Source organism: Primulina tabacum, chromosome 1 (assembly GCF_025594145.1).
Source record: "Primulina tabacum isolate GXHZ01 chromosome 1, ASM2559414v2, whole genome shotgun sequence".
NCBI classification, from domain to species: Eukaryota; Viridiplantae; Streptophyta; class Magnoliopsida; order Lamiales; family Gesneriaceae; genus Primulina; species Primulina tabacum.
The window spans coordinates 3,447,591-3,577,575 of NC_134550.1; the positions used below are offsets into that span (position 1 = coordinate 3,447,591).

The 129,985-nt window shown below is 34.0% G+C and overlaps 14 protein-coding genes, 2 long non-coding RNA genes and 1 pseudogene across 33 annotated transcripts; 4 read left to right on the forward strand and 13 right to left on the reverse strand.

The window, feature by feature from the left end:
- Nucleotides 1–2,345: 2,345 nt before the first annotated feature.
- LOC142521662 (nascent polypeptide-associated complex subunit beta-like) lies at nt 2,346–4,683 on the reverse strand. 2 transcript variants are annotated; one of them, XM_075624892.1, is made up of 6 exons: nt 4,530–4,683; nt 3,790–3,857; nt 3,488–3,636; nt 3,323–3,379; nt 2,737–2,775; nt 2,346–2,645 (listed from the first exon to the last, which is right to left on the reverse strand). In XM_075624892.1, the coding sequence occupies exons 2-6, from the start codon at nt 3,855–3,857 to the stop codon at nt 2,479–2,481; spliced, it is 480 nt and encodes a 159-aa protein (XP_075481007.1). In that variant the 5' UTR covers nt 4,530–4,683; the 3' UTR covers nt 2,346–2,478. The 2 variants fall into 2 exon arrangements, with proteins under 2 accessions (XP_075481007.1, XP_075480932.1); XM_075624817.1 differs by lacking the exon at nt 4,530–4,683 and adding an exon at nt 4,352–4,427.
- A 9,997-nt stretch (nt 4,684–14,680) lies between these two features.
- LOC142516281 (uncharacterized protein At4g33100) lies at nt 14,681–15,781 on the reverse strand. 3 transcript variants are annotated; one of them, XM_075619849.1, is made up of 4 exons: nt 15,590–15,781; nt 15,233–15,329; nt 15,067–15,151; nt 14,681–14,956 (listed from the first exon to the last, which is right to left on the reverse strand). In XM_075619849.1, exons 2-4 carry the CDS (start codon nt 15,325–15,327, stop codon nt 14,855–14,857), a joined length of 282 nt encoding a protein of 93 aa, XP_075475964.1. In that variant the 5' UTR covers nt 15,328–15,329; nt 15,590–15,781; the 3' UTR covers nt 14,681–14,854. The 3 variants fall into 3 exon arrangements, with proteins under 3 accessions (XP_075475964.1, XP_075475963.1, XP_075475962.1); XM_075619848.1 differs by having other exon boundaries at nt 15,233–15,447; XM_075619847.1 differs by lacking the exon at nt 15,590–15,781 and having other exon boundaries at nt 15,233–15,489.
- Nucleotides 15,782–17,807: 2,026 nt separating this feature from the next.
- On the reverse strand, nt 17,808–33,609 carry LOC142521775 (NAC domain-containing protein 37-like). Of its 14 annotated transcripts, none has more exons than XM_075625622.1 (10): nt 33,329–33,608; nt 32,597–32,882; nt 31,931–32,039; nt 28,873–29,139; nt 28,008–28,282; nt 21,464–21,841; nt 19,099–19,128; nt 18,665–19,006; nt 18,423–18,542; nt 17,808–18,306 (listed from the first exon to the last, which is right to left on the reverse strand). In XM_075625622.1, exons 4-10 carry the CDS (start codon nt 29,033–29,035, stop codon nt 18,181–18,183), a joined length of 1,434 nt encoding a protein of 477 aa, XP_075481737.1. In that variant the 5' UTR covers nt 29,036–29,139; nt 31,931–32,039; nt 32,597–32,882; nt 33,329–33,608; the 3' UTR covers nt 17,808–18,180. The 14 variants fall into 14 exon arrangements, with proteins under 14 accessions (XP_075481737.1, XP_075481492.1, XP_075481654.1 ...); XM_075625377.1 differs by having other exon boundaries at nt 28,873–30,853; nt 33,329–33,607; XM_075625539.1 differs by having other exon boundaries at nt 31,931–32,882.
- Nucleotides 33,610–45,349: 11,740 nt separating this feature from the next.
- On the reverse strand, nt 45,350–46,574 carry LOC142516317 (chitinase 2-like). Its single transcript, XM_075619850.1, has 2 exons — nt 46,490–46,574; nt 45,350–46,220 (listed from the first exon to the last, which is right to left on the reverse strand). Exons 1-2 carry the CDS (start codon nt 46,557–46,559, stop codon nt 45,385–45,387), a joined length of 906 nt encoding a protein of 301 aa, XP_075475965.1. The 5' UTR covers nt 46,560–46,574; the 3' UTR covers nt 45,350–45,384.
- A 1,664-nt stretch (nt 46,575–48,238) lies between these two features.
- On the reverse strand, nt 48,239–49,491 carry LOC142516333 (uncharacterized). Its single transcript, XM_075619852.1, has 4 exons — nt 49,416–49,491; nt 49,196–49,259; nt 49,002–49,100; nt 48,239–48,443 (listed from the first exon to the last, which is right to left on the reverse strand). The coding sequence occupies exons 1-4, from the start codon at nt 49,481–49,483 to the stop codon at nt 48,345–48,347; spliced, it is 330 nt and encodes a 109-aa protein (XP_075475967.1). The 5' UTR covers nt 49,484–49,491; the 3' UTR covers nt 48,239–48,344.
- Nucleotides 49,492–52,533: 3,042 nt separating this feature from the next.
- On the forward strand, nt 52,534–53,424 carry LOC142516349 (cell wall / vacuolar inhibitor of fructosidase 2-like). Its single transcript, XM_075619853.1, has one exon. It carries the CDS (start codon nt 52,564–52,566, stop codon nt 53,104–53,106), a length of 543 nt encoding a protein of 180 aa, XP_075475968.1. The 5' UTR covers nt 52,534–52,563; the 3' UTR covers nt 53,107–53,424.
- Nucleotides 53,425–53,593: 169 nt separating this feature from the next.
- Nucleotides 53,594–55,163, reverse strand: LOC142522413 (UDP-glycosyltransferase 90A1). Its single transcript, XM_075625825.1, has one exon. The coding sequence runs from the start codon at nt 55,108–55,110 to the stop codon at nt 53,656–53,658; it is 1,455 nt and encodes a 484-aa protein (XP_075481940.1). The 5' UTR covers nt 55,111–55,163; the 3' UTR covers nt 53,594–53,655.
- Nucleotides 55,164–58,044: 2,881 nt separating this feature from the next.
- On the reverse strand, nt 58,045–59,756 carry LOC142516365 (uncharacterized). The gene is made up of 2 exons (XM_075619854.1): nt 59,323–59,756; nt 58,045–58,985 (listed from the first exon to the last, which is right to left on the reverse strand). Exons 1-2 carry the CDS (start codon nt 59,513–59,515, stop codon nt 58,174–58,176), a joined length of 1,005 nt encoding a protein of 334 aa, XP_075475969.1. The 5' UTR covers nt 59,516–59,756; the 3' UTR covers nt 58,045–58,173.
- Nucleotides 59,757–68,416: 8,660 nt separating this feature from the next.
- LOC142516381 (transcription factor HEC2-like) lies at nt 68,417–69,576 on the reverse strand. Its single transcript, XM_075619855.1, has one exon. The coding sequence runs from the start codon at nt 69,378–69,380 to the stop codon at nt 68,637–68,639; it is 744 nt and encodes a 247-aa protein (XP_075475970.1). The 5' UTR covers nt 69,381–69,576; the 3' UTR covers nt 68,417–68,636.
- A 10,146-nt stretch (nt 69,577–79,722) lies between these two features.
- Nucleotides 79,723–83,859, reverse strand: LOC142522481 (uncharacterized). Its single transcript, XR_012814483.1, has 3 exons — nt 83,014–83,859; nt 82,587–82,976; nt 79,723–82,424 (listed from the first exon to the last, which is right to left on the reverse strand). It is a non-coding gene; the product is annotated as an uncharacterized LOC142522481 (long non-coding RNA).
- A 2,153-nt stretch (nt 83,860–86,012) lies between these two features.
- Nucleotides 86,013–88,266, reverse strand: LOC142516397 (zinc finger CCCH domain-containing protein 36-like). The gene is made up of 3 exons (XM_075619856.1): nt 87,879–88,266; nt 87,131–87,496; nt 86,013–86,238 (listed from the first exon to the last, which is right to left on the reverse strand). Exons 1-3 carry the CDS (start codon nt 87,996–87,998, stop codon nt 86,218–86,220), a joined length of 507 nt encoding a protein of 168 aa, XP_075475971.1. The 5' UTR covers nt 87,999–88,266; the 3' UTR covers nt 86,013–86,217.
- A 3,638-nt stretch (nt 88,267–91,904) lies between these two features.
- On the forward strand, nt 91,905–94,466 carry LOC142522537 (putative pectinesterase/pectinesterase inhibitor 51). The gene is made up of 2 exons (XM_075626024.1): nt 91,905–93,088; nt 93,603–94,466. The coding sequence occupies exons 1-2, from the start codon at nt 92,023–92,025 to the stop codon at nt 94,289–94,291; spliced, it is 1,755 nt and encodes a 584-aa protein (XP_075482139.1). The 5' UTR covers nt 91,905–92,022; the 3' UTR covers nt 94,292–94,466.
- A 338-nt stretch (nt 94,467–94,804) lies between these two features.
- LOC142522613 (endo-1,4-beta-xylanase 1-like) lies at nt 94,805–99,033 on the reverse strand (annotated as a pseudogene).
- LOC142522688 (uncharacterized) lies at nt 96,398–106,171 on the forward strand. The gene is made up of 3 exons (XR_012814513.1): nt 96,398–96,531; nt 98,357–99,280; nt 105,822–106,171. It is a non-coding gene; the product is annotated as an uncharacterized LOC142522688 (long non-coding RNA).
- A 1,717-nt stretch (nt 106,172–107,888) lies between these two features.
- On the reverse strand, nt 107,889–111,571 carry LOC142522756 (putative Histone-lysine N-methyltransferase ATXR5). Of its 2 annotated transcripts, none has more exons than XM_075626322.1 (6): nt 110,948–111,571; nt 110,653–110,733; nt 109,428–109,651; nt 109,253–109,353; nt 108,956–109,168; nt 107,889–108,440 (listed from the first exon to the last, which is right to left on the reverse strand). In XM_075626322.1, exons 1-6 carry the CDS (start codon nt 111,285–111,287, stop codon nt 108,281–108,283), a joined length of 1,119 nt encoding a protein of 372 aa, XP_075482437.1. In that variant the 5' UTR covers nt 111,288–111,571; the 3' UTR covers nt 107,889–108,280. The 2 variants fall into 2 exon arrangements, with proteins under 2 accessions (XP_075482437.1, XP_075482511.1); XM_075626396.1 differs by lacking the exon at nt 107,889–108,440 and adding an exon at nt 108,457–108,852.
- Nucleotides 111,572–114,576: 3,005 nt separating this feature from the next.
- On the forward strand, nt 114,577–115,639 carry LOC142522894 (protein MKS1-like). Its single transcript, XM_075626512.1, has one exon. The coding sequence runs from the start codon at nt 114,703–114,705 to the stop codon at nt 115,378–115,380; it is 678 nt and encodes a 225-aa protein (XP_075482627.1). The 5' UTR covers nt 114,577–114,702; the 3' UTR covers nt 115,381–115,639.
- A 2,278-nt stretch (nt 115,640–117,917) lies between these two features.
- On the reverse strand, nt 117,918–120,980 carry LOC142522973 (uncharacterized). The gene is made up of 6 exons (XM_075626628.1): nt 119,718–120,980; nt 119,533–119,623; nt 119,281–119,438; nt 119,059–119,193; nt 118,872–118,965; nt 117,918–118,742 (listed from the first exon to the last, which is right to left on the reverse strand). The coding sequence occupies exons 1-6, from the start codon at nt 120,582–120,584 to the stop codon at nt 118,168–118,170; spliced, it is 1,920 nt and encodes a 639-aa protein (XP_075482743.1). The 5' UTR covers nt 120,585–120,980; the 3' UTR covers nt 117,918–118,167.
- Between the last annotated feature and the right edge of the window lie 9,005 nt (nt 120,981–129,985).

The following is a 129,985-nucleotide window of genomic DNA, read 5'->3' on the forward strand; positions in this document are numbered from 1 at the left end:
AATAAAAATTGTTAGAGCTAAAGAATACCTCCATTTGCTGTAAAAAGGGAGGCAAAAGTCCTTTTTTAAAAAAAAAAAAAAAAGAAAGAGACTTAAAAATGGGATAAAGTTAAAATTTTGACTTTTAATTTCAAAACTATAGCTATACATATATAACAAAATATTGTCTTTTTAGGACATCATTTTGATTTGATTGAACTTAATATGAAACTTTCTTTCTGAAAAAGTCAACTTTTAAAGTATCCAATGAAATAATTTCCCTACATTATACATACGCAACTTTCAAGGGAAGATATTTTTCTGATACTACGTTGACTTCAATTCTTTAACAACCGTTTTTTTAATGCAATATTTTTTTTTACTTGAACTTAGGTAGTTCAATAATAATAATAATAATAATAATAATAAATGTTGTCCAAAAACCTCTAGAAGGTTTCAAGAATCAAGTTGCAGCTTCCCAAAGATGACCGGCAGATTGATATTTTTGGTGTAATTTTGTGTGCGTGTGTGAATATTCGGTGTAATTAATTTTGAGCAGAGTTGAAGGGGAAAAAAATTTGGAATAGCCCAAAACGCGCATGCATATAATGAAAATTATATAATTTATTGTTGCATAGAGAACCAATCCCATCAATAGCGGAAAAATGATCATTAATCTATCAACAATAAGATTTTAAACTCTTAATTCTTTTAGTTTTTTAAATTGAGCCATGATTTTTTTTATCAAATTAATTCAAAATTAATATATATTAAAAATTTTAAAAAATTGGGTCACCCGGACTAAATAAGACATTTTCCAACCATTATAATATTTTAGTGCAACACTAAATTCAAAATAATGTAATTTCTATATTAATTATAAAATTCATCTTCAATCCACCAACTCTAAGAAATATTATCAGAAAATTCTTTATTATTTTATTTACAATAAATAATTTATTAACACTTTATTAAATATCAACACATTATTATATCTTTAATTATTTGTATATTGAAAATGATTTAAATAATTAACTCCTTCAAAAAAAGGTTAAGTGGGCACCCGATCGTGGTCGCTAGGGAACGGCTGTATCACGACCCGTATGTCAAATTAACAATTAAATTAATAAAATAAAAGCATATAAATAAGAGTAGTTCTCTTGTGAAACGGTCTGTGAGACGGGTTAACCGTACCGATATTCACAATAAAAAGTAATACTCTTAACATAAAAAGTAATACTTTTTCATGGATGACCCAAATAAGAGATCCCTCTTACAAAATACGACCCGTGAGACTGTCTCACACAAGTTTTTGCCTATAAATAAAACAAAGCAATGACAATTACAATAAATAAATGGAAATAAAAGAATCTAGCTTTGCAAATATCGCTTGGTTGGAGCGAAAATTCTAATGATATTTGAAAAAATGTTGGATTGGAGATGACTTTAATGTTTAGAACGAATCAAGGTTAATACGCATTTTAGTCCCTTGTCGATTTCTCGAAATCGTCTCTATTTTTTTCGAACCGATAAATTAATTTCTAATGTTTTATAAATTTATTCATTTCAGTCACTTTAATGGACATTAGATCATATGCAAGACATATGACTCAATCTCACCTAAAATCTTCCGATACACTATTAGAGTAAACAAAGATATCTGCAAAATGCAGCGGATCTATCATAAATGAAAATCACAAACAAAAAAATTGCAAACGAAGAAATTGAGACGAAAGCAACCTGTTTACCAACCAATGATCAAGTTCCTCGAAAACGATGACCCTTAGAATTTGTTGTGGTTCAAATTTGATGTCACCAAAGGGGAACTAAGGTTCCTCAATTTGGGGAAATATAGTAAGCTCGTTCGTGTAGCAGACAAATTAAGAGGAGATGAGCTCGAACCCCGTTAAATTTTAACGGAGAGAATTTGTTGTGGTTCAAATTTTTTAACTTGTTAACCATAAGTCAAATATGAAACAACTCCCTTTATCAAATTAAAGGTTATTTTCAAGTTAGATCAATGCTTGACAAGGTCGAACTTGGCAAGCTCAAGTCATGCGATGTTATTTGAGTCCAGCTTGAACGAGTTGAGCTTGAGTATCAGGGTTCTGCTTGAGCCAACTGGGCTCGTTGCAGACCTAGTCGGAGAAAGTGTCCAGAGGAGGTCAGGTCAATGTCAAGTGCCACCAGAACAAACTCTGGTTCCAAAGTGAAATTGCAATCGAGTCCATTGCAATTCAAATATTTTCATTCGACACAAATATCAGCATTTGCTACAGAATCTAAAATAGAATCGCATATTACATATGTTTTGAAATCCTAGGGCATTTCAAAGAAAAGAACACTCAAGAAGCGAATGTCGAATATAAAAAACTGTGTGAAAACACAGTAAGATACTTAATTTTAAAAGCATCAAGAACCAATCTTCAATTGTCAGCGTAGACATTGAATAAAGCAACAGAACATATATAACAAAAAACAAAAATTAAAAAGGGATCTTTAGGAAGCGTGATTATGGCCTTCCTCTGCAGCAGCTTCAAATGTCTCACCTTCAACAAGATCTGGAACCTCATCCCCATCATCTTCTGGTGCTCCAGTGGCAGAAGTGGGAGCTTGTTTCTGAAACTGTTCTGCTAGTTTCTTCAAATTCTCCAAGTTATCTGGACCTGAGGGTATGAAAATTAATTTTCTTAGTAAAATCCTTGGAGCTGGCCGAATAAATCATATATGTCGAGAATATGGATATACAAAACCTACCTAATTGGTGAATGATTTGAGGAAGAATGTCTTCCAAATCTGGAAAAATACAAGAAACAACATTTTAAACTTCAATGATGAACATCAGCACAGCGGGATAGCAATCAAGTAAAAAATCTTCCCTCATAACTATTACCAGGTACAGCCGTACAGGAAAGAGGCCAGTACTCGCCTACTAGGTGCTCAAAAACAAAAGAGACGAGTATACTATGCCCATTTTTTAACAGGGGGCAACCACTATTATCCTAATTAATAATTAGAGCATACACATGCACATAAAGAAAATATGACAGTATCTTAGAGTAAGAACAAATTAAACTAAAGGAATAATTGAACACCATAGGAAGAAAAAAAAAATGGATATAACAGCTACTTGTGCACCGTTTTGTTCAAAGTATGAGATGATGAAGGGTTTATAATATAGGCATAATAAATCCATATATATGGATGACATAATATTTTATATCTCTAATCATTTATAGAACTTGAGCCCAACATTGGATGAAACAAGGCTGCATAATCAATCAATGTCTTGTCTTTTGCACCAAAAGGTGGAGAATAATTTGAATCAAGAAAAGAAACATACTCTTGGTCTGGGGAGTTCCACTCACAACCCAAGTGTTCGCAGCAACAGAAGCTTGGACTGAAAAGAAAAGAAAAGAAAAAAATAAAAGAAAACAATCAATGGCAATAAAAAAAGGCGAAGACAGTGCGTGGAACAAAATGGAAATTCCGGTAACATATATAGTACCTTTTGGGTTAAGGAACTGGATAACTACACCCTCCTTGAAAATGTTGACTTCTTCAATTCCAGGTATGGCATTCACCCCTATTCTTTTCAAGGTGCTTTGTAGCCTTTTGTCATCTGTTGTGGTTGTCTTGTGAATAGCCTTCTTCTTCCTGCATTTGAGGGTAACTATTTGATAACACTATACAGAGAAGCATATGAAAGTAACACAAATTCAACTTTTAACTTCATGTTACATTGAAAACAAAAATATCATATTTACTCATTGCAGCATAAAAATATCTCAAACAACAAAAGGACAATACCTTCTCACAGTACCCTTCCCACCGGTCCGAACGGAACCAGCCATCTTCATTAGTTTCTCCACATTCATCTGATTTCAAATGTAAAAGAAAACTGGAGCTATATCAAGACTTTTAAATGTTTCTATCCCTAATGTCATAGATATGCAAAAAAACACAAGGCAAAACAGTATTCCACAAGATTCTAACAACCACAATCACTTAAAAGTTTCCCTTTAATGCTATCTAACCAAAGAAAAACGTGACCATTTTGATTTTCTGTACATACACCAGGGGCCAGATTCAGCTTAGACCTGCTCCAGTAAATTTGGAAACAAAAAAATAGCAATATACGTGGCACTTTAACTAAGCAAAACTAAAAATTAAATCCAAGTTCCCTATACTTCAGCTTAAGAAGCTGCTTTCCGTGAACATTAAATTAATTAAAGAGAACACGGAATAACTAAAAAAAACCCAAAACCGAACCCTTGAAGAACAAACCCACAAAAGTACAGATTCCAGGGTGCAAAATTCAATAAAACGCTATGTATCCGCACAAAATCAAGCATCGAGGACAGATTAATACCGAAACAACAATCATCCCACGAACACACACCGAACACGTTATCCCGTTAAAAATTTCAGCAAAAGAAGCTAAAAAACTAGCCCAAAAAAAAAATAAGAAAACAGAATCACGTCCAGAGCTCACTTTCCGAACTGAATGGAAAAGAAAAAGAAAAAGAAAATAGTGTTTTAAGAATTACCTTCGCGAGCTGTGAGAACTCGAGTTTTCGAGAATGAAGTACAGAGAGGGAGAGTGGGGACAGGAGGTAGTGGATAACAAATTACAAAACCCTAAATTGAAAAGGGAAGAAGAATAGCAGGCCAATTCGGGAATTCCACACGTGCATTGGGGTTAGGGCAGTAAATTCACAACTTTCTTCAATTTCAGTGTCATCCCTATTATTTTCGATTTTCTAAAATTTAATCCTCGTGTTGAATTTTCGAATTTTTTTTTGAAAAATGTTTTAGTAAGATACTCTTATCTAAAAATAGAAATTATTAGAATAGATTATTAATGCTTTCAAGTGAAAAAAAGAATAGATGATTTATTGCTTCATAATTTATAAATCAATAACTTCATATACAAGTAATTACAGTTTAAGACATAAAATGCAAGTACGTCCAGAAAAAAAAAACAAAACAATCCAAGACAAATATCAACAAATCTCGGTTTGGATTGGTTTTTCGCAACAAAAATTTTGATCAAATACTAAAATAAATCAAGGCAAAAACTTGTGTCAGACGGTTTCACGAGTCGTATTTTGTTAGACAGATCTTTATTTGAGTCATCCAAATGCTAAGAGTATTACTTTTTATTGTGAATATCGGTACGGTTGATCCGTCTCACAGATAAATATTTGTGAGACCATATCACAAGAGTCCTACTCACCAAACTAAATGTTTTGTTTATTTAAGTTTAGATAAGAAAATCCAAACCAAATAGATTATGTAATATCTAAAAATATGATTAGGAATTTCATCAATTCTGGGGTTAATTCGAATAGTTAAGGGAGTTTATGACTTCTTTGGTAATATTAAAAATCATTAATAAAGAAAAAATATATATGCAGGATTATAGTGAATTTTTTTATTTAAAGAGTTGAGTAAGCCGTGGGTTAAATTGATTTGTTAATTTGCTTTTGTATGAATAATAAAAATTAAATAATAATTAAAAAAAGAGTGAGATCATATTGTCTTGCATGAGTTGCATCTAGAACCGACACTTGGGTTGTTTCTCATTTTATTATTATTATTATTTTTTAAAAAAAGGTAGGAAAAGGAAAAGAAGAGAGTGGAGAAAATCCAACCCCAAAAATCTGCCATTTTGAACAAGGAAGAACAAATCATTATAACTAGATGTTTACTAAGCAAAACACAAATTTGAATGTGGAAAACAGAAATCGAACTTCTAAATTATCAAGCGATTTGAATCTTGATTTGAATATCAGTTATATTCTCCTTAATTTAATGCAACTAAAACGAAAACATTTATTCAAATGATATGCAAACCACTAAGAATTGAAATAAACATTAAAAACATGAACACTGATGTTGAAGAGGAAAACTAGAATTTGCTGTGTTGTGATAGATCGAGTACTCTTTCTTCTTCTTATACTTCGTATTGTTTTTGATTCAAACTCCTCTCCCACATTTCCTTGAGTTTTCCCATGATTTAGTAGGTCCCAAGAATTTATTGGTGAAAAAGACAGCGATGGACAAAGTTTATATTTTAGCTTACTTAGCCTTTCCCTTCTCAACTTTGGGTTCAGGTTTGCTGAAACAGAAGTGTTGTTAGTAAAGAGACTGATGTATGATTAATATTGGAAACCTGAATTTTCTAAGGAATTGTTCGTTGAAACCATAATTGCTATTCAAAGCATCATATTAATCAGCAATTATGAATCATTTATAAAATCTCGAGATAGCGGAAGTAGCTTAGCTTGTCCACTGCTAAAATTTGACCATTTATGGATCAAGAAAATACGGCTAAAGGCACTTGATATGAACTTACATGTCTCCTCGACTGCCTCAGAATAGTGCACGAAAACCTGGGGTTCTTCGGATAAACTAGTATCGTACTTTGTTTTGTACAGCCCTCCACTGATTTCTATAAATTCTATGGAGGGACAAGAATCGGTCATCGACTTCTACAACACTTTACCTTGTGCTTATCTTAGGATTGCTTATAAAAAAGAAAACACTTTCCTTACGCTTGAGAAGGAAGTCCAAAACATTTGATTTCTTGGCAATTACTACAGCTCTCTGGTGTGAGTTGTTTGTCTTATGTAGCGACAAAAATGTGTTACACAAAATGTATGCACAAACAGAAAGGTACACAAAAAACAGCGAGCTAGTATCACGAACTAAACAGTAGCACAATACAAAAGTAAAGCAAACCGAGGTCTGTATGTAATACAGTGTCCTTAAAACAGATTCGTCCCCTTCCGATGTGCTTCGAGGATGAACTTGAACGTCTGTTTCCCAGGATACAACTGAACAACCAGCAGTACCTTAGCACGAGATACCACAAAGGCGAACTGAAATGTACCTGAACTTTATCACGAGACAGAGTAACGAGAAAAGGAGCAGCAGCCGGTGGAAGCAGCAGCAGCCGAGACAACAGAACAAGCAAAGCGTCGAAAAATAGAATGTAGGAGAGTGTGTTGGTATATTTGAAAGACTCGAGGCTGCCTCTATTTATAGGCACTCATATGGACAGTTACGGCTGGCCATTCGAAAGGCCAAAGGTCTGTCCAGCTGGAGCACCAAAGGTCATCAGTTGGAACACCAAAGGTCAACTGAAACTGTTCCAGCTGAAACACCAAAGGTCACAGTCCATAATGTAATTTTTTCGAAAATAAAAAATAGCAAAAGCCAGGTGAGCCTTGGTGGGAAATTTTGCCTTGATCGGTCCGACATTCGACGCACCCAGGTCGCGCTCGTACGCTTGCACACAAGTCAAGCCTTTTTCCACTGCAAATCGGGCCCATGATTTGCACCCCCCTGCGCCTGTGCGCGCGAGAGAGAGCCTCTTGACCAATCATTGTTACATCTCCATAAAGTGCAACTCAATATAAGCTCACCAATGCTATGTTTATTTTTCTATGTGGGACATTTCCCATTCACCAACTATTAGGCATTGCTTGTCCAATTTCCCATTCAAAAAACACAAGCCCAATAGGCCTCTAAGTCCAACAATCCCCCACACATGAATGAAAATTGAAGGATATTCAATGATTTTTCGTGATAAAGTTCAACAGTTGAATCTTGCATAGGATAGGTAGTATTATCCTTTGAACCTTCCCTTGTGAAAGCATAATAATTCACTAGTTGACAGTAGACATGATGTCTTTGAACTGTACAGCCGTTTGTGTGAGTTAAGATATACTTCACACAAGACTCTTCCTAATACTATTCAGTTCTCATGATTGTGTTCGTTTTGGCCATGAACACACTCCTGGTTCTGCAAGAGGGTCTAGAATTGAGCCCTGCAATTCTTTCGAAGCGGCCCCACTTCTCTCTCACATAGGTGATTCTATATTGCTTCTCGTCAGAATCATTAAAAGTCGTAAGCTTATCCTCAACATTCACTGTTTCATAGTAGGAATGGACTAGGGATAACCCCCACAGTGATTCTCCAAATTAGTGCGATTAGGTTGTCCCGTTGAACCTAGTTCTTGGGATCTCCAGTCAGCGTAGGTTGGGTTTTCCTTCACACCAATTTATTCTATAGGCTTGAGCCCCATTCCCCTTGACATTTTCGCAACTAACTCTCTGTTTAACCCTTTGGTTAGCGGATCCGCCATATTATCCTTTGACTTTACATAGTCAACAGAGATAACTCCAGCTGAGAGTAGTTGTCTAATGGTATTATGTCTACGACGTATATGCCTAGACTTACCATTTTACATATTATTTTGTGCCCTACCAATCGCAGATTGGCTGTCACAATGTATGCATATAGCCGGCACAGGTTTTTCCCATCCTGGAACATCTTCTAAAAAATGACGCAGCCATTCAGCCTCTTCACCACACTAGTCAAGGGCTATGAACTCAGATTCCATCGTGGATCTGGCTATTACAGTTTGTTTAGAAGACTTCCACGCAATTGCTGCACCTCCTAAAGTGAATATAAATCCACTTGTAGATTTTGAATATTTCATATCAGATATCCAATTCGCATCACTGTATCCTTCAATAACAGCAGGATATCTTGTATAGTGCAGCCCATGATCACGAGTGTACCTTAAGTATCTTAGCAATCTGATAATTGCTTTCCAGTGTTCAACTCCTGGATTACTCGTGAATCTACTCAATTTGCTTACTGCATAGGCTATGTCTGGTCTTGTACAACTCATTAAGTACATCAGACTTCCAATGACTCGAGAGTATTCTAATTGAGACATACTTTCACCTCGATTCTTTGATAGATGCTGACTGGTATCTATCGGGGTTCTAGCTAATGCAGAGTCATTGTTATTGAATTTTTCAAGTATTTTGTCAACATAATGTGACTGAGTTAGGATTAGTCCTTCTGATGTTCTATGGATTTTAATTCCAAGGATTACATCGGCTAAGCCCAAATCTTTCATGTCAAATCTTGAGTTCAATAACTTCTTGGTGGATTTGATCATCTTATCATTACTACCAATGATAAGTATGTCATCTACGTAAAGACATAAAATGACATATCCCATTTCAGTGTTCTTTATGTATACACATTTGTCACATTCACTGAATTTAAATCCACTTTCCATCATGGCCTTATCAAATTTTTCGTGCCATTGCTTTGGTGCTTGTTTTAAACCATACAGAGATCTCACCAATTTACATACCTTATTTTCTTGCCCAGTCGCAGAAAATCCCTCAGGTTGTTCCATGTAAATTTCCTCTTCTAAATCTCCATTTAGAAAGGCTGTCTTTACGTCCATTTGGTGTACTTCAAGATTCCGCAATGCGGCAATCGCAAGTATCACACGAATAGAGGTTATTCTCGATACAAGGAGAATATGTGTCAAAGTAATCAAGCCCTTCACGTTGATGGTAACCTTTAATTACCAATCTGGCTTTATACTTATCTATGGTTCCATCTGATTTCATTTTTCTTTTGAAAATCCATTTATACAGCCTAGTGGTTTGCTTCCCGGAGGAAGATCTACTAATTCCCACGTATGGTTTTGTAAAATGGATTCCATTTCGGAATTGATAGCCTCTTTCCATAGAGGTCCTTCAGATGAACTAATTGCTTCCTTGAAGCTTTGAGGTTCACTTTCCATCATGAAAGTGATGAAATCAGGACCAAAGGATTTCTCAGTCCTAGCTCTCTTGCTACGTCTAGGTTCAATGTCTTGATCAAGCTCTTGTTCTTCATCCATTGTTTCATATAATCTTTTGGATGAACTTGGTTCTTCCTTAGATTTGCATGGAAACATGTGTTCAAAGAACGAAGCATTTCTTGATTCATTATCGTATTCTTGGGAATATCAGGTATTTGAGATTCGTGTACAACAAAACGATAAACGCTACTGTTTTGAGCATATCCAATGAAAATGCAATCAACAGTTTTTGGTCCTATCTTTACCTTCTTTGGAGTGGGTACTGCTACTTTGGCAAGACACCCCCACACTCGCAGATATTGGTAGGAAGGACTTCTACCTTTCCATAACTCATATGGACTTTTATCTAACTTCTTTCGGGGTACCTTATTTAAAAGATAATTAGCTGTTAGAACAGCTTCCCCCCACAAGTTCTGTGGTAAACCAGAACTTAATAACAACGCATTCATCATTTCCTTCAATGTGCGATTCCTTCTCTCTGCAATGCCATTTTGCTGAGGAGAATAAGGTGCAGTTCTTTCGTGTTTGATACCATGTTGAGCACAAAACTCAGCAAACGGTGATTCATATTCACCTCCACGATCACTTCTGAACACCTTAATTTTCTTGCTAAGTTGATTCTCAACTTCACTCTTATATTGGATAAATTTGTCAATAGCTTCATCCTTACTTTTGAGGAGATACACATAACAAAATTTTGTGCTATCGTCAACAAAAGTAATGAAATATTTATTTCCACCACGAGTTTGTACACCTTTTAAATCACATACATCACTATGAATTATATCAAGTGGTTCACTATTTCGTTCAATAGTTCGAAAAGATGATCTTGTTAGTTTTGCCTCAACACAAGTTTCACATTTGTGTTGTTTATCAATTTGGAATGCAGGAATGCTTTTCATGTTAATTAGTCTACGAGTTGTATCGTAATTAACGTGTCCAAGTCTACCATGCCATAAACAAGAAGACTCAAGCAAATAAGCAAAAGTATTAACTTTATTCATCACGGGCTTAATAGCCATTACATTTAGTTTGAACAAACCATTACAAACATAAACTTTGCCAACAAACATTCCACTCTTAGACAAAACCACCTTATCTGACTCAAACACAATGCGGAAACCATGCTTGTTAAGAAGCGACCCGGACACCAAGTTCTTGCGGATGTCAGGTACATACAACACATTGTTTAAAGTCAGTTCTTTTCCCGATGTCATCTTTAGGACAACTTTTCCTTGACCCTTGATTTCAGAAGTGGCGGAATTTCCCATGAACAACTTTTCCCCATTCTCAGATTCCTCAAGAGTTGCAAACATCTCCTTATCCAAGCAAACATGGCGAGTGGCACCCGTGTCGATCCACCACTCCCTTGGATTCGAACCCACCAGATTAACCTCTGATATTACACCACAGAGATTCATATTCGAAACCTCTTGAGATATGTTCTCTACCACATTCGCCTTGTGACCCATGCCATCACAATTATAGCATTTTCCCAAGAACTTCTTCTTTGAAACGCCTCATTTGGGTCCCATGTTCAACTTTCTGTTGGAGGAGGAGAATGGTCTCTTTTTCGAGCTTTGACCATGCTCGACAACATTTGCCTTAGCAGCAACAGGAGAGAACAATCTTCTTTCCGAACTCTTGTTGTCTTCCTCAATACGAAGTCGAACAATGAGCTCTTCAACATTCATCTCCTTTCGTTTGTGCTTCAAGTAATTCTTGAAATCCTTCCAAGCTGGTGGCAGTTTCTCAACAATAGCAGCCACTTGGAATGATTCGCTCAAAGTCATCCCCTCACCGTGAATCTCGTGAAGAATCACTTGTAGTTCTTGAACTTGACTGATAACCGGCTTTGAATCCACCATTTTAAAGTCCAGAAAGCAACCAACAAGAAACTTCTTGGCCCCGGCATCCTCGGTTTTGTACTTTCTGTTTAGGGATTCCCACAGCTCTTTAGCCGTTTTCTTTTCGCAAAACACGTTGTAGAGCGAATCTGCCAATCCGTTTAGTACATAGTTTCGGCATAAGAAATCAGAATGATTCCATGCCTCAACCGCACTAACAGATTCAACATCTCCCTCACCCTCGTTGAGTTTAGGAGCATCCTCAGTGAGGAATCTGGCCAAGTTCAGCATCGTCAAATAAAACAGCATCTTCTGCTGCCACCTTTTGAAGTCGACACCAGTAAACTTATCGGGTTTTTCCCCGTGACTTGCTGGAACAGCAACCGCAGCAGCACGTGGGGTACCATGAGGGACAACTTGAGGAGGGACAACATGAACAGTTTCCCTTTGCACGTTAGTTTCAGTAGCCATATCTGAAACAAAACTCGTTATAAGTAATCTGTTTTAAGATTGTTACACAAAATGTATGCACAAACAGAAAGGTACACAAAAAACAGCGAGCTAGTATCACGAACTAAACAGTAGCACAATGCAAAAGTAAAGCAAACCGAGGCCTGTATGTAATACAGTGTCCTTAAAACAGATTCGTCCCCTCCGATGTGCTTCGAGGATAAACTTGGACGTCTGTTTCCCAGGATACAACGGAACAACCAGCAGTACCTTAGCACGAGATACCACAAAGGCGAACTGAAATGTACCTGAACTTTATCACGAGACAGAGTAACGAGAAAAGGAGCAGCAGCCGAGACAACAGAACAAGCAAAGCGTCGAAAAATAGAATGTAGGAGAGTGTGTTGGTATATTTGAAAGACTCGAGGCTGCCTCTATTTATAGGCACTCATACGGACAGTTACGGCTGGCCATTCGAAAGGCCAAAGGTCTGTCCAGCTGGAGCACCAAAGGTCATCAGTTGGAACACCAAAGGTCAACTGAAACTGTTCCAGCTGAAACACCAAAGGTCACAGTCCATAATGTAATTTTTTCGAAAATAAAAAATAGCAAAAGCCAGGTGAGCCTTGGTGGAAAATTTTGCCTTGATCGGTCCGACATTCGACACACCTGGGTCGCGCTCGTACGCTTGCACACAAGTCAAGCCTTTTTCCACTGCAAATCGGGCCCATGATTTGCACCCACATGCGCCTGTGCGCGCGAGAGAGAGCCTCTTGACCAATCATTGTTACACCTTCATAAAGTGCAACTCAATATAAGCTCACCAACTGCTATGTTTATTTTTCTATGTGGGACATTTCCCATTCACCAACTATTAGGCATTGCTTGTCCAATTTCCCATTCAAAAAACACAAGCCCAATAGGCCTCTAAGTCCAACAAAATGTTTCGATATGAAGTCCAAAACAACGTAACCAACCCCGTCCCAATTTTCAGTGCGAGGCCATATGATTAAATCATATTCCGCTGAGATGTTTGGGAGGTTGTCGAGAGATATAGGTAAGTCAACAAAAGTAAATTTATTATATAAAAAATTAGGGGAAAAAAATTAGGCCCCTTCATTTTTGCGTTACTCCAGTTGCAGGACTAGTATGGGTGCCAATAATGGAAGTGTGTGGCTGCACATTTCCCTCTCAAGAAAAATAAGAGAAGAGAAAAGTTATCCCCACTCGGACCAAGACAGAACTTTGACTTGTTCAAATAACAATTAAGGTGGAAGTAGGGTCAGAAACGACGAATATCTTTATATAAACAGATCCATTTTTCAAGTTCGTTATTACTGGTGGTTCCTACCAAAGATCGGACTAACGACGTATACAATACTTGAATTTTCAATGTCGATGATACATAGTTGGTTCTCATCTTTCAGAGACTACGAATATAATAAGAGCATCCATCGACAAAAAGATCACCCTAAGATGATCATTTCATAGTGGAATAGGTCGCAAATTAGAAAGAAAACGACGGTGAAAATAGAAAGTGATAGACTCTTATTATTGAAACATCAGTATGATGATGTAGCTTTAAACACAAATTTCCCGGATTTCAAGGAATAAACCAAGTGAAATCCTCTCAAGTCAAGTAGTTTGATGTAATTATAATGTCAGCCAGGACCATGTAAGAAGAGAGACATTTCAAGAAACACAAGTGATAAGAACTTAAAAGAAATTTTATAAAGTTCCAATGCACTAAATACATAACTGGCTAAATTTGTCTCGGCAGGAACCTACTTCTAGTTATTTACTGGCAATGTACATCATTTCATTATTATCATGAATCCCCGAAACAGCTATTCCCATTACAAAAGGAAATCAAAATTTAGGAAACCATATAATCATGGAAGAAAAATCAATTATAAGGGCAAGTATTCATGCAAGCAAAAATGGTGTCAACACTAGAAAAGTTGGTCCATATTGGATGATGACTTGTAAAAAGTCACAACTATGAAACTTGCCCACTTAGCAATTTCAAAGAATTTCACTTTGTACAATAAAGAAACTTCCATAATGTGAGACTTAAAGCGAAAACAATGTCAAATTTTCTAGTCTTCCCCGAAGAGTAATAAAAATAAATAAATAATCTCCATCTAAGAAACTGAAGCTAGGTTTAGTAGTTCAAAAGTACAAAGAGGTCATGGGGATATATCGTCATATTGCCAATCAAATGACAGTTAAAGACCAATTAAACAACATCAATTCTATAAGAAATTGTTTTCAGGCCATGAAGCCAAAAAAGAGAACCCAAATCCAAAAATTAACATTCTACATATAGAGTCTCTTAATCTTACAAGTCAATCAAGAATTCTTAGGGAGCCGCTGTGAGATAAAAATTGACTAACCCTTTAAACACCAAAATTCAGTACGGCCTACTCTAAATGGCTTTCTTTCACACATTAGTAATCTAAGAATGTATTTTAATAGAGAAACTATAATGAGATCATTAACTATAATCTGATGGTACTCCTTCTCTAGATCAGTTCTTGATTCTCAAATAGACTGCCAATAATGGGTTTTATGACCGGCACAAAAGTGTAATCCCAGAACCCTCCATATTAGGCAGGAGGAAACTCACAATTTTATCAGCCACTCTATAGTTTTTTGTGGAGTTATTGGACATTACAGTTTAATACTAAAATTATTCCTTGATCATCACTAGGTATATAACCAATCAAACACCTCTAGAGATAAACACATAACAAAACTTCACAAACAACAAGTATTTCGAAATTTCAACTACTTCATAACCAAATGAAATACATGATCTTACAAAATAGTAAAATATGACTATTTAAAAAAAGTTACATCAGTCTTTAGAATTAATCATTGGCAAAAAAACTAGGAAACACCAGTATGGCTTTTAAATTCAGCTCGACTGTTTAAATCCACAATGCCATCCACTTCCAAGAATCGACTCAGATGCTTATCATCCAAATGTTGCTGTCAAATGTGCAAAGAAAAAAAATTAAACAATCAATACTTTCTCACCAGAATACACAAAAGAAATAAAATTTTAATCCAAAATCCAATTAAAAAAAAATATATCATACAAGTAAGCATTCTCTGTACTTCTCCCACTCCGAAACACACTCTTCTTTATCCCATAAACCTTTCAAGAACTTCTCTGAATACCACCTACACAAAGTCAAAATAGGTACTAACTGATTAGGGTTTCAAGAAATTTTCAACCCAGAAAGAAAACAAGAAAGAGATTACTTGTTGAAACAGCTGTGATAAGCAGTCCGAAGATGAGCACAAGGTGAAGTTGCGGAAGTCGACGACCGATTCTTGTCCCTCCTTAGAATTCCCATCTCTGAAGATCAATAAGATTCAATTATACAGCTGAACTGTTGGATTTCACCCCCCTTAATTACTCCAAAACACTGCTGAGTTGATTTCTTGGCAATTACTTCATGTGAGTCCCCGTTGCTCTAATTACGAGTAATTATCATGCAATAAAGTTTTCAGGCTTTGCTCCAATAAAATATAAGCTTCGAAATCAAGCTATACGAACACAAATTGAACTTCAAACTAAAAATATTTAATAGAACAGCGCGCAGCTTGCTCACTTACAGAGGATTCGATCTCAACAAAATACGGCTCGGTTTCTTCGATTCAGCCGCTAAAGGAGTCGTCCAGTCCTCGGCCGCAACCCACGGTGGTCGCCGGTACGATTCCGGTGACTGCACAATCGGATTCTGGTGAGGAAAGAAGGGTGACAGTCGACTTGGGTCTAGGGTATGGGATTGGGGCTTTTTCTTACTAAAAATTATTGCAGGTGTTTTAATATTCAAATATAATATATATTTTAACATGTTTTTAAAATTTATTTGACATAAATAATTATTTTAATTTAATTTTTTAATAATTATTCTATTAAATATTTTCAGTTTGAAGTTAAATTTGAAGTTTAAATATTTTTTAAACTTTAACAATTTATTTTATTTTTAATTTGAATATCAATAAAATGTTTTTGGTCAAGTTCATATTTTAAACCTCGAATTCTGCTTAATAAAATGAAATGTTTGTCATTCAAAAAAATGGAAAATTGTTTTAGCCTAGCACCACATCATCGCTATAACCAAATAGGAATAAAAACCAACAAAAATAACGAAGTAACACGACTAAAACATAATTTCGATAAATCAGAGAACAAAAAAACAAACATGAGAACTTAAAAAACTAAATTACTATTTTATCTAACATAAAAAATATATCACCATCTACAGTATTTAATCAAAATTTGCGGATTTTACTTTTAATGGAGGATGAGATCGATCGAGTGTCTAACGAAAAAGGGAAGAAAGCAGCTTGAAAATTTTGTTGGAAGAAGAAACAGTTCTGATACATATATATAATATAATATAATTAAAAAAATTGTATCTTTTAAAGAACTAACAAATGAAATTCAACCATCGAACTAGCATGCCTTGTCATACTCATAGTGACATTTATTTAAATTTATTGCCTAAGTTGAGCCAAAAATAGACCCCAAATTTTTAAGTATAAAAATAATAATTTATAGGTTAATTTTCTCGAAATATTAACTTCAACTCCAAAATTGTCTTTCTCAATCAAAATTTTCAGTAAATTTTTCAATAAATAAATTAATTTTAATAAGATGTATAGATAAATATACAAAAAATATATATTGAAAATATGGTTTGTTAGCTACAATTATATGAATCGCTAAAATAGTTAATATATATAATCGATACCTATAAAAACTGGATGTGCATAAATAAAGTGGTGAAATAATAGTGAAACTTATAATTAAAAAAATGGAGTTGAAACAATCTATTTTAAAGGTATTGCAACTATATAAAATATCGAAATCCATTTTTAAAATCGATCATTTTGGTTTATTCTTTTTTGGTTAAAATAAGGACTGAAACATAACATAAAAACCGAAAACAATCGATTTTTTTTTTCTATTTTAAAGGTATTGCAACTATATAAAATATCGAAATCCATTTTAAAAATCGATTATTTTGGTTTATTCTTTTTTTCGTTAAAATAAGGACTGAAACATAACATAAAAACCGAAAATAATCGATTTTTTCGATTGTGGTATGATAGAAAATTTACTGGATCGTAGTTGTGTACGCCAACTAGCCTCTTTAGTTGAAATGAACTGTTCTTATATCATGTGAAACATCTGCTGTCAAAAAGTCATTTTACTCAGTAGAGTGTCAAGCTAGTAGAGATCTCGAAAGGAAATACTGAATCATAAATGATCGTATTGCAGAAAATATAGGGTGGCAAAATATTCGATATCAGAACTCGAGTCTCATATGCATCTACGACTGCAGGATAGTCAGACTCGGAGAAAATAAGAGGGAGACCAGAACTTCATGACATGTAATCATCAAACATGTCTCGATTGATTTAGAAATTTATACTCAATATAGCGCGATATGATTGCCAAGAGTCCTTAAAACAGATCAAACTGTAGAAAGACAACCTATCCGATTCCAGGGGTTTTGACAAGTGTAAAAGGCTGTTCTATTTTCACGGAAAGAAGATCAAAACCCTTCTTTTTGTATCGGTTGATTCACAAAATTGGAGACGGTAAAGAATAATAGAGAAAATGTGACTAGGCATATGCCTGGAAAAGAGTAGAAACGTTGTTAAACTGCGAGCCTGATGCTAAGGTTCAGGAGATATAGAAGTATGACTCTACGTCAGTTTGAGTGGGAACTAGAAAATATAGGGGTTACGAGTTGAGGTATTGGCTGAATGATCAGTTTTTCTCTCCTAAACAAACCAAATCCAAAATGGGTGGAATGAGTTCTTACCAAGCAGTACATGAAAATAAACATTGTCCAGTAATGCCAGACAAATAAAACTCCAGTTTACAAAATAAATCCCAAGTCAGTCATAATTCATGAAAATTTGCTGGAGATAGTCACCCTCCAGCTGCTCAAACAGGTTGACTCCACCAACAGAGATGGAGCGAATCCACATAAAATAATAATTTTTTAAATTTTTTTTTCAACTGCTCATGGTTGCAAAATGAGAGATGCGAAGGCAATTTCCAAATGCAAAATCATTCCAGTTTTTGAAGCCAAGATGTGCTTGCAAAAAATGTCTCTGCTCAGCATAAGTTTCAATAACTTTTCGAGTAGATGTGATCGAAGCTCATCACATAATAACCAGATTCATTACTGATTGTCATCATATTCACCTGTTTCCATGTTCTGATAGTAAAGGCCACCATCGTGCAGTTGTCCATAAGAGGTGTTCAATCCACACGTAGCATTAGATCCATGGTAATAATTATCATTTTCCTACGTTTCAAGGTTAAAGTATAAGCACTAAAGCAAAAACACAATGGAATGTGAAAAACAGAGGAATACTGAGTGGAGTTCTTCTACAATTCGAAAAACCAAGTTACTGGTCTCACCATCTGAACCACATTAAGAAAACTGTCTGCCATGTTTGATTCCTCAGGCGGCACATGTGGTTGACTTATGAAGTCTGAGGCATATGGTGCATTAGATTCATGGTAATAATTACCATTTTCCTGTATTTCAAAGTTAATTTATTAATGTTAAAGTAAAAAACATAAAATGAATTATAAAATGCAGGAATGCATATCCATGGGAATTCCGTTTAAAAATTGAAAAATCAAATTAATGGTCTCACCAGCTGAGCCATATTTAAAAAGCCTTCGATCTCAGATTCTACGGGAAGCAATGGTAGTTGACCCATGCGAGAAGCATAATGGGCTGCATCAGATAAATTGCCTCCTTCCATTTTCTCATTAAAGTAGGATCCCATTCTGTCACACATTTGAAATTGTTGGGTTCCACCAACTGCAGCAGAGAAATTCAAAGGAGCTACAAGACCATCTTTTTGCATCACCGAGAAATCAATTCCAGATTCATTCATCTGTGTCTGATATGCTTGGACATTGGTGATAGTGTTTGTATCATTCCCATCAAAACCAGGTACGACAATATTCTTTCCCTTGCCAATGAGATCAGCCTGCTAAGCACAATATACTTCAGCACATCTTCAAAATCAATACAATAAAATTGGATGGAATTCACTTTCATTTAAAAGTATGGAGATCTTATCTTAATATTGCAAGTTTTGGCAACTGCAGACTGAAAATTAGTTTGCCATAAGGAAAATCAAACGGTCAAATATTAGAAACAAAAAAGAACAAAAGTATATGCCGATGAAATAGCATTTCTATACATTAACAAGGGAATAAGCACAAACAAACACATATAACGAATAATAATAATAATACAAATAAAGAAGAAACTCTCTTTCCCATAACTTTTGATTATTAGCGGTTACAGACTCAGAAATTTAATTTACTGACAAATCTCAATAGAAGAGTGTCCCTGATAAACACCACCAGAACCTTCGAGATGTTGGTAGGACCTTCATGATTCATATGCAATTTTGGAAATACCTCAAAACTGATGCAGTTAAGTGTGTACAAATTCCGAGAAATTGAATGTCATCATCTGTACCAAGTCACAGTATATTCCTTTTCCATATTCACATCCTCATCGCCCAATTTTGAATAATTACAGTGATATCTGACTTGTTCAAGCTCTGACCCATTAAGTATTTGTTCTATATTCTTGTACGCTAAAGTGATCTCAAAAGTGATGTAGATGTAGTGAATTTTTGTGATGTTACTTGTTCTAATTTGGCTTATATATCACCTTTCCAGTATTCTCCCTATTTCGTTCAAATGAAGAGCGACTTTCTCCATTTTGTACCTCAGCCTACCAATCCACCTGCATAATGATGTATTTATTTCTATTATAGGCAGTCGAAGTCTCCCACAAAGCATTTGTCCCTAGTAGATACCTCAATGCTATAGTAAGGGTAACAGCAATAAAAAGCTCACACTTGATCCAATTTTGTTTCTTATACTCGACTTTCTCCAAATATCACCTAGTTCACCCTTCTTTTATATTATTTCATTCCTAGATTCAATCAACAAGTGCCCATCATGAGTAGAAGAATATGAAGAAAGAAAAGACTATCCTAGGTGACTGGATGTTCAAAATCAAATACAAGCCTGAGTACATTTCTGTTGCAAAATGGTTCACATAAACATATTATGTACCATTTATTTTGAAATGTTCACCCAAATGGCCCATATGAACTCTACTCGAATCATGTATTTTTCGCTGCGATTCAAAAGTGGCTTAACCTTCAATAAATGTATAATGTCTTCTCGTGCAGAAATTTATCTTAATAGACATTTAGGAGAAACCTTGGATGTGTAGACTTCAGAAATCTTGTAATATTTCAACTTTATATATTTTCCGCATGCTTGGTTTGAAAATTTCAACATATTGATGGCATATATCAGATTTCACCAGTGCCATTCGGATTGATCTCTCTTTTTTCGACGGTGCTAGTTCATTACATGTGGTGATACAAAACAACTTATGCAGATAGTATTCGATAGCATGTAGTGACATCAAAGTTAAAAACTATCTAAAACAACATTTTATGACAAAAAAAATCAGACTAGATTATTTCTTGACGATGATAATTAAAACCTGTTAACTGTATTCAGAAGGTTCCGTTCGGATTGTACCTTTTACTGGAACCAGAACCGTCGATTTTAAATCGTGGTCATGATTACAAGAATCTATTTTCAGCGTATTACTGTTGGTTTGGCAAACTAATCTAGTTTCTTAGTACATGCCTTAACTGGCTAAAGAAACAAATACTATTTATTTTGGCTCATAACAAAATTTAGCATAAATGAACAAATATATTAACCACGATTGCTTCAAAATTGAAACTTAGCTCGTTTTTTGGTTTATACTTGGGGGGAAAAACAAAAAATTAAATATATTTTAATTAAAAAAAACATATGATGCTTGTCACAGCACTACTCAAATATTAACGCACTAAAGAAGACCAGATAAAAACATGAACAAAAGGACACCAAGCAATAGCTGGCAGTCCTAATCAAATTATTTAAGAATGCTTCTTTCTAGTATTTGAAAAAGGGAAGCACGTGAGGGAAAACTGATGATTGACTGCATGATTACTATAGAAATTAAAAGTCTTATACAGGCTCACAGCATTTACATGGCTAGCCAATCAAAATTGGGCATGTACGAACACACCCAAAGATAATGGTACAAAAATAAACAACAAATTTGAAAGTCCAAAACGAGTAAAGATGCCATAGTCATGTAGTTGATAGCATTCACATGACTATATCATGTGCAAAGACGTTGCAACTATTTCATAGATCATATTTTAGTCTTTCTAAATGATACAGGAGGCCACGTCCACCACTTCCAGCATGGCCGAAATGGGACAGGATGAGGGAATAAAGGGAAAAAGAATCAGAATATACCGAAACACGACAAAACAATCAAATCCATATTCAGCTAAAAGGATATGATGGGATCAAAAGAACATATTAAACTCAATAGAAAATATACATACCTCGAGATTTCCATTGTCATTCAAAGGCAACATGGTGTTGTTCACATTGCAATCCAAAAACCAGGCTAACAAACGCTCCATTTCAGCATCTGGTTCATCCACAAGCACCTGGCTGGTAGAAGGACCCATTGGGAATAGCGGAAAATATGCAGAAATACTCCCAGGAACATTTATGCCTGGTCCAACTGAAGGGCTTTGCTTTTCAGGCAAAACTAAAGCAAAAGTTGGACCGTTACATTGAGAAGATATGATATGATTTTGAGCAACATCGATATCATCACTAGCCCAATCTGCCTCATCAAATAGGGCTCCAACAAACGAACCATTTCTTGGACCCAAACCGTTCTTCTTAAAGACTTTACAAATAACATAATTGTCCTGCAAAATTGGCAGACCATAAATAGGAAATCTACAACCTTCTTATCAAACATATATTAAACGGGATGAGTGCCTAGAACTATCTAAGCAATTGCACATACTTCTAGCTGGCCAAAGAGGACCAGAAACTGCTGTTTAATACCTTTGATTAGCCCACTAACTTAACATAATTGAAGCATTCATAGTTTCATGTAGTTTATGATAATCACAACTTCGTGCTATAACAGAGATGGAGGAGCGCCGATCACGTGGGCTCTGCTTTAACTGTGATTAAATGTATGTCCCCGGTCATCGATGCAAAAAATTATTTTGGTTAGAAGTAATCGAGGAAGAACAAGGTGAATCAGAAGAATCACACGACTTGGGGCTGACCATACACGCTATTTCGGGGTCCTCACAAGCGCAAACCATGAAAATTAAAGGGGCTATTAATGGTGTTCCGGTCTTGGTACTCATAGATTCGGGCAGCACACACTGCTTCTTGGACACCAACTTGGCCGATAAATTGAAGTTGCCAATAGAGAATCCAGCAGCCTTTTTGGTGACAGTGGCCAGTGGGAAAAAATTATCATGCACCGGAGTTTTTCATAACATAAACATCTAACTGGAGCGACATTTCTTCTGTGTGAAATTTTTCATTCTCTCATTGGGTGAATTCGGAGCATTCTTGGGCGTGAATTGGCTCAAAACACTGGGTCCTATCATATGGAACTTCAAGGATATGTCAATGAGATTCTTGCAAAAGGGCACAACGATTGCGTTATATGGCTTACAAAAAGGCGACAATACAACCAGCCTGCATTTATCTACGTTGTGTAACAATAAAGAAGACCCCCAGGGACAGTTAGCACATCTTTTGGAAGAATTTTCTGATATCTTTGCTGAACCAGAGGGACTTCCGTCTTCTCGCAGCGCCAATCACAAAATTATATTGGAACATGGTGCCAATCCCGTCGTGGTGCGCCCATATCGATATCCTCATGTACAAAAGACGAAATTGAGCGACAATGCGGTGATATGCTCGAGAAGGGTCTCATTCGACCCAGCAATTCGCCATTCTCATCCCCATTACTTCTAGTCAAGAAAAGTGACGACACTAGGGAGGTTTTGTGTCGACGATCGGGCTCTTAATGCAAAAACCATCAAGGATAAATTCCCGATCCCGGTCATAGACGAGTTTTTGGAGGAGCTTCATGGTGCAAAGTATTTTCAAAGCTTGATTTGCGAGCCGGATACCACCTGATTCTTATGGATCCTAGTTGCGTGCACATGACAGCCTTCCGCACCCACCACGGCCACTTTGAGTTTGTCGTAATACCCTTTGGCCTTACCAACGCCCCTTCTACCTTCCAATCAATCATGAATTCGTGTTTGGACGATATTTGAGGCAATTTATTTTGGTTTTCTTTGATGATATCTTGATCTACAGCCCAACGTGGAACGACCACTTTTGTCATATTCGCATTGTTTTTTCGACATTATGGCAGCAACGATTTGTCTTGAAGCGATCTAAGTGTATATTTGCCAAAAAAGAGGTGGCCTATCTAGGTCACGTAGTCAATCAAACGGGTGTAAAGGTTGATGAGGACAAGATTAAGGCAATCACAAAATGGCCAGCCACAAACACGGTTAAAGGGTTGCAAGGATTTTTGGGGCTCATCGGTTATTATCGTAAATTCGTCAAGAATTATGGCACCATTGCAGCTCCCCTTACACAGCTATTAAAGAAAAACTCCTTCAAGTGGACGACGAGGCTTCTCGTGCGTTTGCCCTATTAAAAACTATGATGACAACAACCCATGTTCTTCCTTTGCCGGATTTTTCAGCACACTTTGTGGTCGAGTGCGACGCTTCTGATACTGGGATTGGCGCAGTTTTGCATCAAAATGGGCGTCCCATTGCTTTCTTTAGCCAACCCTTAGCACAACGACACAAAAAGCTTTCTGCATATGAAAAGAAGTTGATTGGGTTAGCTAAAGCGGTGCGCCATTGGCGACCTTATTTTTGGGGCCACACTTTTGTGGTTTGCACCGATCATTATAGCCTTAAATTTTTACTGGAGCAGCGAATTACGACTTCACCACAGCAGCATTGGGTTAGCAAGCTTCTGGGTTTTGATTTTCACGTGGAATACAAAGCAGGCAGCTCCAACGTGGTGGCGGATGTGCTATCCAGGCGTGATGATGCCGAGGGTAGTTTACAAGCTATCTCCCTGCCGCAATCAGCTATTTTCGGCACCATTCGAGAGGAACATAGGGACACGGTCGAGCTTCAACCCCTTATCCAAAAAATCTAGCAAGGCGAAGCTATAGGGCCTTGGGAATTCCGGGATGGTCTTATATGGTATCGCCAACATATTTATTTGCCGAAGATCTCTCTCTCCATTGCCGTTATCATTTAGGGTACCGATAATACCTACCATGAGGACTTCCAGAAAACTTTGCATCGCATTTCCCGTGATTTCTTTTTGGAAAATAATTAAAACGCCAAATCCAAGAGTATGTGGCTACGTGTCTCATATGCCAACGTAATAAGGTGGAACTTTTAAAACCTGCAGGGTTACTCCAACCCCTACCGATACCTCAGCATATATGGGCCGATATATCCATTGATTTTGTTGAAGGGCTCCTGGTGTCACAAGGCAAAAGTGTGCTATTGGTTGTCGTCGATCGCCTCTCTAAATATGCTCATTTTTTGGCCCTCTCCCATCCTAATACTGCGGTGCACGTCGCTCGCATTTTCTTTGATCACGTGTTTAAATTGCATGGGCTACCAGATACAATTGTTACTGATCGGGATGCCACTTTTACAAGCTCCTTTTGGAAAGAACTTTTCCGAATGAGTGGTTCACAATTATGCTTTACGTCGGCATATCAACCACAATCCGATGGTCAAACAGAGGTTGTTAATCGAATTGTGGGAATGTATTTGCGTTGCTTTACCGGGGATTATCCAAAGAAATGGGTAGGTTGGCTGTCGTGGTCTGAGTATTGCTACAACACCAGTTTTCATTCTTCTCTTCGCACAACGCCATTTGAAGCCGTCTATGGGCGCCCCCCACCACGCCTGTTGTCACGCATTGATTCTGTGGATAGAGAATTAAAAACTCATGATCAAGTTCTCATGGAATTGAAAAACAGGCTCTTGCAAACACAAAACTCCATGAAGACAGAATATGATGCTACTCATCGTGGACTCCAGTTCGACGTGGGGGACAAGGTACTGCTCAAACTGCAGCCATATCGCCAGAAGTCCTTAGCTTATCGCAAAAATCAGAAACTCGGCCCTCGTTACTATGGTCCATTTTCGGTAATCAGTCGCATTGGCTCAGTAGCATACAAATTGCAACTCCCAGAATCGTCCAAAATCCATCCAGTTTTCCATGTTTCAGCGCTAAAGAAGTTAAAGGGCAATCAAGAGGCAGACCCTGTACTTCAGCATTTTCCCCTAGAAGAGGAGAACAGACAACCGCAGTCCATCCTTGATACCTGCATACGCAATGGCTGCCACGAGTTTTTAGTTCATTGGCACGGGATGGCACCATCTGAGGCTTCTTGGGAAGCGGTTTCAGCCTTCGCAGCCCAATTCCCTTCTTTCAAGTTTGAGGACAAACTTGCATCTCAAGGGGACGGCAATGTCACGAGCCGCGAAGACGATGTGGGCCGAGAAAGGGTTGTGGACGACAATGTGGAGAACGAGCCCAAGAATGTGGAGGACGAGCCCAAGATGTATCAACGTTTTACACATGGGAAATTTAGGGTTAACGGTTGAGGAGCAATAAGATTTTTCCTTAGTTAACAAGGATAATTATTTCCTTGTTTAACTATTTCCTTGTTTTTGAGATTTCAGCACATCTTTGAAATTTGGTAGGATTTTCTTTCAATTTGTGGGGATTGCATCAGTAGTATATGTAGGGATTTGGGGGAAAGGGATTGGATATCGAAAAATTATCAATAAAAGTTTATTTTACAAGATCGGGTGGTTCTCTTGTTTTCACGAGCCCCAACTCTTCAACTAATCATAAATCGTCAAGGTCGTAAATAAAAAAAGACAGGAGTCCTACTCTGAACTAGAAGATTTCACTGTCCAACGACCCATGACACGATCCCGAACGCAGGCACGTAACAAACATCAATACACTTATCATTTTACTCTTCAACAAAATGAACTTGCGGGAAGAAAAATCTGGCATCTGCCCGAAAACAATGTTTTCTACGCATGTTCCAAAGTACTCATGCCAGATGATGTTCTAACAGAATGTTATCTAATGAACAGGATGCTGAACATGTATTTTAAAACATACGACACCTCGAAAGAGTTAAAACAAGTTTTTTTTTTTTTTAAAATAGAATAAGTTCTTTTTTTTGTTTGAGAGGAAAAATATATTACTTCCTGTTGACACATGACCTTGATACACCTATAGCCCATTAGGAAAACTGTTCGACGGTGTATGTTAAACATCCTATTGCCACATGCTTGTAATACCAACGGCTTTCCAATAATCACAGGGCTCTCATCTCAAAATATTAATCAACTGTTTGTTCCAAGAAACATTCAGAAGCTCTATATCACCCGGATTAGAAGTGAAAGCTCTAGAGAGATAAATCCATTTTGGAGAAACGACACTTGGGAGGTTGTTGACCGGCTGGGAAAAAAATTATAGGTTGTACATGAGTATCTACAGTAAAATACAAGGCTGAAAATAGTGTCGAGAGGTACAAAGTGAGACACATAGCAAATGGATTTACGGACACAAGGAATTTATTATCACGAAACTTTTGCATCAGTTGCAAAATAGACTCAATCTAAGCTCTTCTCTCTCTAGCTTTACACTTTGATTTGCCTTTACATCAATTAGATGTGAAGAATGACTTCGTAAATGGAGACTCGGAAGAAGTGTTCATGGAGTCACCACCAGGTTTTGAGGAGAAATTTGGCACATGCAAAGTATGTTGCTTAAAGAAATCTTTTATGGACTTCAGCAGTCTCCCAAAGCTTAATTTGAGCGATTTAGGAAGGTTTTTAGAAGCCAGGGGGTATTTTCAATCCAAAGAGGATCACACCAAGTTTTCAGACTCTCTAATGGAGAAATGATTATCATCGTGATTGTTTGTGGTGATGAAATCATCTCCAGTAGTGATGATCATGCTGAACTTACAAGATCGAAAGAAGTGCTTGTTAATGAATTCTGATCAAAGATCTAGGAGCATTGAAATACTTTTGTGGTATAGAACTTACATCATCCAGAGAGGATATATTTGTTTCTCAAAGGAAACATATCCTAAACCTTCTGAAGGAAGGGGCATAACTGAGGCACCAGTGGATTCTAACGTGAAGCTCCATCCAGTCAAGCCTTAAAGAGATACTTGCCCTGATATAGCTTTTTCAATGGCCAATTTAAGCACTCCCAAAGCCCAACACATTTAAATTTTAAGGTATTTGAAAAGAACTCTGGGAAAAAGGTTTACTATTCAGAAAACATGGGCAACTTCAAGTCGAAGTTCACATCAATGCAAATTGGGCTGGAAATGTCACTGGACACTGAAAGATCTACTTCTAGGTATTGTACATTTGTTAGGGGTAATTTGGTTACGTGGGAAGCCAGAAGCAACTTGATGTGGCTAGCAGAGTGGGACTGAGTTTTGAGATCCTGCTCTAGGTGTGTGAGGTAATGCAGATCAAGAGATTATTTGAAAAAATAGGAGTCTCTCATTCTATGACTATGAAAGTATTATCCGACAACTAAGCAACCATTTCCATCTCACACAACTCAGTTCTTCACGACAGAATGAAGCATGGAGATTGATAAGCTCTTTATCAAGGAAAACTGCATAATGGTATGCCTTACATTCCAAGTATTGATAAATAGCAAATATACTTACTAAAGGACTATCATCAAGAGAACTCGAGTACTTGATCCAGAATATTCAAGCTGTACAAATCTGTATTTTAGTAAAATTAATCAACTGTGATTAGCTTAAATTTAGCTTTCCTTTTATAGTCACTTTGTACATCTTTGAACACAAGGCATGTGAATTAATTTTATATTGCAACGAGAAATAAACAATCTTGATTTCTGCTCTCAACATTATTTTTACAATGACATTCAACTTAATTAAATTGCAAACCTTAAATATCTTAATCAGTAATTAGTTTGCCAGAATACCTGAGCGCCTGTTGCAGCCAATTCTTCATCAATGATCCCGTACTCATGAATAATCCAGTCAGTTCTTTTCCCAGATGGTGCATGACCTAGGTGGAATACCAAGGTTTTCACAGTTCCAACAATTTTATCATTGTAAAAGACATTTCTGTCTTTTCCAGTGATCTTCCAATATCCATCGTCTGTAGCACGTTTCACTCGGAATCCACTCGCATACTTCTTCTCTATAGGGCAAAAGAAAAACCATTCCAGATCCTTACCTTTTAAACAAGCTTTATCTGCAGAACAAATAAACCATTATGGCTCTAAAAATTGTTGGCACGACAACAACGAGAATTGAGACTAAATAAACATTAAAATGCTAAAATAAGTATTAAAAGTTGAAATGAAGGCAGCCAAACCTCAAGATCCACTTCTATATACAGTTTAAGGCCTAGGAAAAATAGGAATTTAATTGTAATTTTTAGGTTCTAGTTTTTAAAATTCTAGACTATTTAAGTTTATCCTTTGTAATTTAGAAATTCAATTGGCGGTTGAATGGCACCGGTTGGTGTGTTTCAGTTAAACTAGAGCTTGGATTACACCATATCCACCCTAGATTTTTATATTAATATCAATGAAATAAAATAAATGACATAGTGCCAGCTCTATTAAAAATAATAAACAAAAGTATCAAAATAACATGCATTTTCCTTAGTATGTTCTAGAAACATGAAAACTGACAATTATTGAGCCTATAAATTCATCCCCAGGAAATTAAGAGAATCTATTTTAAGTAAAACACATTTGGTAGAGTATAACTTCTACTAGGATAAAAATGGACAAATGTCACAGAGTGAAGGGGAAAAAACAAAGGTGATACATTTACCTGGAAGATCCCACGGAGCGAAATCATGAATGTTGATCTCTGAAATAGCTTCAAAATGAAGCTTCTTTCCCATAACCTTCCTCTTGAGATAGTACATCACCAGCTCAACATCAGTGGGATGAAATCGAAAACCCGGGGGTAGGGTGAGGGACATCCTTGCCATTGAAAGACAGAAAAGAACACGCGGAATCCAACTTATTTAGACTTTCACAAAATAATTTATCCCGCACTCAACTTTTATATAACATTTTCCACGGGAAAACACCCCTATGACAATCAAAAACAAAGAAGAAAATAAAATATTAAAATGTAAATACACTGCAATTCCCTGGACGACAAACCTTCCACTAAACTACAAGAATTATAGTCAGGTCCAATGATGAAATAAGACATTGGTGGAGCACCAAAGCCAATCTTGGTTCTTGAAATAGAAAGTACTCTAGATTAACCATTGATGCTTCTTGTTGGGATCAAAAGGTATCTGGTGTGCAAAACAAGCCCTACCATTTTCACTACACAAGTTTATAACGCAAAAGCACCAATAAAACCCTCCTCTTCAATTAAATAAAGACGCATCATAAGACTTATGCATGCTAAAATTGATTCATGACCAAAAGAAATGAGTTTTATTTAAATGTTGGCACAAGATATAACGATATAGAGCAATCAAGATGCAATTTATGTGTACAAAAAACTTGCCAAACTAAAAACAACAAACATTTAAAGAAGATACATGATAGCATTTTGAGGAACACCTACCACAAATTAAATAACACAAGCATAACAAATTCAATAATAAACAGATCACAAAATAAATGTTGCTTTGAAATGCTACATTTGGAACTCGACAAAAAGGAAAAAAATTCAAATCCAATCGAAACCATAGAAAGGCTATTGAAAGGTGACCGATTCAACAAGAAATCACGAAAAAACGAAACAAATTATTTTATAACACAAAAAAAACAAACCTTGAAGAAAGCTCTGCGGTCTACACAGAAACAAAGAGGGAAGATGGATAAAAAAAGGACTAATGTATAGAAATCCTACAAGCGAGCAAAGGAAATGAGAGTATAATTCTAAGGTAGCGTGGGATTTTATATAGAAGAGCATAGGAAAAGGGTTTAGAGAAAGCGAGTACCACAAGAAAAATTGTGATGACTTCTGGGAGAAGCTTGGCTTCTCATTGGGTGATTTATGCAATCATCATACTTTTTATGCGGATGGAATCAAAAAATTATTAGTATTTGCGGATTTGGGTTCAATAGATTACATCAAATTAATGACCTGCATTATCTTTTAGTGGGTTAGCTATACGCGTCGCAATTGATTAACCAACTGGTTAGTGGTTAGCAACATAGCATATAAAAACTTCTTAGGGGATGAAATTTCAAATTAACAATAACACCTACATATAATTCTATAGCATAGCGTGTGCAAGATTTTAAAAAAAAATCTCGTGCTACAAAATCTACCTGGACATGGTCATTGTTTAGTACTCTACGCCATAGCAGCTACTTAACTCTTGTGACAGATACAAACGTTCCATACATTTTGGAAGAGATGGAGTAGTAAATTTAGTACTACCCTTTTGAAATTCCCATTACAAGGAACCAAATCCCGATGAAAAAAATTTCCTTTACCTGAAATTACATTCTCACGTCATTAAATGCAAAACTAGTGACGTAAAGGAACCTCTAGAGTGCAGATAAAAATAGAATAAAAGAGTATAAAGTAATATAGGTGCCTTAAAATAGAATTCTTAGTGTGCAAACCTACCACCTAAGAGGCCGCTCGGCCACCGTGATTTGCCTCCTCTACACAGCCTGTGGCGACAGTGGAAAGTCCTTAAGGTGAGGGATTTCACCTTTTGGCCCAAGAATTCTTAGTGCGCAGTCTTAGTGTAGTGAATTTAAATTTTGGATGCCAATTCCAGCCATATCAGTTTGAAAACACTGGCAAAATTCAGTAAAAAATACAGAGCCTAGGAAACATTGTTAAACATGAGATATCAAATTATAATCGTTCATTTACAAACACCATAAGATCATTGTAGTAAATTAACAAAATAAAACTGAAACAATATTATCTTACAAATCAATAGAAGACTTGAGATCCACCCTTGATCTATGGTTAAATACACCAATACACTCTGAATTTGAGAACGAGTTACCGAAAATATTTACACCTAAAGAGCGAACTTTTAACATAACAATCAAACACAAAATTTTGACAATGTGAATCATTAAAAAATATGGAGATGGTATTTAAAAAGTAAAATTTATGTATATTACTCATAACATTATTATCAGTTGCTCTCGGTGTATCAAATGTGTCACAGTCAACCACATGAAATTTGGAGATTTCAGTGTCATACTCTGAAAATTCCACTCAAACCTTAGGTCCAAATTACGGAAGTGAGCATTAAAATTTATCAAGCATAGCAACTAACATATGTCAGCATAACGAAACCATTTCAACATATTCAATCCATAAAGTTCAAGCTAATTTAGTAGCCTCCAAAATTCTCAAACAATCTATTTCCAAGTTAGGTAAAAAATTATGAGAAACAACATCATGGGATGAAATAATATTCTAGCAAACTCGAAGATCATATAAGATCCAATCACAAAATTTAAAGTTCATTCGACTCGTAAGACAAAATAACTTAGAAGATTCTATATGATGATTACATTTCCCAAAGCCTAACAAAAATTAAACACTCACAACCGTATAGATGCCTTCTCAAACGCTTTATTTACTAAGTTAAAGTCAATTCAATGCAATACATAAAATAAGACATAGAATATTTGATCAACAATGGGCTACCACCCATAGAACACATCTAACGGGAAACTTTTGATAAATAATTGTCTATTTATATCAAATGATGTTGAGATCTGGAACTTAACATAAACAAGGACAACTTTCATTTTTGATTCTATAATGGAACAGGAGCATACCTGGTATATCTCCCGTTAAGTAATGGACATCCCAAACGATAATGCGTGCTCAACTCAACACTTAAAAATCACTAGACCATGAAGGAACCAATTTATACCTCTTGGCGATGCAAAGAGGGGCAACTGGCCATGTGAACCAGGAGCAGCAGACTGGTCCCATTCCAGCAATACACACAGTTCGCACAAGTCAACAAAATGGAATGTAGTCTGAAAATAAACAAAGTTAATTGAATAATAAAATGATCTTCAAAACACAACCATATTTCAAATACTAATCCAAACAAGATCTAAAAACAAAAACATTCAAAACTTGAACAGATTGTTTTTAGTTTGAATTTTGAAATCACAGACAGTCAGACACTATTCATAGAACTTAATTCCTTCCAGCTAAGGATATACCAAATTTCATTTGTGGACTCTCAAAATGAAGCTCCAGACTAATTTAATGCCAGAAATGAGTACAGAATAAGTACCACATGCATAATTTAAGAGTCTAGCCATATCTAATCCCCTTATAAACCCTTTTTAGATTCAGAAGATCCCTTTTAAGATGTTCTCTTATAACTTTCCATTAAATGAAATGCAAAATTCTTCCAAAGGCGTGCTCATAATTAAAAGTAATTTAATACCACTAATTAACACCCGTTACATTAGAAACAGCAGAAAGATTAAAATACAAGAAAAGGAATTTGTAAAGTGTTTTTTCATCAGCTACGCCTCCACGTATCAGTTTTGCTGATGTGATCACAAAGTGTCGTTGGGACCTGTTGAGTTTGAGAATATCTTTGAACAAGACCAGTTATCGAGGATGTCATTGAGAATTGTTGACTTCAATAATATCTTTTAAGCAGAATCATCGCTCTGTAATCACAAATCCTCAAGCATATCAATCTTCATGTTGCATCTCCATGCCTGTCATGAACAAGAGATTACAAATTTCAACTGTGCTTGCTAGTCTACGTCACATTTAAGCACCTCTAAGAGTAGTCATCGTGAAGTGTCCCCAATGCATCCCAGTAGCTGCTCATTGGGGAGAGGACAAAGGATAAACTGCTACAGATACCGTAATTTTAGAGAAGGGAAGCATAAAAACATAAAATAGTAAAATAAGAGCAAGGAGAAAAAGATCAAACATCTTAAACTAAGATGAAACTGTTCCTCCCATTTTGTATCTTTCCCAGGAAAGGAAACCAGAATCCTGAGCAAAGCAAATATTTCAAATCTGAAATGTCTTCATGCTAACATCAACTAATGGCCTATTCATCTATACTTTTCAGTTCGCTCATGCTACAAAGAAAGGGGGAAGATTTTTCCCAGTCATCCATCATCAAGCAAATATAACGTAGTATACGTATATTTACATTAACACACGCACAACAATAATTTGCGAACGTTTCTACAACAAATTCTAAGAAATAATTGAAAGCATTTCCATCATGAAGTTTTAAGTGTTGATGTATCAAGAGTGGTATAAAAGGCTAGAGCATGACACTTACCCTGAATCCATCAGCGGGTTTCGCGCAAACATGGCTAACAAACTTATCGAGCTAGGGGCCAGGCCGTTATGCAGTGTATTCGGAACACGAAAATTTTGACCGTAGTCAGCGGAAGATACATACAATTGCACTAATAGTTCGCAGCCTCGCTTCATGGTGCTTGTAGAAGACGACAGAGTAAGAGAATTGGGTTAACCAACCGTTGGACCATCGAAAACGCCCGATTTATCAGGTTAGGGCTAGAAACGGTGCAGATTGGGAAATCGGGGCCCCTGAACGACGCCGTATGTTACGCTGCCTTTAACAAGAATTTGTGTTTTTATTATTATTATTATTTTTATATTATGATTATGATGATGTTTGTCGTCGTCATATACATACTTGTATACATATAATATTATTGATTTATTAAATTTGAAATTCATATACTAATAAACTTTGGTATCACAATTCGTTTTTCATTAGGTACCATATTTACTATTACTTAATCGAATAAACGTCAGATTCACACGGCAGTATATGGTGGGTCTAAAAAGAGACGAGACATTATCAAATTTGGTGAAATCGTACATTATCATTCCTAACATCACATGTTTTACATGCGATTTTCAAATATTTTATTAGGTAGAAGTTTGTAAACAATTGAAATATCCACCTACAATCACTACTTTTATTTCAATTAATAGCAGTACACAAAATTTTTAAAAATGTCATAGAACTATTGTTATAATTCATTTTTCAATCGCTAATATATATATTTATATTGTTATGTCAATATATGAATTTCATCCTTCATATATATACATGTACTAAAGTGATTTTTAATTTACAAAATTTCTATCGTGATTTAACTTGCAACAATTAATTACGTTCTGTGAAAATAATAACAATGTAATATTTGTTCATTGATAAAATAATTATCTGATTATATTATATACCTAATTAAACTATGATAAATATTGTTCCATATCAAAATTTTATTTTTCACACATACTTTTTAATTTGAATGAACAAACACCGAAATAAAGGTTAGAAAAAAATTGTACGTCATAAAATAAATTATTTTATATTTAGTAATGTTAAGGTGAGTTTATTTAATGGGGTAAGGCCCACACATTAAATAATTTAATAATTAAAACATATCCCACGTCGAAAACATTACAAAAATGAACGAGAGATTTAGTTATAAATAGAGTACAATTCCTTCAGTTATTGTATCTCAAAATCAAAAGCTTTTCAGCTTTGATAAAAAGAGAGTGCATAGAAAAAAAGAGTGTATTTTTTTTTTGAGTGCGAAAATTCTCTTATGTGAGTTAGAGAAATTATTTTCTCGGTATACTCGGGTTTGGGAGTGTGAGATATTTAGTGTATTGGTGTATACACTTGTTGTAATATTTTTCCGGTTATAAAAGTTGCAGTGCTCCGTGGACGTAGCCTATATTGGGTGAAGCACGTAAATCTTTGTGTTCTTGTTGGTTATTTTTATTTCGCATTTTTGGGTACACTATTATCATCATGATCGACATCGCTTCGGTGTAATTTCTCAACAACTGGTATCAGAGCCTTGTTGTGAAAATTTTTAAGAATTCTGAGTATGCTCTGTGGTTATAGCTTTGTCTGATCTTTCACATCAGTAGAGCTGTCAATATGGGCTGTTCCCAATGGGTTGGCCCAGCCCTGATAAGAAAATTTAATGGGTTGGGTTTTGATTTTGTTGGCCCATTTAAATTCGGGCCTAAACGGGCCCAATCGCTCGGGCTGTGGGTTGAATTGGGCCTAACCCGATGGGCTCGGGTTAGCCCATGGCCCATGGGTTAAATAAAAAAATTATTTACTAATAGTCTAACTCTAATTCTACCTTCGGACAATTGGACCGAGAAAGTGAGAAACCTAAATAATAATTCATTTTCTCACAGCCACACTCCACGCTCCACAGCCTCCACCGACCACCAACTCTCCAATAGCTGCGGAAGGCGGACTGGCGGTCGCGGAAGCCATTGAATTCAATAAAGCTCAAAATCAGCGCCTTAAACCGGTGAGTGGGAAGTGATTATAAGTTTTCAAACTCGTTAATTTTCTCCAAAGCTTCTTCCCTGTTCCAGATTCCGTAAAACCCAGAAATACTGTTTTTGTTGGCTCTATTTTTCATAACTCAAGTTAATCTAAGCTTTTATAATCTCCCGGTTGTTCAAGCTTTGGTGGGTTGGTTGCTTTACCTCTATTTTGCTTTATTTATTCATTTTATTAGTTTTTTTTTCAATTTATGATGTTTTTTTTTGCTACGTCTCTTAATTAATTTATTTTTTTAAAATTTTATTTTGTTTCTTATACCGCATGATACTAGTTGCAAATGTTTTGGATTCTCAACATCACCATGTAATTTGAGATATTTTAAAGAGATCCAAAAGAAACTACATTGCCATTGTACCTAGTGTATACGTATTTCCATATTCTGATCCAGTGATCCTAGATATTTCAGGAGAGCTTCCATTGCTACTCCAAAGCCCCGCCCACCAAGTAACACCCCATCTACTACTTGACCCGCAGCTGTTGTCCGTTTCCATAAAGTAGTCGGTTTTAGAGTTTCAAGAGCAGAAGCAATACATTCTTGAATATATTCTTGAATACAAGTTATTGAATACATTATTTAATACTTTAAAATTTTGATCCAAGTGAAATGATGTGTTACTGGTTAATTGCTATTTTTCCTCTTAAGTAATACATTCTTGAATACAAGTTATTATTGAAATGATTGTATTTGTCATATCTGCTCTTTTAAAGCTCGCAATTATAAAATAACATTTAAAATAATCGTATTTATTTGCCAACAAGAATAACGCAGGTTTTAAAAATAACTAATGTCATCCAAAATCAACGAAAATGTATACGTGTAAAAATCGTAATATCATCAACATATAAAAATGTGCAACTCTTCTCAAAACACGTGAATCAATATGCGGAAAAATAATGGTCCTCGGGTCGTGTCACCGCACATCTCGCCTGTCTACTCAGTCTTCGGCACCTCCGGTCCCCTGATCAAAATACTCACATGCATCACACACGCCTAGTGAGTCTAAAGACTCAACACACCTGTACCAGTAATAACAAGTACATATACGTAGCACATAGTAGTGAAAAATAGCATAATCAACATACATTTTATGAGCTTAAAAACATGAACATAAGCGTGTCGTGTAAAATCGTAACGTGTCAAAACATGTCTCATGATGTTATCATATCGTATGCGTAACCGTGACCTGTCAAAACATGGTAATAGCATGTATCATCGTATCAGCATATACGTGTTAAAATCTTAATTTGAATTCGTTCATTAGCTGTGACTTTCGTATCATCATGTCATCATGTCAGTCGATGGATCCATCTACGTGTAACCGCGGTACCCGGCGGCGAGGGTCATCAGCGACGGCATTACCCGCCCACTGAGCCCGGGCCTTACATGTCATCGTGTCATCGTGTTAGTCACAACTAAATCACTTACTTCAAAACGTGTCATCATATTCATCACTTAAATAAAAGCATGCATATACATAATTTTTCATTTAAACCAAGCATGCACCGTATTTATCATAATTGCGTAAAAATCGTAAACATGATGCATAAACATTTAAAATATCATAATTTTGTGCTCAGAGCGCTGCAAGACCAAAATCTCACCCCGGATGAAAAATGACCATTTTGCCCCTGGAAACCCAAAAATTATCGTTTTAAACCTGGACCTCTATAATTGACCCGAAGATTACCAAACTTCTCAAAATGTCTCAAAACATATTTTAAAAGTATTCTTAGACGTAAACTCGAGCCCAACGCCAAACTTATTCGATTCGTTTTAAAACTTGAACCGAGATCCCGGTTTTAACCCGAATCGAACCGAAACTCAACCAAATTTCTCCCAACTTTTTATCACACCTAAAAACACTATAATGCTCCTAAAACAATGTCATTAGGCTCCCCAAACCCACAGCAAAATTCCAGAATATGCTTAAATTCTCGGTCCTCTCTTAATTCGACACCTCAAGCACACCTTTCTCCCAAAAACTCACACCTCAAGCTAATCCATCGTCCCAGCCATGATTCCACCTACTGTAGACCTAGACCAGACACCAAGGAGCGCCACTGAACCAAGCCACACGCCGCATGCAAGCCACAGCCCACCTACAACTCGCTATTCTCCCCCAAGCACCCTAACCGAAGCCAACTTCCACTCTTTCGTTCCAAAACGCCTGGGATGGGTCCTAATCAAGCCGAGACCTTCCGAGCCTTGTCTCAGACCCACCAGGGCCTGGACTAAGCCTCAGTAAGGTCCCTGCCGAGTGGGTCGAACCTTACACGCCGTACCACTCAAGATCTAGCCACCCGAGAAGAAAATCGTCTCTCGTCCCTACACCCGTACGCATCAGTAACCTTCCTACCCCTCATGACAGCAACTTGACCTTACCATCAGCCTCTAGACACTCAAGGACCGCAGCCCCTTGCACCAAGAATGGAGAAAAACGTGAGAAGTGAGCAGCAAATGAAAGAATGCAATAAACCCATGAAAAATCCACTAATCCTCTCTACACATGCTTGGATCGAGAGTTTTAAATGCAAACACACATACACATCAGTAATATAACATGCGTGATGCAGAAAGGAGGTTGCAAGCGTGCCTGGAGATGATTTGGTGAACCAATCAAGAAGAGGGAGACCCAAGAAGATTATTCCTTTGCCAAGAATGGAGGTGACCGAAGCTTCAGCTGGGATTTGATGAAACCGATAGACTTTTGAATGGAAAAGGGGTGGGTGTCGGCTGGTGTGGGGTTATGGGTAGGTAAAGAGGTGCTTGGAATTAAATAATATAGCTAATTAGAAGGTTAGAGGGCACTAATCTTGTTAATTAAAATTTTGAAAGATGTTTAAGTCCAATGATCTTAAATGTAGGCCCATTAAATCCAAACGCACTTCCGAAAAATATTTCGTATTGGAAAGATTTTGAAAACATTATCTGAAACCTCAAAACGTCCCCCGATTCGATAAAATTTGCGTACCGTTAAAAAAAATGAAAATATTGCGGGTAAAATACCCCAAAAAACCCAGTTCTTGAAAAATACCTTTAAAACATCTTAAATTAATTAATAAAAATTTATCATGTAATAAAATAATTTTTCTGATAATTCCTCGGCATCCGTTCCTCGCTTGAGAGCGAAATGCAACTTAAAAATCTATAATGCATTAACCTTTAAAATTTTCATGAAATAAATTTTACCATGCAATAGTTATGCATAAAATGCATAAAAATAATTAAGCACAATTTAATAAAATAAACATACATTTTATGCTTTAAAAGAATTTAATAAAATACCAAAGAAATTTAATAATTTGCATGCATGTGGTTCACGCGGACTTTCTTATTTTCGGGACGTTACAGTATTTTTAAATTTTGAATTCAAAATTACAGTAGGTTTTTGAAAAAAAATTACATATTGTTGAATGGACGTTTCTTCTCAAACTCCAACTGCTGATGTGGATGTTGATGAACTGAAAAATCCTAAGAATGACGAGGGTTCAACTAAACCAAAAAGACATAGAGAAACTTCTGATATTTGGATGTATTTTAAGAAAATCAAAGGGATTGATGGTTTAGATAAAGCTGAATGTAATGGATGTAAAAAACAGTATCAATCTGGGACTAAACAGCATGGAACTTCTACGTTCTACGTTGTGGCGTCATCAGAAAACTTGTAGCAAATTGAAGTTCCATGATGTAGGACAAATGATTCTTGATCAAGATGGGAAGATGAGGTCTAAGAAAATAGACCAAAAAATTGCACGTGAATTATTGGCTTGTGCAATCATTAGACATGATTTATCATTTTCGTTTGTTGAGTATGATGGTATTAGAGCTTGGATGAAATACATAAATCCCGATGTTCCTTGTATTTCTAGAAACACTCTTGTTTGTGATATTAAAAGAATTTATTTGAGGGAAAAAGAGAAACTTAAGCATGTTTTGGCTACTATTCATAATAGAGTTTGTTTAACTTCGGATTTGTGGACGTCGTGCACTAGTGAGGGTTATATTTGCTTGACTGCTCATTTTGTTGATAATGATTGGAAGTTGAATAGTAAAATTCTTAGCTTTTCTCATATGCCTCCACCACACTCAGGAGTTGAATTAGCAGCAAAATTATTTGAATTTTTGAAGGAGTGGGGAATTGAGAAAAAAGTTTTTTCTTTGACATTGGATAATGCATCTAGTAATGACAACATGCAAGTTAATTTGAAAGAGCAACTCTCTTTGCATGATAGCTTATTGTGTGACAGTGAGTATTTTCATGTTCGTTGTTCTGCTCATATATTGAATCTAATTGTCCAAGAAGGTTTGAAAGTCGCTATTGTTACTTTGAATAAAATTAGAGAGTCAGTCAAGTATGTTAAAGGTTCGGAGACTAGGATGAAGAAGTTTCAAGAATGTGTACAAGCAGTCGGTAGCATTGATACTAGTATTGGCTTGCGATTGGATGTGTCTACTCGTTGGAACTCGACATATTTAATGCTTGATAGTGCCATCAAGTATAAGAAAGCTTTTGTTTTCCTTCAATTCAATGACCAGAATTATAAATTTTGTCCTTCAAGTGAAGAGTGGAAAAGAGGAGAAAAAATATGTGAGTTCCTTGAGCCATTTTATGACACTATCAATTTGATCTCCGGTTCTTCTTATCCTACATCAAATTTATATTTTATGCAAGTCTGGAAGATTGAAGTTTTGTTAAAGGAAAACTTAATGCATGAAGATGAGGTGATAAGTGTAAAAGAATATTGGGAAAGTGAAAAGTATTGGACACAATATAGCATGGTGCTTGCATTTGGAGCCATTCTTGACCCACGGATACAGCTTTCGATGTTGGAGTTTTTTTATTCTAAGGTTGATAGTGATATTGTTAAATGTCTCGAGAAGATAGAACTTGTGAAAGCAAAATTCTATAAGCTTTTTGATGAATATTCTAAGACTGACAATGCAAGTTCTTCACGACCACGATCTTCTTCTAGCACACAAATTGCTCCCCAAAGTGCAGGAGAAGGTAAAGGAAAGAGCAATAACATTTTTTATGTAAGTATTCTAATACTTTTTTCTTTTATTATTTAACTGATTTATATTTTCATATCATAATTATTGCAATTAATATAGGAAATGATGGCATATGAGAGCCAGACAATTACAAATGTTGGAAAATCTCAAATTGATCTTTATTTGGAGGAGCCAAAACTTGAATTTGCATATCATCAAGATTTGAATGTTTTGGAGTACTGGAAGGATAAAAAACATCGGTACCCCACCATAGCAATGATGACATGTGATGTTTTGGCTATTCCAATTACTACTGTTGCATCAGAATCAGCTTTTTCCATCGGTGCTCGTGTGCTTACCAAGTATAGAAGTTGTACACTTCCTGAAAAAATTCAAGCTCTTATTTGCACTCGCAATTGGTTGCATGGTTACGTTGGTAATTTTGTTTACAAATTTCTAGTTTGTTGTTGACTTAGTTGATAAATTAGTTTATTATTATTTTAATTTTAACTACATTCGTATTTTTGTATTTTAATGTTGATCAAGGTAATGAAGACGACACAAGTGTTAAAACAGCGTTGCCTAATCAGGGATCAAATGCTGATATTGATAAAGGGGGAGAGGATGAAGATGGAGGAGAAGAATTTGATATGAATGATTTCATGATTAATGAAATTTAAAAAAATGTATTGTTTTTTTTGTTTAGTTTGATGAACTTTAATTTCTTTGAACTCTTTAACTTTTTAGCATTTTGTTCGTTTATTTCACTGTCAATTGTGGCATTTCATGTTTTAACATTTACTCATCTTTGGATTCTTTGACCGCCAACAATCCTTTTTTATTCAAATTACAGCACATCTTTTTTTGTCAATTGTTTTGGGTGAACTACAGTATGCAAAACTAAGCAAATGTATTGAAATTGTTTAGATTTTTTTAGACCCATGGGTTGGCCCAACCCAACCCGCGGCCCATCTTTTGGTGGGCTGGGCTGGGATTTCCCAACCCACCAACCCGATGGGCCGGCCCGCCACGGGCCGACCACTTCCCAACCCGAGTCGGGCCGACCCAACTCGACACGGGCAGGCCCGATTGACAGCTCTACACATCAGAAAAGATTTTTTAGATTTTTTGCTAAGGCTAGAGAAGTGATGGCTGGAGATGATGGATCGGGACCGGGAATCAACAAGTTTGACGGTACATATTTTACGTTTTGGCGACTACAGATTATTGATTATCTGTATAGCAAGAAGTTGCATCAACCTCTATCAGGAAAGAAGCCGGAAAAGATGGAGGATGATGACTGGAAGCTTCTTGACCGACAAGTGTTAGGTGTAATACGATTGACCATAACGAAGAACGTGACACATAATGTGGCGAAGGCAAAAACAACGGAGGAAATGATGTCCATTTTGTCAGACATGTATGAAAAGCCATCGGCAAATAATAAAGTACATCTCATGAAGAAGTTATTTAACTTGAAGATGAGAGAAGATGCATCGGTGGCTAAACACATCAATGAATTCAACACGATTGTTTCACAGCTAACATCTGTTGAAATTAAATTTGATGATGAGATTCGGGCACTTATTCTTTTGGCGTCTTTACCAGACAATTGGGAACCTATGCGGGCAGCGGTTAGCAACTATGTTGGAAAAAAAAAAGCTACAATTTAATGATGTCAGAGATCAAATTCTTGCTAAAGAAGTTCGCAGGATGGATCCGGGTGAAGGAACATCATCGAGATCTGCTCTAAATCTTGAGAATAGGGGAAGAGGCAGGAGTGGCGAAAAAAGTTTTAACCAATGGCATGGTAGATCCAAGTTAGAAAATGGAAAAGACAATAATACATTTGAAAAGAATGTGAAGTGCTGGAGCTGTGGTGAGACTGGTCACTTGAAAAGGAATTGCAAATCAACCGCCTTCCGATCCGTGGGAGTATACAATGACAACTTCCGGGCATGAGTGACCGATCGTTCAACCCTCTTCTTTCGGATGACGCCCGAAGGAACATTCTTTATACCCGATACTCCCTCCTACCTTCGAGATCCTTCAGCGTAATGTCGCTTCCCGACTCCTTTCTTCCGGCCTACCCCCGCTCTCTTAAGGCTTTTCCTTCGGCGGCTACTGATATAACCATATTCATGAGATGCGAGATCCCGTCTTGGGGCAGCTTAGAGCTGTCTGTTTAGTTGAGTCGAGCTCAATGAATTTCCTCTTATACCTTGTATTGAATGACTAGCTGCTAAACGCCCTACTTCGAGTACTGGATTGACTTTCTACACAAAGAACGACGCTAATGTTATTACTGAGAAGGTACATGATGCTCTATTACTATCCATGGAATGCCCGGTTGATTCTTGGGTTATGGACTCGGGAGCTTCATTTCATACCACTGGTAATCGTGATGTATTCGATAATTACATTGCGGGAGATTACGGAAAAGTTTTCCTGGCTGATGGAAAATTTTTGGAAATAATTGGTATGGGTGATATCCGGATGAAGATGAAAAATGGATCTGTCTGGAAAATCAACAAAGTAAGGCATGTACCAAAGTTGACACACAATCTGATTTCAGTGGAACAGCTTGACGACGAAGGTCATAAGGTGATATTTGGTTATGGTTCTTGGAAAGTGAAAAAGGGAGCCATGATTGTTGCTCGAGGAAAGAAAACTGGAACACTTTATATGACTTCCAGTTTGAGAAATAGAATAGCGGCTGTGGGTGCTGGAGCTAATTCAAGTCTATGGCATAGTAGGCTTGGGGATACGAGTGAGAAGGGAATGAAGATGCTTGTCTCAAACAGAAAGCTACCGAAATTAAAGATCGTTGAACACAAGCTGTGTGAACCTGTATTTTTTGGAAAGCAGAAAAAGGTGAGCTTTTCAAAAGAGATTAGAGAACCGAAATCAGCTGATTTGGAGCTGGTACATACTGATGTATATGGACCATCTCCTGTGACATCCTTGAAGATCACTCAAGATATTATGGCACTACTGTTGACGATTTGAGCTTGAAATTTTGGGTTTATTTTGCAAAAAATAAATCGGATGTTTATGAGATCTTTAAACAGTGGGAGTTAGCCATGGAAGATGTGATGGATTCACTGTCATCCAATCACATGTGGAAGTTGTCAGGACTTTCTGAAGGTAAAAAGGTTTTACATAGCAAGTGGGAGTACCGGTGAGAACATGACGGTAGCAAGCGGTACAAAGAAATACTTGTTGTAAAAGGTGAAAAGGAAGTCATTGGTTACACTGCTATTTTCTCTCTGGTGGTAACATTAACTACTATCAGGACTGTACTTGGATTGATGGTAAAAGAAGATTTACATCTGGAACAGTTAGATGTAAAGACGACGTTTCTTCATGGTAAGCTAGATGAAGAAATGAATCAATCACAGGGATTTGAAGTACGAGGGAAAGAGAAAATGATGTGCAAACTTCAGAAGAGCTTGTATGGTCTCAAACAAGCTCGAAGATAGTGGTACAAGAAGTTTGATGGTGTAATGAATAATGATGGTTTTCGGAGGTATCAGGCTGATCACTATTGTTATGTGAAGCTTGATGGTTATTATATCATACTACTGATATATGTAGATGATATGTTGATAGCAGGAGCTTGTATGGAGGAGATTGATAAACTCGAGAAAGAGTTATCAAAGAAATTTGTTTTGAAAGATTTGGGTGCTGCAAAACAAATCTTTGGAATGTGGATCCTTAGAGATCGGGTGAATGCAGTCTTGAAGCTTGAGAAGATTCCTGGAAGCAAGAATCCAGCTGACATGCTCACGAAGGCTGTTATCATTGAAAAACTGAAGTTGTGTTTGACTTCAGTTTGTCTCCTGGACTAACAAAAAGAGGTATGAGCTGCTGCACTGATGGTGTGAAGACATGATTGAAATCAAGTCTTCAAGTGGGAGAATTGTTAGGTGAGTTTATTTAATGGGGTGGGGCCCACACATTAAATAATTTAATAATTAAAACGTATCCCACATCGAAAACATTACAAAAATGAATGAGGGATTTAATTATAAATAGAGCTCAATTTCTTCAGTTATTGTATCCTAAAATCAAAAGTTTTTCAGCTTTGATAAAAAGAGAGTGCATAGAAAAAAAGAGTGTATTTTTTTCTTGAGTGCGGAAATTCTCTTGTGTGAGTTAGAGAAATTATTTTCTCGGTATACTCGGGTTTGGGAGTGTGAGATATTTAGTGTATTGGTGTATACACTTGTTGTAATATTTCTTCCGGTTATAAAAGTTGCAGTGCTCCGTGGACGTAGCCTATATTGGGTGAATAACGTAAATCTTTGTGTTTTTGTTGGTTATTTTTATTCCGCATTTTTGGATACACTATTATCATCATGATCGGCATCGGTTCGGTGTAATTTCTCAACAAATAATATTGTAAAATTTAAGCATGTAGAAAATAGAAGGATGGAGAGAAAACATTCTCATCATTTATGAATTGTCATCTTCAATATTTGCTTCCATATCTCAACAATATAATGTTTCATCACAATAAGGAATTTAAAATTTTAAAATTAATATATTTAAATGAAAATTGCTTTTTTGTTCCTCTATATTTGATTTTTGTATTCAATGTTATCAAATTTCAATTTCAATTTTAGTTTGATATCTTTGATATTTTTTGAAAATTTTAGTTTTTTTTCCCACGTGACGTTGATATGGCATTAATGTTGAGTTGATGTGACGCTGACGTATCCAGTGTCACATCAACACTCTCAAATCTCCATGAAATTTGACTAAAATTGCTAAAAATATGAAATTGTAGAACTAAAACTGAAATTTAATAATACAGAAAACCAAAACCGCAAAGTGACAAAATTACAATATCAAAAATATAGTTTTCTCCTTTAACTAAACACATATTAATTTATAACATTCATAAGAATATATTGATTGAATTAACTGTAGCTTAAATAATGACACCCCATGTATATTCCTTATTAAAGGAACAAATAACCTAAAATTACGTATTAAATAGATAGCTGCTGTTATTAACCAAGAAATCCTGTGTTTTCTTCTCATAATAATAACCATTTGAAGCAGAAGCATCAGCAGAGAAAATCATTGCGCCGTTTACCTCAAACCCATTGCTTTCCAAAACCCTCAAAGCCTCAAAGAATGCATCCCCTTGAATCCCTCTTCCAAGCACTTCATAGCTAGGCAAAACCTTGTTTTTATCAAATATCTCTGTCCTATTCTTAAAAACCTCCAAGTACGCTTCTGGGGTCTTGATTTTATCGGTATAGAACTGATAGTTCACGTAATCAATGACATCCCCGTATCTTTTGTACAGCTCAATGTATGGCGAAACAGTGAGGTAAAATGGCGCCACAGTCGCCACCGTGATCACACTTTGATTCTTCAAGAGAGTGATGAGTTCTCCTATGCAGTAGGCGAATGTTTCATTGCTGTGTTTCGGGAATCTTTCGTAATCTATGTCGATTCCGTCCAAATGGTAAGTGGTGATGAGGGACTTGAGTGATGAGAAGGCGTTTGAGATCCAGAGATCTTTGTCTCGTGGGTTGTACCAGGAGAGGACTTTGGGCCCGAGGCTCCAGCCGGAGAGGCTGGCCATGGCTTTGACGTTGGGGTGAGCGCGCTTGGTGGCTGCCACCGCGTTCGGTGTGAGGGTGGAGGCCCAATAGGGTGAGAACACGCCGTTCTGTGGGTTGCCGGAGGAGTTGGCATCGATGGCGAAGCTGAGTAAGAAGTGGAAATCTATGGCCGGCAAAATGGGGACGTTGCGGAATTTGACCGGGGCACCGGTGGCTCCTATGTACTCCATCATCACCTTTCCATCTAGCAAAACCGCACATTAATCAGTCGAAGAATCATTATTTTTTTAATTTATGATAATCTTGTTTATCCATTATCTTCAAAGTTAGCAAATACAAGCACAATACTACATGTAAAACAATGCTTTAAAACTACAAATACATTGTCTAATGCATGCATAAGATATAGTTTAAACAATGAAGATGGCATATATATTTTGAAGTTGAAATTTGTAAGAGGACTACAAAAATATACACAAAAACATCGGCGCGCGCGCGTGTGTTCAAGCTTACCACCAAGTTGCTGGAAACTTAGACCAAAGGCGATGATGAAAAGCACATAGGTTAGCTTATTCATATTCATATATATAGTTTTGCCTTCTTCCCTTTTTGGCAAACAAAAATTAATATTCACTCATACAAGCCAGCATTAATAGAAAGCTCTTGCAAATTGGTTATTATATCTTTATATATAGGTTCCAAATCCAGCTAGTTGTTAAATTTATTGATTAATTAATTTAGACGACGGACAAAAACTTACAAAATTCTCGTCGAGATTGTCAGGACAAGTTTCTTGAATTGGTCAATATAATGGAGGCAAGCTTTCGATGTATATTAGGACAAATCTTGAACGGGGCAAAGCTAATTAAGGAACATGTTTGGCTTTCATGGCCTGTTTGTGCCTTCCAGTGCGGCAAGATTAGCATATAATTACCGAGCTTTCAATTTTATTTTTTAACTTATATGAATGAACAAGCTAGTCTACTGGCCCCACGACACACCAAGAAATCGACAAATTAAAGGGGCCAAACAAGGTTTTATATTATTTTTAACGTGAATGAGGGCGATTATCGCCATTCAACACCAATTGGGTATGAACTATATAGCACGTAGCTTGGAACTGTCAAAGTTGTGCTTGGATCGACTAATTTTATGATCATTTCAAAATACATGATTCAAATACACTTTAATTTTTCGGGTAAGTTTGAAGGAGAGGATTTTAAATTCCACACCTGGCCAATTCACTGTAAATTACAATTAATTTCGAATAGTATTTAACATTGGTGTCGTGATTTGATGATATTCAAATCAAATCCAAACAAGTTCCGAAATTCACTAGTAGAATTTCCTTGATTTACTTCGCATATTAAATGAAGTAATAGGTAGATAATTGCCGAAGTAGATGCACATGAAGTAATATGGTACCATTTTACTTCGCATTATCACCGAAGTCATATCCAAGAAATTAGCGAAGTCTTTGGCCGGTTCAATGAGGGAAAATCGGTCCGAAATTAGACCGATGCCGAAGTAAATCAACGTCTTTTACGTCATCGATGTCTTAAAGTGCAGTATTAATAGCGTATATATAACTTCATAGTTTACATTGAATGACGAAGTAAATGTGTTATTTAAATTCACCGAATTTATGTTTTGGTGAAGTAATTGATGTGAACGACTTCGATGTTATGGAACTATGATGAAGTAAATATATTTTATAACTTCACCATAACTTTTATTTGTTGAAGTATTTGATTTTCTGTTACTTCGCAATTTGCATTTAATGACGAAGTAATAGATTTAAAAGACTTACATTTCTTTGTATTGTAGTGAAGTAATTAATAGAGAACGACTTCACAATTATTGAGTTGTGGTGAAGTAAATTTTTTCTTTAACTTCGACACAATTTTAATATGACGAGTTATTTTGTATTTTATTACTTCATCATTTAATTTAGTATTGAAGTAAATAATAATATTTTATTGCAACACAATTTTAATTTAACGAATTAATTTTTGATCACTACCACACTAATTTAATAAAGTAGTGAAGTAAAAACATAATTTTCACTTTATCAAAATACTTCAATTAATATACAATATTACCACTATATACACACAAGCACACATATAACTTAAAATACATTCATTTGGTTCTTAAATTATACATCTAAAAATAATGAAAATTCACGAATCAACAAGTATATATACCAATCCACAAGTATATATCCACAAATCCACAAGAATAACCCAAAAATATATATATCCACAAGTACATATAACCCAAAAATATATCAGCAAGTATATCCACAAAACCAAATGTGCATATCCACAAGTAATTCCTAAAATGCACAATGATGCACATGATCCATTTAAGCACCTACATAAGAGTAGACGAATTCGCTCCATTCACTTCTAACTTCATCATATTGAGATTGGTTGTAATATTGGTTCTTGATTGATCCTGCAAACTGAAATGTAAAAAATACAAGATGCATTAGATTAATAAGATCATTCATCCAAAAAAAATGACAATATCCACAAATGAGAATGTATTATTCAGAGCCAGTTTCAGAATATATTTCAGATTAATTTTTAGGAGATTCCACACTTCAAACTATACAATAATTCTATATTTTGAAATCAAGACACTGAAATCTATATATTAATTCTAGCTTCTAAAGGCAAATCTTTGTAAAGTTTATAACAATAAACTAATATCAACAAATAAACAATTGTCATATATCATACACACCACTCTCAAAAATAAAGATCAAATCATATACATATAAACAACAAAACTAAGCATATCATAAACAACAAAATAAAGGGCAAAACAATATCTCAATTATCATAAAATGCATATTACCATATTCATATATATCCCAACGGAAACAAATTATCTCAACTATTAATTCTAATAGCACAAATTCCAGAATTAATAATTATATAGACTTCATGTGCACATATCGCAATGACAGCAGTTTATCTCGATAATAAACCAGAGATATCATAAAGAAGAAACTTACCATCTTCTCCAACTGTGGATTTTCATATTCAGCTATCTCTTTCATATACCTCATAACACAATATCCACATTCAACAGAACCACTTTGTTTTAGATTACCCTATATATAATGAAATTGAAAAGTTAATGCAACAATCATAATCCAAATAATAAGAACTATCCATTCATGTCTTCATACATAGGCACAATTCATACCGTCAATTGTTTAAAACACGGCCTTTGAGAAATATCCTTCGAGGCATTGTACATTTTGACCCCACTACAAATTAAAAAGAAAAAAATTATCATTTTTTTTTTCATATTTATAAGTGAATGCATTCAAAATCAATATAATCTACTATTTACTTGATCACTACATTTTTTTTTTCATATTTATAAGTGAATGCATTCAAAATCAATATAATCTACTATTTACTTGATCACTATAGTTTTACATGCATCGTCTTGGTTTCTGTTAGTCGTAGAGTTCAATAAATATATCATATTTTTATCTTCATCCTACAGCAAAACCTAATATTCTTCCCCCCCCCCAAAAATAATAATCCTACACCTATTATTACATATTATTGGATAAATTAGGTTTTCTCGTGAAATACGTGAGAAAGAAAACATTACAAATCCAACAATTTACAAGAAAACGAGCTCTCATAAAGAAAATATTCACAAGATAATGAGATATCATCTAAGACAAACTTAAACTGGAATCCTCATAATTATACTAGATGACAACAGAGTAAAAATCCAAAAACGTGAAGCTAGATGCCAGAATGTCAATTTTTTCGAAATTGAAAAATCAATCCATTGAACAACTCATTCACGGTAACCCGCTGTAAATCTAGCCGCCAGAATAGTCCTCAGCAATAAACAAATACCACATACATTTTTTTAACAGGAGGTGAAATGGCAGATTGACTAAGACTAACTCTAAGAAATGTGTATGACATTTGATCTCCCACCACAGAATGAAATCCTCATAATGCAATCCTCAGTATGGCAGATTGTGTACAAAATGAAATCCTCAGAATGCCTATATACTATATATATTCAACTTCCCCTAACTTTTGATCTCCCACCACCTTTTTTCTCCGTATGAACGAATTGTACCAAATTTATGCAAACTCAACACCACAAATATATACCTACGTATATTTGTGTACGTCTTTAGAAAAGTGTTCAAAATTAAACCAACAACAAAAATTTAAAATTACAAAATTGAAACCTACGTATATTTGTGTACATCCAACAACAAAAATTTGAAATTACAAAATTGAAACCTACGTTTGTGTTCATGTATTTAGAAAAGTGTTCAAAATTAAACCAACAAAAAAAATCTGAAATTACAAAATTAAACCAACAACAAAAATCTGAAATTACAAAATCGAAACACTTCAATCATAGAGGCAACAATAAAATTAGAGTTTTAATCTCCATTTCAAATTAAATTATATCTTTAAAATGTTATTTTATTTTATTTTTTTAAATTCGTGGTCTAGTGGCTATTCCAGATTTTAGGCGCTACAATTTAAAAATCGAGGGAGATTAAAAGTTAACTATCGGTTAATCTATTACAAAGTAATTATGGGAAGTTAAAAGTTAAGTATGGTTATTTTTTACTTCACTAAATATAAATTTTAATTTTTTTAACATATTACTTCATCAAAATTACTCTGTTGAAGTAAAAATGTTACAAAAAAGTAGAAGTGAAGCCCATGTTTTTTAAATTTTGAAGTAAAAATTAATGTTTTATTTCGCCGGTGTTATTACCGAAGTTGATGAGTATATATTACTTCAGCATTAATAATTTTCGAAGTAACCAATGGCGAAGTAAAAACAAAAAATTCTACTAGTGATTGGTTGTGTAAGTTGGTTTATTTTAACTTTTGCTCATGTTAACCGATAAATATTATTTTTTCTTCTTTTAATCTTTCTTGTCAAAGTACTCACGCCATGATGATTATTGCTAAATAGGACCAGGTATTGCTCATATGTGCAACATCATATCAATGTTCTAACAAAAAACGATTAAAAGTGCGAATACAAAAACCAATCTATTCGACGCCACATCCAATCACGATTCTCAGTTAAATCAGAAAGCAACTTTAATAGCATTCAGTGTTGTATATGACATTTTATGGCCTGCGTCGAGTTTGAAAAATAGACCCTTCAAATGATAGATCAAAATTTGTTATTAATAGTTTTTTTCATAAATAAACAAGCCAAAAATAAACATAAATATTAAGGTTAAAACATTTCAAATAATCACTTAAACACTACTCGTCTCGTTGCTTTAGACGCAAATTTTTCAATTAAGTTTGAATAATCATGATTTCCAATTCTTTACACACTCCTTCAGGTTTGGATTATATGTTGATAATTTTTAACTAGCCAAGTAAAGCAAAAAGATGTGAAGAAACCCAATGATTTAATGAAAATATCAAATGGTTGGAGTGATGTAGATATTTTAGACGTCTTAATTTTTATTTTTTTTAATCTTCTCTCGCATAATATGACAATCATTTCTATATACTTTGTTCGCTTGGGAAAAAACTGGGTTTGAGACAGTATGCACCGCCACTTGATTGTCACAATATAGATTGACAGAATGTGGATGTTGAAAACCCGGCCAAATCATACAAAGACATGTTTTTACCAAGTAATCTCACATTATGCTAACTTATGGTGTAATGATATAAATACATGTACACTTGAAAAATAGTCAGAAGTTCGATTCTCTCACCAACACTTTCTCGGGCAAGCCTGTCGTATTTGACTTGTATAATGTTATTTACCTGACTAGCATGGTTTGCAGGATATTGCGTTAGTCCGAAAGTTTACCCCGTGCACACCAAATGACAGCAGCAGTAGATTCACATGTCATAAAAAAATATGAGTTCAAATTGAGGTTAAAACAAAAATCTATCACCTAATAAAAGAAATTAGTTAGAATAAGTCGATCCATATTGGAAAACAAGTTCATATTTTTTATTATTATTTTGAAAATATAACAAACCGCCCAATAACTAAAATATCCCAGAAAGTTGGCATTTCTCTTCTCGTGACCCTATTTTGGTTGCTGGCTAGTTTCCATGCAAATACACCTAACGAGTGTTCCCTTTCTTGCTAACGGTTACGGCAAAAATTTGTGTGACATAGTCTCAAAGTTTGTATTTTGTGAGACGGATATCTAATTTGGGTCATCCATGTAAAAGTATTATTTTTTATGCTAAGAGTATTATTTTTTATTGTGAATATGGGTAATGTTGATCCGTCTCACAGATAAAGATTCGTGAGACCGTCTCACAAAAGACCCACTCAAAAGATACTACCATTCAATTTCAAGAAAACACCAAAAAGTGCTCGTTTTATAGCTTACATTATATTCAAAGTAAATGGTCCAGTCAAGTCAATGCCCAGTTGATCTTCGTTTCCAATTATTATTTGTAAAACCGTGTACAACAAACTTGCATGTGATCCATTTCTCAATTCTTCCGCGTAATCTATATAACAATTTATTTATATATATTCGCATTAACTTCAATACTTTCAAAACAGAAAAACCGCAGATGGGATTTTCTTGGTTTTTGTTCCACTTCGTTCTCCACATTTCTTTGTATCCAATAATTTCATCTGCGAATGGAAATTCAAACTTAATTCAAGAAACTTGCAAAAAAACCAAGTACTACGATCTCTGCGTATCGTTGCTCGAATCCGATATGTCGGGTCCAAAATCAGACACTAAAGAATTGGCCGTGATCATGATAAGGTATGGGATAGCCAATGCCACGGACACAAACTCTTACCTCTCGAAGCAAATTCAAGGTGTGGAAAATGACACAGTCATTATGAAGACAGCCATGAGAGAATGTGCAGACAAGTATGCTTCTGCAAATGGTGCACTCCAAAATTCACTCGAAGTATTGAGTGTAAACATGTATGATTATGCATATTTGCATGTAATGGCAGCCGGGGAATACCCGAATGGTTGTCGAAACGCCTTCAACCGGTGGCCCGGGATGTGTTATCCGTCTGAGCTTGCTGTGAGGGAAGATGGATTGAAGCGTATTTGTGATGTTGTTTTAGGGATTATTGATAGCCTTGATTGGTGATATGGTCTCCTTGTTTAAGCTTTCAAGTTTTTGGCTTTGCTTTTTTGGGGGAAAAAAGATGTATTGTAGGATAAAATTTTAATGAGTCTTATTTATAAATTTCCGTCGCAATGTAAATCAATATTCCCTAAAATTTGAGCTAATATTAGTTTATATTGTGATATTGTTCGTGGGAAGTTTTCTATTTGAATTTTTTTTATGATGTATTCTTTGGAAAATTGATGGAGCATGCATAGTGGGAAATGGTTCATTTGACTATGTTCTAAAACTGATTTTCCTGAAATTCCAATGAAAAAGGGAACTAAAACTCTTTGGATATATAGTTCTGTTTTTGTGCTTTTGATCGTTTGTCGAACCAATTTGAACTAGAATTAATTTTTATTTTTTCAAATTTTAATAATCCAAAAATAAAAAACTATAATTAAAATTTATTATAAACCTATAAGATGGATAGATCCAATTTATATATATATATATATATAATATATAAATATATACATATATATGTGTGTATTTTTTTTTGGCATCTCTATTGCCAGTATTGAATTATTAAGCTAAGTAAGAACTTTTGATTTCCTTTTGACCGTGTATTTCAGCAATGAGTCGACTCACAGCATGCCACGACGAGCCCCCCTCCGCCGCCGCTCTCTTGGCGGCTTCCGCCACACCCTTGGCCACCTTCTTCAAAGCTTTTCCATTCTCACATTCCATCAACTTAATCACTGAACTTTTCAAATTCTCATTTGTCACAAATCCGTTCGATGTTCCATCATCTGTACCGACCACCCTTAAACCAATTTTAATCTCTTCCACCAACATCTTCGCATTAAATCTTTGTTCGGCCATCATCGGCCATGCCAGAATCGGAACCGCCGCACATATGGCTTCCAGCACCGAGTTCCACCCGCAGTGACTCAGAAAACCCTGCACGATCTCATGTTCAAGAATCTCTTTCTGATCTACCCATTCTCTTACAATGATTCCTCGTTTCTTAACTCGATCTTCAAATCCGTGAATCGGTTCTTCTTCGGCGTTCCTCACCACCCATAAGAAACTCACTCTCGACTCCTCCAGCCCAACAGCGATTTCATGCAACTGTTTGGCCGGAATACTTATCTGAGAACCAAATGCAACGTAGAGAACTGGGGAGCCCTCAGTCAGCTTTTCGTCCAGCCATCTTCTCCATTTCGGCTTCTGGGATGTTCCAGCGTCAATTTTTGAGGGTTCCGCCAAGCAGAGCGGCCCGATACACCATGTTTTAGGCTGAAGTTTTCTGTTCCAGTATTCCACAAACGGTTCCTCTAGCTCGCAAAAGGTGTTCACAAGCATACCATAGCTGTTATTAGTTGCTGTTTTACACTCGAGAATGAAGTCTAAATCAGGTCCAGTTGGATCACGCTTGTTGAATGGGTGATCAAACTCGTTTCTCCTAGCTCTGATCCAGGGGAAGCTGGTGACTGTGAATGTCTCGTCACCAGATTCATGTAAAGATAGTAAGCCATTATCCATCACATCCTCGACAACCGCCATGGTGTAAAAACTCATACAGTAAAAACTCAGCCGCGGGATCCCGAATTTGGACGCTGCTCCTAGCGTCCAACCAAAGAACATATCTGATATAATGCAGTTTACTTTCGGGATAATGGTATGAATCGCTTCCTCGAAGGAGGGCTGCATCAGTTTTGTGCCGTTCACAAAGGGAATAAACAGCGACATCGAAGGGAGTTTATCGGTGCTCTCGATTCCCGGTGGAATCCCGGGTATATTTTCAGGGAAATCGAGGTCAAGAATTGAAACATCGGCGCCGGAGAGGGACTGAGCAATGAAGGGATGGTTCGCCGGTGTAGTGAGGAGGGTAACATGCACGCCACGACGGAGGAGGAGGCGGGCTAGCTGGAGGAATGGAATTATGTGGCCTTTTGACATGAACGGAAACAGAAGTAGATGAAGCTTGGAACTTGATGAAGAGAGAATAGACATGGCTTCCTTTTCTTTGTCGCACATTTTCTTGATTACGTTATATAGACGGAAAATGTTGATAATTAAGAACGCATATTTACAAATAATTTTATAATTTCAAATTTATTTGTAACTTAATTTGTAATCTCATTGTATGAATTGACTGATATATTTTTTTGAAACAATTGACATAATATCATATAAAAATTACAGGCCAATTTCTCGAGTAGTTCACCAAACAAATATCATAATACTTTTTTTGTCATATAAGCCCACGTTATTATGTTTCAACACTATCGACTTCACAATAAATTAAAAATTTGTGTTGTCATTAATGATTAGTCAATGACAATGAGACAATTACTCCATATGTTATTTTTAGTTTTGGATCTGTTTAAGTTAATAAAGAAGTTGTTTCAGTTTATCCGTAATGTATCAGAACAGAAGCGTTAATTTTTAAATTGTTATATGAATTGTACGTCGTATTTATCGTAACTCAAAAATTAACGTGTCTTGTCTAGGTTTAATCTGTGTTTGGAGAGCCTCCATTAATTAAAAAAATATTTATCGAGATTTGTTCTTCTTATCCGACGGAATCGAGAGAAAAAAAGATTCTTAATTCTTATCAGGACGAAGATGGTGTAAGAGGGTTATGTGACGAGTCTCTACCCGATCTCACACCCAGTACATTCTTTTGAGATTTCTCAGTAATGCTTATATACTAGCTATTGATGCACATATTGTATATGAATATAATATTTTTATATATAATAATCCTAATATAATATAGATATCTCTAGAATTGTGTCAAGTATTAAATAGTTTGTATGAAAAAGGAGTTGGTTGAATAGAGAAAAGTAGGGAGAGAGAAATTGTGGAAGTTATAAAGGTAGTAATGGAAATTTGAAAATATCGTCGCCAACAATACAAATGGATCCTAGCAAAGACTTTTGTCGAATTTGTTCACACAAGGCTCGATTCCACATAAAAATAAATAAATAAAATTAGCCTTCGTGGACCATTGTAACTGTATGCGATGCGGTATTACCAATATTACCATCGTTCGTCGGACTTTTCTTTTGGTATTTACCCCGTTCATCGGACTTTTCTTTTGGTATTTACCCCATTCATCGAACTTCCCGTTTTCACCATGCAGCCTAGTTAAGTAATTAACTTCTTCATTAATAAATACTAGTAAAAGATACACACGTTGTATGTATTATTATTTTTAAGTTTTTTGAAATTGTATATTGACTTGAACAATCGTCTCTCTTTGAGCTAATTTTTGGGATGAACTTGGACAATTCTCTATGAACTTATCATTTCTATTTGTGACTTTGCAATTTTGATAACTTATATTGTCAAAATTGAATCACGGTCTTGTATATTTCAATTTTTGACTATTTTATTTCTTTTTAATCGAGTGTGTTGATGTGACACTTCATACGTGTGAATCACATCTGTGTTAAGTCAGCACTATGTTAACATCACATCAGCGACACGTAGGGAAAACGATCAAAATAGGGGGAAAACAAAGAAAGATACTAAAAGTGAAATTTAATAATATAAATGATCAAAATTATAAAAATGTAAATATATAAAGTCAAAATTGTAATTTTTCCCTTTAATTATAAAGGAAGCGATTTCGTGAAAAAGATTATTCATTTTTATAAGAAACCGAAAACCAACATCATCTTTCATTTCAATTTTCACGTCACTATTTATTTTAGTTCTTTCTTGTGACAATGGCAAAAAACGAAGCCTCGTATTATGTACTCTCATATTATAAACAATTATAATATAAATGTTGAACTTATCAAAACTAAAGAAATAAAATAATAAAAATTTAATAAAAATATTTTATTATTCTAAATTTATAGTAATCTAAGTAATTGATCTCGTGTTATATGTTAAACCAATTAGCATCAATACCACCGATTAGCTCGATTTAGTTATAATATGTAATTACCTCTGTAATTCTATATAATACTCAATTAAAATCAAAAATAATTATACATTTACCATATTTTTTTTACATCAAACTAGCTATAGCGTTAGTGATTCTAAACCTTGGCTTCCCTTTCAATTTTCTCCGAATATAATGTTACAAATACGGATGACAAAGTTCTTGCTACTCTAAGGGTTTGTTTATATAAGTGATGAGATAAATAAATGATTGATTATGCTATAGATAACAAGGTTGATATATTATTAATCAAACATTATGTCATACTAATAAGATTGTTTGTTTCAACATTTTGAATATGTGATTAGCTTCAAAACATTAATAAAAGTTTACTATTATACCTTTGCTAAATTTACTTCTAGACAAGGGTATCAAGCTTCAAAGTCTAAAGTTAATTTTCTCTGTATTATTTATTTATTAAGCTACCGTTGATTGATGGTCGTTATACTGTTAATTAGAGCTAATCACAATTGGTTGGAGATTTTTCAGAATTTTTATGTTGAATTAGCTCTAGATAAATGCTGATTTCGTCTCATGTTAAGTGGTGATATGAAGTTGCAAAGATGATGTTGAAATATGAAATTTTTATTCAATTAAATAACTGTGTATTTAAAAAACAAAATAATTAAAATAAAATAAAAAAATTACACATACTTAAATTTTAAACATAATAAAAAAGCACATATAATTACAAAATGTGCATAATTAAAAAAAAAAACTAAAATACACATGATTAAAAATTAAATATTTTTTTTCCTGATGTGTTATTAATTTTTGGATTTTTTTTACAATTTTTAAATATTTTTTAAATTTAATTTATATTTTATTAAAAATTAATGACAGGACCTCCAAATTATAAATAAAATAAAAGAGGTAGGCTCTTCGCACTTGAATAAGAAATAAGAGGAGAAAAATGTAATTTGTTAGAGTTTTAATAGCCTATCACACTTGATTTTTTAGATTAATAATAAATAATTATTTACAAAATTGGGTATTAAATCGGTCAATGTGTATATTTGGACAATTTATAATCATTGGATGTGCAGTAGGAGTATTATAATTACCTCCACTGTAGCTAGAGTCTATGTACATTAATGGTAAAATCAAGAATTCATGTATGTATTATGATTCTATGAATGGAATTAGCTAGGCATGTAGTCCCAAGTTACCTGATCGTCCATTGAGTTTACACAACAGTCATTGTATAGTATGGAAGAAGGCAATGGCAAAGAATCAAGGAACTGAAAATCGAACAATTCAGAGAGCGGTTCAGGAATATCGTTTTGCTGTTGCACTTGCAATTTTTTTGGATCATAATCTTGATCTGCTGCCTGTTTATGAAATGGCAACTCGACGTTAATGGCGCTATGATGATGATCCCAATCATCAGTATTAATGTTGTGGTCAATATTTAGGATTCCAAAGGCTTGGGCTGATGAAGAGTAGTATAACATACAGTCAGAGGTAGCAGCAGTAGGAGCAGTAACAGCAGCAGCAGTAGCACCGACACTACATGAGATGAGCGGGGTGCAGCTTGATGGGTGGTGCTGCTCATTTGTTAATGTAAATCTTGCTGTGGAAGCAGTATCCTTTGTGAAGTTACAGCACGAGCTTCGCGTTTTGTGATCGGAATAACTGTTGTAAGGTTGTTGAGGATATTGGCTTTTATTATTAGCAGTACTAGAATTAGAAGAAAACGAGAGGAGATTGTGAGTGTTGGGATCGAAGCCTCGAGCAATGAGCTTTTTCTTGATGCAAGAATTCCAGAAATTCTTGACTTCGTTATCGGTCCTTCCGGGCAAGTGCTTTGCTATTTGAGCCCATCTGTTGCCTAAGATCCTGTGCACATCTATGATTGTCGTCTCCTCTAGCTCTGTGAAGGATCCTCTCTTGAGGTCTGGTCTCAGGTAATTTATCCACCTCAATCTGCAACTTTTCCCACACCTTTGCAACCCTGCAGAATTTATACATGTCGACGTCTATGTTTAATCTTGCAATCATGTATTAATTAGAGAATATATATCCTAATTGTCGTCCTATATATTTGCCTTTTTATTATTCCAGTATTCCATACTATCAAAATTGTTTCTTAGTGTCGTATCATTCGATTTTCTGTGTGATTTAATCATATTTTTCTTGAGGAAAAATGACTAAAATCACGAATAAGAAAAAATGTTGCAAGGATGAATGATTAAAACTGAATTTTGACAACATAGGAGAACAAAATTAAATTGCAAGAAGTCAGATGCTAAAACCACAATTCTCCACAAATTAATGGCTGATACAATTACCCGCTAATTTCGGAATCGAACTCCAGCAAGCATGGCCGTGTTTAGCGATATGCGTGACGAGCTTTTCGTCCTCTTCGGGAGACCATAACCCCCTCTTGACTCTCTGCTTGTTGCAACACTGATGAGCCATTCCTCCAGTTCTACTCCACAACTTCACCAAAATCATCAGCTGATCATTCAGAGGCATGACCATCACATACTTTTCATGATAATATATATATGTACAATTAATCCATGCTTTATTGCTGGCTGGCTGGCTGGCTAATATTGCCAATCACGCCTTTATACAGACATGTTGGCAATATGGTAAAGTGTAAGTAATTCCATAATCTAATGTTTTGTATAGCAAATGAACAACTAAATATCCAAATATGGTCATGGTGCATATGTTTTATTTACTTATGCTACAATCATTACTGCAGGCCCCCCTTATTTTGAGTGCTTCAGCGGTTAGCTTCTATCTTCATCTAATCGGTGGACACACAGGTGAACACGGTTGATAAGTAAACATAACAAAATTAGAGATTATATTGGTATGTTACTTGACAAGATAAAATGAATTCTGGGCTGGAATCAGACTAATCTAATGAGATATTGGATTGGACCGGATTGGGAGTGCTACCCTCTAAACTGCAACGAATCCTGGTAATTTACCAAGTCTGGTCAGGTAACTTACGCATATTTTATTTATATATATTTTACAACAACTAGTCGGTGTATCACAAAAGACAAATAATTTTTAATTGAAGTATAATGAGTGAAGTGAGCTTGTAAAAGTGATTATTCATTTATATAAGAAACCCACACCACAGCTCATTCAACTCACAAAACCCAAGTCCAATAACACCTTTCATTTCACGTCACCATTTGTTTTATTTCTTTCTTGTGCCAATTGAAAAAGAGGAAACTTCAAATTATGTACTCATCTCATTCTCTACCTACAAAATCAATAATATAATTTAAGTTGACACTTGAGAAAGTGTCTAAGTTGATGGAGTAGGTGAACGCTTGATCAATGATCATGAATTCGATTTCTTCTATCAATACAGCATGTCGTACGTACGAGATTTTCCTAATACGGTTCACTTGATTAGCGTGATTTTTGCAAGCTACCGCATCAGCCCAGAGGTTTACCCATTGAACACTGAATGAGAGCAGGTTGCAGGTTCCATCTTCGTAAAAAAATATAATTTAAGTTCTAATATTGAATATTATTACTAAGGACATGGTAATCTATACATATTATAAAAGTGTGAATCAAGGTCAAAGTTTTTCTATTGTGTAATGTCAACTTTATCCTTAGTTTGTACATACAGGAAAAATTTAGTGAGGATGTTTTTGTCAAATCAGTTATTATGATAAGGACAAAATTGTCAAACTACATTTATGTTAGATAATGATCAAATCTATACAATTATTATTATTATTATTATTTTATTTTATATTATAAAAGTGTGAATCAAGGTCAAAGTTTTTCTATTGTGTGATGTCAACTTTGTCCTTAGTTTGTACATACAGGAAAAATTTAGTGAGGAATTGAGGATGTTTTGTCAAATCAGTTATTATGATAGGGACAAAATTGTCAAACTACATTTATGTTATATAATGATCAAATTGCCAAAAAAACTGAAACTTTAAAATTCTTTGATTTTTTTTCTTGTAGATGAATTGAACAAACTTTTTTCACAAAAAATATTAATTTGAAAAGATTGAAATACCAAAATATATTGATTTTATTTGCTTATAGATGAAGTGAAAAAGAATTTTTTCACAAAAAACTTAATTTGTAAATTTTTTCACAAAAAAGTTAATTTGTAGAAGATTAAAATAACAAAATTCGTTTGTTTTATTTTCTTGTAAATAAAGTGAAAATATTTTTTCCACGAAAACTTAATTTGTATAACGATATGATGTTAAATATCTTTTATTTTACGTTCATTAAGATTAATTATTTTAAAAAGAAGAATTAAACTATTGAAGCCAAATAATTAAACTAATTTTGTTTTTGTTTTAACAAGGTTTGTGTCATGAAGAAGGTTCGATATTTAATTATATTTACGAAATGATACAAGAATTATCAGATATAAATATAGATAATCCTAATAAATATTTCATTGATATTTATTTTATCTATATTTCTTTATCAAAAAGAAAGTCAACTAATATTGTTCAAAGCATTGGTTCATTATGAAAATTTAACGATATAAGATTGAATAATATATTTGTATTAATTTTAACTATATTTTCCTCTTTTTAAAGGCTATAAACTATAACAATTATTTTATGAGAGATTCTTGCAATTAACGAATGATTATTTTTATAAGAGATATATATTGACAAATCAGTTATAGTTTTTATAACATTAAAATATATATCTTTGAATGTAAATTTTTAAAATTATGATAAATAAATTTTTATAAAATTTATTCATTAGCAATACACACTACTTTTCCATAGACAAAGTCAAAGTTATTTGGTTTTTATTTACTTGTAGATGAAGTGAACAAATGTTTTTTACAAAAATATTTGTTTGAATGTGATTTATTTTATTTTGTAGATTTATATTCTTTTGAATGATTTTATATATGCAAGAAATTTATCTTTAATTTGGTGATGAAGTTTTTGTAAAATCAATTATTATGATGATGTCAAGATTATCAATCTACGTATGCTAGGCAAGGGTCAAGTTGCCAAGAAGATTGAAACTCCAAAATTCTTTGGTTTATATTTTCTTGTAGATGAATTGAACATATTTTTTTTCGCAAAATATTAATTTGAGAATATTGAAATACAAAAAATCATGGGTCTTATTTGTTTATAGATGAAGCGAAAATAATTTTTTCCCAATAAAATTAGTTTGTACAATATTGAAATACCAAAATTCTTTTGTTTTATTTGGTTGTAAATATTGCAAATTTTTTCCACAAAAACCATAATTTGTGTAAAGACATGATATTAAATATCCTCTATTTTGCATTAATTGAGAATAATTAATTTAAAACAACGAATTAAAATAATGAAACCAAATGATTAAATAATGTGGGTTGGTGTTATGAAGAAGGTTCGACGGTTAATTACATTTTACAAAAATGATACAAAGCATTATTGGATATAGAAGAAAGATGACCTTATAAATATTTCGTGAGTATTTATTCTATTTATTTTTCTTTATAAAAAAATCCAACTTATATTTTTCAAAGCCTTAGTTTATTATTAAAATTTAACAATATATGACTGAATACATACAGTTTTACTAATTTTAACTATTTTCTGTATTTGTAAAGATCAGAAACTATAACAATTACTTATTTGATGATCTTGCAATTGACGAAGATGTGTTTTATAAATGATGGATATAAGTAAATCAATTATAGATTTATGTAATCTGAAATGACATATCTTTGAAGGTAATTTTTTTAATTATTATGAATAAATCTTTACAAAAATTATTCATTATTGCCCAATATTTCTCCTTATAAGTTATGATTGATAACCAGAAAGGTCAAATTTATTTGTTTTTATTTGCTTGTAGATGAAATGAACATATATTTTTCACAAAATATTAAATCGAATATGATTTGTTTTATTTTGTAAATCTATAATCTTTCGAATGAGTTATATATACAAGAAGTTTCTCAGAAAAAAAATTAATATATATAAATTTAATACTTCCAATAATATAGTATGAAATATAAAAAAAATGTTATCGTAATTTTGAATTTTTGTATTTAAATAACATATTGCATAAATATGTTATATCAATAAGAGTTGACCACTTTTTGATAAATATAATAAAATATTAATTAAATCATATTTTGTCAATTGTCTAGAAGATAGAATAACCGAAATTCATTGATTATATTTGCTTGTATATTAAGTTAAAATATTTACAAAAAATAAATATAATTTGTAGAATACTAAAATAACAAAATTCTTTGGTTTTATTTGCTTGATGAAACAAACTTTTTTTTCCTACAAAACACTTAATTTGTGTGAAGATTTGTAGAGGCATCAAATAGAGAAGAATATACATTTCTTCTCATAAGATTTGCTAATGAAGATGACGAGAATATTTTTTTTTCACAGAGTAGAAAAACTGGTGACAAAAAAAAATAATAAAAGCAATATAAATTGAAAATATAAAAGAAGAAAACATTTGACGCAATAATTAATTTAAGGTTTAGAATATATTATCTATATTATATTTTTATTTTTCATAAATCAATAATACGTGGTAAAATAAGTGGGCAACATTATGTATTATACTTTTTTCTTCTCTCAAATTTAATTTTAATAACTATTGTGATATCAATTTTATATTATATTTTCTCCAATGTCTAATTTATACAAAATTATAATATTTATTACTACTATGTTTTTCAACAATTATTAATTTATTTAGATTGTATTTGGATAAATTGATTTCAAATTCATGGATTATAATTATAATTTTATTGTTAACAATAAAACAATATATCAAATCTTGAATCCACACATTATTTATTTACATATTATTATTTATATAAAGTAAAATAAATTTCAAATAACATTATTATTGGATGGACTTGAAAAATATCATAATTAACATGAAATACTACTATATAAACATGAAATGAGTGGATTTGAAGTTTATGACGTTACTTCTCTAAAATAACAAAAATACATTTGAATGTATTGAAATCCATGAATTTGAAATCCTTCAATTCAAGAATAACCTTAGATTTATAACACATAAAATTTTTAAACAAATATCTTTTGCACTCATTTTATAATACATGTAGTACAAATTATATTACATTGAATTTCCTACGGATAATGCTAAAGGTACAACCAATATATCGTACTGCGATATTTACAAAAATTATATCGTGAGATTTTGTTATTATCTAATGAAATTTTATATTTAATTTATAATGAGATTTTAATAAATGAAATTTCTGTATTAATTTTTTTGAATTGTAAGAATTATTATACAAATTTGGTTGCACATGTAGCATGACTCATTGTCTATCGACTAATATAGCATAAAATCATTAATATATAATTTTTTGTAAATTAATCTCTTCTGATCTCATTTATTTAACAACAATTATTGATAATAGAAATGTATTTTCACGTGCGTCGCACGTGTCTTTAACTAGTATTATATAAACATGTTGGAAAAACCATTAATTGTACCTGACAATTTTTAGGTTTAAAAAGAATTTAAAGAATTGCCTCCCTCAAACAACAAAGTTCGTTCAATTTTTTCTATCAATAAGATTTTGTTTAAAGAAAACATGTAGAATATAAATAACATATAATATTCAAAATATGAGTAATATAATAAAAAAATAAAAAAATATTCTAAATAATCACCTATTTATTAGACGTTGTGCCGTTTTGGAAGCAAAGACGTTAACTATTGGAGCAAATATGGTGTATTTTATTCTAAAAAGATATAAAGTGTATTTCGTTATTTATTTATTGAGTATGATCTCTTGTGAAACGGTCTCACGAATCTCTATCTGTGAGACGGGTCAACCCTACCGATATTCACAATAAAAAGTGATACTCTTAGCATAAAAAGTGATACTTTTTGGATGACTCAAATAAGAGATCCGTCTTATAAATACGACATGTGAGACAATCTCACACAAGTTTTTGTCTTATTTATTATATATTCATAATTTGTCTCAAACAAATACCATACAAAATGCACCTTTAACAGTTGCAAGGTTATGGTTGCGATATACACATCGTGCACACCCCAAGCCCAAGCATATAGTCATGCCCAAGCCCACTGTAATATAATGCTGCATTCTGCTATTTAATTTCCAGTACGGAGAAAGGTTATTTGTTGGAAAAGTATTTACTATTCCCATATTTCATTAATAAAGGACCGATTTTGTCGATGTCTTATGATCTATTTGATATCAAGATTTTAAGTTTGGAACGAAATCTATGGTTTCGAGACCCAATCATAACAATCCACCTCTCCAAATCAAAAATTAAAATAAAAATAAAAATCTGATTTCCGAAATTCATGTACTTCAAAGTTTGATGTTCTTAAAAGTTCAATCGAAAATACATGTAAACTATGCATATCATTTTTGGAAAATTGTTATTTTCGTCTCGTATATATATATTTATCTCTTCGCAATTTTGTTTTTTTTTATTTTGTTAAAATTTGATCTTAGACCTGTATCTTTCAATTTATTTGTAATTTTTTTATCGTATCGTTATGATGAAATGACACTTTACTCATGAGCGTCACAACTAATATGATACAAAATAGGAAACACAGAAGTTATAAAATAAAAATTAAAATTTCAAATCCCAATGGTCTATTTTTCGACAACATGAGATTTCCACCTATGAGGTTTCCGGGGGTTTAGTTCCCATTTCAATCTTCATTTCAAGACAATCCCCCCCAAAAAAAATGAATCTATATTAATAAATATATATATTCGATAATGTGTGTAACTGATCTCAAGGCACTACTCTCTGCAGCACTCTACCCATAGCTTGTCTCCCTCACGCAAACAAGATTCTCCTATTTTTCGTATCAACATGTTTTTTGGGGTTTTGCTATTCCCAATATACATGGTTTAAGTACCGGGAAATTGGCCTTGAGTCCCCAGCCGTCGTTTTTTTTTTGTATTCAGTCCCTGGGTATTTTTTTAGTACCACATTTCCACATGATGTGTACCACATTTTGTATGACATAGTATCACAATTTTGTGGATAGGGAGTGAACCCAAAAAAATTGTTTTAATTGGGGATTTTTCACCAACTTTCTCTTTAAGTAACATATATAGCTTATCTATTTCACATATATAGCTTATCTATATATCAAATTTTATATTTAGAACGAAGTTTCGTATTCGAGATTCGAATTATAACAAATATCCTTCCAACTCAGGGAAAAAAAAAATTATCGATTAGATTACCAAAATAAAAATCAGGCTAATTTTCAACTAAATTTGTAATTTTTATTCAGAATCTTGTTTTTGGATCCTAACCCAACAATTAGATAAATTATACGAATCTCATCTACGGCCTCTCTGTCGAGATATAGATTCAGTTCCACGTCCTAAATTTTCTTGGTAATGAATCTTTTCAAGAAGATCATTGCACATTCAAACAATGAAATAGCTAGCTTTTCTCAGGGACGAGAAAATAGCCAAATTTCGTAAATTGACATGTTTCGGGTTTTGGTTTCTTGAATTTCTTCCTTTTTTGTTACAAGTTCTATTACTCCGAAATGATGACAGTGACAAAAAAATGATGGATACGCCGATTGAAAATATTACTGATTTGACATCAGATAATCCTGAAGTTTCACCACATTATTGACGCGTCCATTGAGGTGAAATAAGACTAAAAAAACAAAAATAATTAATAAAATATAAACAAAATTACTTCACTAAGACAAAAATTAAATGAATTAGAGGATAAAATCTCAAAACACGATAACGTAGAGTACTAAATAAACTATTTTTCCTTTGGAAAATATAAATTTTTTATGTGTACTTGTTTTTGATAATTTACTTTTTGTCCTATGAATACGTTACATCATACTCAATTAGCTTCTTTCACCATTTCTCCCCATCTTAATTAACTGGATTCGCACTTTGGCATCTCCAACTTGCAGTAGTCCCATACAATCACATAGTTAGCACATTTTCAATTATCACTGCATAATTTCTCGATGCATACATGTAATTATTCTGTACTCCACGAAACATCAAAGTATACACAACTACCCTGTATTTATTCGATTTACAAAAATAGTAAACTCAAGTTATCGTCCGAGTTCAATAATATAATAATATTGTTACATATTCTCGGCTTGAAAAAATACATTTTTAGTTAAGTAACTTGTAATGTTTCCCATTTTTTATCCTATTAATGTTCAGGTTACGGTCTTAGTCCATTTATTTGCATTTTTTTTCAATTTTAATCATTTTTCATCTGATTGGTGATGTGGCGGCGGACATTGCCGAGGTGTTCGGTGCCACGTTACCCTTCCGGTGAAAAATAACTGAAATCTGAAAATAAATAAATAAAATACAATTTAGTGGACTAAAACCGTGAATTGACTTATAATATAACCGAAAATGAAAAACGTCTAAATCCTTCTACCTCTTGACTCTGACCTATATACTATAAACTCACGACATCTCTTCAAATCCATGACCCTTTCTTGCTTCGGTTCTTTAAACAAAAAACAAAACAAAAGCTAATAGAACCACCTTGATTAATTTTAAGCCCTTAATTACAAATGGTTGAAAATCTTAAAATATTATGCTATATATGTTCCCGAAAACACAAATCAGACATCGATAATTTTGACACCGCAATTTGTAGGCACACTTACGTGGATCATTTCACTACAAAGACTTGATAAATCATGCATGATGTAATATAATTAATTAAATATAAAACTACTGTGATATTCAACTCCCAACCAAAAGTTCACATACATGTGGAAGTATTATAATATAATATGTTAATTATATTATAGCAAGATTTTTCGAGTTCCAAGGAATTAGTTAATATGAGAAGCTGTACATCGGACCCTCATCATTCAAAATAAAGCCTATTTCTAAGATGACAAAAAGCACCCGATAAAATCCTACACATGCCCCCAAAGGTTGCATGCTTCATTAATTAAACTCATATATACATACACACAACTTTCTCCAGCAACCCATAAAACCTTTTACGTGTACAGTCCATCGAGATTTGGGGAATCCCTATGATAATTTTTATGCAGAGGCCATCGAGAAAATTAATGATTATATGGTAATATCACTGACAAAAATCCTAAAAATGAAAGCTTATTGCAGTTTTTGGAGTGAAGGGTTTTGATGAAATGATCACTGATGATTTTCTTCTGCAAAACCATCATTTGTTTTTGTTATACCATGAAGTCTCATCATATGATTATAGTAAAGCGTGCAAGAAACACACACAAACAGGTGTGCGTGAGCGTGTGTGTGATACACACACACATATATATTATAAGTTTTCTCACGTCACCGGTATTTTAATATTCCGGGGAGGGAATTAGGACAAAGGAACTTTCAGAACAGAGAGCCAGAAAGTCTTTGTTTTATAATACTAAAATATTATCCAATGTAACCGTTTTGATTATTACGATTTCCCCTTAGTCAAACTATATCATACGAAACCTTTTCTTGTTCTTTCCTATAATCATCACATGCATCGCAGATTTTAGATTATATTATGTAAAATTGCATCAAATCCCACCATTAATCCGATATAGATATACACACAATTGTTGCATTTGTGATGAATTTTTATAATTATTGGCCAATAAACTTAGGGTTATAACACATGGGATGATGCTCCTCACCTCCCCCATGACCGCTATTGTTACCTCCAATCATGTACGAAGATGTTCCTCCTAGCGCCACCCAGTCTACGTCTGACGGAGTGTCGGTGGTGGTCACGGTGGCGGCGGTGAGCCCGACGCACGGTTGCTGATGGTGGCTTCCACCAACTTGGAGGAGCCTGATTTGTCTTTTCAAGAACTTGACATATCGAATAGCTTCATCCAGCATTGAGGCAGTGTCCATTTTAGTTCCACCGGGAACAAGTCTCTGCAAGATTCGGATCTTCTCGCTGATCCTCTCACGGCGGTGACGAGCCGCGACACTTTGCGGGTCGTCACTGATCCGGACGTTGCGCCTTTTAGGTTTACGGATCGTGGCCGGGTCGATGTCCACCGGCTGCATTGCTGCTATCTTGAACATCATTTCTTTCAAGGCTCCTAGTTCTTCATCTGGCTCTTCGGATTCTTGATCTACTTCTAGCTTGAAATTCCCAGCCTCGTCGACTCCGATGAAACTCGAAGCAGCTAAAAACTGGCCTGGTGGCGAATTATTTGACGTTTCTTGGAGAATCGCAGGATAATTCGACCATTGTGTGTGATTATTATCAAAAAGGGTTTGATGATCTTGAAGATGAAGCGCTTGATCTTCCATTGCCATGTTGTATGGCTCCCCCCAAGTGTTACAGTTACTCAATTTATGATGGCTTATATCCATAATCTTGTCTGAAATTGATGTGAAACTTCTACACAAGATTGTAAGAAACTTGCTGAGAAATATGCATAAATCTGACAATATATATCCTTCTTTCTTGGGTGAAAAAAATGGAAATAAATCCTCAAAAGTCAAAATACTCCACCCATGATCAGGGATCCAAATTTTCTCAGAGTAAAATAGAGTAGAAATGAAAAAATCTGATTCTAAGTAAGAATTCTTTGCAACTTTTGGAAGCTTATAGCATTTAAATACAGGCTGAAACTGTGTGTGTCTTGTGTGTGAGAGATGTGTGATATTTAGACAGAGGGGAACAACGTAGGGAGATTGATCCATGTCGTAATAAGGGACCACTTTTTTTATTTTATATAAAAATGTGATATATGAACAACTAAGTAAAGGGCTATGAAAATTTCTCTGTCAATCCAGACTCGTGTGTAATTATTAGGGTTTGTGTTTTTTCAAACCCTCTTTCCGTTGCAAGTATATTTTAACAAAATTTCAACATGATTATGATCATTATTGAGGGGCTTGTTTGTGTGTAATTATGTAAAATGTGAGTTAAATTATGTATGGTCACATATTTATGGGACAACTAAAATATGATCAACCCATTAATAAAGTATATTAAAGTGTTCAATTCTAAGGTCATCCACAATAAGAAAAATATTTACTTCGAATATTTGTGGACCTCATAATCCACATTATCAATCAAATATTTCTCTACTCAAATATCTCATATTTCACAATCAAATATCCCACCAACCAAATATTAATGGATCTCACTGTCACTTTAATTAATATTTTATTTTCATTTAAATAAAATCATTTAACCACTTTAATTACTTTAATCTATTATTTAATATTATATTTTTATTGAAATATAAAACTAGAAAGTTTATAACGATTATTTTTGAATAACTAATTTTTAATAAAATAAATATTAATTGACCAACGTTCAAAACCTAACGTTCTTAATTGACCAAATAATCGACCAATGTTTTAAATGGTCGACCAACAATTGGTCGACCAAATGGTCAACCAAAACAATTGGTCTTGGTCGACCTAAGTTTGGTTGATCCCGGATTCTATTTAATTGTCCACTACGGATTTTGACGCGCGAGTGCAATGCACGCACGTGTCTCAAGTCAGCGTGAAACTCACGTTGGCTTGAATAAATTAAAAAAAAATTGCAATACTCGGTTATAAATTTGTAACAGAGTATTGCTCTGACACACAAATTAATGGTGTGCAGTGGTGAATATTTAGATGGAGAGGATATTTGGATGATGTGGCATGTTTTATATCCACAATTGTGGATGCCCTAATGGCATTTGGATTTTCTTTGAGGATAAGAATGATATCTAGTCTAGAAATAAAATGGGGAAGTTACATTTTGATCCGGTGAATTTCATGTTTTTCATTTTAGGTCATCTCGTCTTACGGTTTTAGTTCACTGATTTAATTTGTAATTTTATTATTTTTTTTTATCATTTTTCACTTGAGCGCTAATATGACATCGGACACGTCAAACAATATCTGACGTCATGCCAGAAATTTTGGTGGCATGTTATTTTTACTTTTTTTGTGTCACGGCAACACTTTGGCGAAAAAAACTAAAAATATTTTTTTTAAAATGTCATTTACGTTAATCATATGAAATGTCATTAAAACGAAAAAAGAGAAATATATAAATTTTAATGGAGCCAGCGTTAATCTAAAACATTGGCGGATTTAAATGAGCCACGTTAATTTTAAACATTGGCTCCATTAATAAGTACTCCGCCAATGTTTTAAATTAAATGAGATTAAATGTGAAATGTCATTGAAACGCAACGATTTGTTAAAAGTAGTCAGTCAAGTCATGAATGTTGCAAGAATTTAATATATTTAATTAAATATGATATCAAAAAAATTTAATTGTTTTTCAAAAAACTGAAATTCTCCTTTAAAAAAGTATGGGTGTAAAATTTATGTGCGTAGTCTTAAATTTATCATATTTATACATTATTTTAGCTATCATTTGCCTATACATAATTAATATTACTTTAAAAATTAATTTTTTTAGCCATTTAAATTATTTACAATCCTAATTCTTGGTTATGATCCCATACACACTTCATATCATCGGCTCTCAAAAAATAGTCTCTGATTTCACCTTATGGTATAGTATCTATTGTGTTAAGGAATTCCAAGTATTACTTAATTTGCCCCGCACCGCCAGACTAGGCTCGCACAATCGTGACTGCACAAGCAATTACTCTTTATTCTTCCTGATCTCTTTATCAAATAATTGATCTAATTCGTTATAAACTGATAGGAGTATTGTATCTTAATGTGTAAAATCATTTGAATTGAACATCTGTTTTTTACTCATATGGGATGATGTACTACATAATTCCTCTCACATTTGCTGTGATTTCCAAATAATTAACCTCCAAGATGCAAACTTATGACATGAGATCTAATATAGCACAAACTGTAGCAGATGATTTTGTTTCGTTCTAATACGTGAAAAAAAGAGGGATGTTCCAACTCTATGTTTATGTTTTCAGTTTTGGGTTTGATTTATATCAGGTTCAAGAGATTGCAATCAATAGAGACAGACTTAGGAGTACAAACCCCCCTATGCATGCTTGCTTGTTTTAAAATGTGCAAGGAAAGATCCATTTGTTGGCTAAGATTTAATGTGGGATAATTGAAATTAGACAAAATAATATAATTTGATTACTGCACATGGAAGCTAGCACTTCTTACTACAAATGGACATATCAAAAACATTTGATGAAGATTATATATTCACTATATATTTTTAATCAATTATCAAAGTCGTGTTCTAGCAAGTTTATCTACGTTTATAGAAATTGCGTCTTACTCTTACGCCGTTGATGATAAATTTTTTCTATATTTGATTACACAAGTCAATAAATGTTTTAGAATCCGATAATAAATTAATCACAAAAACAAGGATATATAGTTTGGATTAATGGTCGTTAATTATATTGGATTGGAAATATACCAAACCCAACTTTTTTTTAAAAAAAAAATATATCATATAATTGATTCAATTAAATAAAATTATATGATACGAAATATGTGCTTGCTTTCTCATAGCTAGCTATTTATTTTTTGCAAAGTACACTGTATACACATAAAAGTTGGGGAGAGGGGCAGTTGCAAAATTAGATCAGTGCAAATTTTTTTTTTTTTTTGCTTTTCTTTTCAGAAAAAAGATTTCATAATCGAAAATCAAAAGTTCCTATATGTAGGACCACTTGTTTTCTAATGAAAAAAAAGATAGAATGAGGTTTTTTCTAATTTTTTTTTTGGGGAAAAAAGGAGAAATTGCATTTTTAATCATATATATTTATCTCTTTATGATTTTGGTCATCTATATTATCAAATTTCAGTCTTAGTTATGTATTTTTAAATTTTTTACAATTTTAATCCTTTTTAATTGGATATAATAATGTAGCATTGCAGTGCGATGCTCAACGCCACATCGTTACATCACCGTCAAGTCGAAAAAATGAATGATTTAAAAAATAAACAAAAATAATTAACTAAGACTGAAATTTGAGAACAAACAAGATCAAACTAAAAGGCTAAAAATACAAGTCATTTGTTAATCAATAACGTGCAAATAATCCGAAACTTAAAAAAAATATTGTTGGGTCTATATCCCCCGAAATCACTAAATTCAACCAATATTATTTATTTAACAGCGATACTCTCTTACGTAAATCGTGTGACGATAATAAAACTTATATTATACATTAAAATCTATGTAAGAAAAAATGATGAAAAACAACAAATTTTTTCTCTCTAATTTTGAAATATTTGATGTCATTTTATTTTATTTTTCCACTTTATTTTTCCGAAAATAGATTTTAATGTGCATAACATAGGCTTATTTGCGTCACATTAGCTACATAGAAGAGAATCAATGTTAAATAAGCAATATTTGATGAGTTTAATATGTTAAATTCGACGTGTGTTATGTAGTATGTATGAGTACTTTCCAACTTTTTGTATAATATTCTAAACTTTCAAGATTTGTTTCTAATTATTAAAACCAATTGAAACTAATTGATTTTTTATTAATACATCACTGATTATATATCATATGCTTAAAATCAATTATACTTTTTTTATATAATATTTTTCCATATATATATATATATATATCTATGTATGTATGTATATGCTTGGTTTGGAGATTGGATGAAGCCAAAGAGTACGTACTTGTATGCAAAGCCACACACGGAAGATGGAATATATGGTTTCCCAGAGAAGGCAAAATTCAAAGAGAGAATTGACTGACAGAGTGTTTAAATATAAAGGAAATTGTGAAAAACAAAGACACGTAAAAGGCAGGACACCAAGCTATACAGGTATGCATATCATGCAATCAAGTTTAATTTGCTCTGAATTTTGGAACTGATGACGTCCCAGTGACAAAAGCAGACATCTGAACCACCATCGCAGGGGAAAACGTATACATTAACCCCATTATACATACAAACTCACACACATATATATACACACACACACAACCTGCTGGATATTCTTGAATTTTTTTTACAAAAAAAAAAAAAGGATTGATGGTGATGATCATCTGCTTGTTTGTTTACACAAGTTTGATTGGAAAAGTTGCAATATTCGTCCCGCATGTTTCCACTCTTTGTAGTTTGAACGTCCTTGTCCGTCTTACGTTTTTAATCATATTCGGTCTTTTCATGTCGAATCCCGTCAGCGATTTAGTGGAAAATTAATTAAAATATAAACAAGATGACTAAAATTGTAAAGAAAAAGAAAAATAGTTAACTGATAAAAAAATTTGACAACTTAAATAATCGAAATTACGAAAAGACTAACAAACGTGACCAAAAATACCAAAATGATCATCCTATTGCGTGAAGATGGCCTTATTATCTTAATATATAAAGCTCGTGTGTACACACATTGTTCATATGTAATTTACAGTACATATTAACATGTTTGTACATATTTAAACATTGTAAGTTTTTTTTTAAAAAAAAAATATTAATGGTCTGTATTTAAATCTGTTTCTGTTTATAGATTGTCAAAATGTTGTACTATATAAAGACGTACCATATGTAAGAAAATATAAATAAAATTAAATACACATTAATTATTGATCTATGGAAACATTAATATAAATCAATATCCCTATTTGATATCTATATATATATATAGAATTATTAATAGAATGAATTATTTTAGCATATGGCCAATATTGACCTTTTCCTTCATTTTTAACTCTCCATGTATGAAATGATGAAGCTTTTTAAAATAACTCTTATATCAAATTTGATAATATTTAATTACTAATAAACGTAACAATTTTTATATTATATTTTATTGTCCTGGCACAAACTTTGAGCACATATAATATATACAATAAATATATTATACTCTTTTTTTTCAAATAATATGTATATATATTATTATTTTTTTGGAGGCAATTATACATGCTTTTTTACATTTAAAATTATAAATAAATAAAATAAAAATTAACTTACTTAACACTATCATACGTGGAGGATGAGAATTAAGAAATCATAGTAATTTCAACACCTCTCAACAATTATTCCTTTTAAATTTTTCTTCTCCCGATTTTATCATCTAAGTTGTAATTTCAGTCACAATTCATTATTTTTTTTCGACGTGGTACCAATGTGATGCACACGTGAAGTTGGCTTAACATCGACGCGATGTTCTTGTGTGTTGTGGAACACTGACAATCTCGATGAAATTTTTTTAAAATTTCTAAAAACTGAAATATATATCACCAAGACCCAATTTTGATAATATAGAAAATCGAAATTGTAAATAATCAAATATAAAGGATGAAACTTGTAATTTTCACAATTTCTGAAGAAAAAAAAAAGGTGGGAGAAGTTGGAATAGATGTGGATATTACTAATAAATCTATAAATAGAATTTACATTGCAAATGATGTTAGACCAAAATTGGGAACATATTTATTGTGATTAACAAACAAGAACAGTTTTTATGATACACTCAATTATTATAAAATCATAGAGATATGAAGTAAATTAATGTAAATAATTTGCATCAACGTATCAAAGTAAAACTAAAATTACAAATCACATATTAGTTAAATTCAAAAATCAATAATGACGTTACTTCTGTAGTATTTAAAATAAAAATAAATTTGAAATCATTAATTAAATTGACCATCGAGTTTTTCAGACATAGCATGCAAATCTGATTTTATTGCGTAAATTTTTGTACACTCCATGAATTTTAACATGATGATTTGTTCATGGGTGTAAAAAAAAAAAAGCAAATGGTTGTTTCTCTTATGAAAACATTTAACTCGAAAAATTATTGATTTAGTCTTGTAAGTTGACCTATTTTTTGTTATCGTCATCTAACTTGCAAAAGTTAGTTCTTAGTCATGTAACTTTGTTTTCCACTAACATGTTGATATGACATCGAATATAAAAACGATTTCCGATGTCACTTCAGTATTTACTATCATATCAGCGCTATGAGTTTAAATTAGATTTCGGTCCTGTTAATTAAAATCATGACTTAATGCCATAAAATGTTTTTTTCTCTTTCAATCCTTTATTTTTAATCAAAGTGTTGACATAGTGTCGGAAATTAATGTCATACTTTTTACTAATTAGAAATCAAGACGCTACAATAAAACATATTTTTGACTAATTAGAAGACTAGAATCAAACTTAGACTTATATACCGAATGAAGATTATATGTTTCTCTATAAATAATCTCTTCTGGGATCATTTCGTGTTTATATATATATATATATATATATATATATATATATATATATACTAGTAAAAGATGCACATGCATTGCATGTGCTATTATTATTTTTAATTTGATAATTTGATCAAATAATACTAAATAATTAACACAAAATTATTTTCGATTTAGAAAAGTTGTTCGATTTAAAAGGGAAGTTTTGTTTTGATTTTTTTCTATTTAAAATATGGAGTGATTTGAAAAGATTTTTAGTAGAATAAGAAGGATAATTATGGAATTAAATATTTTGGTGTCCTCAAAGGTAGTTATTCTAAGGCCCTCACACTTAATATAATAGTATAGAAGTATATATATATATATATATATATATATATAAACAAAGAAATAAAACACAATTGTGAATCAAATTAAAGGATCTGGCCATTTGCCAATCATACGATACAATTAATTACTCACGGTTAAAAAGCAGCAGGTCCTCTTTTGAACAAAGAAATTTATGGTGAAATAGCAGTAAAAAGCAAAAGAATTGACCTTTTCTTGAACTCTAGAAGTCATAAATTTTTCTTTAGTTGCATCTGATTTTTCATTACCACATGTCATCGACTAATTAATCAAATATTAATCATTAATCGGAAGTTTAATTCCTTGGACGAAAATATGTTAGACAAACACGACAATTCATTGAATTCAAACTCATGATCTCATTGACTTTATAACTTTCTAGCTATTCAAGATTGATTTTTTTTATCACTTGATTAATATTATTGTTCATTTTGCTGCCTCCTAATGACCTAAAATTAGTATAAGACACGATTAATTATAATTTTTTGTTTAAAAAACGAAAATAAAATTTGAAGAAAAAGATTTCATTCAAAATGAGATCATATATATGTATACCATCGAATCCACCCAAATTAATATCATCGAAAATGGGTTTCATGGTTCGATCGCTCACATTTCATAAAACAAAAAATGGAATACATCTAGGGTTACTTGGATCTCAAAGAAAGAAAAGTTAATTTAAACCAAAAGTCCACACATTAACAAAAGTGAGCATAGTTATGCCCTCGTCCCTATACACTTACTTTATCAAAACTTTCCAAAAATGGAAAGGCACTTTTAGCTGAAAGGACATTAATAGGCCTGAGCACTCTCATTCAATTCCACCATACAAAAGAGAAGAAAAATTAAAGGGAGGCCTTAAAATTCAACACCACCCCCCATTGCTCCTCAGAGTCTGCATTTAACAGTGACTAGTATTTAAAATTTTCAACTTTCCAGAAATGGAAAAAGGGTTAAAAAAGTGAATTCATCATTTGTTGGGGCTAAATATGGGAATTAGGCTAATGGTCAGTGTTGTGTTTAGGTCATGCAAAAGTGAGGAATTCTTCATTTCAGTGTGGTTGGAATGTGTAATAATGGAAAGGCCAAAAAGGATATAATTGTAAATTTTGTGACGATTTAAGTCTCTTCTAATCATATGAAAAACGATAAATGGATGCGTCCATAATCATATTGGGATCGTGTAAAGGAAATCCTTGGTTTTCGCGATAGAAAATTGTTTTACCTCTTGTTTTTAGTCTAATTTCACTGAAATACTGACGTAGTATCAATTGTTTTACCTCTTTTTTTCATTCTTATTTTGCCGAAATACTAACACGAAGTCAAATTGCTGATTTGGTGTAAAAAACTCTAACATAATGTCGAAAATTGGTGACGTGAAATTGAAAATTGTTCACATGAATGACGTCACCATTGTAACGATATAAGACTAAAAAAAAGTTGCTCCACTAGTTGACTATTTTCTGGAATATTTTTTCATGCAAACATCAAGGTTTTGGAATTAGAAAATTATCAGGACCAATTTATGGCTGCGGATAAACAAACTATCCGGCCCATTATTGGCGGCACAGGCCCTTTGAGTAATAAAACCGTATGGAGGTTGTTGGTTTGGGCTTCACAAATGAAATACATTTTTATTTTGGGCCTTTTTTTTTTCTTTTTTGCAATCAAAAAATCAATTTTAACTCAAGATATTATAATTTTGTTAGTTACTTAGTTATGTTATTTTAAAGCACTTTTCCAAAATCTTTTTTGGTAATGTACAAATGGAGAAGCAACCTCTAATTATTATACAGTTCATCGGACCGTACACATCCCCATTATATCTAGTCAGAGTAGATATCTTGTGAGACGGTCTCACAAATCTTTATCTGCGAGACGGGTCAATCCTACCGACATTCACATTAAAAAGTAATACTCTTAGCATAAAAAGTAATACTCTTAGGGAGTGTTTGGTTTGGGTGATAAGGTGGGTTTATTTTTTTTTAACCCACCTTATCCCTCGTTTGGTACGCGTGATTATTTAATCAAGTCAATACCAACTATGAAGGATTAGGTTATATTAGGTGGGTTAAAATAATACCTCCTCACTCCCTAGGATTATTTATCCAACTCTTAATCCTTCCTATTTTTCCAATTTTACCCTTCTCCTATATCCAAACTCACCACCACTTCCCGCCACGACCGCCGTCGCCGCCGCCGGCAGCCGCCGAGAACCAGCCGACGCCGGACCACCGACCGTCGCCGCCGACCGATAACTTCCGGCCGGCCGGCAGTCGTCGACGCCGTTGACTGCTGGCCGCACCGACGTCGCCGGAAAGTCGCCGCTGTCGCCGTCGGAGTGGAAGAAGAAAAAAAAAAGAAGAAAGGGCAATTTTGTCCTTTCATCAAAAAATTTAAAATTATCCTACACTTAAAAATCATACCAAACATAACACCATATATTACATTCCTACAACATTCATTTTCTTTATCATTTACTTACTAATCATTAGTTTATTTTATCCTCCAAACCAAACGCAGCCTTAGTATAAAAAGTAATATTTTTTCATGGATAACCCAAATAAGAGATGTGTCTCACAAAATACGACTTGTGAGACCGTCTCACACAAGTTTTTTTTGTCATTTAGTAATGTGTTATATTTAGTAATGTGTTGATAATTTTTTACTTTTGAAAAACTGGTTATAATATATAGTAATTTAAAAATGAATTTATTAAATCATGAAACTAATTAAAAATATTTATCAAAGGAAAATCAGAAGAAAACTATTTAACAAGTTGAGATGGTCTGAATTGTATCGTAAACAAAAAATAAATCAATTTTCCATTTTTTGTTATTTTCACTTTACATGTGAATAAATTTTACAATATTAAGTGTAGACTAGATAACACAAAATAGAATCTAATTATCATTACCGTGTTTACATATAATTATTATTTATTTTTGAGTAACTTGATGATATGGTAAAAATCTTATCATATCATTAATTATATTTAAGAGATATCACAAAATATTGCATTGATATGCACAAATCTAGTTGTCATATATTACAAAATTTTATATCATCTAAGACTCTATACCTATAAATAAAGGGCTCCTAAACCCTAATTAAGGTACGCTTTCATGTATAATTATTTACGCTAGTCTTGTATTTTTCTAAAAAAGATTATACTGACTTGAGCGTCGGAGTTCGGGCGGGAGTCATCTCATTTTTGATACACAGTTATATTTTTGGAGCGGTTTGATATTCGGTATATTGAAGAATTGGTTCGTGATCATCGATTCAAGGTATTTTTATGAATGCGCATTTTTTCAGTGCATCAATGACGCCGTCTGTGGGAACGAAATATAATCTCATGATTGGATCTACTGGGCTGAATTAAGAAGAACCAAAGAAGACACCTATCGCCGAATCCCATCACAGACATGAAACAAAACAATTTACACTGCAATTCCCCCACCAAGCCGTCACTTTGGGATACCCACCTGGCCACCCATGATTTCTTAACCAACCAGCAAAATAAAACAAAACATGTAGTCCCCAGCGCATATCCGGGCGTCACTTTACCCGCCGCATGCCCCGTATGTTTTGGAATTTGACAAGAAGGCTCCACGATTTGTTGCATCCGCTATCATGCTCACTGTCGAGAACCACAGTTCAAGCCTTACAACCATAAGTACTCTGCACCACGAGCCTCACAAATTTCATGTGGGGTTGCCATTGGAGCCATCGTCATCGCCTCGAGATATAGGGGACGTTGAACTTCTTAAGCTCAAGAACTTTTGGGTTATATCTCATATTCGTACAAAAATTTTCACGCAGAATCTTGCCTTGGGTCTTGCAATAATTGGGAAAACAAGGAAATTTCATCACTATGTGCAGCCACCGTCGTCCTCACCCATATTACTCTATCAAAGATTAGGATGGGAATTCATCTCCAAGGCATGTGTTATTTTTCTAATAGAGTGACCTCGAAGCATCACTCGTCGGCTCGCTACTTCTGAAGATAAGTTTGAATTTATTCTGCCTAATTATATCAATATTATTTCATACTGCTGTTTTGTGTGGTTAATCGGAGAATATCTTTTTTTTTATAAATACCCGTGAACTCGTATTAGAAAGTTCCAGAAGGTGGAATCTGTTAATCATCTCATAGAGTTGTTTGCTTTAAAATGTTTCAGTACATATGATTTGGTGCTGGGATAGATTGTCATAGGCTGTTAATAAAAATCATACATGAATACTACCTTCAGCCAATTTGTTTCGGTTACAAGTTTGATCTCCGTGGCTTGAAGCAGAAATGCATGAAGTTTTGAATATTGCTCTATCAATTTTCTACCTCCAATCTTAATCAGTGGGTATTTTCATTCATTTAAACTCTAGAAAGGAGAACTCTCTTATGGAAAAGTTGCTGGAATTGTTTTTTTTTAACAAAAATGAAATATGACAATGATTATATTCTCGGGAGATCCTCAAGTCCTCTTTTGCCTAATTATTGCATCTTTGTCATTTATGGGCTGGAAACATGAGTGCTAGGTCTGGTATATTCTCAGGATACCTAGTTGTCCCAAGATAATTTGTGATAAAGTTCTTATACCAGCTTAGTATTATCACTCTTAATGCTTCACTCATCTTTGCATAAATATATGTGAATATTAGGTTTCAAATGATTATAGTAAGATTAACCTTGTATTTCTTTTGGTAGTTTAGTTGTAAACTAAATTCATGCCATGGTTTATGTATGAGCTATTCCAAGTTTTTTATCATCTTGTCTAAATACCTGGGTGGAGGATATAACCAATTATCAGAAACTTACTGAAATTTTCATAGAAAATCTTCCCAAATTCAGCTCACTGTGGGCTCTTGTTTCTTAATTATTGATGTAGTTAATTCTACATTGTACTATGTATACTCGATTTTGAGTTGAATGCATTAAAAAGTAAGATTTCTTGAATAGCCATGCGAGATTCATTAATGTTGTTATATGCACTCGCATAACTATATTTCTGTGAATTATTTTAGCAAAAGTGAGTTTTAGAGAAGCTAGGGGCTTCTTTAGTTAGCTTAGAAGGAAGATTTGAATTGATTGACTGCAGCAGGATCCTTGAGTTACTTTTAACCAACTTATGAACATTCTTTGACAATCTAGAATGTCTCAAGAGCCAACCTTTATCATTATGCTAGGATACTCCCTTGCAGGTTGTGTAAGATTACTTAGTGCTCCATTGTTACTCATCTATGCTAATTTATTTGCCTTGAACCACCAAAATCGAGCTAGGTGGATTTTTCACATTGAGTTATTCGCCTATTGATTACAGAAATTAGATTATTCATTGGGATTAATTGTTTTTTTTGGATTTTCATAGATAAAGTATGCTGAAATTTTACGATCTCTTGTTTCCATTGTTGAGCTGATAGAGCCGTTATGATTCAAATGAATTTTATTAATGTTTGGGATTAAGCGGACTCAACTTTAGTCTGACAACTATACTGTTTTGTTTATTTTTAATATAACTAGCTGCATGAGCTTGAGATCGAATTTCCTGTGATATTTTACATTTTCATGGTGAGTTATTTAATCCGAGCCACATAAGCTCAACCTCTTAACGTAATTTCATCAAGTACTTGTCATGTTGATTTTATTAAAATCACGATGTTTTTCTCACTATATTTGAAGCTTTACAAAGCTCAGAATATTTTATCCATAAAATAAGTTTCATGTACTTGAGATTTTATTATTATCCGAACAAGGATTTTTTATAATAAATTTCTTATGTTGCATCATCCATTTCAAATATTTGAGATAATTATTTTTGGCTCTCCTCCGTCTCATTTCTTGTGCTTCATTGCAGTGTTCTACAGCATGCTTGATGCACCGTGCCTGGGCACAACTCATGTGATTTTCACTAGCAGACACCCTTGCTTGGCACCTTAGTAAGCCCGACTTTGCTCGGCAAATCAGTAAGTCCAACTCTGCTTGGCAATTACAGAAGCCCGACCTTGCTTGGCACCTCAGTAAGCCCGATCTTGCTCGGCACCTCAGTAAGTCCAACTCTGCTTGGCAATTACAGAAGCCCGACCTTGCTTGGCACCTCAGTAAGCCCGATTTTGCTCGGCACCTCAGTAAGCCCGACCTTGCTCGGCACCTCAGTAAGTCCAACTCTGCTTGGCAATTACAGAAGCCCGACCTTGCTCGGCACCTCAGTAAGCCCGACCTTGCTCGGCACCTCAGTAAGCCCGACCTTGCTCGGCACCTCAGTAAGCCCGACCTTGCTCGGCACCTCAGTAAGTCCAACTCTGCTTGGCAATTACAGAAGCCCGACCTTGCTCGGCACCTCAGTAAGCCCGACCTTACTCGGCACCTCAGTCAGTCCAACTCTGCTTGGCAATTACAGAAGCCCGACCTTGCACGGCACCTCAGTAAGCCCGATTTTGCTCGGCATCTCAGTAAGCCCGACTTTGCTCGGCACCTCAAGGCAATTACATAAGCCCGACCTTGCTCGGCACTCAGTAAGTCCAACTCGGCTTGGAAAACATATAAGCTAGATCTCGCACTCGACAACTTTAATTTGATTCTTAATCTGTAGCTCTTTATTTGAGCTTGGTTTTCAGCAGACTATTATCTATAGCTCTTTATTTGAGCTCGGTTTTCAGCATGATCTTATCTATGACTCTTTATTTCGGCTCAATTTTCAGCAGACTATTATCTATAGCTCTTTATTTGAGCTCGGTTTTCAGCATGATCTTATCTATAACTCTTTATTTCGGCTCAATTTTGAGCAGACTATTATCTATAGCTCTTTATTTGAGCTCGGTATTCTGCAGGATATTATCTATAGCTCTTTATTTGAGCTCGGTATTCAGGAAGATTATAGCTCTTTATTTGAGCTCGGTTTTCAGCAGACTATGATCTATAGCTCTTTATTTGAGCTCGGTATTCAGCAGGATATTATCTATAGCTCTTTATTTGAGCTCGGTTTTCAGGAAGATCATAGCTCTTCATTTGAGCTCGGTTTTCAGCATACTTTGAACTATAGCTCTTTATTTGAGCTCGGTTTTCAGCAGACTATGATCTATAGCTCTTTATTTGTGCTCGATTTTCAGGAAGATCTTATCTATAGCTCTTCATTTGAGCTCGGTTTTCAAAAGGATCTTATTTATAGCTTAGCTCAGTTATTAGCAGGATATTCTTTATGGCTCTTCATCTGAGCTCGACTTTCAGCAGTCGATATATCTCGAACTTCTTATTTATGCTGGTCTCAACATCTTGACCTGACTTCTTATTAAGAGTATAGCCACTCTTGGCTCTTTTGACTCTCTAGCGACTCAATAGGAAAGATCATTTGACTATGTATTCAATATGAGATGACTACATTGGCCGCTTAATTTGGCTCACATCAGAAAGCACACTCCACGACAAACGCTCAAAGGACATTATTACAGGCAATTAGAATATTATCTTGAATACTCTAAAATATAATTTCATTCATATAAACATAAACGTTCCTCCATCATTTCACTCGTCGTCACTTTTTTGTGGGGGGCACTATTGATGATATGGTAAAAATTTTATCATATCATTAATTATATTTTAGAGATATCACAAAATATTGCATTGATATGCACAAATCTAGTTGCCATATATTACAAAGTTCTATACCATCTAAGACTCTATACCTATAAATAAAGGGCTCCTAAACCCTAATTAAGGTACGCTTTCATGTATAATTATTTACGCTAGTCTTGTATTTTTCTAAAAAAGATTATACTGACTTGAGCGTCGGAGTGGCTTCGCCTTCGGGCGGAGTCATCTCATCTGTTTTCTTTGATACACAGTTATATTTTTGGAGCGGTTTGATATTCGGTATATTGAAGAATTGGTTCGTGATCATCGATTCAAGGTATTTTTATGAATGCGCATTTTTCAGTGCATCAGAACTCATTTTTTTATGTTATATATTTAGTTCTTGTCGATTTTGATTTGTTATATTATCAAAATCACATGATCCGAGATCTAAATTGTTTAATAATGTTATTACAACTTTCACATGATTCTTTTTCACGCTCAGTTTTCCATTTAAATATCTTTCAGCATTGCAGCTATCAATCTCAACTTCGTTACACCTACGACATGGAAGCTAGAAGTATTTGATCTCCCATTCATCTCAAATTTATGGTATGGACGTTGGGTATATATTACATCGAGAATAAAATTCTCTATTTTTGTTTTATATAAGATAATCGGTCAAACATCTCACTTGAAAACAAAACATATTGGATGCATATCATTTAATTGTTTATCAGCATTGCAGTCATTCCCGGCCATATTTGGTTTTCCATCAGATAGTCAAGTAATTGGTCATGCCACAGAAGTATGTGCATCGTCCGTGCAAAATGGATAAATGCTTCAAGACAATTAGTGACTACGCGAAACCCAATTGCCTAATAAAATCTTCTTTGATTTTTATTTCTATTTTCTTGATTTTCAAATTTCGTATACCATCTTTGAATTTCTGTCTTCCAGCTTTTTAATATATTTTTGTTTTAATTTTTTTTCAACATCACAACTGTACATATTATTGAGTTTGTATATCATTGCTCCTTTTATATATAATTTAATTTAAATCATATTTTTTTATTTGTTTATTTTTTTATCTATTAAATCGATATTTTTTTTAATGATAACATTTTTGTTACAATATATTATAAATGCAAATATAATATTGATTATTTTTTTTAGCATACATGTCAATTACTATGAGTAAAAAATATTTTGGTACACAAACTATTGATAAAATTAACAAATTGGTATATAAACTATTATAAATGCCTAAATTTAAAATGATATCTTTAACCTAAATTATTTAATTCCAATTATTCTTCTTATATTCAGTTAGCTGCATATTTTTTTTTCAAGGAATTTTATTGATTACTTTTTTAAAAAAAATTGTATATTTATCTAAAAATTATAGTATGATAAATAAATATCATAAATTTGTAATACTAAAATTATTAATTAAAAGAATATATCTCAATAGATAAATTATATACACAAATATATATTTTTTAAACATATGGATAAATACATATAATAAAATAACATTATTTTTCTTTATCAACATTATAGTATTACAGTTACATATCAATAAAATTACAACTCAACAAATAATCACACACACACACACACACATATATATATATATAAACATATTTTAGTTGATAAATATATTTTGTTGTGAGTGCAGACAATCTGGGCTGGAATATCAAAGTTTTGGCAAAAACTTGTGTGAGACAGTCTCACGAGTCGTATTTTATGAGACAGATATCTTATTTGGATCATTCATGAAAAAATATTATTTTTTATGCTAAGAGTATTGCTTTTTATTGTGAATATCGGTAATGTTGATCCGTCTCACAGATAAAGATTCGTGAGACCGTCTCACGAGAAACCTATCCCGAAGCTTTCGCAGCATAATGGCCTTGACTCCTTTGCATGCCATTATACTCGAAATCACAGGATCCCATATCTGGATTGTCCAGTAACATGATTGCAACTTTCATATATTTATTTTTCATGCTCAACGCTTCATTTAAATATCCTTCAACATTGCAACTTTCACCATAACATGCATGTTGGTGAGACAACTCATGGCATGTGTTGCGCCTCTGACATGGAAGCTGGAAGTATTTGATCTCCCATTCATATCAAGTTTATGGTATGGTCTTTCGCTTCTACAATGTATAAATTGAAACATTAACCATCGAAGAACATGAAAATAAAAAAAACAAACAAACATTAAAAAAAAAAGATGGTAGTAGCATTGTCAGTTCCTTAAATTTCATCTCAAAGTTAAGTAATTAGTCATGCAACAGAAAATGAACTGTTGTGTAGTGAATATGATTTAATTGAGCAAATAAACCATGATATGACCAAAGGTTCATATTGAGTTATGTCATTTCTCTTGTATCTCATGGCAGAAGGAAAATATAGGATGGCCTAACATTGCTATAATATGGTAGTAATTCATTTAAGGTCATCGTTAACTCACAGAAACATTTAAAGAAAAAGATAATTATGTTGGGAATTGATAATATTTATTCTCTAACTTATGAGGGTATCTTGAAGACAATTATGTTGAAAGATATTTTGTTTTGTCAGGAAAGATTTATTCAGCATGGTTAAAGGAGAAATTATCTTAATCATCTTGTATAAATTAGTTGGATTCTATTGTATATAAACCCTTCGAGATGAATAAAATCTCATTCTATTGTATAAAGATTTATTCAGCATGGTTAAAGGATAAATTAGTTAGCAGCTTGCATCATAAGTATGCCGTGTTTTAATAAAAGTATTCGCGTGTGCATTAATAACAAGTAAAAAAATGTATTTGCGGCGTGCATTGAATACACGTCGTTGTTTCTATAAGGTGTATCATATTAATAGCGCACTCTTGGATGCACGCCATCGAAAGTATTATACACAGCATGCCTTTAATGCTCGCCGTTGATATCGCGCCGCGAAAAATCATTTTTCGTGTAGTATATGGATCCCGTACTTAAAAGGTTACAGAAATGATTTTTATCAAGTAATGGATATGGTGCGTAAAACTTGATCAACACTAACCTGTATGAGCTCAAAGATCTCCGAGTTTGAAGCATAGAGGTATTTCTGGTGGTCGCTTTTAGTCTTGGGAAATTTTGATGCCTCGATACTTCTAATAATCTTATCTATGGATTTCTTCATAATGATTTTGTATGCATCTCTGCTCAAATTCCCTTGCTTCCAATACGGTTTCAAAAGGTCCCTTATATGCTCAATGCGGAAAAATTTGAAAGAATGGACCGCCTTAATGTTATTACTCGTTGAGCTCTCATCAACCTCAGCGACCCCCACATTTCCCTTCTCACTTTCCTTTTGCAGTTCCTCCAGTCTTCTCCCTCCAACAATGAAGATCTTAATGAAGGTACAATCTGCCGCCCGGTAGCATTCCTATTCAAAGTAGGTTGAAAATGGACTTGTCAGTTTGCAGTTGATAGGAGCCAAGAAGCTCTATGTTGCGGGCCCAATTATATTGCAAGAATCTAGAGAGGAGCGGGGAAAAAAATAGAGAGGGATTTGTCAGGAAGATATTCTTCATGTTTATTTGATTATTAGGCTAGCTAGCTAGTGCTAGGGGCGAGAGGATTGCAAACAAATTAAAACTTGTAAAACTGATCCACTGCTAGAAAAAGGAAATAGGAAAGAATACCATCGAACCTCATAAATATTTGCTTTATAGCATAATTGCAAACAAATATCATCATTGTCTCCAACTATACATACCATTATTGGAACAATGGTTATCGTAAGGTAAAAGATAATCAACACGAACCTGTATGAGCTCAATGATCTTCCTTTCTGATGCTGAGAAGTATTTCTGGAGGTCGCTTTTAGTCTTGGGAAATTTAGATGCCTCCTTACTTTCAATTATCTTATCCATAGTTTGCCTCATAATGATTTCGTACGCATCTTTCCGCAGGTCCCCTTGTTTCCAATATGGTTTGGAAAGGGCCCTGATATGTTGTTCAATGAGGACAAATCGGACCGCCTTTATATTCACATGACTGAACTGGCGGCCAACGTTTTATTTAAATATCCTTCAGCATTGCAGCTATCACCACAATATGCATACTCGTGCAACAACCCGGCCATTAGTGATGTGTCTCCAGCATGATAACTAGAGATATTTGGTCTCCCATCCATCTCGAATTTATGATATGGACATTAATTGGTTTCTACTTGGGATAAATCGAGTCGTTAGTCATTGAAGAATAGGAAACGAAAACAACAAACATAAATAAAATCAAGGTCGTAGAACGTAGTAGCACTCAGTTCCTTTAACTTCATCCCAAAGTTGAGCAATCAGGCCATAGAAAATGAACTATTTTGCATTGAGTATGATTATAACTGAAAAAATAAACCATATCAGAAGTCCATTTCCTCACCAACTCTATTGAGTTATGCCATTAATCTTTTATCTCATCGTAGCAAAGCAGATATTGAACTGCTTCACATTGCTATGATATTAGTAGTAACTGATTTAATCTCGTGAATAATTAATGGGCAGATTTCAAGAGAAACAAAGAATCTAAACTCTATTTATTTCGAACAACAACGCCTTTATTAGTAATGGGTTGGCTAGAACAAATCATTTTTGGGATTTAAAAAATAATAACCAAGAAATCACCAGATCTCATCACTACCCATTACTAACACTACAACAAAAAGGCATCCGTTGTCGTAGGAAATTTACAACTGTTGTAATTGATGATGTTGTTGAAAGTGCGTTCAACCACAACGAATAAAATCTGTTGTCGTTGCTATTATTTGCGACGAACTTTTTAGCGACGGACATCATAACAAACCGTCGCTAATTAGGACGGTTTTCCATAAAGTCCGTTGCTAATTTTTAGCGACGATTTTTCATGATGTCCGTCGCTAAGTTTTTCAGTAAAATAAAAAAAATTACTTTTAATAATTTAATAAATCTAAAAAAACTTACAATCTGACTATTCTAACAATATTCATAATCTAACACTTAAAAATTTGCCAAAAATTGAAAAGAAAAAATTTAACCTAAATCGAAACTAAAATCGTCTAATAGAGAAAAATTTTAAGTGTCGTGGAGTGGTGTGGAAGAAAATGGACCAAAAACGCGATATTTAAGCCAATTAGCGACGATTAAAAAAATGTCACTAATTGCGACGGTTGTTTATTAAATCGTCGCTAATTTAAAAATTGCGACGGTTTTGCTTACAACGATGTTCAAAACCGTCGCTAAATTTCATTAAAATCGTCGCTAATTTAAAAATTCAACGGTTTTGCTTAAAACTATCGCTATATTTGGCGACAGATTTAAAATCGTCGCTACATTTAGAGACGGTTTTAAAGAAAACGTCGCAATTTTTAAATTAGTGACGGTTTTGCAAAACCGTCGCTGAATATAGCGACCATTTAAAAGAACCGTTGTTTGTCCAAAAAACACGCTAATAAAACGATTGTCGATTGTCCAAAAAACACGCTCAAAGACAACGGTTCATTTGACCATAAAAAACGCTCAAAGACAACGGTTTTTAGAAAATTGTTGTCTTTGACCTCAAAAAAAAATCATACGACAATGGTTTTAGTGGCGATTTTCTTGTAGTGTAAATCAGTTGATGACAAAAATAAATTTGACAGAAAAGCTTTTTATGCTAATACCTTATCGAATCGTCACAAAATCTCTGGAAAAGATTTAAAAGGGTGAAAATGGAGGAGAAAACAAGCCATAACAAAACAGAAAATATAAAACTTTACCGCAAAATCATCACAACAAAAAAAACTTGAAAAAAAAAAAGGATATGAGAATGCTCATTCTGCTATTCGAAAACACTCGCGAATACATACACAGATTAACTTACAGATATGAAAATATAAGGGGCGAGGGAAGATTACTTAGCCGCCATGCACAAAACTCAGAGAAAGCTGACTCCAATCCGACTGTAAATATGTGAAAGAGATGACAGATAGGAGTTCCCTGTCAAAATTTATAGTTCGAAAAAATATGAAATTTGAGAAATCGCATTCAGATTCTGTCGACATCATTTCATTGTTGACCATTTATTTATAATTTTATAAATAAAATATTTATAATTAAATTTGGAATTACATAATTTTTTTACCGTAAATTTTTTTTTTTTTTTTTGCCTCTAAATCATCTCGAAAATGTATAATTTATATGCGTTAAAAACAATTCTTTATTATTCATCATAAAACATTCTAATTCATTCTCAACTAAAATAAATTAAAATTAAATGTCATATCTCGGGCAAAGATTTATAATCAATGTTTATTTTAAAAAAAAAATTGAAAATTGAAAATGGTGGATTTCATATTTAGGACAAAATCTTTAGGTTCGATATTTTATTGATTTGAGTATTAATGGTCAGTGATAATCCACGATCTGCCTATTAATCTTTACATACAATCTACAAAAAAATCTAGAATTTATTGACCATTTATAATTTTATAAATCAGAAAGCCGTAATTAAATATTTGGATTACAAATTAATTAAATTTTTTCCTGCTGATTCAATTCTTAGTTTTTGTTCTAAAAAATAATGTTGTGACTCTAAATCATCCCAAAAATTATATAATTTATCGCATCTTAAACAAAGATATGTAATCAACGCACTTTACTTTATAAATAAATTGAGTTGGATTTCATGGTCTTCTTGTTCATTTCCAGTTTCAAAGGTTTCTTAAAACCAATTTTATTTTTTGTCTAAATTTTTTTGGACGTATTTCTTAGCTTAATAGAGGTATTAATTTGTTTATTTATTGAATTTGTGTGATGTGATTCGTGTCTAATAATATTTTGTTATGCTAGTGGGACGACGTCGAGCGTAACAATGAGTCGAGTTGGTTGTTATCTTGTTAGCTAAAATAACTTGAAAATGGCTCGATAGATATGTTACAAGTTACAACCGGATAGCATACAATAATAATAATCTTTATATTATTTGCTAATTGATTTGTCCTAATGGAAAAATCTTTATACTCGACATTATGTCATGCAGAAAACTAAGTAGGCATTTGTTGTTACATTTTAATTTTAAAATTCTAAATCAAGTTAGCAAATAAATATTGGAGAAAAGAAAATACAGAATTACCTAAATTGAGCTTCCTTTGAATGTGAATCTCAAGTTTTTTTTAATTTTGGATCCACTAGGATATGAGACTCGGCCCGTTAAAATTTTGAATGACTCATATCCGACCTAATCCGTTAAAACTGAACATATAAACATATGTTTGACGACAAAAAGTAAGGTAAGGTATGAATATTTAATTCTTCGATAGATACAGAGATGCAGATGAAATTGAATATTCGATGGAAACAAAGACGGAGATAAATATAATAAATAAATATGAGGACGGAATATATGAAATTCTTTCAAGGCCTAGCTCATAGAGATCTCTAGTGTGTGGGATGTGAAGCTATTTTTCACATTTGATATTTACTTTATCCATACATAGATTACTTACAAATGTTTTCATATAGGTTTTAGTTTTTTTTTTTTTTTTTTGAACCATATTTTTGAATTAAAAAATTCTTCTTTGCCTTCCACACTAATTTTTATGATTCCTGTCGCTGGTTATATAATCTCTGAAAAAACATCAAATCTGTATTTCTCTTTGAAAGAGTAAATCCGGAAGGTAAACTATGAACATAACACGTGCGTTTATGATTTTTGAAAACATAGATTTTATAATATCATTATTCTTTTGAAATAAGATTTTATTATATTCAAAGGGATTTTCTTTTTTAATGCACAACCACCACAAAAGTCATAAAACTGCCAAATTCATTCAACAAACCCGTGACTCCAATCGACATCAAACTATTGTTCTTCGGACAGCGTTAGCATCACCCAACAATATCTGTTAAATTTCTTCATTTGTCACGTTCTTTTCAGAATCTTTCGTTGAATTCCACAATGATGCAGTACCAGAAATATGTGAACTCTTCTCCTGCTTCACCCACCTTTGCGGCCAACAATCCCAAGAAATCTCAGAGATGGAAAGTCTGCATCATTTCAATGGCTGTTCTCTTGTGTTCCGCGATTTTGTTGCCGATTCTGTTCTTTACCCTCTCCGCCGCCTCCCGCCAGCGCAACCACCAGCCATTGTCCACCCGTCCGCATTCGGATAATGTACATGTCATTCGCGAGGCCTGCAAAGCCTCGCGTGACGCGCAAACTTGCGAAGCGTGGGTGTCCCATTCCAATACAGTCCCCGAGAACGCGGCGGTTGCGGATGTTGTTCAATCCACAGTGAAGGTTTCCTCCCGGAACCTTGAGACGGGTCGGGGTATGGTTCAGAATATCCTGGACGCGTCCGTGGGGAACCAGAACCGGTCCTACGCCGCGACAACTTGCCTGGATATTCTGCGTTACTCTGATTACCGTTTGAACTTGACGGGCGGCGCGTTGGCAGGTGGCAGTATTAAGGACGCGCGTGCATGGGTTAGCGCGGCGTTAGCGTACCAGTACGGCTGCTGGTCGGGGCTCAAGCTATACGCGAACGACACCGACACGGCCCTCGTCCAGCCTACATTAGCGTTCTTCAATTCCTCGTTGATTGTATCCACCAGCAATGCGCTAGCAATGATTGCGAATTACGACGTTTTCGCGGACCAAACGGAGTCTTGGGCTCCGCCCGACACGGAGCGAGACGGGTTCTGGGAAACCGAGTCTGGCACCTCGGGCTCCGGTTTGGTGGGCGGGGTGCCGCCTGGGCTGAAGGCGGATGTGACGGTATGTAAAGGCGGGGCGTGCGATTACAACGCAGTACAGGATGCGGTGAATGCAGGACCCGATGACTCCGGGTCGGGTAAATGGTTCGTGATACGGATCAAGGAAGGGGTTTACGAGGAAACGGTTCGGGTGCCATTGGAGAAGAAGAACGTGGTGTTCATCGGAGATGGGATGGGCAAAACGGTCATTTCAGGTTCCATGAACGTAGGCCAGCCAGGGATGACCACCTACGAATCCGCTACCGTTGGTAAGACTGATGACATAAGCTTTTCTGTTGATTTAAGTAATTTTGTTTTTAATTCGAAAATAAAATTCAAATATTTTGTTTATGTAATAAATTTGGCTCGAAATAGAAGATTTGAAATTGTTAAATATCGGGGAAGTGGATCTAAATCAAACCCAAAATTATCTCAACAGGAAAATAGGACAACTAACACACCTTCTCAATTTGTTCTAACTCAACCTCAAAATCTAACTTAAGATATGATTGTTCAAGTTTATATATGTAATTCTCGACAATTTTATCTTATTGACGTTGGATAACTAACAGAAATCAAGCTCTAATTATAATAAAAAAATGAATAAAATAAAAATTGTGAAAATATTTAGTTCTTTACCATTGGGTGATGATATGTGTCCGCCGAAAATAGTCTATGTATTTTTGTGGTTATATATAAAGTATTTAATTTGATTATTACAGCACTACCATCCCTTTGGAGGATAATAATACTGTTTTAACTTTTGAAGTGCTATGCATGCAGGAATTCTGGGTGATGGATTCATGGCAGCTAATCTCACAATCCAAAACACAGCAGGCCCTGATGCTCATCAAGCAGTAGCATTCCGATCGGATAGCGACCTCTCCATCCTCGAAAACTGCGAATTCATCGGCAATCAAGACACCCTCTACGCGCACTCACTCCGCCAGTACTTCAAATCATGCCGGATCCAAGGCAACATCGACTTCATATTCGGACAATCAGCTGCATTCTTCCATGACTGCCTCATCCTGGTTGCCCCCAGGCAACTCAACCCCGAAAAAGGCGAGAACAATGCTGTAACAGCACATGGTAGAATCGACCCTGGCCAGTCCACGGGCTTTGTTTTTCAAAACTGTATCATCAATGGCACTGATGCATACATGGCTTTGTACTCTAGTAAACCCAGTGTGCACAAGAATTACCTCGGCAGGCCATGGAAGGAGTATTCGAGGACGGTTTTCATCCGATGTACATTGGAGGCTCTCATCGCAGCGGATGGATGGATGCCTTGGAGTGGCGATTTCGCATTGAATACGCTATATTATGGGGAGTTCGAGAATACCGGGACTGGATCCGATACATCGAAACGTGTTAATTGGAGTAGTATAATTCCGGCCAAGCATGTGGATTCGTACTCGATCCAGAGTTTCATTCAAGGGGATCAGTGGATTCCTACGTCGTCTTCTTGATTAACAAAGCTTGTAGAATGTAGATGATTTAGTGCTGAAGTAAATACAGAGCTTGAAATATTCTCTTTGATACAGAATTTTTTTGAAAACTGCTAGAAGCCGACAAAAACATAATTCATTCTCCGTTATAAACAAGAAAGTTGAATCAAAGGAAATTATGGGTACGAATATTAAAGTATGATTAGTAAGTTGAATCAAAGGAAATTATGGGTACGAATATTAAAGTATGATTAGTGAAGCTAATTTTTTTCTTTATTATAAAATACTCAAGTGTATTTGAGTAATATTTTGTATTTTTGCACATAAAGTTGAATATCTTAAATTTTATTGAACTCAATTCACTTGAAATTATATTATATTGTTTGCTATTTCAAGAGTTTTGATATTGAGTAATATTTCATAGATGCATTTGACGAAACTCAAGAGCTTGGAAAATAATCCAAGAGTTAACTCATAATTCGAGCTCAAATTCAAACATAGCGAATAATAGCTAGGATCACAGCCGTCCATCTATTAATGTCTTGAACGTGTAACGATCGCAGAAACACAAGAAACAGCAATTATATAATCACCATCACATTTCCACAAGTCACCAACACAGTACTATTTCATTTATATAATCTTCATCGTCTATTTGGACAGACAAGTTTATTAATCCCTTTAATTTAGTCAGTGTGAAGCATAAGTCATTGACAACTATAAATTTATGGATATTACAGCTGGATCAAGGTCTTGATCAACCACAAATTTGTTAGATGCCAGTTTCTTTCGAGAAACTGAAATGAGGTTGACTTCGTACGAACCGGGGAATCCTCTAAACTCGAATTCACCTTGTTCATTAACATGTCCATGAGCACGAGTCAGCCATTCTTGCTTGAGTGCAAGGTACCACTTGTTGTCTGAAGAGATGTCGACTTCTGTGAACCAGATTGGAAGGCCAAGAATACCCAACTTATCGAGTGCAGAACAAACTATGGGACCAATTGGATTCTCTATGTGCCCCTGTAGGCCTATTCCTCCCAACAGGTGCTCCTTGTTCTTGGAGATCAAGAATGTGTTGAATGTATTTCTCTGGGGACGATCGTGTATCACAGCCATCTTCGATGCGGTAATCGTTGACAAAAAGGGTGGCAGAGGAGTCAAGTTGATTTGCAATCTTGAACATGTTGGCTCTGATATCTTTTCCTAAATATTCTTGGAAGAAGGAACCATGCAGCATTTCATTGTTCACATCATAGTGCTTGAATTTACCCTTGTATCGGTTCGGAAGACTGGTTAGACGGTTCTGAACAGCTGACATCATGTCGTCTTGGCTCAAAGAACATATCCACGATTGAACTGCATCCTCAACTTCCCAAAAGATGCAGTGCCCACGAAGTTGAATGTTCCGGCTTGTGCAGAAGTTTAGCATATCATCAGCATCTTTGTTTTTTCTCTGCCGCTCAGTCCAGTACCACTTCAAATCGTTTCCAAAGACGGCCCAATTAAAGTTTTTGGAAAAGAATTAGACAAAATCTTCGTTTTCGATGTTTGATCTCTCCATGCATGATCCAATGGGGAAACTGTTTTGTGTCTGTCTGATTTTCACAAAGGCACCAATCAGACAGCTCGACTCGGATGCAATAAAGTTTAAGGTAACATCACGCTTGCGTATCTGCATGATAAACATGTATTTAGCAAAGCAAATCTTACTTTGGGTAAAATAATTGAACATCCAGAACCAGGCTTTCACAACTTACCTTGTCAGTTAGTGTTTTCAGGTGTTTAAATCTCAGGTGTATAGCTATCAACAGGAAAGATTTGAAGTCTGGCCACCATCAAATCGATACAGCATCAGGACCTTGGACATAAACAATTACTTTTGCCGGTTGCTTCTCGATTTTAAAAGATCCACAGATTTCATGCCATTTATCATCACTAATCTCGACTTGGCCACCATTTACCCATTGACTGTCAACACCAAGAGCAACGTTAACATTCTGTGGTCTAGTTACCCCAGCGCCTATTCGAATCCAAGCCGACACTTGATATGTCAAATATAGTTTAAGTTTATCTGTTATCATCTGAGCTGGGCCCATCCATGTTTGAGTACGGTTGGTTACAAGAATGTAGCGACCACTTAAAGGCTCATGGGCTCCAAGGGAATCTATAGCCATGGAAGGAATAATATGTGGTGAACCATTTCCAACACTGAGAGTTCAATTTCCAAGGGGAAACCATCCGCTGGTGCTGTCACTAAGGTTGCTATTGGCAATATTATTGACCCCATAAGCAGCATTCTCAAAAAAATAATGAAATTTAGTTTAAGAAAATTAAGCAACTCTAGTAAATATTTCAGGCGCTCCCAATTACTGATTTAACAACCTCAATGACTGGTGGAGATGCAGGTGGAGCTTTGGCAGTGTGCTTTACTATTACATTATTGAGGAGGATATCAGTGCCAGGAGGTGGTCCTTCTAAAACAATAATTAGTCGTGAGGGAATGCCGTTTAGAAGGAATTTTCCTTGCAGCTGCACCCAGCCTTTATCCGTTGCCTGCACACTACACGAAAAATAGATTCATAAAATCATATTATATACTCGTTAGTCGTTGCAACACAATAGCAATGACGGAAGTTCAGTATCATGTTAAATGATATTAAATTCAAAATACACCTGCATAACCATTCTATCTTGTTTAAAGAAAGCCATCTCAACTATAAAATAAGATGGGACAAAACTAACCTGCCAATCCCTATATACTGTTCAGGGAGATTTGCTGCCTGAACCCACAGAGTGGCTCTAACATTTGCACTGGTGATGTTATTACCCTAATATTCGAACTGTAGCCACAACCTCACACGCAAGCTTCCGCTGTACTCTCCCAGTAATCTTTTGTTGAATCCCATTCCAGTTCTGAGTTCGACCTGCCAGTTGAAGCAAAAAAGTTTCCAGACATGGGAAGAACTTTCCCGTCAGCAATAGAATCATGCACTACAATCTTACAACCTCTTCCAGACCAGTTGCTTAGTCCATCATCAAATGTCGGGTTCTGTACGATGTTCTCATCACCGTCTGACAAAGATCCAGTGCTTTGACTCTATCCGATGAAAACAAGCAAGACCACATGAAAAATATACAAGCAACAGAAAATTACAAACATATTCTTTATTATACTTCTCAATTTCCATGCAAGAATGATGCTTATTTTCCCTGACACCATTTCACAAAGAAATAGTTAAAAAGCTGCATGAGAATGTATTACTTTCTGCACAACATACCTCACATTGATTGGAACTGGGGCAGGAGACCTGTACAGATCTTATGAGTAGGTCAAGATGAAGCCCCTTCCAAATAAAATGTGACCCTTTGAGGCATCGTCAACAGACAAAATGTACCTTCGACCTTCTCCCATCGTTCAGTTGAAGCAGAAGTTCTGCAAAGGTCGGGAGGGAACCAGTTGTAAAACTATACGGATAATGCACTAAAAGAGTGAGAAACTGGGGAGCAAACATTATATCTTGAAAAATTAAAGAAAAATACATATAGATGAAATTGAATTTTTTTATTTGAAGGCTGTCACCGACCCCACGAGTTAGGTTTCCATGGTTCACTATGTAGATGCAAATTGGGAATAGCTTCCTCAAGAAAAAATACCATCCAACAAGACAAAAAGATACCTTCCAATAAACAAATAACTAACTGATGAATCCTGATTTTCTAGTTTCAGAGTGGCCAAGACATCAGCAACACCTTGAACAGCCCCTGATATTCCAACCCAAGCACAAACCATGTAGTTAGATCCCGCAGAAACTCTGCTGGTGATGTCTTGCTCCAAGCCATGCCAGCATTCTTTCCGGTTTGTGACAACGGCAAAACTGCCACTCAACTTGTTGATAATCCTTCATGGTAACCGGATTCTGACGAAACAACAAAGGAATTGCAGCAATTAGGACGCCATAAATGAAGTCCTCCAGAAAAATCATGGTTATGTATGATATTGGCTGCAGGTGTGCTGATTGAATCCTTCAACTCCTTGTTCAAATTCTGCTGGATTTCAAATTTGATTCATGAAAGTGACACAAGCTTGTTTACAGTAATAGAAATTTGTTAAGTGAACAAAACAGATTGTTTAGATAAATTCACTCTGTTTCAAGAAAAAAAACTATGATGAAGCTGCAACACAATGAGAAAAATAAAACCTCAAAATCATCACATCACACCATTTCTAACAAGAAAGCTCCATTATTTTCTAACTTTAGGACATTTCGTAGGCTTCAAAATGCATTGACTGGCTCCTGACCCTTATCAAACACCAAATTCACATATTATGATTCAGAGCAAAAGATCTTGCAATGCCCCACAAGTTTGAATTTCCTAAATCCTAATAATCATTTCGAAATTTGACCATACAAATCCCAGAGCTTTCCAGTTGATATCAAACTCAACCATCAAGAACTGATCTCCCAAAAGCAAAACAGGTAAGGAAATATGTAGAATTGAAAAAAGAAAAAAGATGATAAAATACTGAAACAAATGAAGGCCAAGTCGGTCAAGTATAAATGGCAGAGGATTGCTTCTTCTTGTGGAGCTAAATCAATGAAAGAGTAGCTAACTACGTCCAAGAATGACGCAACAACCAAACATATAAAACCAAAAATAAAACCACCAAAAGTTGCAAAATTGAACAACTTAATCACCTCGGACTTAAAGTTACTATTGACATTGCTAGTGGATCGCATCTCCATATTCTCTCTTGATCCTTAAAGAGGAAAACAAAAACAAAAAATCAAATGAAAAGAGTCTACATCAAAGAAATCTCAAATGGGCTTCATAATTTTCGTGTACTTCCGCACAAATTTGTGCAAAACACATTTCTAAGAAATCGTCGAGGCAACAGAGGTACCTGTGATCGTGGGCTACGATTCAAAGCTCGATTCTCGAGGCAGCAATTTCAAGAACTTGCCAATTATATACCTACGTGAATTTTCCGTGAAAAATTGAGTCGGCGTACGCAAGTATTTCGTCAAAAATTGTAGGCGCGGTCGTCAACTCCTACACGGTACGTCTTCTTTTCTGATATGAGCCATTTTATTTACATTCTCCCACTTGGCTCATATATATCATTTACCATAGGAGAAAATAAAATACATAAATCATGGCGATAGGTCATCTTAAAACGAATATTATATTCCATGTATTACAATGCATTATGTCTCTCAAATCTGTATAACTTAATGAATAAACTCAATGTTTATTCGAGGTCCAACTTTATTGATATTTCTTGAATCACTGAATGTGTGCACAACAACATATATGAGAAAATATCACATCATAGTTTCATTAATTTGTTCTTACAACAAATATTACATAAAGGAACCAAGTCTCATTCTTTCTGTATGATCCTTAAATTTCAATGGTGGCATGCCCTTAGTCAAATGATCTGCAATCATCAATTCAGTGCTAATGTGCTCGATAAGTAACTTCTTATCTTTAACACGTTCTCTTATGGCTAAATACTTAATGTCGATGTGCTTGCTTCGACTACCACTTTTGTTATTTTTAGCCATAAAAACAGCAGCTGAATTGTCACAATATATTCTTAATGGCCTAGATATAGAATCCATAATTATAAGCCCTGAAATGAAACTCTTCAACCATACAACATGTGAGGTTGCCTCAAAACAAGATACAAACTCAGCTTCCATAGTGGAAGTAGCAGTCAATGTCTGTTTTGCACTTCTCCAAGATACAGCTCCACCAGCTAGCATAAAAATATATCCTGAAGTGGATTTTCTTGAATCAATGCAGCCAGCGTAGTCTGAATCAGAGTAGCCAATTACTTCCAAATTCTCAGTTCGTCTGAACATAAGCATATAATCTTTGATCCCTTGAAGGTACCTCATTACTTTCTTTGCAGTTTTCCAATGGTCTAAACCTGGATTACTCTGATATCTTCCCAACATCCCAACAACAAATGCAATGTCAGGTCTAGTGCAAACCTGAGCATACATCAAGCTTCCGACAGCAGAAGCATAAGGAATGTTTTTCATTTGTTCCCGCTCTAGATCATTCTTTGGGCATTGACTCAAATTGAATTTATCGCCTTTCACAACGGGAGCTATACTTGGTGAACAATCTTTAATCCGATATTTCTCTAAAACTTTGTTTATATAGGTTTCTTGAGACAGACCTATAATACCTTGAATTCTGTCTCTGTGTATCTTAATGCCAATGACATAAGATGCATCGCCCATATCCTTCATATCAAAGTTTTTAGAGAGAAATTGTTTCAACTCATATAACAAACCATTATCATTGGTTGCAAGTAATATATCATCTACATATAGAATAAGGAAACAAATCTTGCTCCCACTGATCTTCTGGTATATACATTGATCCATGGGGTTCTCAACGAATCCGAATGAAGAGATAACATCATGAAATTTTAAATACCATTGACGGGAAGCTTGTTTCAATCCATATATAGATTTCTTAAGCTTACAAACCAATTGCTCACCATTACTAGAGAAGAATCCTTCAGGTTGTTTCATATAAACCTCTTCCTCTAGTTCTCCATTGAGAAAAGCCGTTTTCACATCCATTTGTTGTAAATCTAAGTCAAAATGTGCAACTAATGTTAGAATGATACGAAGAGAATCTTTCTTAGATATAGGAGAAAAAGTCTCCTTGTAGTCGATTCCTTCCTGCTGAGTGAATCCTTTAGCTACGAGTCTTGCTTTATACCTTTCAATGTTGCCTAATGAATCTTTCTTTGTTTTGAAGACCCTTTTACATCCAATGGCTTTTACACTATCGGGCAACTGAACAAGATCCCAGACTCCATTAACTGCCATAGAATTCATCTCTTCTTTCATAGCATTAAACCATAGTTTTGACTCATTACAACTCATGGCTTGTGAAAACGTTTCAGGATCATTTTCGGCTCCAATGTTAAAATCCGATTCTTGTAAATACACAACATAATCACTAGATATAGCTGATCTTCTTATTCTAGTAGATCTCCTTAGGTTGTTTGGTTGATCAACAATTTCTTGTTGTTCTTCATTAACAACTTGATCTACTGGATTTTCATCAGCAATTTGTGGAACTTCAGTAACTGGTTGTCTAACACCCATTTGGTCTTGAGGGGTGTGAATAACGACCAATCTATCATTTGAATAAGAGGGTTGTTCATTAATGTGATCATTCTCAAGAACTATGTCTTTCGAATTATCACTCCCACTAATCAAATCATTTTCAAGAAACTTTGCATTTCTTGATTCCACAATTCTAAGTGTTGTGAGATGGACAATAGAATCTGTACCCTTTGGATTTTTCGGCATACCCAATGAAATACCCACTTATAGTTCTTGGGTCCAGTTTCTTTTCATGTGGGTTGTAAACTCTTATTTCAGAAGGACAACCCCAAACGCGTATATGTTGCAAACTCGGTTTCCAACCTTTAAATAACTCAAATGGCGTCTTTGGGACAGCCTTAGTTGGAACTCGGTTTAATATATACACAGTTGTCTTAAGAGCTTCAGTCCACAAGGATTTAGGAAGTTTAGAGCTACTAAACATGCTCCTCACCATGTCCAATAATGTTCGGTTTCTTCTCTCAGCTACGTCATTTTGGTCCGGAGAACCAGGCATAGTATATTGGGCAACAATCCCATGTTCTTGGAGAAACTTCGCAAACGGACCAGGTGCTTGTCCATTCTCAGTGTATCTACCGTAATATTGTCCACCTCTATCAGTTCTCACGATCTTAATATGTTTTACACATTGCTTCTCCACTTCAGCCTTAAAAACCTTAAAGGCTTCAAGTGCTTCGTTTTTGTTATGAAGCATGTAGATATACATGTATCGTGAGTAATCATCAATGAAAGAGATGAAATATTTCGGACTTTGCATGTCCATATCTGGACAACAATTATCTGAATGTATGATTTCTAATATTTATGTACTCCTCTTGGCACCCTTTTTAGACTTATTGGTCTGCTTTCCCTTTATGCAGTCCACACAAGTCTCAAAATCAGTAAAATCTAAAGTAATGAGTACTCCATCATTTACTAATCTTTTAATTCTCTCTTTGGAGATGTGTCCCAATCTTCTGTGCCATAATATAGAGGAATCTTCATTTATAACACATCTTTTAATACCTCCTTGAACATGCATAATGGTGTTATTATTTTGTAAATAAATAGAGAAAAGACCATCAACCATTGTACCATTTCCAATAAGATTTGATTTATAAAACAAATTTATTGATTTATCCAAAAACTGAAATGAATAACCAAGGGGTACAAGTTTTGAAACTGAAATTAAATTCCTAGAAAAACTAGGAACATAAAAGGTCTTTTCCAATTTTAAAATATAACCACTATTTAATACTAGGCAGCAAGTCCCAATAGCCTCCACATGCGAAGACATCTTGTTTCCTGAATAGATGCTCCGTTCATTTTCTATTGGCTTCCTTAGGTTTTGCATACCCTGCAAGGTATTTGTAATATGGATTGTAGAATCAGAATCAATCCACCATGTGTTATAATTCATATTAACCATATTAGATTTATAACAGACAAATGAAATAGGAATACCTTTCTTTTCAAGCCAGTCCTTAAATTTATTGCAATCCTTCTTAATGTGTCCCGTTTTTTTACAGAAGAAACACTTGGATTCTTTCTTGATGTCAGGTTGGGGTGTAATTATTCCTTTCCCTTTACCCTTGACTTTGGCTTGCTTTTTATACTTTCCTTGTGTGGTCATAAAGACATTATCATTTGTTTCCATCAACAACCTTCCTTCCTCTTGAACACACATGGTCATTAATTCATTAATTGACCATTTATCCTTATGTGTGTTGTAAGAAATTTTGAAGGGTCCATATTGCTGTGGAAGAGTGCATAAAATGTAGTGCACAAGAAAAGTCTCAGACATTTCCACTTCAAGTGTCTTGAGCCGAGCCGCTATGTCCCGCATTTTCATTATGTGCTCTCGCACACCTCTCACACTGGCAAGCCTTAATGAAGAGAATTCCATAATTAAGGTGCTAGCAAGTGCCTTATCTGAAGACTGAAATTGTTCATCAATAGCCTTTAGTAATTCTCTGACATTATTATGCTGATCGACAGAACCACGCATACCAGCAGAGATTTTGGTCTTTATGAACATTACGCAGAGTCGATTAAATCGCTCCCATTTTTCATAAAGATCAACATCATCCGGATTGCTGTTTTCAGTAATAGCAAATGGTTCATCTTTCCGTATAGCATAATCAATATCCATCAACCCCAATTGAAGAAGAATTCTTTCTTTCCATATTTTATAATTATCGCCCTTTAATTCGGGAATGTCACATTTCATATCAGAAAAACTCGCAGGTTGCATAACCGCACAAAATATCATATGCTTAAAATTTTGAGACAATATCATGTTTTACCAATGTAATTCATGTTATAAAAATCCAGTGACATAAAATTTGCATGTGGGCTAAAATTTTAATTCAATAAGATTTTTCTGTAACTTTATGGTAAAACTATCAAAATGTATTTTCCTTAACTCCTGTGGGTAAATTAAGAAAATATAATTTGATATTTTAACCTAATTAGTTATATAAATATAATAAAAATCCATGGGGGGTAAATTTTATTATGTTTATATAATTAATTACAATTGATGTCCATTATGTGATCCAAACCCACTTAATGCATAATTTTTCATAATTAAGGATGCTGTAGCTATTCCTCAATTATTTAAAATTATACGGTTCACCGGACAAAATTTTGGCTTTACTTAATGCTTTATATAATAATTATTTCGCAATCAACACTTTCCAAGAGCGCTCCCAGGAAAGATAGGTAGGGCTAAGGCCCTTTAAATACCTAACTCCTAGACAGAGCAACGTTCCTTAAGGAGACCAGTGGCTAGTCAAGGCAGTTTAAACCGATCTATGAAGAACTTCCTCAGATCATATTTTCTTACGTCACCTTATAATTATTATTCACTTTAATTACCCTCATTTATTTGAATCTTTATAAGCCAAAATTTTTCGTTTAATATCTTTATATTCACATTTTTACTTAATATGAACAAATACTTTCCCCATCAGTTTTTCTCTTCAATCAGAGTAGTGATAAAGTGAGGATCACGTTTACGAGAAAATGTGGACTCCTCATCAGTTTTTCTCTTTTATCAGATTAATGATAAAGTGAGGATTCTTTGTTCATTTGTGAATATCTGAAATATTTTAATTTTTTAATATTATATTCACATCTTACTTAATATGTTCATTTCAAATTATAAATAATTTAATATAATTTAATATGAACATAACGTGAATATTGATGTACCAATTATTTTTCAATATTATTTGCATTAAATGCAACCATAATATTAAATTTGCATGTACACATCAAACACTTATCCATAATATTTGACATTTTATATAACATGCAAAAATAATTTATAAACATGTATTAGAAATTACGTCGAACTTTAAAATTATTTTAATGTGTACAAATTATTTAACCAAATGCTATATATATACTGATTTATATATATAACTTAATTACACATTAATTATTTATTTATTATTATTATTATTAAAAATAATAATATATATATATAATATATATTAACCAAAAATTGCAAGCAATCATTTTATGTGGGTCCCGCAATAATTTTATTTATTATTATTATTATTATTTAAAATAATAATAATAATAAATGTGGAGCCCACATCATTTAATTCGACAATTCATTATCGACAATTGAAAGAATGATTTAAATGTGTGGGTCTCGTGGGAATCTAATCAATCCATCCGCTTAATAATTTATCACAATGCATGTACATGATTGTTTCAGACAGGTTGTTTATCTTCTTTAAGCTCTCTCCTTCGGATAATTTTCTTTCAATTGCTTATTTCATTTCTCCTCAGAAAATTTAAAAAAATCAAATCTCCAATTTTTAAGATTTCAAGGAAGAAGTTTAAGGTGCAACCGAGAACAAATTTACAGGTAAGATTCTTAATTATATCCAAACTTTCATTTTACGTAAACTTTCAGAAATTGATTTCTGAAAGTTTATGAAAAATTCCCAAAATTTTCAAGGCAGAGGAAAGTTGCTCTGATACCAAATGTTAGAATTTTTCTTAAAAATCATGTTTCTGCACATATATAAACATGATAAAACTATATGCGGAAGCGGATCGAGTGTTACCTCTGGCCATTGAAAATTTTGATTTCTCAGCTTTTCCTCTCGGTTGAAGCCTTCTAAGCATTGCACGCTCTCTTTAGATGGTGTATTTTTCTTATGAGGTGTGTGTGCTTAGGGACCTCAGTCGTCTCTATTTATAGGCATCTCATACCATCAACGAGAAAATTTGGGAGCATTATTCTCAAAGGAATAATGGTATACGCATCTCAGTTTCTGAAGTTGAGTCGGCGTACGTAATTTTTCGTCAAAAATTGTAGGCTTCTTGCCCATCGCCAACTTCTACACGGTACGTCTTCCTTTCGAGCCATTTTACTTACAATTTAAGGCAAGTACAGGACCATAGAAACCTACCAATCAAAATGCTGCCTTCTTGATTACATTTGCTGTATCCCAACAAAATATGACCATAATCTCGTCCATTTCTGGGATTAAAGAAACTAAATCTGAATCCCAAGAATCAAACTTTCCATTCGAAGATAAGTCAACGCGGATGGCTATCGATGCTTTGAATTGCGGTTGAGGTTTGATTGTAAGGTTGAATTGAAATAAGAGATTTTGACAGGTTTTAGTTTTATTTAATCGATGGATTATACCTGCCAAGATTTGTCCTTGCATGCGTAGAACCGATTTTTTTTTTGAAATTGTACGTGTGACAAGATCTTACCCGTTAAAATGAAGTAAGGGTAATGTCCACATAAGTAAGATCTCATTAATCAAAATCCTTTCTTGGTGTTTACTATTAGCTTCAACGCTTCAATTTGAAGCGTGTTCGATCAAGGGATGGAGAGTCAAGAATCAACCTGCCACGCTTTGGCCAGGAAGCTGTTTCCATGTGTGGAAGGGTCTCTCCTCCTCCCATTTCAATTTCTTCTGCAACTATTCTCGACTTGGCTTAATATTTTGTCATGGTTACTTAAACAAATGGAGGGTCTGTCTGATGGCTTCTATGCAAAAATTTACGTGAGACCATCTCAAAGATTATATTTTGTGAGATGAATTTCTTATTTTGGTTAAATTTTTATTGTAAATATCGGTAGGGTTGACTCGTCTCACAGATAAAAATTCGTGAGATCGTCTCACAAGATATCTACTTATGTTTAATATATTTGGCATATCTTTTTTAAAAAAATTAAAAAAATAAATATAATAAAAATTAAAACATAACCTATAAATCTCATTCTTTATTGGGTTTTTCACAGATCCATTCTCTTTCTCAAATCAAAGATATATATTATTAGGAAAACAGATAGATACTGGTAGAATGGATACTCAATCCAAATCCAACTCATTTGTGTTGGGTTTGAGTATTGTTAAATGGGTATGAATCGGGTAACGGATTTTGTAATACACGACTCATTTAAGTTTTTATTAGGATAATAATTATTCATTTCATCAATTATAAACATACCACTTTTCTCATATTTTGTAATTTTATTTTATATGGTTTATAAATAATTTAATATATAATTAATATTTTGTGTGATTTATATAAATTATTGGCCGGATTGTATAGAATTGTTGTCTTTAATATTTGGTTGAAAGTGTGTTCCAGACTTTTTCATCTTTTTTAAAAATTTTGACAACTTTCTTTATATATATTCTTGTAATTCTTTGATTTCTTTCCATAGGAGGAATCTCCAAGTTTTTATTTTCAATTAAGTTACCTTCGATTCAGCCATTAACTATCAAAATTAGTATTATTATTATTATATTATTTGTGACTAGACCACTCAAAACGGTCAGGTTTCGGTTAAACGGAATTAAGCAAGCCTTAATTGATAGACTCAACTGTTAAAATGTTGATAAGAAAGTCGAACTCGTGACTAATTGATCTCGTATTAATCTATTCCACCAACTCGTACATCTCATGTGTTGCTTTCATTAACATTTATTTTTTTAATATATATAAAGACTCAAATATCATTAAAAAAAATTAATGTTATTTTTTTTTTGAACCACTCTCTTCTTATTCGGTTGTTGATGCAGAGTACTTATAAATGAATTAAGAAAATAGTCGATAAGCGATCAAAGTTGAATTCCTATTACCAATATTTTTTTGAACGAGATTACCGCACATAGTTTGTCTAGTGTGGTTTACCTAACTAACGTAGTTTGCAGGCTATTATGTTAACCCGAAGTTTACCCAGATGGATTTCACAGAAATAAATAAATAAAAATGGATAAAATTGAATTAAATTGATCGCTTTCTCGATCTACAGCTACTCATAGCCATAGGTAAATTCTCCAAAGTCCAACCCCATGAATTTATCTTATTGAACACACATATATTGATGAATTCAGCTATAAACTCACAGGTCAAAATTAACCATAGGGGGCACGGCCACTGTTCTCAAGGATCGCATAAATTTCGTATTTCAGAAATAAAAGAAGAAAACAGAAAGGGCAACAATACAGATGAATAAAAACACAAGGAAAAAGGATATAAATCGAGTCGATCGGACCCTGATGCAAATACATTAAATCATGTGGTTTAATCTAACTCATATACATGATAGGATGCTGCATGCAAACTAAATGTTTCTATCTTTTACATGCATTATCTGGAGAAAATTTCATCTGCGAACTATAATTTCTCAAAGCCATTTAATGGCGAAAAATACTACAAGATAAAAAAAAATTTAAAAGTACTATGATTGATATCATATCGACTATGGTGGTATAAAGGAAAAAAGAAAATCACTATTCTGTAGATAGATGGAGAAAATTTTCCTGACAAGAACTAGAAAAAAATAAAATTATGGGTTGGGTACTCCTTCTCCAGACAAGAACTAGACAAAATTATGGGTTGGGTACTCCTGTTCATATCCATTATAGTCGTAATATAGCCTCTCCCCTTTCAAAATATCACGAGTTGCACCAAGACGCAGTCGGCATTCACCATTGACACTGTATCTCACGCATTTAACATTCTGCTTCTTTCTGCCCTCCCTGCAAAAAAATTGATTCATTTCATGACTAGTAACCAATTTTTGGTGATGCCATGAACAAGATAGAATTTTGAATTCCTTAAATTATAAATTCTTGTTAGGCCATCTCCGAAGAGCTTGAGTTTTAGGAAAAATTCATCTTTAACAGGGTGCAAAAGCTAGCAGGATCACAAATTCAAGACCCGTGGATCACAATCCCTTTCATATTAGGTGAATTGGTTTTGGGTGCTTAATTTCGGGTATTTGTTGGGCAATATCAAACTAACATTGATGTGTATATCTGGAATAATAATTTTTGTTACATATTTTATGATTTCTCGCTAGAAATAAGAGAGAGTGTATATATATAAAGTTATATTTGGTCATTCTAACGAGCTTCAGCTTTCCAAACATGGTGCCAAATGGAATTATCACTGCAAATGGAGGGAAAAATTGTTGAACGATTTTGAAGAAATAGAAAAAGATCAAGATAAGATAAATGGTAGAGTAAAAGAACAATGTGGCTTAAAAGCTTACGGCGTGTAATTGTTTATGCCATTGATAAAGCGGGAAATATTTCCACGCTTATCTGGACAGACAACAAGGCTTTTAGATGGATCAGTTGCTAAAAGAAGAGTCATCATGCTATCACAATCATCTTGCTCCCGATTCTTAATGTAATCCACGTCCCCTGTATACTCTGCAAGAAACGTCATATCTTTTACAGGACCATCGGCTTCTACCGTATAACTGCAACATTAAACAAGGTAGGATTGTATTAACACAATGTTTAAGGGTAAGAACTCACATGGCCAAGAAAGAGTAAATCAATACCCTTCACACGAATCAAATGTCACAATAAGAGGGGGGCATTCGCCTCTACCATACATAGCCCTACACAACTCTAATGTCTCAATGTCTTCTTTGGCAAGCACCTAATCAAAAAAGACATGGAAATGAGTTAAAGCTAAAAAGAAATGGTAATTTCTTCTTGAAGTTTCAACAAAACCTGCATGCCACCATCTTCAAATATAGCTTGATTAGCTAATTTAGTAGCCATGCCAGGGGTGTAAGTTAGCTCATTGCTGAATTCCATGCACATTGCTGTCAAAGCCGAGGCAAGAGATCTCATCTGAACTAGCCTTCTTACAGGATCTTCTGACGAAATATATGGCAACAATCTCCTACGCTTTTTGTGGAACACTAAAGAGCGTCTTCGGCGCCTTTTAGCATCTGAAATTAGCTATTATATTAATAAGAAACGACTTTCATTTACAACATTAAAATGTACAACTGAATCATGACACATTCTTCCAACCAGTCTTATGAACAAATACATTTGAAACCCAATTAGTAGGCATAATCTCAACATGAACAGATTCCACAGTGATTGATTAGGCTAAAATAGGTTCTCATCCGGTTAATGAAGAACTAAACGAAGCATATTCACTTCCTAAATAAGAGTAGCTGAGAAGCGAACACCTTATCTGTTAATAAGAACTTGAACCATACCAATACAGATTTTTTCTCTTCTACTCCACTTTATCAAGCAGCATTTCATTTGCCATGCCATTAATTTTAAGTCCATACTGACTCTGGGTTTAAGATTAATTCACACTGTAACTTTCCTCGTCACAACAGATTAACAATATTACAAGTACACAAAAACCAAAGAAACAACATCTAGAGTAAAAAATCACCCCAGATCATACTCAGAATTCGATTCAAATTAAGTTTATTTCACAATAAGCAACTCACGGAGCGTGAAATGAGCAACTATGATCTTATAGACAAACTACAAAACTTCTGTAGAGCATACAAGAAACATTTAACAAACTTGAAAAACGACAGGATTTGCATACGTCACATTAATTGAGTTCATAAATCCTAACAAGTTGGCAATGGGATGCTCTGAATCTTTGAAAGTGAAAGGGATGTTTTAATCCAAAAATACCAATTGAGAAATTCATAATTTATAGTTTCCTTATCAGGTATTTCAATCCAGATTAAATTCTGAACCAGCACACAGAACTTTAGTGAAAATTGACTCATTTCCATAACTGGTCGAAGTTGTTTGTTAATGCAAATTAACGTCCTGATCATCGTTTTCGTCTGTATCCAATACCTCTCTTCACCAATATTAGATCAAAAGCATTTTCACTATACTTCAAATAATCCAGGACAAAAAATTGTTTCGTCACGATTCTGTTAAATAAATCAAAACAAAATCCAACCTTGAGGAGTGGCACATTTCCCTGTCAATTCCCCACATTTCTGAATCCTGAAAAATTCAACAATCTTCTTCTGCGTAAAACCTGCATTTTACCTTCATCAAAACTAAATTTACCCACTAAAGCAGCTCAAATTTCCCTCATTTTCTCACACACAGATATACGATAGTGTATATATATGTATTAATAATTTATTGTTTCTACATTATAATCATTAATGGGCTCACAAAACGCACAGCCATGTATATACATACATGTGCATGTGCGTGTATATATTATTTTATCTTATTCTCATTACTTTTAAGCGGGCGATTGTTGTCATCGGAGCAGGCGGGCCAGAACCACGGCCCCATAGGGATTCGGGCCACGATCGGGCGGAGGCAGAGCGTGTGATAGCCTCTGTCACAACTATCGCACAACATCAGCTCATCATCTCGCTCACCGGAACCGCATTGCTCGCAAGCCACTCGGCTGTAATAATTACCGCCGCCACATTCCTCGCCATTCTCCGCCACCACCACACGCTTGGCTACCTTCATGATCTCCTTCAATGACCTGTACTTCGTCCCCCTAGCTAGCCCGGCGGCTCCGAGCTGCGGGTGGCTCCCGGGAGCCGAGGGGATTGATGACGGCGCCATTTTCCAGGGACGGGGTGGAATTAACTCGATTGTCCGGGGACGAATTCGGGGATTCCAAAATTGTTGCTTTGTTGAATATTTTCGGCGAATTTCACAGTGGCGAGGCTGTAAGAAGAAGAGGGGGGTCGCGGGTGATTAGAGGGGTGGCGTTTGATGACGTGGCAATACGTAAGTGGAGGGGCTAACGTGCACGGGCTGTGCGTAGACCTGGTCGACTGCGCTTTGTTCGAATTTTGGGCCATTGAGCCGTTCGTTCTTCGGAGAATTTAGTTGGATGAGCCGATGAGGGCGAGGAAACATTTTAGGTAATTTCACAGTTTTCCTATTCTTTATTTATAAATTATAACTAATATTTCATTTTGTACGATGTATTTATTATATCTCATATATAATATGATTAAAAATTATATAATATGAAAAGTTTGAATACACAATTAAAACGTAAAAAAACTAATTTGATTGATAGTGACTAATACGTTTAACATTTGAAAAAAATATTATTTCGAATTATGAAAAACTTCATTAAATACAACATTAATCGTTGAATTTTTTTGGTCAACGTATGTATCACATATTAAAATTTTGAGGCTCTTCGAATTTTAACTCCGATATAACGACATATAGCTGTCATGACTGAAAACATGTTTCTTAAAAAAGGCCTACATGAAATAATGATTGTCCTTAAATTTTGTTAATTATCATTGCATACGAAAACAATTATTGGAAATTGTCTTCGTTGGAATATGAAATGAAGTCTTGGATAAGAAGAGTTAATGACATTCTTGGAATAAGCAATATATGACCCCCATTATTTCTGGTAAGAATTTGTCCATTCAAAACGTGGTTCTTAAGCCTCGTTATAATCAATCTAGTTCTATTATATAATTCAAGAAAATAATCTATGTTTCGTAACAATGTAACCAGAGTTCCAACCTTCAAATTTAGCTCGTTATTCAAAACTTCGGAACATCTAATTCCATTTAAGAATTCGGGTGTATGCGTTTCGTGCAATAGATCAACATTTTTTTCTGAATGGCATGCCGAATGAAAACTTAGATACAATCTTTCCTCTAAATTATTTACCGGTGTTATGTATTCATTTATGGAATGAACAACATCGAGAATCGGTGCTAATATAGCTCTATGTTGGAAGTATGTCGTATCACTTAACGTACAACCAAATAATGGATATGTGCTCTCTACAATTGTTGCAATAGGATCATCACAATCTCTCGACAACATTTCAACTGGAATATCGATGGTCGCATAATCATCATTTGGCTCTTTAACTTTTATGTCTCCTATATCTTCAATCCAATCCGGAAATATCTTAATTTCATCACTTTTTTCATCAAAAGCCAAATTCTTAAGTCGCTTATTCTTAGTCAATCTTAAAATATGTAGTGTCACAGATACGACGAATTAATAGTGGTGTGAACAATATCATGCCTACTGCACTTTAGAATAGCATGCAAAATATGTCGAAAATTACCACCAGTTACAACTATTTGCCTCCAAAAGAGAGTTCAAAGTTTAAAAGATTTGCAAATCTCATTAAGTTGTGCATGCTTCTGTCAAGTGATTCGAAACAAAACTTATGCATCATTGGAGCTTCATCACATATGATAAGTTTGGATTTCACAATAGTTCTGTTGGATGACATCTTGTTTGATATTACATGTTGATTCTTCATTAAGTATAGAAGGAATCGCAAAGCGAGAATGAGCAGTTGTCCTACCAGATAAAAGAATAGATGTGATACCCCTGGATACCACATTTAACACAATTTCTCCCTTCAATCTCAAGACTGCTGATAAGGTCTTCCATACAAATGTTTTTAGTATCTACATAACCGTAAACAAAGAACAGTCCTAGCTTGTTTGAATCAACTGGAACCATTAATGTATCATGTACACGAGGTTGCTTACTGTTTAAATTTTTTAGGAGATTTTCATATTGTTTTGACCAAGAACTTCTATTGTAAAACAACTCATCTTGTATTAACATGTTTCGAGAAGACTGGAAATATTCATCACGGGGAAATTACATTGATTGAAAATCACATACTCTTCCATAACCTCACAAAGCTTTTCGATTCCCACCAATGCATAGTTTTTTTCCTCCTCGTTTAATTGCGATTCTGTAAAATAAACGATGTTAACAAATTTTGTAAAAATGAGTACTATAAAATAAAAGTTATATTATTAACTGGTGCTTAACTGGGTGTTTCAACAAGTTTCATTTTACAAAAATATCATCTGATAATTATGTCCAACAAAACTCACAAACTACTTCGAGTTGGTTGATGCAATCTGATGACAATAGCATAGCAACAAGAATTCTAAACGATTATGTTCAAGCACATTGACTTGTTCGACAACATCATCAATATACTATTATTTGTTATCGTTTTAAAAAACTCTCAGTGATTTATAGATTATAACATATATTTTAACTTTAATTTTATGTGAAACTAACTTATTTTAAAAAATGGCATGTTTTTTTTCTTATCTTATATTTTATTTGAGTTTTTATTAGTAGAAATAGGAATTGAATTTTAATTTCACTTTTGGTCTAATCGATTACTTGATAAAATTGAGAAATCAATAAATCTATTATATCTTCGGATAAAGTACAAAAGTGAAGACCAAATATGCTCATGTGTTAGGTATTATATAATTATTTTATTATCACAAAAAAAATTTAGACACATTTTGAGATGGTATATTTGGGATGTAAGAAGATTTTTAAATTATTTTATTATTTTAGAATGACAAAATTAAGATTCGTAATATATGTATATTCAGATTGCAACAAAAAATGATATTTTTTTTATTTTTGACGAGTAATAGAGAATAAAAAAAAATTAGAGACAATTTACTTAAACTATTATCCTTGGGTAAATTTTGACTGAACATTTTTTTAAAAACAAATTAGAAAATTTGGAGAGAAACATGGCTTAATATGATTTTCCATGTGCCACAAAAGACTTTTGAGTCAAGTCTAAAGAGCCCACCCACGCTGGAAGTGTGTTTATAAATGGTTGACCGTTGACAATTCAATAGAATGGATGGCCAATTAGCATATTGAAAAAACGTTTTAATAATTTCAGTTTAGTTAAAGTCAGCTTAATAAATTTTCCCACATTGTTTATAATTTTTCATATTTTATGACATTTTATTTTAAAAAAAATAATTCGATATTAGTTCAATATATTTGTTTTTTTAAGATTTTGATTTATTATTATTTATTTAAAAAAAGCGGTTTTATTTTGGTATATTGTGGCAACTGGTGACTTTGCTTAAAGTTTCCTCCTTTTTCCAGATGACATCAAAAATATATATATTTTACGACGATTCTCTAATCTTGCACTAAACGACGCTGATTTTCTTGAATCCAGCTCACATCGTAGTCAATGGATCCTCCGGAGGTTTTCTCCACCAGGCCACCGCCCAGAAAGGAGCTGCAGGGCCCTCGGCCCGCCGTGCTCAAAGTCAACAAAGACTCCTACAAGATCAGAAAGCCACCAGTTCCGCCGCCGGCCAAAACCCAACCACGGCAAGAACCTCCTCTTCCGGAAGACCGACAGCCGGTCATAATCTACGCAGTTTCTCCCAAAGTCATTCACACCACCGTCACCGACTTCATGAAATTGGTCCAGCGCCTGACCGGGAACGCTTCCTCCGCCGCCGAGTTCGGGGAAGCAGCTGGGGACCTCTCTCCGGCTGCCCGAATAGCTTCCATAGAGCAAACGAGCGCATCTCCTAAAGATAGAGAAATCACAGGTAACACCAGTAATCCTACTGGTGTTGATGATATTCTGTGCAATATTCTTGAAAGCACCAAGGTTGAAGTGGGTCCTGCTACCGGAATACTATCTCCGGCGCCGGGGGCTCTGCAACCAATATCACCGGGGTTCTTCTCTCCGGTCTCGGACCTATTTGCGATGATGGGTTACAATAACATGTTCATACCTAGTCCGTCGACGCTGTATTCTCCTCCAATGGTGTCTCCATCGACGCTGTTTTCTGCTCCAATGGTGTCTCCTTCACCATCTTCTTGCGATCTCTTCAATCCATTCTTTGACTTTTAGATAAGTGAATTGTCTCTGCCCCACTCTTCTTTATTTGTTTATTTATTTTAATTATTACTTTGGTTTAGTTTAGCATAGTTTTCTTGAACTAGAAAGTAAGGATAATAGAAAATTTGGAGCAAATCATCATGTATACTGCTTAGAGCTGACGCTTGGTTAGGGTGGAAAAATGAATCTAGAAATTGTTTTAGTTAGAAATGTTTTCAACTGTATTTAACTCTGATCGTTGTTAAAGATTTTTTGGAATTAGATTCATAAAGATTCTATTGTGTTCTTAATGTAAGATTCAGAATAAGTTCTGATCAAATTCATTTGTTGAGAAGATGTAGCTTTTCTTCGGGACGAACTCATCATTGTTTCTGAATCATCTGCCATTGTTGAACTGATATTAGGAGATGGACACTGTATTTTCACTTGTCCGGTTGTTGGAAGACCATATGTCTTGATGAAAGTAAGTGGCTTAAGTTGTGATATAAGACGATAACGTCGGAGGCTATAATTTGTAGAATCAGGCACTTGTCATTTGGCAGAAGTTATATGATATGGTAACCGCGCAACTCAAATTTCTTTTAACCACACGGTACCTCAGGAAACCATGACGTTGTACCAATTTTAGGTGATGACCTATTAAAGTTGCTACATATGAGAGAATTCACTAGTCAAGTCGAGTAGAACATTAGGCATACAAGATAAGAACATGGACTGTCAACATTATGGAAGAGGTATATATCCATAGATGCATCGATTATTACTAAATCTTATGATCAGACTGAAACTAAATACTCGGTTGTCATGGCCGCCAGCCACAATTATCAAGTCTGGTGTTTATGACCTGGAGTATAGTATTCTGTCTGCATTTATGAATCATCCCTTTTGCAAACATATATTTGAATTTGTTTTCATTCCTTGTTAGCATTATGTGAATCGGCATGATTCATGTGCTCTATCAATTAGTTTCCAACGATACTCGACCAAAATCTAGTTTAAGAGTTTGAGCTGATCACTCAAGTAACATGAACAAACCTTGGCAAAACCTTACATTCTGTAATCATATTTTGATGAGATATACTAGCAGTCTTCCAATGAAAGTGCACGTACCACTTCTGATGCAGAACGTAGCAAGTATATGTTTCTTCTCAACTGAAATTGCCGCTGGAAATTTAATCTTCACCTATATGGTTTTGTCCTGAAAATAGTAGCCTTCTGTGTTCCGCCGTCTTTTTCTAGCTCCTTGAGCTTGAAGGAATGAGGAAATTAGGAATTAGAAGTGTTGTGCTTGGGCGTAAGCAAGTTTGATGGTTTGGTTCTGGGCAGGCTTCGGGGATCTTGATGTAGTTTACGTGGAATAGTTTTATCTCCAGATTGAGAACAATATCATGTATTATAGAACAATATATACGATAGAAGTATAGATATAGTATAGAATTATAGATATAGGATGTGTAGGCATTATTATTATTGTTATTTTATTTTTTTGCTAATGTGGAACAAATTGAATTTATAATTTTAATTTATTTTTACCTAGATAAATTACATAGGCCAATCGTGACGTTCAATATTGGTTTTTTATGTCGTCTCTAATTTTTGTGTAAAAATGTAATTTTGGTACTTGTGTTGCTTTTGTTTGTCCGATGATAATCAAGTGGACCAAGTGTATATGTACTTTTTTAAAGTAAATATGCAATTCCTATTTAGAGAAAGGTACTCAGGCTTTACAAAATTTTGGAAGGTCCGCGTGAATAATTTTGTCGAAGGTGGATGTTTTTTATAACACAAAAATTCATGTTAGACGATTTTATCTATCAATTTTGTTATATAAATATTTTATTTGAGTCAATTATAAAAAATATTATTTTTTATACAAAAATATTATTTTTTATTGTAAATATAGACATGATTGACCCGTATCATAAACAAATATCTGTGAAATCGTCTCACAATATACCTATTTTTTTATAATTATACATGTAGATGAAAAATAGAGTTTTTTACATTTTATAAGTCATCCTTGAATCATAGTTGTGTTTGAGTTGACGTATTTGAGACTGATGGATTTAGAACTCTTTTATATTGTATTTGGCTGGATTAAATTGAAATGAATTTCTAGTCTTACATATCAACTTGTTCAATTTTAATATCAATTAAGTTATAATATATTTTAAATAACAATATCTCTCATATCTCTTCGTTCAAATCAAATAATTGCATCTAAACAACTTTATGTTGTGTTTAGATCGAAGGATTTGAATATGAGAAAGCACTAGAAGAAAGAATTTGAAATGACTTTATATGAGGATGTTGTTAGTTGTATGTATGGATAAAAGATTTGGATTTATCACAACATGAATTTCAAATTACTAGGTTAATGGTTGATAAAATTGAAGGAAAAAAATATATTTCAGCAGTACCAATAGATTTCAAATTCTATATTCGAATTTTGAGTCAAATTGATACATAGATTCAAGAAGCATATGAAGCACTTGTCACAACAGCAAAGTTGAAAAAAAAATGGAATTATAATAAAATATTTGAAATGTATATAAGCAACAAACTCTTGATATGTCATGTACATTTGAGGTTTAGAGAATCTAATAAGCAAAAAAACAAAAACAAACTGCACAGCTTGTTGCTTCCCTGACCTAACAGTACAATGACCAAGAATCTTCATGGCCTTTGCTGATACAGAAATAAAATAACTGAAACGCAGATGAACATTTTGAACAAACTTCCCGACATGGGATCATACAAACCAATTCCATATTTTTGCTGCAACTGATCCTCCCTCGGTCAAAATTTAAACGGAGTTCTAGTCGGAAGTCCATAGTTATGGAACGTCCTGATCGTGCCATCCCAATTAGCTGTCACGAAAATGAGACCCCATGTAGAGGATATGATTCTTGAGCTATGGTTGTCAACCTCATGCTGATGAAGATGGTGATCACCATAGTGGTTGCATGGCTTACAATCCTGCTCGCCGGAGGGAAAATCCCATGATGGAAGCTTCTCTTCGGGCCATGTTACCGAGCCTTTGGAGGAACCATCCATGGAAAACCAATTTGCTAGGGAGAACCGTTCCGGATCCCACAACCTCGATGGGGAATCTTGGTTGTTCTTTGTTTCCATACCAGAATTAGAACTGCCATGGTTTTGTTCTGTGTGGAAATCTGACCAGGGTATGGCCACGGACACACCTTCGTAGAAGAAATGCTCAAACGAACGAATAGACTTGGCTAGTTTCGATGTTTGGATGAATGAATCATCACTGTTCCACATATAGATGCGGGAGTCCTCCCCAACTGATATTATGTGCCTTCCGTCTGATGTGAATGATGCCGACATCTGAGTACCCGATTTTGCCAAGCCTGTAATGATCAAGAGTTACCCATCAAATCATAAGTAAATATAAGACGAGCTCCTGTTGCTATGTTCGGAAGTAACAGTTAAATCATACACCCGCTCAAAGATCATAAATGCTCAAATGAGTTCTATACCTCTGTATTTTCGGACAACCTCAAGCCCATCAAGAATTCGAATCTTGGAGTCCTCTGATGTTATCATCACTCTTCTTGGGTCGTCTTTAAGAAACTGAAAATGAAAGATGAATATATCAACTTAACCGAAAATAAGGACCAAAAAAATGTATAATACCAGGAAATTGTGATTAGTGGTGATACACACCTGGATGCCAGTAATTTTGTTGCCAGATGATTTCTTTTTTCCAATAAAGTTTATCTCTGCATTTAGCAGCAACTCATTGTCTGCTGATGTTTCGTAGAAACGACACATACCGGAAACCGAACCAACCACAAAACCCTGTAGGAAAAAAATGGGAAACCTTGACACGATTCAAAGGTAGAAAAATTCGTTGGAATTCAAGATCAAGGTAGAATAGCACCACACCTTTCCACTAGGCTGGTAGGATACTGTGGTCACAATATCATGAGCATTGATCCAATCCTCAACTCTACCACTCGTGACTCCCCAAATTCGAATTTTACCATCTATCGAACCACTGATGAAGTAGTTCTCATCAACGGGATTGAATTGAACACAAGTCACTGAAACCAAAATTCGAGAATTTCTCAAGCACGGGAACATAATAAGTTTAAAAAATAAAAATAAAAGAATCACTGAAGCAAAGAAGATAATTACCATAATTGCTGTGATGGAAAACACCGAGGCATTCATCCGAGTCTACTCGCCACAATCGAACTGTTCTGTCCATCGATGATGATAGAAGATACTGCAATAAGGAAAAAGGAAAATAAGAAATCTGGATTAGATACAAATGAGATTAATATCGAGTACAGCACTGGAATATCAGATATTTCGCTTACATTAGATTTAGACCATGCAAGGTCCAAAACATCACTGCTATGTCCCCGGAAAGTCCGCACTGGCTTCTCTTCAATGAAGAAAGTCTTTTCAGGGATGATGATTGATAAATGGCTAGATTTTTTCTTAATACAATCGTTCTTTTTGTCGACATCTTGGCTACCAAATCTGCATTTCTCGGTATTGGAATCAACATCCACAGAGCCAACACGCCAGATACGAACTAATCCATCTTCACCTCCACTAGCCAGGTATTGGCCATCAGGACTAAATTTCATTGTCCTAATTAGGCCATTATGAGCATTGATCTCTTGTCCGGCGTAGACAGCACTGCACTCCACACACCGCTTCCCGTTCTGTTCGATTCTAACTCGAATTGAGCTTCGTGAATCAGCAAATGTTTTAGACTCATTTGATGCTTTAACAGCTTGGCTTCTCTTCATCTTTTGTGTGAAGTGTCTCCACCACCTTATAGCTTTCTTCGTTCTGTTATCCATGATTCCACCCTCTTCAACACTAGCCTGAATTTGATTCACTTCACATTGTTTGACAGATTGGTTTTGTGCATTGGTTTCTTCAAGATCATCCAACCAATCCTGATCGGAATAATCCACTGAGAAACATGCATCACTATTCGGTCCCCGTGCTTTGAACGGTAAATTGTCACCGTCCCAGGAATCGAACATTCCACAAGAACTCGAAACTGCTCCAGTAGATTCAGTAACCCTTTCCAACCCTGTTACCTCATATTCATCTAAAGCACTAGAACCCTCGACAAATCCCATTTTCCATAAGAAATTCTCCCTTCTCTCCTTGACACTCTGCGGCTTCCCCAACCAAATATCATACTCCGACTTTTCACACGCCATTTCTTCTTTTTCAGAAAAGATACCCTTTCTTGAAATCAAGAATCCTATCAAACAAGTAAACTATCCTCCCAAACTGAATGGTTCCACCCTTTATAAATGAACACGGATACCCAATTTTACGGGCCTAGTTTCGCTCCCTAAACCATGCAAAACAAGGGGATAACCCACAGTAAGGAACATATTATACTCAAATAAGTAAGTCTTTATACTTGGTACTACACTAAACCCACATTAAAAGATTCCGAATTAAGCTAATTTGGTGTGCCAACAAATCATTAAGCAATAGAATAATGGGAAACCAATGGAAAACAGAGAGACCCGAGGGGATTGAAATCGTTGAAAAATTGGCAGTGCACCTTGAAGACCTAACAAAATAAATAGCAAATCCCCACAGTATCACCGTACCTCCCTTGATTATGGCTCCAAAACTCTAAATCCCACTAAAATTAACGCAAAAACAAAACAAAGCAGCCCCCACCATAAGAGCCGAATACTTCTCCAAGTTCTTTGTATCTTGACTTGCCAAATGTTTGAAGCTCAAGGAAACCAACCTTTGGTTTAAATAAGTGTACATAAATTTTCAACCTTCACAATAATCAATCCACTAGATTGAAAATTCAATAAATGGGCATTGAGATCTGTGAATCGTGAAGTGGTTGGTATTCTGGGCATTTTAGGAGTACATGAGACGCGCAAGTCGCCACATTACAATGCTGCCGACACACACACACACGTTATATGGAGGAGCAAGAACACGATGCCAAGTCAATTCTCCCTACACACGAAGCCCGATGCACCCCCCCAAGTTCAGCAAACTAGCTGTAAAGACCACATATAAATAGGGGTTTCATAAACAAAACCCAGTTGGGAAAAACCAAGAAAATATTCAATATCGAAGCACACAGGAACTGAATCGCTGAATCAACAAACGAAAGTTTTGAAAGATGCGAAATATAAAAGTTGGTTTCTTTTTTGGCATTGCGCGGTGGGTGGAAATTTATAATTAATATTGTTGCATGCAGGAATCAAAGATCATTACTGTGGGAAAAATATTACCTTTTTTTTTTTTGACAAAAATATTACCTTTTGAAAATCATAAATGGGGTTATATATTTTAGTGCAATAATTGGTGGTTAGAAGAATTATGGGAAATTGATGTCAAATATCGAAAAAGCAAAATTCAAAGGATGGACAGACGCAGCATTTACAGGCTGTGCATTCGTTGGGTGTTCGTTTTTATACAAACAAGCCTGTGACATTGGGAAAATCATTGCATTATATCTTTAATTTTTAAAAAAATTGAATTTTATATTTAATTATTAAAACTAGACAAAGGATTTTTGACCAAATAAAAACAGTTGACCAAATATCTAAAATTTCTTGATATAAGAAGTAAATCTATCGTGTAAACCTTTTACAAAAACAAAAAGATTATGAGGCCGTCTTACTGAGTCAATTTTGTGATATAGATATTTCATCATACCAACTCATGGAAAAATATTATTCTTTACGTCAAAAGTATTAATTTTTACTCAAATTATGTACCAAGTAGACTCGTATATAGATATGTAAGATCGTCTCACATGAAACATACCCAATCTTTTAAAATATATTCTTGGTGTGATAATATTCTTGAATGAAGTGTTTTTCAGGAGAAATTAAATAGCTGCTTCTGGTTCATGTATGGAATCCATAAAATAGTAATGCATTGAGACGAAGAAAAGGGTTAAAAAACACTATTTCAGAGTTTTAAAACTGTACAAGATCGTATTATAAAATGTTTATTAAATAAGTCCATTTTGAAAAATACTACTTTAGGATACAGTAAAGTAATTAAATTCCCGAAAGAAATAAATAAAAAAGAATAGGGTAAAAAAATTGTGGTTTAGGATTTTTAAATAATACAATATTTTATAATATTTCATGTTACTAACATCAAATTAATCAGAAATAATTCTTTATAATTTACAAAATATGTACGAAATTACACGTACGTATGGGACAATAATACTTCCCAGTGAAGTTAGATGGGGTGACTCGATAGCGATTGGTCGGGCTTTGCTAATCAACTTTCAATTATCGAAGCTTCCAAAATTTAAATTTCATTAATTATTTCTGAAAAAAATTTAATTTAATGTTTCTCTTATTCCCTTGTTTTGTATAACGTTTGCTATTGTTTTGCCTGTAATAAATGGGAATTGTAAATTTTTACTGCTCAATTTAATATGTATAATAATTATAAAAATTTCATTCATTTTGGGTGCTTGGAATTTTCTAAGTATTTTATCACCTTTTTGAAAAAATTATTTGTATGGAGACACAATTATTTTATTTGTACTATACAAATATAATTATATACTCCAATGCTGCTAATTAAAATGCGCAAATGTGACTAAACATAGAAGTCGAAATTAAATTTTACAAACTTAAATAGTTTAGTACGAATATTGAAAAAATGTTTTTAGTTTTTGCTATAATTTTAATTATATCAAGACAATCAAATATGAAAGAGCACATAAATATACAAAATTTAAGAATATATTAATAAATCTTAGGAAAAAAAAATTTATTATCAAGATCACCTAGTAAAAAAATATTACGGTCTCGTAGGTATTTTTATTTGAAATTTTTATTCTACCACATTTTTAATATTTATAATATAATTTAAATTTTATTAAAAAACATGATAAAAAGTTAAGTTTTATCTGAACAACTCACGTTTTTCCGCACTTAATGCAATCTAAACTCATGTTGACTCATGTCAATTGAGCTGAAGACAAGGACACGTGACATTCTTTGTAAGATTGTCGGGCATCCAATACAAATATGAGTATCAACCATATTTATGAACGTTGGATCAACGCCTTTAAAAGAAAAAGATGCATCAGATTCATTTACGATTAGTGCTACTCTGAATCGAACTTCAAGCTTTCTCCAAATCATCAATATCTCTTAAAGATTTATTTCAAGCTGATTTTCACACACACAAATTCGGTAGATTTCATCCTACATGTAGGGGCACTACCCCCATGATAGAATCAAGGGCCCAAATTTAGCAACACATACATGGGGTCCACTAATTTTTTTTAAAATCACATATGTGTGTGAATCTTGTCCATCCAAATCATGTGGGGGTAGTGCCCCACATGTAGCATCGAAGCTACAAATTCTATCAGATCTCTTGAAGATCATTCAATGCACTCATTGTTCTCACTTATCTTCTCTATTCTTATACTTATTGTTTTGTGATATACATTATAACTATCATAAATTTGTTTTCATAATTTATGAAGTAAAGAATATAGTTGTTAGGAGTTTCAGCTCAACAAGGTAAGTTAATCGAGCTGAAATGAGTTTGTACAAAAAGATGTATTAACCGAATTTTCTAGTAAAATCCTTATAAAAACATAAGCATTAGAGACATGTAAGCTTTGTTTTAAACTTCCATAAATAAATTATAGCTCGTATTTAATTTCAGTCACAAACAACTGTTCTGATCTTATATGAGTATGTTACTTACTACGTATAATGAGTTATGCACTATATCAGTTTAGTTGCTCTACATACTAAATTTCACTAAAAATTCAATTTTTACACGGCTCAAAATTCTCAAAATATAAGCATAGAATTTAAAAGTATTTATTTGTCATCTTTAAACACATTTTCGATTCTACCAAAAAAAATGAAATGTCACATAGTTTAACATTCCCTCTATATTTTCAATAAATATGTCGACCATGAACTTTAACAAAATAACTTAAAGAATAAAGATATAATATTTTGAATTTAATTAATTAGGCACTTATTTAAATCTGTAATAAATGTAACGCGCTTTTTAGATATCAAAAATTGATGTGTGCGATCTTGGGATAAATTTTGCTTGCATCTGTGTAGGGGTCGTGACAGACAACTGAGTAAATGTTTTTATTAAGTGGAACATGCTTCATCCGATGGTCCAAATGCCAATTGTTAAGCTACTTAATAAATAATATAATATAATATAATATAATATAATAAATATAAATAATAAATATAAATAAATAAGTGTAATTATTCTAAAAAGCACCAGGAAATTAAAGGTTGTCCCACACAAAAAATAAAAATGTCATGCATGTCGTCATCATTTATCAATAACTGCATTGGATTTCCTACTTTTATAAACACACAAAATTTAACTTTTTTATATTGAATATATATATATATATATATATATATATAATATCGAATTTATCATTTAATTAATCTGTATAAAAAGTTATATGATTTTATTAATATCATCATGCATTGAATACAAAGTGGTAGATTCTTATTTATCTCAATATAAGAATTTTGTTAATATACTTCGGATATTAAACGGAGTATAAGATAGGTACCGATGGTAGGACCGAGCGCTTTACCAAAAGCTATAGTTAATATGCAATTCAAATATTTTAAATCGTATAACAGCTCAAGTGTAATGTTTAAATTGATCTGAAAGGTCCGATATTCGACGAACTCAGGCCGCGCTCGTACGTTTGCATACCACAAGTCAAGCCTTTTCCCATGCAAATCGACCCCTTGATTTGCACTCACCCTGCGAAGAAGCATGTGAGAGATAGTCTCTTAAGTAATCATTCTCACACTTTCATAAAATATAACTCAATATAAGCTCATACGTACCAACTATATATATTGTCCAACAAAAACAAAATACGCAATAGGTCCATCGAGGATAATTTTCTGAATCGGGGAAATGTGTGTGTAGTATAGTAAATATATTTGTTAAGTGAAAACTTGTGGCCATAGGGACGATATCCTGATCAACATGAAAAGATCAAAATGGTCATGATAAAATATTAAGATTTAAGGTAACCAAAGTTCGCTAAATAAAATAATTGATTGCATTCAAATAATATGATCGAACACATTAATATACATAACAAATAGTGTTAGAGTGAAAACAATCACCTCCATCATGGGAGCGATCAACCCGTTATATTTGGACTGTTATATGGTTGAAAAGATTAGAAATGTACAATAATTATCAATTATAACTTTTGATTCAATGACAATTTCTCGATCCCAAAAAAGCAATTACAATTATTGAAAGCTTATTCAATGAGAATTTTTTCTCTAAAATTAAATCATGAAAAATATTAAATGTACTTTAAAAATATCATGAAATAATTAAATTTTAACCGTGTACCCTTTCCTAATATTTCTTAAAATACATCTCCCAAATATCATACAGCGTGAAATGATATGAAAAACCTGGTACAAAAGAATTTTTATACATAAAAACGACATCGGTTTATCAAATAAATTTGTGAAATGAGTTGTATTAATATTACACGCTTTTATCAAATGGGTGTCATTTTTCTTTTTTCTTTTCTTGTACGGATAATTTTCCGAGCTGATTTTAAACTAACCCTGTTTTCAAATTTACAATATTTATTGTTTCCTTAGGTTTATTTGTTTTTTGCATGTGCATGCCAAGATTAGTAATGAGAATGAATGAATTTTATTAGTCACGGAGTATCAGTTCAGTAATACGAAAATAATGTAATCCGCTGATGACATATCTCATTCAGTAACCTTGTTCTCCAAGTTCAGGACAAAGCTTTGAATTCGAAACCCAATTTAGCAAATTCAACATTTTATCGTATACATAAAACTTGTGGGAAATTGTAGAGAATTTTTTGCCAAAATTATGATCATCATATTATAAAAAATAAAGATTTATGTTTACGATAAAATGTTGAATTTGCTAACTTTAACCTAATAAAAATATACACGGAAAATAAATCAAATTCATATATATATATATATATTGAGCTCCACTTATTTTGAAGATATTCACTCGAATATAGATATAGACTATACTCAAGAATAAAAAAGATTATTGTAACTATTTCTCAAACCTATCCATTTTTCCAATCTAACAGACCAAAAGGTGATTCTCAAACATGAAATGCCACTTGGGTTCATTCAATCTCAATGTTTCTTGGTTGGCTGGTCATTAATTTATTTAATGTCGGTCGACTCTTCCTTTTTTCATACAGCTATTATCTTATTATAATAATAATTATTATTATTATTAGTAAATAAATAATTAATTAATATATAGAATTGATTATCATGGATTTCACACAATTTATGAGATGAGATGTGTTTGTTTACGTTCATAAATTCAAAACTTTGGAAGATAAAAGACAATATGTTAGATCAAATGTTGGTTTAAAATCAAATCGAATTTACATAGTTCAAATATCATGATGAATCAAAATTTAATTAAGTAGTTATAATCATTTAACAAAATATTCACTGTACGATTAAAAAAAATTTGAGTTGTATGATTATTTTCTATATAACTTTTGGTTGTTGAAATTGATCGTTTCTTCCGAGTTAGGCTTGAGTAGGGGTTCGCAGCCACATGTAATAAACTAATATCTTGAAAAATTAATTAAATAATAAAACGTCAATGTTTAAAGAAATTTCTGCATATATGTATAATTTTGATTATTTTTCATTAGTGAGATTTATGAATTCATGTATGTCACATTTCCAACACAACAATTATTATTATATAATTGTTTATTTATCTATAAAGTTTTTGCCTATGTGCAATGCACCCGTTAATTAATGTCGAAAGTGAAACATATACGGACTATTCGAAATGGGCGCAGACAGCAACTCCTCCCCTCGTTGTTAAAAATATATCAAAAACCATATCTATATACCTTTCAAGAAATAAAGTCAAGTGTGTGTGTGTGTGTGTCTATATATATATATATATATATATAAACAATGGAAAAATTATCAAATTCACTTATTTTGGTTTGTTTATATCGAAATAATGATATGATATCTAGATGTTAGCAATATTTTACTATCGATGCAATATTAATACTCGATGACAAAACCAGTAAAGTGTAAAAACTCCCATTTATGGGCTAAACTTAGATCTTAACTAATTAGAGGATCAAGATTTTTTTTAAAAAAAAGGGCTAACTTAAAGCATGAATTTTATTATTTCCCTACACACATATATTCAATTTTGTTTACCAGCTCAAACAATGCATGTATAACATGTGTCACTTTCATTCAAAATATTTTATTCCGTGAATTTATTTTAATTAGAAGGGAAATTATTCATATATACATACATACCATTTTATATATATATGAATAATTTCCCTTTTAATTAGATTAAAAGAATAAAATACTGAAATGACATAATTTGGATAGTTATATTTTAGATTATTGGATACGAATAACGAGGCACATTTAACTTTCCAAACCAGTTATTGATATCGTGCTCATCTAATTGCATACTTTTTTTTCATATGTCGTGGCTGAATATTTATAGAGTAATAAATATGTCTTCGCTGTCATTTCACGAGTTTTTCAAAACGACTAGATAAATATTTAAATTGTATTCAAAATTATTGAATTCAGGTCGAATTTGAACTTTTTTTAAGTCCAAATATATATTTTTTTTTTTTGCAAAAAAAAAGGTAATGAAAAAGGATAAAGAATAAAATATTAGATCGGGGTCGTGAGTTGTTCTTGTTGGATGTTCAAAATTCCCCATCTCCCTCGATATTCGTGTGAAGATATAGATATTATCTTGAAAAATCTTCCTTAAACGAAAAGACAAAGTCAAATAACGATTTTGAGGACGAACAAAATCTTACTTTTCCAGTTGTGATTAGTTGGGAAAAGGTCTTCCACAGCACGTTCTCATTAAAAAGCTTATCAGATCTTCTGCTCTTCCAATAATTTCAGAAAGATGAACGATAATCATTACTATAATTAGAAAATTATTAATTGAAATTTCAATCTTAGGTTATTATATTTATTTTTTAGAACATCGGACAATTTTTTAAAAATATGATAACTTTCTACTGATATATATTTTTTATTAAGATTTCAGATCAAACATATATGTGCGCACCTCTTGACATGATAAGGCATTTGGATTCCAACGAAATGTTTAAGTTTTTTTTTTTTAAGACTTTGAAGTCGTGCACTATCACTAACAAATACATACATCACAAAAACTCGTGTAAGATGGTCTCTCGAGTCAATTTTGTGAGACATGTATTCTATTTGGATCACTCATGAAAAAATATTATTTTTTAAATCAAAAATATTAATTTTTATTGTAAATATGAACGGACTTGACTGGTTTCACGGATAAAGATCGATCGTAATAAACCTACTATGAGACTAAGTCACTTTCAAATCTGAGATGTATAATTAATTTTTAAATATTTTTCGAAATTGCATTCCAACTGTACACAATAAAAAGGTGGTGTTTGACCTATTGGGACTTGGATTTTGGACCATTTCGGACTTTTTCTGTTTCACTTTAAAGTAACACGTAGCTTAATCTAAATCACTTAAAAATGGACTATGGACATAAATAAGTAAATGGATTCCAACCTATAAAAATATAAGAAAACAAAGGTAAATTTCAAATTTCTCACAAATGACAAGTTGATATGGTTATCAAAGATGTGAATTGTAGGATCGAGCGTAACTGATTTATTAAAATATTTATTTTTTTGGAATTTCGTCAAAATTATGGTCACATCTGGTCCATCTCCGTGCGCAATTATGAGGATTTGCCCTTTGTTTTCCGAATCGAACGTGTTGTTTACATTTTGATTATCTTTGTTATATATTTTCAAAGTCGGATCGATTTTCAAACCTGCTCATTTTTCTTAATTTAAAAAGAAATTTCTCAGTAGCAAAAAAAAAATAATAATAATAATAAGAAGAAGAAGTAATTTCTCTGCCTGGAAGGGGAGAACTTGTATTAGAATAGAAACAAGTGTAAATCAATTTAAAGAATTATAGTAAAAACAAAAAAAAAATGAATTATATTATTTTTCCAATGATTTTCTTAATCTGCGTACAAATAATCTATATATATTTGGGCGAAAAAATAATATATAATCTACTTTTATTAGTTTAAAATACATAATTAGGAGCTAGTTATGGCACTAGTTTTTGTTTACTTCCAAGATGTCATTCAGATAATATTGTCCATAAATTTAAGGCAAAAATTTGTGTGAGACGGTCTCACGGGTCGTATTTTGTGAGACAAATATCTTATTTGGTTAATCCATAAAAAAATATTACATTTAATGCTAAGAGTATTACTTTTTATTGTGAATATCGATAGAGTTGACATGTCTCACAGATAAATATTCGTGAGACCGTCTCACAAAGGACCAACTCTAAATTTAATTAATTTGTTAGTTCCCATGTCAAAAATAAACCATTATTATTATTTTTAATTTTTAACATTGCCACTCATAGCCGCTAATTTTGATATTATGCTCAAGTAAATCCAAAACACGCTGACCATTATTATCCCACATCATGTGAGGTTCATTAGTTAGGCGAATGCG

What these genes read in the sequence shown, in the direction of transcription:
- LOC142522537 (XM_075626024.1), top strand. Translation starts at nt 92,023, where the DNA reads ATGATGCAGTACCAGAAATATGTGAACTCTTCTCCTGCTTCACCCACC. An exon ending in CTACGAATCCGCTACCGTTG is followed by an intron (nt 93,089 to 93,602) that starts GTAAGACTGATG and finishes CTATGCATGCAG; the next exon opens with GAATTCTGGGTGATGGATTC.
- LOC142516397 (XM_075619856.1), bottom strand. Translation starts at nt 87,998, where the DNA reads ATGAGGCAAACTATGGATAAGATAATTGAAAGTAAGGAGGCATCTAAA. An exon ending in AGATCATTGAGCTCATACAG is followed by an intron (nt 87,497 to 87,878) that starts GTTCGTGTTGAT and finishes TACTTTGAATAG; the next exon opens with GAATGCTACCGGGCGGCAGA. An exon ending in AGATCTTTGAGCTCATACAG is followed by an intron (nt 86,239 to 87,130) that starts GTTAGTGTTGAT and finishes TATACATTGTAG; the next exon opens with AAGCGAAAGACCATACCATA.
- LOC142516349 (XM_075619853.1), top strand. Translation starts at nt 52,564, where the DNA reads ATGGGATTTTCTTGGTTTTTGTTCCACTTCGTTCTCCACATTTCTTTG.
- LOC142516381 (XM_075619855.1), bottom strand. Translation starts at nt 69,380, where the DNA reads ATGGATATAAGCCATCATAAATTGAGTAACTGTAACACTTGGGGGGAG.
- LOC142522894 (XM_075626512.1), top strand. Translation starts at nt 114,703, where the DNA reads ATGGATCCTCCGGAGGTTTTCTCCACCAGGCCACCGCCCAGAAAGGAG.
- LOC142521775 (XM_075625460.1), bottom strand. Translation starts at nt 29,035, where the DNA reads ATGGCAAGGATGTCCCTCACCCTACCCCCGGGTTTTCGATTTCATCCC. An exon ending in ATGACAATGGAAATCTCGAG is followed by an intron (nt 19,129 to 21,463) that starts GTATGTATATTT and finishes ACTAATTTTCAG; the next exon opens with TCTGCAGTTGCCAAAACTTG. An exon ending in TTTTAAATATGGCTCAGCTG is followed by an intron (nt 18,543 to 18,664) that starts GTGAGACCATTA and finishes TTTGAAATACAG; the next exon opens with GAAAATGGTAATTATTACCA.
- LOC142516365 (XM_075619854.1), bottom strand. Translation starts at nt 59,515, where the DNA reads ATGGTCATGCCTCTGAATGATCAGCTGATGATTTTGGTGAAGTTGTGG. An exon ending in TTCGATTCCGAAATTAGCGG is followed by an intron (nt 58,986 to 59,322) that starts GTAATTGTATCA and finishes TAAATTCTGCAG; the next exon opens with GGTTGCAAAGGTGTGGGAAA.
- LOC142516333 (XM_075619852.1), bottom strand. Translation starts at nt 49,483, where the DNA reads ATGATATATTTATTGAACTCTACGACTAACAGAAACCAAGACGATGCA. An exon ending in CGTGTTTTAAACAATTGACG is followed by an intron (nt 49,101 to 49,195) that starts GTATGAATTGTG and finishes CATTATATATAG; the next exon opens with GGTAATCTAAAACAAAGTGG. An exon ending in ATCCACAGTTGGAGAAGATG is followed by an intron (nt 48,444 to 49,001) that starts GTAAGTTTCTTC and finishes TTTACATTTCAG; the next exon opens with TTTGCAGGATCAATCAAGAA.
- LOC142516281 (XM_075619849.1), bottom strand. Translation starts at nt 15,327, where the DNA reads ATGGGAATTCTAAGGAGGGACAAGAATCGGTCGTCGACTTCCGCAACT. An exon ending in TATCACAGCTGTTTCAACAA is followed by an intron (nt 15,152 to 15,232) that starts GTAATCTCTTTC and finishes GACTTTGTGTAG; the next exon opens with GTGGTATTCAGAGAAGTTCT. An exon ending in AGTACAGAGAATGCTTACTT is followed by an intron (nt 14,957 to 15,066) that starts GTATGATATATT and finishes CACATTTGACAG; the next exon opens with CAACATTTGGATGATAAGCA.
- LOC142521662 (XM_075624817.1), bottom strand. An exon ending in GGGAAGGGTACTGTGAGAAG is followed by an intron (nt 3,637 to 3,789) that starts GTATTGTCCTTT and finishes CCTCAAATGCAG; the next exon opens with GAAGAAGAAGGCTATTCACA. An exon ending in TCAAATCATTCACCAATTAG is followed by an intron (nt 2,646 to 2,736) that starts GTAGGTTTTGTA and finishes TCATACCCTCAG; the next exon opens with GTCCAGATAACTTGGAGAAT.
- LOC142522973 (XM_075626628.1), bottom strand. Translation starts at nt 120,584, where the DNA reads ATGGCGTGTGAAAAGTCGGAGTATGATATTTGGTTGGGGAAGCCGCAG. An exon ending in TTTCCATCACAGCAATTATG is followed by an intron (nt 119,439 to 119,532) that starts GTAATTATCTTC and finishes TTTTGGTTTCAG; the next exon opens with TGACTTGTGTTCAATTCAAT. An exon ending in ACAAAATTACTGGCATCCAG is followed by an intron (nt 118,966 to 119,058) that starts GTGTGTATCACC and finishes TTTCATTTTCAG; the next exon opens with TTTCTTAAAGACGACCCAAG.
- LOC142522413 (XM_075625825.1), bottom strand. Translation starts at nt 55,110, where the DNA reads ATGTGCGACAAAGAAAAGGAAGCCATGTCTATTCTCTCTTCATCAAGT.
- LOC142516317 (XM_075619850.1), bottom strand. Translation starts at nt 46,559, where the DNA reads ATGAATATGAATAAGCTAACCTATGTGCTTTTCATCATCGCCTTTGGT. An exon ending in AAGTTTCCAGCAACTTGGTG is followed by an intron (nt 46,221 to 46,489) that starts GTAAGCTTGAAC and finishes CGGTTTTGCTAG; the next exon opens with ATGGAAAGGTGATGATGGAG.
- LOC142522756 (XM_075626322.1), bottom strand. Translation starts at nt 111,287, where the DNA reads ATGGCGCCGTCATCAATCCCCTCGGCTCCCGGGAGCCACCCGCAGCTC. An exon ending in GAAATGTGCCACTCCTCAAG is followed by an intron (nt 109,652 to 110,652) that starts GTTGGATTTTGT and finishes AGCTAATTTCAG; the next exon opens with ATGCTAAAAGGCGCCGAAGA. An exon ending in GGCATAAACAATTACACGCC is followed by an intron (nt 108,441 to 108,955) that starts GTAAGCTTTTAA and finishes ATTTTTTTGCAG; the next exon opens with GGAGGGCAGAAAGAAGCAGA.